The following is a 144,179-nucleotide window of genomic DNA, read 5'->3' on the forward strand; positions in this document are numbered from 1 at the left end:
TAAAACATGCTTTGTGGTATTAGCACTAGATCACCTAACTTACTAGGATACCGTACAATTAATTATAATTAAAAATACACACTTATTAGATTTAAAAGAGACAGAACAGATTAAAAAGATCTTCCCTAACAAACTAAATGTAAAAGCCTGAGAGTCGTATGCCAATATTTTACAAGCCCCGAAAACCAGATTAAATCTAGTGGCTAAATGCCAAGGCCAAAGTGGACATAATTGGCTAAAATCCCACAGCCGCCCCAACCCAGCATGCTATTACCTTAAAGCCTCCATTTGAAATCCTATTCGTAATTGCTATGCTATAAAACAAACCACCAATGAATATTTACATTTAATTTAAAGTTTCATTTGCTAAGGAAAGCCATAACGCTGGCGTAGGTTCACCTGGATGCCCAAGGACTAGATATGTCATACAACTGACATTATGGTGGCCTATGGCCTGCCTGAGAATTGAATACGTTGTGTTTCAGGTACCCCATGTTTTATCCCAGCAATACGAATGTCTACAAACAAGACACTTCATATATAAAGTTCCCAAATCTAACCCTCCAAAATAAGAGGCTAGCTTATCACAATCTCTTAAAAACAGAGATGTGCTTGTCCGGATTTACCTGGAATTCAAAACGGGAACTTATTGGCGATCGACTGTCACATGTTTTGGCTCCAAAACATGTGACAGTCGGCTAGCCAATTAGATCCTGTTTTGAATTCCAGGTAAATCCGGACAAGCACATCTCTACTTAAAAATGAAACCATCAACTAATGTTACCCTCTATCCAATAAACTAATTCCCTTCACCTTGTTTTAGGTGAACACTCTCCCTTGAAATGCCCTTTTGTAGAGGGAAAATGAAACAAAATAAAAAGGAAAAAAACACGCAGGGCTGTTTTCCTTGTACATATCTACACAAAATACCATTAAATCTAGCAGTAAATAACATTGTCATCCAAAGGACTATATGCAAATACCTTTACAAAGAATCTAAAATTACATAGGAGTGTAAACTGGGTTCAAAAAGTGATATTATACAAAATCGCTTCATTAAAATGTTATAGATCATATGTCATGAAGGAGCTAACTAGGTACGTACTTCTAAAAAGGAACTTTTTATAGATTGGTAAAAACTCTTGAAATACATAGATTATAAACCAATATATTGACCAAAAATATATATAGAAGTATATTTTTGTACTACATAATTTTTATTTATAAAAAGGAGCTTAAATATTAAAGTGAAGTATTACAGACCAATAACAAAATATATCTTGACAGTTCTTTATACATTAAATTTAGACACAAAGTAAAAACTACTTTCTTTTTGCAGATTGTCATATATCATTGAATACTTTCAAGTACACCACACAAGTAATGACCCAACAACATTTGGTTACATTGGCTATCTGAAAGCTGCATGACAATGTAAGTGGCCAAACATTTACGTTCTCTTTAAATTGGCTGTTGAAGGTGTTAGCTGAAGATCCAATCCAAAAGCAGTGTCTGATTGAGGCTTAGGATTGGTCCTACTGCTCACACCCTCTCAGCAATATCTCACAGACCTATTTATTAACCGCGGCTTGCAGGCCAATCACGGTGACCCTAGAAAAATAAAGTTTATTGAGCCCAGGGATGTAATGAAGGCCCTTCATTATCCTGGATATTACAACCTTTCCTCATATCTAGGAGCCAAACTTTAAACTCCTTTACTATCACAGTCTAGCTGGTGCCTTAAACTGGATTAAAAAAAAAAAAAAAAAAGTGTAACATGCTAAATAAAATTGTCTTATGCAGACCACTGGCCTTTTTATGGCAAAAGGTTATATATTTAATTCACATAATTTAATTAACAGTGAAAAATGGATATTAAAATGGTAAATATGTCAGTGTGACATTTCACTGGTTCTACCCCCCCCCCCCCCTTAATTATTGACCTCCTTATCAATAACGCAGTGAACTGCAATAGTAAAATTAAGTTGAAGGCTAAATTCTATTTTTTGGCTAAAATTAGTGGATGTATAAAACATAGTTGGATATAGGAAGACTTGAAACCGCCATTATTTATTGTACATTATACTCCTGGGAATAAAATACTGGGACTTCTGTATTAGTACTCAAGTGTTCTCTTCATTCCAGACTTCATTTTCAAAACAGCAATAAAACAGAAAAGTAATTGTCAATATTATCCCCGTCCGTCAGTAACTAATATAGCAACATAACATGGCTGTCTGACACCTTCTATGAACATATTAAATGCAATATTTAGAACATTAAATAAACATTTGGTATTGCATAGATAATTAGAAAGCTTCAAGCTTATAGAATGAAGGAGACTCACATTATACCTGCACATATTAATATAACTGGTTAGGTTGTAAACTTTGTAGTATCCAGGGTTTCTGTATGCTTTGGTCCACTCACATAATGTTAGGAGAGAAGGATGGCATGGTGAGAATTCATGCAAATAAATGACATGAACCTGTAAGTCCCCTCTTGACATGTAAGTCTGTGCATCTTAACTGAAAAAAGAAAATAAAAATAAAATAAAGCGGATGTATATATTTAAAAGAAGAAAAAATAAGTTCAAAACAGTAAACATAAAACAGATCAAACCAAATGGAACATGGATATTTGGGCAACGGTAGTGCAATCTGGTGACAACGTGGTGGCATCATCACGCTGATGGTGTGTACACACGGTAGATGTGCCTTAGGATCGTGGATAGGATCTTAAGGCACATCCGATTTGCATCCTATCTTGACTATATAGTGAAGATCTGCACTATATAGACAAGGCAGCCAAGACTTTCTGGCTTCCGATACGTGAACGCGGATCGGATCGGGATCGCAAGGGTTAAAACCCTTTGCGATCTGCATCAGATTCAGATCCGATGCCGATCGTCAACATCGGAAAAGGAAATCGGACCGTGTGTACACAGCATGAGTTTTAACAAGAGCGGTTATCTTTAGCACCCACCTGATTGGCTCTATAGTACCTTAGGGTACAGCCGCACATTGAGGTGTTCTCCGATGTCATGGGTAAAAGCAATAAGACCTCCTATGCAGAGGGATTCCTTGCCAAGTGCATATTAAACACCGACTTGTGTGGATATTATGGTCGCATTATGGAACAGGATTCCCTTAATCACATAACTGAGCAACAAATGTGCCTTTAGAGGGGCTACAACACGTTTGTCCCAGAGCAAGAATTTGGGCCTCATCCTCTAACTGCAGTGGGATAAGGTTTTTACTTTTATGTAAAGATGCATTTTGATCACAGAAAACAATCAAAACGGTGTCCGCCCACTAGCTGGATATATTTATGCTGTAATTGAGGCTAAACCAAGCCGACCAGCATGATCAGCCACAAAGTCGACACTCCAGTGCCTGTACTGTAATTGGATGCAGGCTGCATAGTCCCTAGACCAGTGGTCAGGGAACTCAGTCCTCATTACCCCACACAGTGTATGTTTTGCTGGTAACCCAGCAGGTGCACAGGTGTACTATTTACTCACAGACACATTTTATAAGGTCCGCAGGTGGAGATAATTATTTCACTTGTGATTCTGTGAGGAGACCTGCAAAACCTGCACTGCGTGGGGTAATGAGGACCGAGTTCCCTAACCACTGGCCTAAAAGCTGTGACTGCCTGCTGCAGCTGCCCACCATGCATCGGACTCCTGTCTGCTCTGCAGCTATTTGTGCTCCAAGTCAGGATTTCCCACTTGCCAGTTTACTGCTAGACTCAAACAAATAAAATATTAAATATAATGTTGGCTGTTTGCGTAAACCAAAGGAGAAAATAGAGTGTAAAGCAAACTCATAAGGTTGGCATCGGGGCTCCATCCCAGAGTGAAAGCATAAACGTTCATAGCAGCCAATTACACCCGTGCAAGAATGGGAATGAATGAATGAATGAATGAATGGTCACAGAAAACACTGAGTGCCTCCTCTTTAGAGATGTGTGTAACCAGAGGTGTAAGTACTGTAGCCAATCAGTATGGAAATAATGGAGCAGTGCACACTGTGTGCATTTGCCAGCTTACCAAAAAGGGCATCTATGCATATTACCCTACTGCAATGTACTTACCACAATACAAAAGCAGAAAAGCAATGGTCACTGCAGATATCAAAAGTAGAATTACACAAAGCATACAGTACAAAAGGACATTTTCCATTTCCCTTTATTTTAATGCAAAAATTTTTGGAAAATCCCCTTTATGAAAACAGAATCGTGTCATTTTAGAGTGAAATGCTATACAACTTGCAGAAGCAAGTTAACGCTCTATTCTGTTAAAGCAAAACCACACTTACCCCCATTCTGTTATGAAAAGGAAGCGTACGTGGTGGTAGTTAGTTATGACCCTAACTGTGCGGAGTTTGTATATTCTCCCCGTGATTGCGTGGGTTTCCTCCGGGTACTCCGGTTTCCTCCCACAATCCAAAAATATACTGGTAGGTTAATTGGCCTCCAACAAAAACTAACCCTAGAGGTCTTTGTGTGCGTGTACATGTGGTAGGGAATACAGATTGTAAGCTCCACTGGGGCAGGGACTGATGTAAATGTTCAAATATTCTCTGTAAAGCGCTGCGGAATATGTATGCACTATATAAGAAACTGTTAATAAATAAAATATAGGCTATAAGTGACTGAATATTTGTAAATTGAAATCCACTTCTTCATCAACTTTTGTGTGAAATGTCTACAGAGGGTCAGGCCCATTACACAGAGGCCGCATTCATCAATAGGTTTGTATATACCACATGCTCCATACAGGCAGACAATCCCTTCCCCCATTCACCATTTGCTGTCACAACCCTATTCTGGCTGTTGAAGAGGAAACAGCCCGTCTGAGGGTTTATGAACATTCTGAGAATAGTGCGGTCATCCCGGTCCTCCCTTACACATGCACTTAGCAGGTTTCCTTCCTCAATAAGCAAGTTATGTCCTAGGGATAACAGCATTCTACACTCCAGATACATATCCTCATATACACAGCTTAAGAAACTGCTGCTCAAGTACAATTTGCTTCCGAGCACACGTTTGTCCTAGACTGTTCATAGGAGAGCAGAGTGCTTAGAACACAAACCATGATCACTAGGGGATAGGAAGCTTCCTGCGCATTAGTGGTGGCAACATTAAAGATCTAGGTCAGCAGAACACAAGGAGCTGTAAAAAATAGATGAAGCCAATATTAGCCCCCCCCCCCCCCCTCCCCCCCCGGGAACAGATTCTTTTACAGGTATTCCCTGTGCACAGAAGTGGTCAGGAAATTGGGTGCAGTGTTTAAACCATGAATCATCAATATTAATATTAGCCAACATAATCCAAGTTAAACCAAACCCGCACCTCTCGTGTGTGTCTCAATAATCAGATGTCGCATTTGGTTGCCTGATGACAGCTGCCCATAGAGAATACAGATTGGCCACTACTGGACAGGAAGTGAACAAGAGAAGAGTGTACCCCAGAACTAGTACATTATCAGATACAAAGTTAATAACCCCTACTTTAACACTATAACCATTTGATTAGTAGCAGATGTCGTTAAACTACAAGATGGTTATTACACTGATTAACGAGATATAGAATATAATTGGCTGCTTTTAAAATTTTAGATATATGAAAAATGATATTTTTAGTTTTATAGGTTTATATTTTTATATGAACTTCTGTTGCAATCATTTTTAACTAGCATTTGCAGTAATTTTATCAAATCTATTACAACAGGTTTTTAAATTCAATTTTAACTTTTTTTGACACCATAATTTTTCCTAAAGCAACAGGATATATTCTTTATTCCGTCCGTGATAAGGTCCCTTTCTTCTTGCACAATGAGAGCTTTCCATTTAGAGAAACCGTTCTACTTCTTAGGACACCTTGCTGAACATTTAGGGGTCAATTCAATGTATACACCTTTCACACCAGAAAACGCAGGGACTTACCCAGAATACGGTCCCTGGATCATGGCAACAGCCAAGTCCCTGCATTTTCTGGTGTGAGGGGGCGGGAGGTGGGGTGAGTGGAATGATGCTGGTGGGTCAGGCCAGGGATTGGCCCAGGGTGGAAATACACCCATCAGTCACCCGGCAGCTTCCCCCAGTGGCGGGAGGATCGGGAGACGTTACTGCTGGCAGCGACTCAGCGCTCTCCATCAGCAGCTACAGGCCGGACCCCCCCTGACTGGAACACGCCCACCACAGGCCTGACCTCCCACACCACCCTCACACATGGACGGTATCCCCCAGGTCCAGCACCCAGGCTGCCGCCTTCTCTCAGACTCCGCAGACCAACTCTGGTAAGTAGAAGCCGGGTTGGCCCCTTTCACATCAGCCAGTAACCCGGGCCGGTCGCAGGAACAACACTACTAGCTAGCAGGGTTGAAATCCTATCAAATTTACCTGGGAATTTGGCCCAGAAACCTTTCACGCCAGCGCTAGTCGTAGGTTGTTCCCAGGCCCAACCCGGGAATTTAGGTTGGTGTTAAGGGGTATAAGAGATAGATGCTGTTGCAACAGCATAGAAATTGCAGCAATGATATTCACCCTCTTGCTGCCCGATCTCACCAGAGTCCGGAAGTACCAGAAGTGTGGTATATAGTCACACTAAAACTGGGTACACATCCAACGTATCTGGTGAGAACAAAAATCTGGTAATGTATGGGATCATCGAACATTTGCTGCTCAATACTGGAAACATACAATGGCCATTCAGACAAATTGGTTAACTCAATTCGACCTAACAAAATACAAACATTAGTTTTTGACCATTTTCCAGGTTTTAGAAGTGAATGCCAAATTAACAGATTTTTGCTCCCACCAGACAGATAAATCTGTAAGTATATGACCAGCTTTACTCACAGGTAAAATCTCATTGTGCCGTTATACTGCAAGCGCTAATATAGCAAGAATGAAAACATACACTTTCTTAACATGAAACAAACAAAAAACAGGTAATTTTATTATATAGCTTGGTAAACCATATTGTCAGTGATAAAACCCAAGGATGAACATCCTCTGACAACTATCCCATTATGGTGTTGCCAGGATAGCCCACTTGTGCAAAAACCGGATCAAATAACCACTAAAAAGGTGTTGTTGCCCACAGCAATCAGAGTCTTGATATTTTCTACAATATCTAAAAATAATGATGGCTAGATTCAACTGTCCATGTAGCCAATATATATATATATATATATATATATATATATATATATATATATATATATATATATATATATATATATATATATATATATATATATATATATATATAGCCTCCCTATACATTACATTGCACGAAGGAGATAGTGGAGAGGACAATACTACCATGGATATGGTCCTTCGGGACAGCTTGGTCCAATGCAGATATGCCTTTAACAAATGACTGCTATGAAAAAATCAATATTAGATTTACACAAAACACAGATTCCTAAGCACTTACTTTTTTCTGTCTTTATCCTTCTTTAAGGGCTGCTGGGAAGTTGCTTGGAATGTCTGTGACTGGAAGGTTTCCACTGCCATCTTCCTCCTGTTGAAAGCATTCATCTCTTCTTCTAACTCCTTCCTCCTGTCATCCAGTTTTCGGGTCTCATCTTGGTGAACCCTCTTCAGATGTGAAAACTGGTCTTGCAGCTGTAACAGACATTAAATAAGTGTGTTTAATAGCTATTAATAGAGTAGCAACATGATACAACAGGAGACTGTGCCGATTAATTTTGTACACTTTTGTATCTGTCTGAGAACAGGTGTGTTTATGAATCACAACAGAATGTGGTATGGAACAAAAGCTGTTACACAATGCAGATTCAAAAGGTGTATTGTAGCAATCCCACGATCCCCCCTGATTCTCCGATCCTGGCAGGAATCAGGGATTTGCAGGATTTATTTCCTTGTCAGATTGCTGATAGATTCAGTTGGCAGAATGGCGGGCCAGGAGATCGTGTCCCCAGGTGTATGGTTACACATTCTCACACACCAATATATATTTCAAATTTATCAGTCTAGTCAAGTAGTGCATCCTTATTGCATCACATTTTCGTGTAATGCTGTGTCCACACGGTGAGATTTGACATCAGATTTTGACTATATAGTCAAAATCGGATGCAGACCGCACAGGTTTTTTACCTTGCAATCCCGAAGCGCACTCCGTGACAGCACAAATCGAACCCCAGATAGACAGGGCAGCAATGACTATATAGTGCAAATCTAATGCAGATTGTATGAATTGTATGTAAATAGTACAGAGATAGCAAAGATTACATAGCACTTGAATCTTAAGTCTAATAGTAAGGGAATCTCAACGTGTGTACGCAGCATAAGACGCATTTTCAGCAAAACAAAGAGCCCCAACACTGGCAGAGTCTCATGAGACCTTGCGTGCCAAAAGGGGCTGTATAAGGACACAACTGTATGCAAAATGGTGTTTTGAACTAGTATACTACCAAATACCTCAATCATTTAATAAAAGGTGGAAGCTTAGTTTTCCACAATTTACGCAAAAATTTACACCGCACCAGATAAATAAAAGCATTTTCTGTATGTCCTGTATGCCAAAAAATTTCTAATGTTAGAACAGGCACTGAAACGTTGACAAACTAATATGCTGGTTTGAGACCATATTTATTCAAGTTATCTTGAGTGCAGCTTGTCACGTGGGATATGTGAGCTCCTGAAGCAAATTATTGTACATACTGGACAGCATTTCTCACTCAGTAATAAAGTTCAGAATTACACATTATATTGCTGTATGTGGCTGCTGCATCCGTGCTGCTGCTGCTGCATCCGTGCTGCTGCTGCTGCATCCGTGCTGCTGCTGCTGCATCCGTGCTGCTGCTGCTGCATCCGTGCTGCTGCTGCTGCATCCGTGCTGCTGCTGCTGCATCCGTGCTGCTGCTGCTGCATCCGTGCTGCTGCTGCTGCATCCGTGCTGCTGCTGCTGCATCCGTACTGCTGCTGCTGCATCCGTACTGCTGCTGCTGCATCCGTACTGCTGCTGCTGCATCCGTACTGCTGCTGCTGCATCCGTACTGCTGCTGCTGCATCCGTACTGCTGCTGCTGCATCCGTACTGCTGCTGCTGCATCCGTACTGCTGCTGCTGCATCCGTACTGCTGCTGCTGCATCCGTACTACTACTACTAGTACTACATCCGTACTACTACATCAATATCATACACGTTGATATTCTGTGTCTTCACCGTTCTCTTCCATGCATACGCTCTCTGCTAGTATGTAACCATATTACTTGCTCAACATGGTTTGAGCTATTAAACATTATGTGAGATTTTCAATTACAGATCTAGGTTCTCTCTCCCCTCTGGTGTCTAAGGTCACTTGTCTTATCCATCACACTATGCAATTTGGGCCCGGTATCGCCAGATTCCAATGGATCTGGCTGTGAAACCGGACCAAATCGCATGTGTATAACATCCAATCTGCGGTCCAACGCGTATCGGATCTGAGTAGGAAGTCGGACTGGCTGCACATAAGATAAATCTGATTAGGGGGACTCCGGAGCCGGGTGGACACTGGGAGCCGGCGTGTAAATTTGGGAGCTCCGAGCCAAATCAGTGGGTGCCTATTCACTTGTTTTTTATTTTTAAATAAACACTCCTGCCTGGCTCCCTCCGCCTACAGCTCCCCGCGAGTTGCAAGTGATAAATCGCATGCAATTTCTCATATGCAAAACTTGGTACATCAAGTGACTAATTGTATTTGAACCCTGCCGGGGAGCTGCTAGGGCAATAAGGTCTGACAAGTCGGCCTAAAATATGGAGGCCTTATCTCCTGCACCCATATGTCCTCTCACTCGCCCTGCAAAAACAACGCTGGCAGTCACAAGCGAGTGGTATATTATATAAGAGAAATGTTTTTTAGAGTCTGATCTACAGATCAGAGAAGCACTAGTAATTCCAAGTATTCAAAGCTTCATAGAGTGATTTATAGGTAAAACTGATGTGTCATTAACACAAAGGGCAACTGCTCATTTCTGCCTTGCACTAATGCTGAATGATGCATTCATCCTAGATTTGTCCTCATACAACTAGCCTCAATACACCTGGTACGAATGAGCCTCCAGGACCAGTGTGACTCTGCTTGTGCCATCACAATGCAATGCATCTAGGCTGCACCAGGAGACAGCAGAGATTTATTTGCTAAAAAACACTTATATATGTATATTTATTTGCAGCACATGACAACTTGGCCGCAAATGAAGCATCAAACAACTCATACAGTAAACAGATTCAGACACACATTCAAGTGTCGCATATCAAATTAATCAGCGGCCTTCTGGTGCAGTCTAGTCATAGAACATTGCATTTTTGGGTGGAAATGGTGCTCCAACACTATCAAACACATGGGGCATGGCTCACAGAGTAGAGTGATTTGAAGTGACGGCAGCAATCGTATATGAGAAGACATCTGTACATCCCTTAACAAGAGAAAAGGCTGCTATGAAGGAAATAGCCGATTAAATCATTCTCACGGTCGTATGTAAGGTGAACGCTAAGAACAGGACTGACCTCACGCTCTTTCTCCTTCAGGCCGGCCTCCGTCTCTTTAACCCTGTTTACGAACATTTGCCGCATTTCCTCCTCTTTCTGGTGCAGGTCCTCTAGGAACTCTTTCCTTTTGGCTTCGTAGGTCTCCTGAAGACTGAACAGAAACCGCAATTTAAGTGGAAGAAATAGTATAGGAAATGCCGAATGGCTTTGAGAAAAAAATTGATAAATAAAATTTCCCAAATAAATTGAAACCACCATCAACACCCATTTTCATAAGGCTTCAAAAGGCTGCTAGAGTATATTGTAGCTCAATAACCAAACTAAAAGTTATTACCAAGATGGAGAGTTCTGTGCTTACCTGTTAAATCCTTTTATTTGAAAAGCAATGTAAGTTAGATGCCAGCCTTAAAGCGACAGGGGAGTTGTCAACAGTCGCATGAGTTATTCACGTTTTTGGTGCCGAATATCACAGGTCGACTTTGTTCATACCGTACAATCCAAGTGGACGGAGTGGAATTATAATAGTGTGGCGAGCATAGCATGGCTTATGCAATGAGCCATTTGAGGGGACACTAGTGTTCCTGGCTAGGTGTATTTTGCAGGGTGTAGCGCCCTGACCATTTTTTTTTTTTTTTTTATTAATTAACGCACCCTGCCCCTTTTTGAATAGTATTCTGCTCCCTTATGCCGCCCTGATAGGCTGAGAGCAGCAGGATGCGGCTGTCAGAAATGAGTTGACAAGCCACTTTCATCAGAGGAGGTCAGCGCTGAGCGGCCTGTCAGCGCGTGCCAAGTGGCTGGAAGAGCCAACAAGCTGCTAAACACAGAAGCATCTAAGCTCTTCCTGTCACATCCCACTGCACTGACAGACCTCTCCCCTCTACTGAGACACCAAAAGAAGCCGCACTGACACCCCCCCAACAATTACCAGCAACTGCCTGCATGTCCCCACCATCCCGCGGACAATAGCCGCTCAAGCCACCCCGCATGTTCTGACCGAGCTCCAGCAATTACCGGCCTTAGCTTGGCGCCACACTTCTCTCCCCACCCCCCAAAAAAAATGAAACCCGCACCTGTCACTCTGCTCAGGTGGCTGACCCAGCTGGTGTCCCATCCTCAAGTGGTGCACCCAGTACCTTTGTTATTCAGTCTCTTTCAGTAAGAAAGTCGACGAGGGACAGTCATGGAACATACTTGAGGACTGGACGCCAGCCCCCACTCCGTTAACATGGACACCATGAGTTAGTACACCGAATGACACCAACCCTAGTAAAGTCTCTGGAAGTGCCTGCTCTGTGATGGAGGGGGGTGGATACTTGCACAGTAATGGGGGGGGGGGGCACTCGGTGGGCAGAGAGAGCTCTGAATACTGCTAAGAGTTCAAGGATATTGATCACAAGTCTGCTTCCCCATGAAAAGACACCCCGCCCCCACACCCAAGACTTGCGTAGTTGAATACAGAAGGGACGTCCCTTGACCAAGTGGAATAGACCTTGCACAACAGAATGCTCGCTCATGCTCTGATTTGCATATGGGATTTGGTTTATTTGGTTAGATTTTCCATTTGAAGGGGCCACAAAAAACACTGTGCATAACCCACCACGGCGAAGGTGGAAATTAGAGATACCGGGATTTGCATGCAGGAGTGTATGAAAATTCAGTCTTGGAGGAGAACAACGGACTGAACTTTCAAGTACAATAAGACCTCCAGATGGATCATCTCCTTAGACTGAATAAAGTAAGATTTCTGCAAATTGATGATCCATCCGTGAAACTGGATAAGGAGAACTACAGTGAGTCAGAAGCATAACCAGAGGACATCCGGAGACAGGGCCAAGATGAGGAGTTCGACTAGGTAAGGAAGAATCCATTCCCTCCATTACAAGTGAGCTCCCATGGCCTTCGCGAAAACAAGAGGAGCCGTAGAAAGCCCAAATGGCAAAGGCTGAAATTGGTAGTGTACATAGAAACAGCAGAATACTTTCTATTAAACCACTCAATGTTCGTTTTCCCCAGGTCTACCTGAATGGCTGGTTGTCAGGATCTGTGTCTTTAAAACCCATCTCTTCAAGCTTGCAGCGTCTATATAGCTCATAATGGCGTGTGTGCGTCTGCTCTCTCAGATCTTCCATATTAACTCTTATAAGCATTTCCTTCAGTTTTACAAAGTCACAGTGGCTCTCATTTTCAACTGTGGATGGAGAAAAAGAGGTATGTATTAGGTGGCAATTAGTATGCGGTCTCCATCCTATATAATAAAAGCCTAACAATGCGCCACACATCTAAGTGGGGTATGGGGTTCAAGTGTTTTGAACACCGGCAGCCTGTACATGGCGCCCGGCAGGGCAATTCAAGTGTTGCTCTGTTCGGGTGCACAGAGCCGCCGTCACTGACATTACCGTTATGTTATTCCATCATTTTGACTGGCTGTAACTACGGAGAATATAAATGCGCTATAGATTGGTGGATTTTACACACTGTAGCGTATTTCCAGGTTTGCTCCTCGGGCTTGTATAGAAACCCATGTTAATTGTAATCTGACCACAAGCTGTCGGGGGATATACTGAAAAGCCCAGGCCGAGATATTCGCCATGAGTAATTAACCAGGGCTAACAGAATCTATTAAAAAAGTATATTTTTCGTCTATGCGTTTGCCAGCTCCTGAATGTTAGCAGTAATTAAATCAAAAATAATACACTCTTCACAGTAATATGCGACATAAAAAACTACATATAGTCTGTTATAACGAAAAACATTAAGGGGTCAACTTAATTAGGTGAGGGTTTGTTTGATGGAACCTGCAGATTTCACAAGAATGTGTGCTTTCAAGAATTCCATAATTCACTTAGAGTGATGAGACCTTCCCGGACCTCACACAAGGGAGACCTTCACTAAGTGGGCATTAGGAAAGATAAAGCAATTCATTTTTGCTAAATAGGAGGTGCATAATAAAATACTAAAGTGGATTTTGGGGTATTTGATGCGATTACTTTTTTTTTACCCCCACACGAAAAATGAATTATTGTCCAAATTAAAAAAATAAAATGAAAACTTCCAAACACCTAACTAGTCATCGGAGCTGTTCTTAAGCAAGCGCTTACAGTACTTACAGTAAAGATTTTTCCTACCCTCAGAGGGGTGCAAAAAAGAAAAAAGTTTCTTAATGCTTTAAGAGTTTGGGTACTCTTTACCTAGAACGGCGCCCGCGATTGGTATCGCGGGCAAAAAATCGCGGGCCCGCGATTTTCCCATAGGGATCAATGTTAAAAGTCAGATTGGACGCGATTTTAGTGTTAAATGCCTCAATGCCCGCGATTTATACATAGGAAACAATGTTAAATGGGCCACAGAGCCCTAATAGTCCCCCTGAAGTCTTAAATGGCCCCCACAATTTTTAACGCCACCCCACGATCAACGTGAACCCGAAGCGTGGCGAGCGCAGCGAGCCCGCGAGGGGCGGCGGTACGCGTCCTCCGACCTTTTCATACCCCCACTATCCACGTCGGCGGGAGTTGAGAATAGAATAGTGTGGCGAGCGCAGCGAGCCACCGAGCCCGAAGCATGGCGAGCGCCGCGAGGGGATGCGGATACCTGTGAAGCCCACGAAGGGACGCGTTTACCTGTGAAGGTATCTGCTGCGCTCGCCACGCTTCGGGCTCGGTGGCCCGCTGCGCTCGCCACACTATTCTATTCTCAACTCCACGCCGACGTGGATAGTGGGGGTATGAAAAGGTCGGAGGACGCGTACTGCCACCGCTCGCCACGCTTCGGGTTCACGTTGATCGTGGGGTGGCGTTATAAATTGTGGGGGTCATTTAAGACTTCAGGGGGACTATTAGGGTTCTGTAGCCCATTTCACATTGTTTCCTATGTATAAATTGCGGGCATTGAGGCATTTAACACTAAAATCGCGTCCAATCTGACTTTAAACATTGATCCCTATGGGAAATCGCGGCCATCGCATCCGTTTTTTAGTGCATACGATGGTCGCCGTTCTAGGTAAAGAGTACCAGAGTTTGTAATTGAATTGCAACATTAAGTTGCAAGTGTGTATTTGCAGTGAAAATGGCAACTCTCAACTAGCTGGACTGACCCCTGACTAATGCGCATAGTAATGCTTATATATAGTTAGTAGACGCATGATGGAAAATTGCAGCAGAAGCACTTCAATAAAATGAGCATCTTTCATTATAAAATTGCAATGGTTCCATTTGGTACCATACCTTGGACTACTCCCCATGGGTACTGTCTGGCTCTCACCAGCTTATTTCCAACTTTTACCTCCTCCGTGCTTCCAACTACAGCAAATGGGAGATGAGCCTAATATAAATAAACACATCACATAAATATACTTGGCCACTTCAAATCCAGACGTGGTTAATGCTTTCATTTGTATATTGTCAACTGCATCTTTCTCAAAATACATTGCCTGGTTTAAAGTCTATCAACTTATTATAGCCATACAAACATGATTTTCAATAATTGTTTTATTTTCTTTGCAACTTTGCTCTGGATACAAGAGGAGCAAGGGGAGAGAGAACAAATAAAGAAAAAAAATCAGCCACAATTATTTTAATGGTCCTTAAAAACAGTTTATGTAAAACCTTGAAAAGAACATTGTAAAAAGGATACACGATTGTAGTAGTAAGTTTGAAATTTTAATATAATTTCAAATGTGAACACTAGAGGGCAATAGATCGCTACAAAGTACCTCTAGTGCCATAGAACATATACTGTATGTGCTGTACTGCTGTGAATGAGATACATCACAAATATTCCAATGTAGAAGATTCTCTAATATCTCCAGCTGAGAACTTTCTATTATTTGGTAACATATTTAGGTTAATTCAGATCAAAAAAAAAAAAAAAGAGAGAAGAAAAAAATAAGTTTTCTATAAGAAGCGTCAGCGAGATAAAACCAATTCTGTAACAGGTGGAAATTGATGGTTGCAGAGAAGACCACCATTGTGAAATGTAAACTTAGATCACAAGTGTGATCAAAGGACATATAAGGCCTGATATGTGTAGGGTCAAATAAAGAAGCAAGTCTATGTTGCAATGCAAGTTGTGCAGATACAGGTACATTTATTCCGGTTTGCCTGTGCTGTGGGGGCCTTCTCGCAGAGATGAGCTGGGTCAGAGCCTCCGTATTGGGAGGCAGGTAGAGAAAGCTGCCTGACCGCTCTGATTGTGAATGACACCAAACAAGAGAAGCCAGGCAGCATTCTCTACATGCCTCCCGGCAATAGAAAGATGCTGAATGGCTGTCAGCTTTGCTGATGGATGGTTGGAGCCATCTAGCAAGCACATTGCTGACAAGGAGAGAGTGCGCTTTTTGCATGTTTGTTTAATTACAGTGGGTTTTTCATATTAATCAGCATTTATTCTCCATTTGACACCACTTAATATTGATATTTATCACTGCAAACCTTTCAATAAACTTACATTCATAACAGAGTTGATCTCAGCCACAGCATCATCATCGGTGGGGAACTGGTAGATCTGGACACCATTGCTGACCAGTTCACTCATGATCTTGATTTTGAACTTGTGGAGCTCACTTTTGGAAATAGTGTCCGCTTTAGCGATGATTGGAATGATATTCACCTTTAGAACACAAGAATGGAAAAATATAAGGAAATCCATTACATTACCAAGACTGTCCTCTTGGCCACCATTGTAGCATCTAGCTTGGAACACTGATAAAAAGTTGCTGCCCTCACTATTTTTAAACATTAGTATATTCATTAAAAGCCCGTCAGAATGTACTTTCACTTTGAGCAGTGACAGTGTTTAGCCCATACCTGCTCCTACCTCCAATCTCTCTTCACAGCTCCATATCCAGCAAGTTTCAAACAGATCAGTGTCCCTGCAAAAATGGCTCTCACTTTTTGTCATGACGTGTTTATAACACACAAGGCAGTCATTTGGTCCATTGAGTGGCCTCTAGTGGTCAGTGTACCACCACTCAATGGACCAAATGACACCTCATAGTCAAGGTGCCCACACAAGGTTCGATTCTCGATCTGATTTGAACTTTTTATTTCAAATTGAATTGCATTTAATTTTGCGATGCGTGCTTCCATATCGCATCGTAAAATACTTTTGTACTTTTTTGTACTACATTGCATTGTGTCTACTTCGAATCACACCCTGTGTAGGGAATCACAAGATATGTAGATCACATATTTAAAATGACATTGTAGTCTAGTCCAAATGTCACAGTACATTAATGTTCAAATTGCATGGCGCACAATGTATAGCTCAAATCGCCCCAAGTACATATTGCTGCGTTTGCATACCTTTAGCCTTTTATATGAAAGATTTTAAATAAACAACAATAATAAAACTTCTAAAAAATCTCCATATCTGTCAGGGACAGGGTCTAGTTTGGGTATTCCAGAAACAGCAACTTTATCAAACCACTTTCTGGAACTGAAGTGTAAAAGCAGAACTTAGTACAATCTAACGGTTTTAATTCATCATAAAAAGGTTGAATTCCACACTGAAGCCAGCGCTGAAGAACAGAGCACAAACACGTGGCTTCATCTTTTAAAGGACCACTTATCTTGATATCAGGGAATTTTAAAGTGCTGCACTTAAGCTCCGGTGTTTGTGCAACTTCATAAAAAGCAATTGTCCCACCCAATAGGAAGTTATTAATAAGTCATCTTCCAGCTGCATAGGTACATTCCCTGCCAACACTCATTTATGTGCACTACACATTGCATTCAGCTATCTGTGTCTATTGCACAAAAGGAGGGGTACCCGGACACTGAATGCTTATACATGCATCACTCCTCTGTTCTGCTTTACCTTCATCAAGTTTGAGCCTTTTGAAAAAGGACCGGGTCCATCTCATGTTTTATGGTGGGTTTTTTGGGTGTTGTTATAAACAAGACACTTAATTTTTATTGGACAGCAGTAAAAACATAAAATACTCTACAGAGACCTAAGAGTGCCTTCTCAGACACCCCTCCCAAACATGGCACCGCTGCAGGGCACCAGGAGCATGGTGGAGAGTTTTATGCAAGTATAAATACTCCAGTTAAATCATGTATAGCTGTAAGCAAATTAATACACAGTCTTTGATGTATATTGTGTGTGGCTGCGACTGTACACAAAGTGCTATATTATAAAGAGCAGAGTCTCCTTGTGCGTGCTTGTCACACTGCATTACTACAAAGATCCGCTGCTGGCAACAACAAAAAAGAAAAAAGGGAGGAGAGCCCGATGTAAGTTACACAGCACCTTGCAGCTCACTCACCAGGAACCTCGAGCTGCACAAAAAACTAGACAGACACTTGTGTCAATATTAAACCAAACTGAATAGACATACCATATAAAGCGCTATACATAATACGAGTTGGCCCATTTCAGGGTTGCCAACATTTTTTATCTCCTCTTGCATCAGGAGGGCGGGGCTTGAGCGTGACATTAAGCTCCACCCCATTATGGAAATGACCTGGTTCGCCAATCAACACGGAGGGGGCGGGGTTAAAATTGTGCAATTCTGCCACTTTACGGGGAGGGGGGGGGGGGTTTGAGGGAGAAGAGTGTGTACTACATGTTGAGTATCCCTGATCCAGATTATACCAAAAACCATATAGTCTCCAAAATACTTGTATTTTTATTGTATTGCTAAAAACCTACTGGGGACATCTGTAACTGGCACTACTGGGGAAATAACATGTAACTAAATATGTGCAAGGACATGATTGCTTGGCATTTAAATTCAGAGCCTGAGATAATACACAAATTTTGTTTCCAAATTTAAAACCTTGTTTCATGCACAAATAAAATATATTTGTGTGTATTTCATATGTTTGATCTGCTTAGGCAACATAAATGCAAGATACCTCAAGATACATCATTCAAACATAAAAACATTCCAAAACACGGAATAATCCATTATCCAAAATTCTTCTGGTCCCGAGCATTTTGGATAAGGCAGGGGTCTTCAACCCGTGGCCCGCTGAGTTGTTTTGACTGGCCCGCCTGTAAATGCCATTTAAAAAAAACAACAACCCTGTAAGTGCTGTTTAAAAAAGCCAAAACCTTCCACGCTCATCCCTTTACATGGGGGACGCGGCGGAGGAGGACGTTCAGTGGCTGGGGTGGATGGGACATGCACATTGTGGATTTCCTGAAGCTGCGCACACGTCCCGCCCGCGCCCTTTCAGAGAAGACAGCCGCCGCCGCGTGACAACCGGCTCCAGACCTCTGATGCTGCGCACCCGTCCCTGCCTGCCTCCTTCTCATTGAAGACAGCCGCCGCCGCCAGCAGGAGCAGCCCTCTGAAAGGGAAATATGGAAATTAAGGCAGGTTTCTTAAGGGGAGGGGGAGGTGAGTTGCCTGCCTGCAATGCGGTGCTGACTGGGGGGGTGAGATTGCTGCAATGCGGTGCTGACTGGGGGGGTGAGATGGCTGCAATGCTGTGCTGACGTTCGGGGGGGGGGGGGGGGGGTAAGCTGGCTGCAATGTTGTGCTGAATATTGGGGGAGGGGAGCATATGGCTGTGCAGTGCTGACTATGGGGGAGGGGGGCTGGCAGTGCTGTGCTGATTATCAATGGGGGGGCTGTGCGGAGATGCCTATGTTTGGGGGGGAGGGAGCTGTGCTGTCTATCTATGAAGTGCTGTGCTTTATGGGGGCTGTGCTGGCTATCTAGAATTACCCCTTTCTGACCAGTGACACTACTTGTGGCATTTTATGAGGGACACTACTGGTGGCATTTTTTATGAGGGACACTACTGGTGGCATTTTATAAGGGACACTACTGGTAGCATTTTATGAGAGGCACTGCTGTGGGCATCATATGTATAAGCAGGAGTATTGGGGGCATTATAGTGCAATGGGCATCATGGTGTGTGGCATAATGTGTAATGGGCATTATGGTGTGTGGCACAATGCGTAATGGACATTACAGATAAAAAGTGTATATTGATTTAAGTAGCCTGTCATTGCTTGGGCTTGATTTGTGAGGAGTTCTAGGTCACTGTGTGGGCCTTCATGTTTATATGTCACTGTGCGGCCTTTAGCCAGCCAACTTAAGCGTGGAAGGACAACAACCATTCCTGCGGTAACCAATATCTGGTCATGCAGGTTGCAAAAGTGAAATGTCAGGTAATGGTTTTCCTGCTAGTTCACACGCTTATAATTAGACCACGCCCCTTTTGGGAGCACGCGCCTACGGCGCGCACAATTTCTTCAATATAATATTATGTATGGGGAGCTGCATTTTTTTTTTTTTTGCACTGGGACCCTAATTGTCTAGAAATAGCCCTGCTGCTGATTATATATTGGGGGCAGGGTTTATGTGTATGGGCAGCTGTGCCAACTATGTATGCCGGGGCTGTGATGTCTATCTATGAAAGGCTGTGCTAAATACCACAGTAGAGATTAGTGGCCCTCGGGCTTCGTTTAATTTTTTAATGTGGCCCACACTGTCAGAAAGGTTGAAGACCCCTGGGATAAGGGATACTCAACTTGTAGTATGAGCAACAGTGATCTACTATTTAAATTAACTTATTTATTTTTATTTTTGCAGATTGCAATGCGTGTATGGGTGATCAAGACACTGGGAAGTTCAAGGAAAACAGCCTACCTTAAATCGCTTAGCACAAAAGTTAAAAACACATCTCAATGTATGCATACCCCTTTAAGTGACCCTTGGTGGAGTGATCCTAGGTAATGGTAGACTTAAACTAGAGCAGTGGTCTCCAACCTTTTTGGGGGCGGGAGCTACTCGCGACGAAATAAACCGCCCGAAGAGCTACTTAAATAAAAAATTTAAAAAATATGCATAATAACCAAAAAATGCCCTTTACACATTACGCCACACACCCCAATGCCCCAGACACAAAATGCCACACACTGCAATGTCCATTATGCTGCATACATACCTCCCAACATTGGAGGCAGAGAAGAATGGACATCTGCGCGTGCCGAAGGCACGCGCCCAAAATTAGGGGGTTCATCTACTACCGTGGTACTCCTGCGAGGCTACATCCCCATTTTTTCTGCTGTGGGGGCATGGTCAGCGCTCTAAGAGCTGTAGCCACATGGGGTGAGGCCAATGAAAATGGGGGTGTGAAACACATATGCCAGATACACATATGCCCCCAATAGTGCAGTGCCAGATACACACATACCCCCAATAGTGCCAAATACACACATATGCCCAATAGTGCCAGATACACACATATGCCCAATAGTGCCAGATACACATATGCCCCCAATAGTGCCAGATACACATATGCCCCCAATAGTGCCAGATACACATATGCCCCCAATAATGCCAGATACACATATGTTCCCACGGGGCCAGGTATGCCCCCACAGTGTCAGATACAAACACACACTGTGCCCTCTAACATAAAAAAAAAAAATAGCCAGCAGTTTACCAGATTTAAAAAAAAAAATGGGAGCCAAACGATTTTTATTTAACAGACCTGGCAGGGTACCAGCCCAGTGGGGATACCACATACACACACACTGCCCTCTGGTGGGTAGGTGGCATACAGGGATGAGGAGGATGCCCTGTAGTGGGTAGGTGGCACATAGGGATGAGGAGGATGCCCCATGGTGGGTAGGTGGCACAGAGGGATGGGAGGATGCATATTGTGTGAAACAGTTTGGATGCGCCACTGTATGTAACACTGAACAATGGTGGTGGGCTTGCTCACCCTGGGTGTACAGTACTTGATGCTGCCACGCTCCCAGCGAGACACACATCCCCAGAACACTGTTCAGCCCGGACCCCCACCTCCAGTTACACTCTCGGCAGTGATATATGACTCACCAACCACGATGTTTGCATCCAGCAATCTCCCTCCAGTTCCTGCTCTGACTGCAGTAGAGGTCCGACTGGCGGCGGCTCCTCCGTGGACACTACATGTCCTCCCTCTCCGGCAGCAATTCTCCCTCTCATTGGGACCCCGGATCCTGGTCTCTTTCATCGGCAGCAGTGGGGGTCCTGCATATACCCACTACGGGAGTCTGACGATGTGGGGAGACACATGCCGATCTGGGCAGAGTGCATCCCAGGGGACGCAGGCATACTTGCCGCCAAGCGACAACCGCATGTCAAAGGTCAGGCGAGCTACTACAAATCACCAGGCGAGCTACCCGTCGCTCGCGAGCGACGGGTTGGCGATCCCTGAACTAGAGTGTAGCAATGAATCATCTCCCCTCCCCAACTTGAACTCAAAATTCCAACAGTAATAAAATGATTCCCCTAGTGTTAAGGTCAGCTCCCTAATTCAGTAGTCTACTGATACTGCATAACAAATTGAAGTGTAAGGAGCAGTACATTACAAACATGTTGGCAGGATTCCATTGAAATCACATGTGTTAGCTCTACTAAGGACTTAAGTGAGGAGTAGGAGCATCCATTCATACAAGGAGTGCAATGTGTAGGAGATGGCCCAGATGCCCATCTGCTGTGTAAGTGGTCCAGTGTTCTTCTCTGGCACAATAAAAGCTTACTGTTGTACAAAGCCTGCCTGTTTATGTTATGCATGCTTCTCCTAAGCCACCTCCAACTTGTTCTAGCACTCACAATGAACTCTCCCCAGACCTCACACACTACATACACTGTAATGAAAGCTTTAGGCAGTAATGACCACTCCCTAACATGCTTGAATATACATATAATCAAAGCTTTTATCAAGCCGTCACTTTTTTTTTTTCTTTAACGCATGCGGAGCCAGATGGGGAAAAACAAAAAGATGTGAAGCTCTGCAGTGTCCCCACGCTGAGTAGCTTTTACCCTTCCAGATCACGAGCGGTGCACAGAGATTTGGGACAGACAACACTTACATTAAAGGGACCACACTGTGGCAGATAAAACATCTAAGTGAGGGGTCAACCAGAGGTGGTCCCAAATGCCTTAAGTAAAACAAGCTGAGGGAGGCGTTCTAAGCTGCTGCCCAATGGCCACATTTAGCTGTGCATCTGTACTGCAGGTGCTGTCGCTACTGAGAATTCCACATATGCAGGTCAGCCAGACACGCACAGGCCCCAGGGTGCACAACAGCTGGCATCACAACACAACCATTACATTAACTCTCTGCAATTTCATTAACAGAGGAGATATATATATATATATATATATATATCTATATGGCTGGTTTAGCCACCTTTAGAGATAAAATTGCAGGTAAACAAATATAGTCTGTGCAGATCCACTATGTTAAATGTGCAACGTCTCCTCCTGGAGTTGTGTTCATGTGTGCTGCTCTGCAAGAATGCCATTACCACAACCTCAATCAAATAAAGGTACGGTCTTACAGGAAGGATAAGAAGTTCCATATTTTACTTCCATTTTTTAATTTGCCTCATATCTTTTCGGATGGCATTAGAAGGCCTTTAAGAAGATTATGCCCAGATCAAACATGGATCCAGATAGTGGGAGGAGTGAAGAACAAGTGTCATATCATTTTATATTCAGGTATTCCACCCACATAAGGACCTATCTACCAGTATACTAAGACCATACTCATCTTGGGAATATTGTCACAAATAACATAATGTTATTTACCTGATGAAGTAATTTTTATGAGGAAACGCGTCTTGAGTTTTCCTCTTAACAGAACCAGGCTGTCAAATTCATGTCTGATATGAATCTGCATTTTTTTTATGTTTTAATAAATTTTATACTATACACCAACTGTGTTAAAATTTCCACATGAAGGTGGTGGTTACTATTTAGCGCGCTCTATATCTGTGTGTGTGTGTGTGTGTGTGTGTGTGTGTGTGTGTGTGTGTGTGTGTGTGTGTGTGCGTGTGTGTGTATTCCGATGTAAAGGAGTCATTCAGTCTTGCAGCAGGTAAAAAATCTATTTAATCAGGCAGCATGGCACAGTAAGATCAACGTTTTGGTCCGCCTCTGTGACCTTTGTCACAGAGGCGGACCGAAACATTGATCTTACTGTGCCATGCTGCCTGATTAAATAGATTTTTTACCTGCTGCAAGACTGGTGAGTGACTCCTTTACTTCGGATTTTACATATTGGACTACGCTTGTGGCCCTCTATGGGATTGTCACCCCAGCATCTCTCTACTACCATAATGTGAGTGCCGGCCAAATGAACAATAAAAATATATATATTTATTTATGCTGTTATATTGTTATTTTAATTATTTAAATTATTTTGTAAACCCGTGAGATTTTTTTTTTTTTTTAATATAAGAGGAGCAGTGGGTTACAATAGAGAAGACTTATTATGTACAGAATACGAACATGATTGTTTTTTTTTGTTTTTTTAAGACGGCAAGTAAAGTTTCTATTAGAAGCCATTCCCTGGTGTGCAGACATCATGGAACAGCGATTGCTTGGGACAGATGTCCACATTGACTTCTACAACTGTCACCATAAAGGACCTGATTTGCCCAAGTAAGAAGTGTGCCGGTGTAAGCTTTATATTACCTTACTATCCAACTTCTTCATAGTGACCAGGTCCAGAGATTTCAGGGAGTGACCCGTCGGTGCAATGAAGTATAGACAGACATGTATTCTGGAGTCATGGAAGTCGTAAAGGGAACGACGAATTTTCAATTCTTCTTGTAGATAATTCTCAAATTGAGTATCAATGTAGTCAACGACTGACCTGTAACTGCACAAAGACACCATGTAAAGCTGTGGTCATCACACACAAAATGAACAACAAGTCTTACAGTTACAATTACAGCTTACTAAAAAAAAAAATATATATATATATTTAAATAACACAAGTCCTAAACAGGTGGCATTAGTTAGATTGCACTACACAATGGCACTTCTATGCGGAATGGCAGTTGTCCTGCAGAGGCGCAGATGACGGCTGGGGCAGGGTGCAGACTTTGCGAGTTCACCCAAGTTTGAGCTTTGAAGGCAGACAGCAGTGAAAAGATGAAAGCCGCACAGAACAGCACACAGTATATGTAGAGTTTGGCCTCTTAGATTGGGTCAATAGAGACGCAGGGAAATGTCAATGTATGGGTAACCCACGGAATGCCTGAAGCTAGCGATGAAATACACATATCCAGCATGCCAACAGCGATGCAATAAGTCACTGGAAAGACTCCTAGAAAATATGGATATTAGCACGGATTACTGTAACTTCGATAAATGATCATTAAATCAAAGCATTGATTAGACTATCATTTAGAAGATCACTTAAGGTAATAAATAACTTTAAAAAAAGGGGGCAGGGGGTTTCAGAGTCAGAGGTCAAACGCATGCAATTTTGGCCAATTTCTCGGACCAATCAGTCGGGATCAGGTCAAAATCGGACTATTGTAGGGGGCCTTAACGTTACATGTCATAAGTGGCTGCTATGGTAGTCCATGACACCCTGCAGTATAAATCTATACCCCGAAAAGAACAAAATAGGAATTTGGTACTCACCGATAATTCCCTTTCTCCGAATCCGAAGGGGACACTGAAGTACTACGCTGGGGATAGTGTGGTGTTATGGAGGAGTTGGCACTTTAAGAACTTGAAGTGTGGTGTGGCTCCTCCCCCTCTATCCCCCCCTCAGACTCCAGTCTTAGTTACTGTGCCCGAGAGGAGAAAAGAGACCAGGAAACCTCTGACAGAGAGAGAGAGAGAGAATGAAAACAAGACACCGAAACAAAAATAAGTCAAAAGAACTTACATACAGACCATCGCATGCAACACAACCTGGCCACATGCGACCTGTAAAAACCCCTCCCTTACCAGAAGACCAGTGCCGGGAGGGCGCTCAGTGTCCCCTTCGGATTCGGAGAAAGGGAATTATCGGTGAGTACCAAATTCCTATTTTCTCCTTTATCCTCTGGGGACACTGAAGTACTACGCTGGGGACGTCCCAAAGCCATCCCCACGGGCGGGAAGGCGCTGGGCATCCTGAAGCACCGCGCGGCCAAACCTAGTAGAGGATGCCGCGAAGGTGTCAAACCTATAAAACTTAAAAAAGGTATTGGGCCCAGACCAAGTGGCTGCCCTACATACCTGAGAAAGAGACACCCCTCTGGCCGCCGCCCAAGAAGGTCCCACCGAACGGGTGGAATGAGCCGAAACTCTAGCAGGCGGAAGCCGGGAGGCCTGAACATAAGCTTGTTTAATGGTTAGACAAATCCACCTGGCCAAAGTTTGCTTGGTAGCCGGCCAACCACGTTTTGCGGAACAGTATAGGACAAACAGAGAATCCGACTTCCTGAGATCCTTGGTTCTGTCCACATAAACCTGCAAAGTTCTGACCACATCCAGTGAAGCGAACTCTCCTGTCAAGGCCGGAACCACGATTGGCTGATTAAGATGATAAGCCGTCACCACCTTTGGCAAGTAATCCAATCTAGTCCGGAGTTCCGCCCTATCTGAGTGGAACACCAAATACGGAGAACGACATGAGAGAGCACTGAGGTCAGACACTCGTCTAGCCGATGCCAAAGCCAGTAAGATCACCGTCTTCCAGGTAAGTAAACGTTAATCAATAGATTCTAAAGGCTCAAACACCTCCGACTTGAGATAGTCCAGCACCAAAGGAAGATCCCAAGGTTCTTCCGGAGGTCTTACCGGAGGCTGCAGCCTTAGAACCCCATTCAAAAATGTTTGTATTTCCGGCATCAAGGCTAATCGCCTATGAAAGAAAACCGACAAGGCGGACACCTGGACCTTAAGGGACCCTAAACGAAGGCCCGCCTCAAACCCTGATTGCAGAAACCTCAACAATCGGGACAAAGAAAAAACAGCTGTAGGGCACTTGTGTCGTTCACACCACGACACATAAGCCTTCCAAATCCTGTAATAATGCCGGGAAGTAACCTCCTTCCTGGCTCTCATCATTGTGGGAATGACCTCTTTAGGTACCCCACGCCTACTCAGCAGCTCGGCCTCAACAGCCACGCCGTCAAACGCAGCTGCCTTAATTCTTGGTAGACGAATGGTCCCTGTTGCAATAGATCCTCTCTTTGAGGCAGTAGCCAGGGTTGATCTATCAGGAGCCCCTGAAGATCGGCAAACCAAGGCCGACGAGGCCAATTTGGAGCTATGAAAATCACCGTTGCCTTCTCGCGCTTGATCCGTTTGAGTACTAACTGAATCAAGAGTAACGGAGGGAACACATAGATTAGATGGTAATTCCACTCTGCGGTCAGAGCATCCGTCGCCACTGCCTCCGGATCTCGTGACCTGGAACAATACTGAGCCACCTTGCAATTCCGTTTGGATGCCATCATGTCTATCTGAGGTAACCCCCAACGATTGACAATCTGGCCAAACACCTCCGGATGCAGTGCCCACTCCCCTGGGTGCACATCCTGGCGACTTAAGTAGTCCGCTTCCCAATTGTCCACCCCTGGAATGAACACCGCCGAGAAGGCCAGAGAATTCCTCTCCGCCCATTGAAGGATCGGGCGTACCTCCTGCATAGCTGCCCGACTGCGCGTTCCACCCTGTCTGTTGATATATGCCACAGCCGTGGCATTGTCCGACTGAATTCGGATCGGCTTCCCTCTGATGAACAGGTCCGCCTTGAGAAGAGCCAGACGGATAGCCCGAATCTCCAGAATATTTATCGGCAGCCTTGATTCCTGCGGAGACCAACGGCCCTGAAAGTGACGTCCCATCACAACCGCCCCCCAGCCCCTCAGGCTGGCATCCGTCGTGATGATAGTCCACTCCCAGACTCCGAACCGACGCCCCTCCAACAGATTGGCCGTGTGAAGCCACCAGTGAAGGGACAGCCGACTGCAGGGTGAAAGAATTACCGTCCTGTGCATGTGGACATGCGAACCCGACCACTGTCTCAACAGATCGAGTTGAAAAGTCCTGGAGTGGAAACGGCCGAAAGGCAGAGCCTCGAAGGAGGCGACCATCTTGCCAAGCAACCGAATGCAAAGGTGCACCGACACCCTCCAAGGACGAAGCACCTGCTTCACCAAGTCCTGAATCGAGGCAATTTTCTCCAAGGGAAGGAAGACCCGCTGTACTTCTGTGTCCAGAATCAGTCCAAGAAACAAAATCCTTTGGGAAGGTACCATCTGGGATTTCCCATAGTTTAGAATCCAGCCATGCCGAATCAAGGTCTGACAAGTCACGTGAAGCGCCTGTTCCAGCTGACTCCTGGATCCGGCTTTTATCAACAAATCGTCCAGATACGGAACAATCTTGACTCCTAGTGTGTGGAGAAAGGCAACCATGACTGCCATTACCTTGGTGAAAAGGCGAGGCGCCGATGACAGGCCAAAGGGCAGAGCCCGAAATTGAAAATGTTGGTCCTTGATTGCGAACCGAAGGAACCTCTGGTGTAAGTCGTAAATGGGAATATGTAGATAGGCATCCTTGACGTCCAAGGATGCCAAATATTCCCCCGGTTCCAGACCTGCCACCACCGAGCGAAGCGACTCCATTTTGAATCTGTGGTACATAATGTACTCGTTCAGCTTCTTTAAATTTAAGATCGGCCTTACCGACCCGTCTGGTTTTGGAACCAGGAAAAGGAGGAGAATAAAACCCCTCTTTGCGTTGATCGGTTGGAACATGCATTACCACGCCGGCTGATAACAACCGCTGGACTGCTTGGAGTAGTAACTGAGAGTCTTTTTCCGCATGCGGAAGACCCATCGTAAAAAACTGTTGAGGAGGAGAACCGGCAAACTCTAGTTTGTATCCCCGAGACACGACTGAGAGAACCCACTTGTCCTTGCAGGATTCTTCCCAGGCCTGCCGGAAATCCAGAAGCCGCGCTCCTACTCTGGGATCCCCCAGGTAGGAGGGGAGGGCGTCATGCCGCGGGCTTTTCTGGCTGCTTGGCGTCTGCACGCCGGGAGCCAGGGTTCGCGGCGGAGGTGGCGGCGCCAAAGCCTCTACCTCTACCACGGCCCGAGGTAAAGGAACCTCTGGACTTACCTCTAAATTTCGGGGCCCCTCGAAAGGAGCGAAAAGCCGGACCCTGGTAAGGTTTTTTCGGAGGAGGCGCTGAGGAAGGGAGGAAGGTAGATTTACCACCTGTCGCCTGAGCAATTAATCTATCCAGCTCTGGGCCAAAAAGAACATCCCCCGTAAAGGGAAGAGCTTCCACTGCTTTTTTTATATCCGCCTCCGCCTGCCAAGACTTAAGCCACAAAGACCGTCTGGCTGTAATAGACAGAGCCGAGATCCTTGCCACCAGTGAAGCCGAATCCCTGGCCGCCTCTCCAATATATGCCGCGGATTCCCGCATTTGATCAGCCAACTGAGCTAACTCCTCAGGAGGCCTCTGCTCCTCCAAGCCCCTGGACAAATCCTCTGCCCATTTCTCCATGGCCCTGCTGACCCAGGAGATAACAAAAATAGGACGCAAAGAGACCCCAGCCGTAGAAAAGATGTGCTTAAGCCCCGCCTCCAAACGCCTATCTGGCGCCTCCTTCAGGGCCACCGCTCCCGGAATGGGAAGCGCTGCCTTCTTCGAAAGCTTAGAGACGGATGCGTCCGCTAACGGCGGGTTCTCCCATTTCGCCCTGCCTTCCGGGGCAAAAGGGTAAGACGCCTTAAAGCGCCTGGATAACTGAAACTTTTTCTCAGGCACTTTCCAAATGTCCAACAGAGGCTTCTCCAACTCTATGGACTCAGGAAAAGTTACCGCAGTCTTAACAGGACGGCCAAAAATAGAAACCGGAGCAGGAGGTTCTTGCTCAGTAACATTAAGGGTCACCTTAATAGCCTGAATCAAGGCCTCTAAACCTTGAGCCTCATCCTGAACACCCTGCTCTTCATCCACAGGCGCAAAGGTATCATCCAACGCCTGGCACTCCCCCTCTTCTAGAGGGTTAACTTCCTCCTCATCAGAGGTATCAATCCTCAAAACCAAAGGAGCACCCCTTTTTTTAGGTGGAGGAGGGGCGCTGGACTGTGTAGGCATAACGGTGGATTGTACCAGCGAATCCACTGACCTAATCAACTCTCTGGCCCATGAAGGCTCAGCAGAAGACATAGTAGACAGATGAGAATGTAAAATCTCCCTGTCCCTACGAGACGCTGCCAGCTCAGAAGCTAAGGTAGCTAACACACTTGTAACCCCTTCAGCATTAAGGAGAGCAGCTTGCTGTTGAACAGCCCCTCCTTTATAGCAATCTTTACACAGTGACACACCTTTCACATGTTGTGTAAATTGCTGATTACACTGAGTGCAAGTGAACAGCTTCTGAGAAGCCTTAGGCCCCCCATACATTAGCCCGACTTGTCCTAGGGACAAGTCGGACCCGATTTCCCCGGCAGCTCCCCGGGAGGTTTCCATCATGATAAGGCACTTGATGTGCCAAGTTGTGCATATGATAAATCGCCATGCGATTTATCATATAAAACTCCCGGGGAGCTGCAGGGGGAGAGCGGGGTGAGGGACACTGGGGAGCAACAGGGGGGGAGCCGGGCATTGTAGCTGTCAAATAGGCAGCGGGCGGTGGGGGGGCGCTGGAGAGCCGGGCTGGGGACACAGGCAGCAGCGGGCGGGGGTGGACGCCGGTGAACGGAGCTGGCCGGGCGCAGCATGACCGGGGACGGGGAGAACGCTGCAAGAAAAAAAAAAAAAAAACATTACAAATGAATTGGAAGCCAGTGATTGGCTGAGAGCTCTCTCAGCCAATTGCTGATTGGCTGAGAGAGCTCTCTCAGCCAATCACTGGCTTCCAATTCATTTGTAATGGGTTTTTTTTTTCTTGCAGCGTTCTCCCCGTCCCCGGTCATGCTGCGCCCGGCCAGCTCTGTTCACCGGCGTCCACCCCCGCCCGCTGCTGCCTGTGTCCCCAGCCCGGCTCTCCAGCATCGCCCTCCCCAGCGTCTGTCACCGCTGACGCTGCCCGCTCTCCCCCTGCCTGGCTCTGGCGTCCCCCGCCCGGAGACTGCACATAAGATTTAGGAAATCTTATGTGCAGCCGGTCCGACTGCCCGACTCCGATCCGATGCGCACGGGACCGCGCATCGGATCGGGGGGGCTGTCAAACCATGCGATTTGGGCCGATTTCATGGCCCGATTCATCCGAATCGGGTGAAATCGTGCCCAAATCGTATAGTGTATGGGGGCCTTTAGAGCCAGAAGCTTTTGTTGCCATAATGCAATCCAATACAAACACTTCCTTCACTCAGCACACTCAAACACAGCCACACAGATAGCAGTGTAAACCCAGCAGTGTAAAAAGAGGAAATACAATAGGGGGAGAGGAGCTCACCTTCCCCGAATTAGGCCCACCTGAACACTCCAAGCGGGGACTCCTAAAAGGAGAACCCCTTCACTCACCCAGCGCAGTGACACAGTCTGTCCAGTCTGGGTGAAGCGCCTTGCTGTCCTGTAGCAGAAGAATCCGATGAGACACAGCAAGCAGAGGAAGGCAGCGTGGGCAGAGAGGCAGCGTTTGCCGCGCTGAGGATCTTTAATGCGGAGGAGACGCCCATGACACGCCTCCTCCTTCCTCCGTCCCAGCGCGCGCTGAGGACAGCGGCGCTGAGACACAATCTGCCCCTCAGCTGGACCAGCGCGCGACTCTGGTCCAGCAGTCACCCGGCGCACAGCGCCTTGCGTCCTGATCCCTCCGGCGGGTGACATAGCCGACGGAGCGGTAACACAAGCCGCGAGCAGCTGTGGCGGCTCCCCCGCATCTAACATGCAGGCGGCTGAGGTCAGTAGCGTGCGCCGCACGCAGAGCCGCTCTGACCTCCCGGAGAGCTTGTATACACTGCAGGCAGCCAGTCTAACACCCAGGCTGCCTGCACACTTCATAATAAACAACAAAAAATAAATAAAATAAGGACAAACAGAGACTCTTGCGGGAGCCTCTTGCCCAGGGATCCTACTCCTCCGGGCACTAAACTAAGACTGGAGTCTGAGGGGGGGATAGAGGGGGAGGAGCCACACCACACTTCAAGTTCTTAAAGTGCCAACTCCTCCATAACACCACACTATCCCCAGCGTAGTACTTCAGTGTCCCCAGAGGATGAAGGAGAAAAGGGTAAATTGTAAATATCAACATTTTTCTTGCATCCAGCAGTGATTATGAATTAAGCTCCATTCGCATGGGGAGATTTTCCATGCTGAGCAATGTAGGATAGGGAATCGCCCTTGAGTTTCCCAGTGGCTAGATGACCCATACACACGTAGTAATGGTTGTTTGGACGATCATGTAGTTGGATCTGACTAGATATTGCGTACATATTGGCAATATCTGAGGGCGCGATCCCGTTCATCGCCATTGCTCTGGGGCATACACACTGAGTGATCAAGGCTTCATTTCTAAGCAATCTAGACAGATTACTTAGAATAGAGGCTTAAAAAGCGCCCCGTGTGTAAGCCCATTAGTAATACCAATGACTGGTATCGCTACACTAATATAACAAAGGCTGGAAACACATCAGACATATGTATTCCCGGACAATATGCTGATGTACACACTGAATGAACGACGGAACGATCATTGGTACTGTCCTTCAATAAGCAGCATGAGACATCTAGCAATCAAGCATACACATTGCCCGATACAAGCGAAATATTGGCTGGAAACAACATATCATGCAGATATCAACGTGTACCAACCCTAAAAACACTTGCCACTCATATCCTGGCAGTAAAATGAATAGTTGAAACCATTCCCCCAAATAAAGGGAATCCTCCCCAAATCAAAGCTCATAATAGTGGCAAAGCATTTGCTTGGGGGGAATATTGTTTAACAATGCATGTTCCCATTTATGTTAAAGCATCATTTCTCTCCGTTGTCTCTGCTATGCCTCCCAGCAGCATCAGGCGAAGTTGACAGGTGAGTTATTTGTGTGTAAACTTCAACCTATTAACAAAAACACCCAGACTTCTCACCAATGCCAAGATTTACTGGAAAGTATGCGACAGACACGGCTTCATGATTTAAATGTCTCAAACACAGGGGCTGCTGCTATGCTACAGATCAAATATTTCTTGCAAAAAGAAAAGCCTTCTCAGGAGCAAATTCTCCTCAATTACTATAATTGTAGGGTATGTCAGATATAAAATATGGGTTCTATGGTTGTGTCACCTGGTTTGCTCGACACATGCAGCAGTTAGCATTTGGTTTTTAAGGTGTCTCTCTCAGAATGTTGTCCAGAACCAGTGTTTTGTCATTCCTGGCATACAGCTTCCCTTAAACATCTATGTTTGAATTAAAGGGTTTTCTTCACTTCAGTTGCATCGCTGTCATTCATTTAGTGGGATGAACCAATGTTAAAGGAGAATGCTCCCTACTGAATGAACTCAAACAGTGTAAATTGGAGGCATGAGCTTATGGTTTAGTTCCGAATATGGCCACCCAGTACTACAGCACGCACTCAATGGCGCAATAATTGTTCTAGCGCATGCTTTGGGTTAATGCCACCCAATTTGATGCTGTACAGTTTATCCAGCTGCTCCACCAGGCAGTACTAATTCCATATGTAAATCCCAACCAATGTGGAAAAAATTGGCTGATGTGATTAACACATTAAGCTGGACTGAGTTACCTAAAGCACAAAGGAACATGGGTTAAAAGTGTATGAAATGGAGGAGAAGACCACCACGGAATCAGCTGCACTCACTGCACTGCACTGCATAAGCCCATACACTGGCTGCCACTGGGGCATTTAATGTACGTAACACTCCTAGCAAGAAACCCTTCATTTGCATCTTCTAAACCTTTTGGGCTATCCTGTGGCCAGGATATGCTGCTCTATATTAGATGGTACAGTAAGGACCAGATACATGAACAAGCTCAGTACTTGGGAGGAAGTATGGAGAACACAGATAATAAAACGTCCAAGTATTCTCTGGGCTTGTATTTTTGGTTGATCTCTGTCTAGAACAATCACGTCGGCGTGGAGTTGAATTTATATAGTGTGGCGAGCGCAGCGAGCCCAAAGTGTGGCGAGCGGACGCTGACTACTTCACATGTATTCCGCTGCGCTCGCCACGCTTCGGGCTCGGTGGCTCGCTGCGATCGCCACACCACAGTATATAAAACAAACTCCACGCCGACGTAGATAGTGGGGGTATGAAAAGGTCGGAGGACGCGTACCGCCGCCGCTCGCCACGCTTCGGTTTGGCGTCAATAGTGGGGTGGCGTTAACAATGGGGGGGGCATTTCACCCATGAGGGGGGGGGGGGGGGTTAGCAATTAAAATTGGGGTTTGGGGGGCTTTTTACATTGGAATAAATGTAAAATTTGGGTCTCAGGGACCATTTCACATTGATTCCAATGTAAAAATCTCGTCGATTGCATCGCATGCATCTTATGCCGCACAAACACATAAGATGCATGCAATGCTTGCGATATCGGCCGGACACATACAATCTAGATCATGGGCGCCGTGCTAGGAAATAAGTATTTATAGATCGCTAATAAAAACTATGGTGGACATTGACATATTCCCAGCCCTCATCTAACCCCACACATGCCGATGAACTTCTTGCCTGTCATCTTTGTTGATTTGGTCTCCGAATCCCACAGTGTCCACAATGGTCAGTTTCAGGTTTACATTGCTCTCTTGAAGTTCATACGTTCGGGGTCGTAGGCGAACTCCGTTCTCATAGTGGCTGTTTTCTTCTGTCTCAAATGTTGTGTTGAACAGGGTGTTCATTAATGTTGATTTTCCAATACCAGTCTCACCTAAGGGACAAAGCAGACCATCTTATTACTGTGCTACAGACAACTGAAGAACACCACCAGGTTACAAGCCTGCCGTTAATTAGAGGAAATATACCAAAGCTTGGCGAGAGAGTAAGTACCAGCCAATCAGCTTCAGTTCATTTTCAAACACGGTCTGTAAAGTTAGATACAAGCTGATTGGTTCTTGATCACTCTCCAAGGTTTGATACATGCCCCCCTTAGTCACCAGAGTAAATAAGTTTTATTAAAGTGCCAACATCATAACTGTCCTTCTCTCCCTTAATCAACATGTATTATCACACAGAACTGGTATTCAAGGATTAATAGCACAATCTTATGTTAATCAACATATCAAATCTGAAACTAAAATAGCTTTAAGGCCATTTCTGAAGGATTTATGAGATTTTTGCTTCCATCCAGGCATGCTGACTAATGTCTTAGATAAGAGAAGTAGAAAATATCTTGCACATGTCAGACAGACATAAATCCCGTAGGAGAAATTACACGTACGGTAAATCCAAAACGTGGGTCACATCAATGACTTCCAGCAACTACAGAGCTCCTATCTACATAGCAATCAGGCATTTGTTAACATGTCAGACATTTCTTAGCAAATACCTCAGTTATGCTGATGATGAGGTTCAGACATTTGTATCTCAGAAGGAGCCCAGCACAAAGCAATAAACCCTGCACCAATATACAGGTATGCATTGCCAAAGGCTATTTCAGGATCCTGTGCTGAGGGATAATACTAAATTAGTCCTTTATATTACAGCAGGCATGTCCAAAGTCAGGCCCGGGGGCCAAATGCGGCCCGTGCTGTCATTTCAAGCGGCCCGCAGCCTCCGGCTGGAAGCGGGCAGAGCATCAGATGTGGGAAACACAGGACACTAAAGGTGGGGCCCCGGCGAGCGCGCCTTTACCTTGCTGTCTGCTGCAGTGAGGAGGTGCCGGCCGCCACAGTCAGATGTGTTTGGTGTCCTACCCCTGCTGCTGCAATCGTATATATATCCCCCTACTCCACAATCACAGTGACAGCAGTGTTTGGGGAGGGGGGCAGCAAGGGGGAAGCTTGCTCCCGTAGCATGCAGAGGAGGGCAGCAGGGGGAACCCAAGCATCTCCTGTCCTTGCAGTGCCTGCTATGCCAAGGGGCTGGGAAACATACAGAGAAGGGAGGGGGCAGAGTGGGGGACATACAGTGAAGGAGGGTCAGGCTGGGGGACATACAGTGAATGGAAGCAGTGATGGCCATGCAGAGAAGGGGGAGCAGGGGCAGGCTGGGGGACATACAGTGAATGGGGGCAGAGTGGGGTACATAGTGAATGGGGTTCATACAGTGAAGGAGGGTCAGGCTTGGGGACATACAATGAATGGAGGCACTGATGGACATTAAGAGAAGGCGGGCAGGCTGGGGGACATACAGTGAAAGAGTGGGGGACCATTCTGATGTGATTAATGATTCAAAGAATGCCAGGCTGAATGGTCGGCCCCCACACATTTACACTTCACCAAATCTGGCCCTTGTCACAAAAAGTTTGGACACCCCTGCATTACAGCGTTAGCAGGATAAGCTGTTCCTCCCAATAAAAAAAAAAAAATGCCCAGCTCAGACCTATTGAGAAGGCTACCACTGCCCATCTCAGACCTATGGAGAAGACCACCACTGCCCATCTCAGACCTATGGAGAAGACCAACACCACGACCTATGGAGAAGACCACCACCACCCAGCTCAGACCTATGAACTGGGACATAAAATGAAGTTTAGATAGTATAGGGAAAATTAATGAATTATTGATCCAAAGCAGTGGGTAAATCATGTGCATAATCACTATTAGGTGATTTATGGTAAATCAGCACATGTGGTAGTGTGCATGAGCAACCTTTTAAACTGTGGTTACATTCAGGAAAATGCAACTGCAGTCTCCGGGCTGACAGGGAAGTGACTCAGCATTATGGCGGTGAGGTCCAGACAATGCAGGCTTATTCAGACTGATTGCGAAATAGTGATGTGAAGGCCAACTTTGCTGTTGCATCTTGGGGAGGGACCAGGCATGCAAGACAGCTCCCCCGCACAAGGGAGCAGCTGTAGTTTTGTGAATTGTTGCAAGGCAACAACTGATACTGAATTAGGCTGAACATACAATACTGGTCAAAGCTTTTAGAACACCCAATCTCGGTTTATTGAAATGTAACAAATAGTGTGGTAAATAAACCTGAAATATCTGTAATTTAAAAAATAAATAAAATTGCTCTGAATCATTATATGGACAATACTGCACTGCAGAAAGCTGTATATTGCTATCATAATTGCATTTAAAAAAAAAGGAAATTAACAAAAAAATAAAAAACGAGAGTACTCCTTTGAGTTCAGCTTCCTACACCATCAATAAGCACTTAAAAAAAAACTGGAGAAAACTCAGATGGGAAGAGGTCTTGCAGTCACAAGAGCCACAACAATATTAGACCGTTTCAGAGTCAGCCACTTGCATGACAGGTGGCTTACAGAACAGAGAGTAAATATAGCCTGAAATGGAGACTTTATAACATCAACCAGTGTTAACCTGTCAAGCTTGATAGTCTGACCGTTATATGAATGACATTGTAGAAGGGAGCCAGGAATGTGTTTAGCTGGTGCGTACACAAAAATGTGGCTACTTGGATAAGTCAAGAAATGTTAATTAATGTTGTTAAAAATGTTAATGTGAGGTTTTTTTTTTAGAGGATTTTATATTGAGGGATTCAATTGGGCTATCCTCCATTTATTGTGATCTTGGACAAAAACCTTTTTATATAATAGGGGAGAGTAGACATTCTGTCAAAAATACACTAATTAACCAAGAAGAGAGAAGGTTTCACTGAATTTAGAAATGAAGGTATCACTACCAGAGCACAATCATTTCCTTAGTGTCACAATTGTAGCACATATGCTAGACTACAAACACATTCTATTCATAGGTAGATACTCCAATCATTTATTATGTCTGATATCATAGGTTTATCTGATAGGGAAGGAATTAAATCAACATGTATACTGTGCTGTTCTACTACATAGCCAATGATTAGCTTTCCTACGGTATTCTAGGCGCATAGACAGAGCTGCAAAGGGCACTGTAGAAAGCAGCTTCTCATTAGCAGATTGTCAGGTTTATAGAAAGCAGGACCCAATCCCACCTGGCAACCTACGTGAATCCACCCTAAATGCAAATGCGGTCTACTTTCAATATACCATACGCAGCAAGGGAACATTATCTACAGGTTTAAAATCAATATATGGCAGTTTCCCCCAAACAGTGCCAAATGTGACTTATCTATTTGATTGGCTCATCCATGAATACCTGGACTGTAGTGGCAAAGTCAAACTCTGATAAAAGGGATTACCGTTAATCTCTACAGCTACTGGCAAACGTGACTTCCCCCATCACAGGAACGTGCATACACTACTGTTGGTGCTGGAGATCCTACAGCCATATCAAAGCATAATGGCAAAAAGAATAAAAGTAAAACAAGAGGACTGTAATGTGATCCTCTACCATGTAGTTGCTGAATGAAATGTTACCGCTAAAACTATTGCAGAAAGAGGCTCAGAAAATTGGCTGCCCTCCTGGAATGCAGTGTCACTTCTGGAAGAACAATTCCAGCAAGTTTCACAAGACGAGCCCATATTGCTACAATGACAAACACATTTCACAGCTGACCAGCAATTAGGAGTTTTTATTATTGTGAACTAGTAACCATGCCCACCAAACTGCAAGAACAAAAAGGTCAGCACCAGCGGCTGTGCGCACTTGAACAGTGCAACACTTGACTTGCTCAGTCTTGGTACAGAGCGCATAAAAACTGTGGCAGTTCCTCATTCTTGAGAAAATTACTGAACAAATGAGCTAGCAATAACCATGTTGGGAATTATTGGTTTATTATGATTGGATAAAGGCAGGACGTTGTCCCAATCTTGCCTGCTAAATACAAAAGTGTGAAGCACTACAAAGCTGCCAATTTGCAAGTTCCACCTTTAAAAAATGACTTCCATGATAGAGTTCTTTGTATTTCACTCAACTACTTACTGTACCATATACTTAATAAACAGCATAATAAAAAACTGGATGTAGCTTACCTACGCATAGGATATTGAAGCAGAAGCCTTGGGTGATAGATTTACTAACAAGCTGATCCGGAAGGCTGTCAAAACCCACATGGCCGCCCAATGCGAGGCTGCGTTTGTCTTCAATCTGCCAGGAGATAGGAAGGAAGGATAAATAGACAATTAGGAATCATTCCCAGAGTTCTGTGAGCACTGAAACAGTTACCATGTTCCTGTGGAAGCAGTGAGCTACTGGCTGCTCTATACTATGGACTGGTGTCCCCTTCTGTTATCATATGCTGCATTCCAGACATGCTACTAGTTATGGGACAGATCAGTAAGAAATATCTGATCCTGCTTGTGCCCTTAAAGGGGCACAGATCAGAAGTCTTCAAAGAGTAAATTGTAAACTCATATTTATATAACTATATATAAAATAAATAGTAGAATAAATGTATGCTCAAAAGTGAAACAACCTTATCTGTATTTAAATATACTACTCTCCAGTATTGGAGACCGCATTTACTTAAGGTCAGGAGCACAAAAGTCCTGTATCCACAGCAACCACTGAACAACAAAAACGTAAGTTGGTTAAATAAACAGTTCTTCCTCCCGGCAACATGTGATTTTATTAAAAGTTTAGGGGGGCTAAATTGAGTCGCACGCAAGGCTGTGTTACAAGTCTATGCACTGACCATATATAACTACGCGCAGGAACTACAAATCTCAGCTGCGGCCGAGTATGGTGCAATTGGCTGGCTGAGTGGGAGTTTCCACTTGGGATAAGTTCTCTCAGGACTTGTAGGCAAAGTTGTGGGTAATCCAGAGGTGGGTGTCTGCAGAAATCAAAGTTAAGCTGAGCATCCACTAGGTGTCTTTTTCTCTCCCCTCTGAGAAGGTTCCCACAACCTACCAGGGTCCATCATGGACGGCAGGTCTGCATGCAATGTATCACACCTGGGCCTTTTGCATGCAATATATCACATGCTATTACAGCCAAGTCTGCAGGCATGGAAACAATGTATCAGACTGCTTATGCAGCCGATGCGACACACAGGCACTGGTGCCATGCACGCGGGATCACGCATTGCATCGGACCTGCTGACAATCACATGCAATATGGACACTTTTAACACAATTGAAAAGTGACCAAATTGAATGTACATCTCCCTAGTGTATATGGGGATTCAAGTCACACAAGTCTCTAAGTGTTCCAAATGCGTGCAGAAAGCAGTGGCAGCTGAGGTCACATGCAAAACAAAAAATGTGTACACTGTCTGGATGCCCAAAACAATTGAACCCCCTTCATAGAACTGAAGACCAATAGGAGTCACCTGCCCCATATAGGTACATTTTTGCAGGGAGCCAATTCACCTACAGTACATTTTTGGATTTTGGGAGAGTATATACATACACTTATGCTTTTACACATTGCAACAGTTAATGTTTGATAGCGATGAACATAGCATTAGCAACTGAAATGGTGTTCTAAAGGGGTATTATTTTTCTCTTTAAATCTCAAAGGGAAACCCCCTTCTTTAAAAAATACTCGAATATAGATTGTATACACTTTCCATCCATGTATGCATAACTATAGAGTGGGCCTGCAATAATTTGTTTTCTAGACCAGCTCTGCTAAATTGCAAAAAGAACAAACACAATGTACTGCAGCCAAAAAGAGAAGGAAACTGCTTTCATTACGGTTATGCTTTCATCTGAGAATAGCCCAGCGCACCATGTGTGACTGCTCTATAAATGTGCACACAACTGAAAAAGTCAAAACGCAGCAGGACTAGGATGTAGTTTGAGAAAGAAAAAAAGCTGCTCGCCTGGCTGCTTTTGACAATACATTGAAAGTGCTAATTAATTAATTACCACAGGGGTGACAAAAATACTGTACACGTTGTGTGCATTTAGTATACAGATAAACACTTATTACTTTAATGTGTTCAGTAGGAATTACAGGTGATCAACCTCCAGAACTTGTTATACTTGGTAACAACCCCCCTACCCCCCCCCCCCCCCCCCAAACCTGTACAAAAAGATATGGTGCTCATATCAGTGCTGAAATACAGACCACACTGTGCTAGAAGCACCACAACCCCCCAGGCAGGGAAGAGGAACTGCATGGGTTTCGGAATATGCAGGTGCTAGAACACTTATTTGTACACCATAATATAAGTAGGGTCCAGGGGCATCTCTAGATGATTTGGCTGCCAGTGTGAACTTTAACAAAAACCATAACCCCCAACATGCCCCCTCAATGGACATTTGATAAAGAAAACCTTTGTGGCCTTGCAGGAAAAACTTTCCCACACCAGTTATGCCGCACATGTGTATCCTGTAAATAACCAGTAATGTAATATACATGGAACATAGTCAAAAAGAAACACAAGCAGTATTCACAACCACCAAAAACCATTTTTATAAAGGAAGCATCTACAGAAACCATGTCCTCTTAAGTGATTTAATTTAGCATGAATACAATTCTGATATCACATGGCTTAAAATACGTAAAAAAAAAATCCTCCCATAAAAGCACATATCCAATAATTAGATGTGTCATAGTGACCATTTTCTACACTGACAAAGCAGTTAGGACATGGAGCTGATGTGTTTTAGGATGTTCATTTTTGTTTTAGTAGGATTTACTATGTTCACCAAATCCACTTGCCTCCTTTCTCCCTCCAAACCACGTCAAACCAGATGCAAAGATCAGAATGGTTAAAGTCTCCATTGACGTAAAAAATAAAACTTAAGCCCCGTACACACTGGGCGATTTTCAGCTGAAAGCTGCTGAGTTTACTTGGCTAAGCGGCTTATAGCTGGAAAGCCGCCCAATGTGTACAGGGCAGCAGTGAGCGCTGATGTGCACTCCGGCATCATCGCAGGCGGCCACCGCTCATCTACTGGTATTACGGAGGGAGTGGACGGCTTTCCATAGTATCCTGCTATGGAAAGTCACACACCCCGGGGGAAAGTGTGCAAAACGCTCAGTGTGTATTCACTGAGGTTTGTCAGGCCAGCGATTAACTATACTATAGTGGGTCGACAATGTCTAGGTCTATAGTTACTAAGTCGACCACTAATGATGGACAGTGACATGTTCGACACCTGAAAATAGCACACATTAACAGAAGGTCAATAACCTTATGGTAGACCTAGACATTAACTCTCAAAAGGTCGACATGAGTTAAAAAATAAATAAAAAATTGTGTCTGTCAATATAGGTCAACATGCACAGAATATAAGTGCAAGTGCACAGCTGCTCTCACCATGCTTCGGGCACTGTGCCTTGCTGTGCTTGGCACACTACTATATTGTTTCTCTATGCTTACTACTGTAGGTTAGTAATGAACCAAGTTGGTCTACACCAAAAAACCCTGAATGTGTCAACCTTTTGAGTTACTACAGTTTCCCTGCCTACCTTCTGTCAATGCCGACCTACGGTATATGTTGTCCATTTTCAGGTGTCAACCATTAGTGGTCGGCCTAGACATTGGGGACCCAGGGCCTTCTATTTCCCTGTTGAATGACATAACAAGGAACACACTCCACGTAGTCATGATTAGAGAGAATATGGGCGACAGCTTTAGCTATCCCAATACAACGTCATCAATGAACTCCCTGACGTATAATACATCGCATACACACAAAAGATAGCCAGTGGTCACATGAAGGAGTATAGCGCTTGCTGGCGATAGCCTCAGACTGAGCTGCAGTTACAGATGACAGGACTTCAATAAGGACTCTCTCTCTCATCATTTGAAAACAAAGGGGGGTTGGACTAATAGAGGGTGTTTTTCAGCCAGCCAGACTATTCCAGTCATGGATCAGATTAGAGATCTCATCTGATCACACAGGTCTTTACTGCCAGCCAAATCTATACAATACACAGTTGGCTTCTTCACAGCAAAAAATAAATAAAAATATTTCGGTACTTGTTTCCTAGCCTGCCATAGGTGATCGCATACCTTAAGTTAAGGTATGCGATGGACGCGACCAACGTGATTTCAGGGCAATTTCTAGCCTTTTCCCCGACAATTAAAAAAATCGCATCCATCGCATGCCTTAAGTTAAGGCATGCGATGCGACCGATGCGATTTTACATAGGGAACAATGTTAAATGGGCCAATGGACCGGATTTTTCATTGTATACCCACCCATATGGGTATTTTACATGAGAAATGCCCCCCCCCCCATTGTTAACACCACCCCACGATGAACGTCAACCTGAAACGTGGTGAGCGCAGCGAGCCCGCGAGGGGCGGCGGTACGCATCCTCCGACCTTTTCATACCCCCACTTACCACGACGGCGTGGAGTTGATTTTATATAGTGTGGCGAGCGCAGCCAAGCATGGCGAGCCCTGGGAGGGGCCGCGTAATACCTGTGAAGTAATGCACGTTCGCTCGCCACGCTTCGGTTTCAGTGGCTCGTTGCGCTCGCCACACTATATAAAATCAACTCAACGCCGACGTGGATAGTGGGGGTATGAAAAGGTCGGAGGACGCGTACCGCTGCGCTCGCCACGCCTCAGGTTGGCGTTGATCGTGGGGTGGCGTTAACAATGGGGGGGGGGGCATTTGACCCATCAGGGTTGGGAAACAATAAAAATTGGGGTCTGGGGGCCATTTAACATTGGGGCCAATGTAAAAATCAGGTATCAGGGACCATTTTACATTGATTCAAATGTAAAAATCGCGTCAATCGCATCGCATGCAATTTGGTTGCATGAGATGCGATTTTGGGGGGTCCCTGATAGACACAATTTTTATTGCTGGCGCCGTGCTAGGAAACCAGTACCAATATTTCACTATATAGAGAGATTTGATACTCCAGCCAACAAATGTTTGTCAGCAGGCACACGCTCCATATAACCTTTTCCATTTCACAATGTACTGTATAGGGATCTGTAATTTACAGTAAAACAGAACCAACCACATACTGTTTAGCAAACAAACGTCACAACACACCAATGCTCTTATTTGATAAACATAAAAGTATTGGTGTGTACACACTTGTACAATTTAGACTATCTGCATACAATATATACAATTTATTGTATCTGCATACAATTTAATGTGTGTACACACGGTCAGATGTGCCTTGAGATGCGATCCAGGATCCGATCGGATCGCAAGTCACATCCGATTTGCATACAATCTTGACTATATAGTGCAGATCTGCACTATATAGTCAAGGCAGCCAAGACTTTCTGGCTGCGATACGTGAACGCGCATCGGGATCGTAAGGGTTAGAACCCTTGCGATCTGCATCCGATTCTGATCCAATGCCGATCCGATGTTGACTATATTGTCAACATCGGAAAGGAAATCGGACCGTGTGTACACACTATTGTACAATCTGCATGAGATCCAGATGAGATTTTGACCATATAGTCGAAATTGTATGCAGATAGTCTAAATTGTAATCACATCTGAAACTCATGCAGATTGTACAAGTGTGTACACAGCATTAGACTATCTGCATACAATTTAGATTATATAGTGCAGATCTGCACTATATAGTCTATGCAGCCAAGACTTTCTGGCTGCGATACGGGAGCGCGCATCGGGATCGCGCATCGGGATCGCAAGGGATAAAACCTGTACGATCTGCATGCGATCCAGATGAGATTTTGACTATATAGTCAAAATCTCATGCACATTGTACAAGTGTGTACACACCAGACAGGAGAAGTAAAGAAACAAACAAAAAAATATAAAAATAGCTCTTTACAGAACAGACAAAAGAGCATTTATATAATAAAATAAGTTTTTCCTGTACATAATACTATTTATAACACCCAATTATAATAGCCATTAATCAAAACAAATGAAACTGCATGCTGGCGCCACTGAATTGTTGAAGTGACCAAAAGTATATTTTGCTACTTGTGAACAAATGTAACATTAATGTTGCCAATATGACAATGTTATAAGTATAACCTTATATGAAGGTCAGTACACAAGGATTCAACTGAGGAGCTTTCAATAACCTTCACTGTAATAAGAAATGGGAAACATTGTGGATTAACGTGTGCACATTCTGCAATTAGAAGAAAGGTATAGGGTGCAACACCAGCCATGGCATCTAAACCAGATCATCTCAGGATGTAGAGAACTTTTCAGGTACTTGGGCAGCCATGGGCTAAAGAAATACCATGTGCTAGATCACAGGTTCTCAAACTCGGTCCTCAGGACCCCACACAGTGCATGTTTTTCTGGTCTCCATGTAGAATAAAAAAGGGAGATAGGTACTTGTTTCCTATCTGGGCGCCCGCTACGTTAATTGCGCACCATGCTATTCTCCGTATAAAAATCGGATCGGATCGCATCGGATACCACAAATGCACATACACGATATTGAACGATGCGATTTAATTTTTAGTGGACTGATAATGGCAATTTACCGCCCCATTACCAACGACACCACCACTATCCACGTGATCCCGAAGCGTGGCGAGCGCAGCGAGCCCCGCGAGGGGCGGCGGTACGCGCCCTCCGACTTTTTCATACCCCCACTATCCACGTCGGCGTGGAGTTGAGAATAGAAAGTGTGGCGAGCGCTGCGAGCCACCGAGCCCGAAGCGTGGCGAGCGCAGCGAGGGGGCGCGGATACCTGTGAAGCCCGCGAGGGGACGCGGATACCTGTGAAGCCCGCGAGGGGACGCGGATACCTGTGAAGCCCGCGAGGGGACGCGGATACCTGTGAAGCCCGCGAGGGGACACGGATACCTGTGAAGGTATCCGTGTCCCCTCGCAGGCTTCACAGGTATCCGCGTGCGCTCGCCACGCTTCGGTCTCGGTGGCTCGCTGCGCTCGCCACACTTTCTATTCTCAACTCCACGCCGACGTGGATAGTGGGGGTATGAAAAAGTCGGAGGACGCGTACCGCCGCCGCTCGCCACGCTTCGGGATAAAATTGTGAATTTTCCCTTGGGTACCAAAGTGTCTTCCCTTGATTCCCAAGTGCCACCCTTCCATCCACTCCGATCCGATACAAAATGTAGTCGGATCGGACGCCATCGTACAGCATTGTGCACCGCATGCGATGCGATTTAAAATGAAATCGGAGCGGATAGCATCGTATGCCATCGTACATCAGAGAGTACCGAATCCGATGCGATCCGATTTCATTACGGTGCCGTACGTAGAAAACCTGGGCGCCCAGATAGGAAACAAGTACCGGGAGATAATTAGCTCCACCTGTGGTTTTTTTCAGATGTGTCAGTGAGTAATGAGAGCACCTGCCGAGTGACCTGGAAAACGTGAACTGTGTGGGGTCCTGCAGGACAGAGTTTGAGAACCCGTCCTAGATATATGGAGTAGAAGAAATACAATAAAAAAAAAAAAAAAAAAGCTATGATTCCTAATTTGTAGCTCTGTATATACACAATCCATGACAATATAAACAAAATAAAAAATAAAAAGTATTGAGAGCACACTATATACAGTCCTTAAGGCACCCCTAACAGTCCTGGTTTTAAGATCCTGCTAAAGCACAGATGACTAATTAGTACCTCTGTCAGTTTGACTTCACTATACCATATGGGTACAAGCATCGATCTCCTTAAATCTGTTTGGATGTTTTGAGGACTGCTTTTCTGAGCCTCTGCAGTCCACCAAATAAGAAGTCCCTATTTTTATTGTGCACATAAAAGGTGTCAGATTTAACCGGATAAAGCAGCTAAAATCTACTAAACTAATCGTTTAGCAAAAATAAAATAAAAAAAAAAGACATTTGAGCTCTCCAACCCCAGGGGATGTGAGCAGAAATTCCAACCCTGGCAACTGTTCATACAAGAACGAAGCAACAATTGAATTGCTCGATTGGGCAATAAAGCAGCAGTCTGCTATGCAAAAAATGATTTTATATTGCTCGTATTGTTGCAGTAAATAACTGGTCTCAGGAATTTGTGCCCAGAGCAGAGATTGGAGCAGAGGGCAGTGGTACAACTTCTACTTAAATAAAATTAAATGTACGATTTTACTTTGTGTGTGGGTGTTTGCATCTCATTCAATTGCACATGCCTAAAGTGGTTATGGGCTCTACACATGGAGCGATAGTCAGCCACTTTCTGAGTGATTTTACATAAATCGCTCAGAAAGTGTCCGACTATTGCGATGTGTGTAGCCCACACAGCAATACAAATGCACGGCCCTGTTGTACTGCGATAGAGAACAGCCCTGCTAGTTGGGTTCGCTCAGAAGGCCCACACATCACTGCATGTGTGGTGGCCGCCTGAGCAATCACTGCAGCCACCGTCGGATCTGCTTGTGGAAGGCTTCTCCTCCTCTCCGTTCTCCAGCTAGTAAAGGCGGACTCTCCGCGGGCAGCTCGCCATCCTCCAGCACCAATGGAGGAAGAGGTAGAGTGGTGCTGCAGCTTCTTGGCAAGCAGGAGGAAGGGCGCACAGCGGCTAGTGGCGCTCTCTAACTTCCCCAAAGTTAGTAGCATCCAGTTCTCCGCCTCAGCAGGTGCACCCTTCCTCCTGTATATGTGTGTTTGGAACTACAAGTCCCAGCAGAGGCGCAACACATGGCCTAGCTGGGAGGGGATACAGGGGGGGGGGGGGGGCTCCACTATATCACCAACTTATATATGTTTTGGGGGGGAGGGGACACTATATCACCAACATTTAATGTTTCGGGGGGGGGGGGGGTGCACTGGCCACCAATGTTTTTAAATATTCCACTCCCATAGCCCAGGCTGACCAGCCACAGAGGTAATGCTTTGGTCAGGGGACCTTATATAAGTGTCCTTCCAATTCAGGGCATTCTCGACTGATGGTACATCGCTACTAGCCCTGACAGATTGCCAAGCACACAGCGCTGACACATAGCTATGTGCTGATCGATCTTGCTAAGCATTCTAAATGATCTAGAGTCACTCAGCAAATCTCCCCGTTCCTAGGCCGCTTAAAAAACATAGCATAGATTTAACCTGTAGGACAATGGGGGCAGAAGTACTGTGACATTTATCAGTTATTTATATAGCACACAAATATTCTGCAGCACTTTACAGAGAATATTTGAACATTCACATCAGTCCCTGCCCCAGTGGAGCTTACCATCTATATTCCCTACCACATGTACACACACATTCTAGGGTTAATTATGTTGGTAGCCAATTAGCCTACCAGTATATTTTTGGATTGTGGGAGGAAACCGAAGTCCCCAAAGGAAACCCATACAAGTAAGGTGAGAATATACAAACGCCGCACAGTTAGGGCCAATGGTGGGAATGGAACCCATGACCTCAGCGCTGGGAGGCAGTAATGCTGACCATTACACCACCCGCATGATAGATAGATATTTTTTTTTTTTTACATATTTTCTCAATCACATTTCAGACATTCCATAGATTCCAGAACTTCCCGAGATTATATAAACAAACCAAAAAACGTTAGTTACCCAGCCTCAAACCCCAACAGAGTTATCCAATTTAGAGGCACTTAGAAAGCTGTCAAGACATCATCTGACAGGGTGATAAACTGCATTCTATTCTAACAACACATACATCCAGATTAGCTCTGGTTTCAATTAACAAGTCACAATAAAAGAACACAGATAAAATCAGCATTCAGGCTATAGCACCTTAAAGAATTTGTATCATTTTTTATATGGCACGTCAAAAGGTTCCACAGCACCTAGCAAAATACACAAACAAATGAGCAAAAGAAAAGGATTTAAGGGGCCTACGCATGGGGAGATGTGCTGAGCATTCTGAGTGATGCTAGATTGTGTCAGCGCTGTGTGCTGAGCGATCGGTAACGGCCAGTGTTCTCCATTGAGAACACTGGCCAAGACCGATTAATAATCAGCATGCTGGATTTTAATCGCCATGTGAAAGTAACGCGCACTATGGCCCCTACACACCAGGGATGTGCGGTGGGGTAAATGGCTAAGGATTCCCTGGCAAGTACCAGAGCCAGATTTGCACTCAATTTATGAGCCACGGAGTACATTATACACATGTGCAGCAGTACATACTGCTAGAGAGTCGCTGAGTTTTAATAAGGGATGTACAGAAAAGGTAGCCAGGTGAGGCACTTTTTTCTCCAGTTTGACTATAAAAATGATTAGAATAATACAAAGATTTATCTTATATATTCTTTGTATTTTTGACATACTTTCTAAACTCAAAACTCCAGCATATACGTTTCACCCCACTGCTATACACGGTGCGATGTAGGATAATTTTCTAAGCGGTCTAGTGTAATCGCTTAGAAAATGCCCATAAATCTCTAAAGCTGGGCATACATCAAGGCGATTTGGTCCGATTGCGACCAATCGCCTCGTTAAATCGGACCAAATCGTATCTCCCTGACATGTAGTCGGGTCCGATGCGCGGTCCCGTGCGCATCGGACCCAACTAGGTGGTCGGACCGGCTGGCCATCCGACCACTCGTTCTGGGACGGGCGCTAAGCAGGGACGCATGCGATACATCACAAGTGTCCCTGGCTTGCAGTCCATCGGGTGTCCGTACACTGCTGCGAGACGTCGCAGGCAGTTTATGGGCACCTTTACTGTGTAGGTCCCATTACAGTAAAGACAATGTAGAACAAGTAGATGGTGTATAAACATTGCTGTATCAGTGGGTGGCAGGTGCAGTGGAAGGAAGCAGAGTAGACAATTGTTTAAAGGTCCCCATACACTAGTCAGATTTGGTTCGATTTCACTTCAACAGATCAGGCCTATAAAATCAGATAAAAACGGCCAAATCAGATGCGTCTGACATCCGGACAGATACACTGTCCCGTGTGGATATTGGACATGCTGCACGTCAGACCACTGACTCCTCCCTTCAGGTAGCGGGGAACTGGATCACATGCACTCTCGATACCCCAGGCAGCTCGCAAGCTTCAAATCTATAGATTGTAAGCTTGCAGCAGGGCCCTCTTACCCAGTTTGTTTTATCTCTGTGTACAACTGTAAAGCGTAACGGAATCTGCTGCGCTATATAATGCTGCTTTCCCACTGCCAAACCTGCTCTGACCCATTATTTTTAAACGTTTCTTTAACCGAGTCAGAGCAAGTTTAACCCCATTCACACTGCATGTTCTAAATGGTATATTGCTGATTAATTACTGTTTTTGTACCTTTCACATTGCACCCGTTGTGAAAGGTACACGGTAATTAACCAGTAATATACCATGCAGTAGGCAGCAGCTAGTAACACTCCCTCCCCTAGTACCTGGCAGCGAGGTAGGCAGCGGGCATCCATGGGTCACTAGGAGGGAGCGGATCCCACTCATTACATATACGAATATGAATTAGCCGCTCATTACATATTCGTGAATGAGCTGCTCATTACATATGCGCATATGTAATTAGCGGGCCCGCTAGTTACCATTTGCGGCAGGGACCCCGCCGATGAAATCACAATCTCCTAATGGACCTGCTTCCTCCGCCTGAGCACAGACCTGGATCCCCAGGATTGCTGCCAGGTACCAGGGGAGGAGGGGGAAAGCGGGGTAGGAGCTGCAAGGTACCAGGGGAGGGAAGGAGGGGCAGGACAAAGGACAGGTACCAGGGAAGGGGGGAGACCAGTGTGGGATACCGTTTAAGACCCTTTCCCACTGTCCAAAAAAAAATGGGTCTCAAACGGGTAGGACACTGCTTTTTACCCGTTTAACAAACACCGGTACCAACACAAAATGTCCGCCCCTATACAGCAGACAGTTTCAGAGAACTGTCTGCTATATGGGGCGGACATTTTATTGTGGTCCGTCTCACTAGCAGAAGAATGAAGCCAGCAAGGGAGCCGGGAAGGGACCAGCAAGACAGGTAAGGCTGCGGGCGGCAGATGGGCGGACGGGAGGGGGCTAACTATAGCACCACAGCCCCCCGGTGCCCACACATGCACAGCGCCCCCCCGCAGCCGCGGTGCTATAGTTACGCCTCTGCCGATAGTCTAGTAAAGCATGCTGCTACTTGTAGCATCACAACAGCCGGAGAGCCACAGGTCAGCCAGGACTACACTGCACACCAGTAACTAATTTATATATCAAGTAGTTCTAATGACAAGGCCAGCAAGTGTAATACAGTTCTAATCCTTACGGATGTGATTTTTAAATGCAATGCAAATAGTAAATTAGGTAAAATACTTGCAATGCTTAATTATGCTGGGATACATTCCAGATAAGTGGTCCCATTAATACACAGGCATTCCTAAACATCTCAACATATAAAACTGCCCTGCGCTGACTGGAGAGGAGTCCAAGACCACAGGATGACAGGAGGTTATGGGAACCGGACTGCAGGAATGAGAACGCTGTTATCCCAGCTGGGAAGCTTCTAGCTCTGATCTAGGTCATTACTGGGATGAAGAGAAGGAAGCCAAAATTCAATGAGAAAATCCAAGCTGGGGTTCAGAGATAGGATTAATAGGATCACAAGACAAAGCCATGGGGTAAACATTCTTGTGAAATAACCCTTTATGCTACAGTAATGGAACGCTGCCTTATACAGACACAGACATACGCTTATCAGCAACTCTGAGAAGACACAATCTACCTATATATTTGTAGCGCTTGATTACTAGGATATTAAATCAGGATTATTGACATTTTCCAGCATTGCCTAAAATCCAAGTTGTAAATGTACAGATTTAAGAATAATACATTACGGCCCTCATTATGGTTGACCCACAAAGCATCAAAATTCGCAGCTTTGCAAGTCATATAAATGCCACCTGCAGGAACGCGAGTTCTTGTTGCTAAACTTCAGAAGTACGAGAAGTCTGGAAAGTCCATTTGTGGGACTTGCTAAACATCTTTGTAATCCAGTTATTTCTCTTCGGTAAAACATGACAGATGCACTGGCATTGTCGATACATTTGCTAGCCAGAATGAAAGCCTGATTTTCCCTGCTATATTATGAAACTCCTTTGCTACTGTTTTCATTAGCCTGCACTAGATTGTGCCTCCCCCTGTGTTCTCATGCTGCTCATTTAAAACCTATTTGTGGATAATTGTCATAATCTTCCTACTTAGGAAGAGATCGTTCACACAATACAAGGTAGTGGGTAACAGGCAACACGTGGATGCTTGATAGCAGCAAAGTCGCTAGGCAGTGCGGAGATGGCTGGGATACAGTTCCTCTCTCAGTAGCATTCATTGGAGTAACTATTACAGAATCTAACATACCTGAAAAAGCAGTTCTAGCCATCAAAGAGTGACAAGATCCACAGACCTGGGCAGGGGGTGTGAGGAGTAGAGATGCCAATCCCGGGGCATATATTCAATCCCCCAGAATCAGGATTGAAAAATGCTCAATCCCAGAATTGACATCCGTAACATAAAAACGCCTCCTGCCCACCACATTAGCAGTTGGAGGCAGTGGGTGGGTGTTGTGCCAGGTGGCGAAGGAGCTACTCCTGAAGTGGCGCTGGGAGCGGGCTGTGAGGATTCCGGCAGCGGTACAGCAGGCTCAGCCTGCGCAGTGTGACCTATGACCTAGTCATGTTGCGCATGCCGCGCAGCTAGGTCGGGAACAGCCAGGCAGCTACTGAGCAAGTGCTCAGACACTGCCCAGCATTAGACTGCACATGTGGAGTCTAATCCAGAAATTGGAGTATCCTGGAAATGTTTTGGGCCAAATCCTGCCGATCCCAGGATTGGCCACCCTAGTGGGGAGTAACCTGTGTTCACACTTCACAAATCAATGAAACACGTTGTGAGACTTCACCCTCTCTGGTCTAATACTAAACATGCATTAAATTGACAGTTTACAGAGAATATCACCACTACAGGTAACTTCTCCTAAATTTGTCATCATGTACATTTAACTACTAAATGTGTTCTGTTACAACGTAAACATCCATCACACAGTGTTTTCCAGAGAACACATTTTATTCATCCCCATCAGTTCCTGTCCCAGTGGAACCTACAACAAACACATACACACAAAACGCCAAGATCAGAAGTAAATATGTATTATGGAGAACGGGAGGAAACCAGCACTTGCATGGTGAGAGCATACAAACTCCACAGAGTGGCTTAGAAACTAAACTCATGACCTCAGGGGTGTGAAGAAGTACCGACTACACCAGGGGTAGCCAACTCCAGTCCTCGAGAGCTAGCAACAGTGCATGTTTCCCATGTGTCCTCACAGAATCACAAGTGAAGTATTTAGCTCCACCTGTAGATCTTTTGAAGTGTGTCAGTGAGTAACGAGTACAGCTGTGTACCTGCAAGGTGAGCTGGAAAATGTGCACTGTTGGTAGCTCTAGAGGACTGAAGTTGGCTACCCCTTGACTACACCATGTATCTTGCTACATTGTATTTTAGGCAATAAACTTAGATTTTATTATGGCGTACAAGACCAATAAGCGTATTCAAGGTGTGTCGATATTTCTGATAATAATCGGTACATCTATTCAATGTGGCTGTTTACGACCGCATTGAAGGCTGTCTGGTTTGACTTTTTAAGAAGTTGAATCTGCATGGTTGAAAACAGATGCTGGATTGACAAATCAGTTTGCCCAAACACACGTGGACTCCAACAATCCACTTCTATTCTTACTGTTGTAACGTTTCCAACAAAAGATTTAATATAGACTGTCAAATTGACGTCGTATTGGCCATGATTCTGACAGACAGAAATGTTCCGACAGTCAGGTATTCAAACATTGAATACCCCCTAAGTCATAAGACGGAATGTAGTGAAAAGGTAGACAATGTCAACAGTAATTATATTGGCAACGGCAAAATGGGAGGTTACGATTAGCCTGCAATCACACCCAATAAAACATCATTCTTGCCTTAAAGATGGATTTCATAGCCAAATAAATCCACTGTCCTAGTAGTTAAAAAGAGTTAACAAATGAAACTATACTGCACTGCTATGAGCTTTAAAAAAAAAAAAAATACACACACATATATATAATGGACGCCGATTGTTCACCATTTTAGATCCTGAGGAATTTTCACAGGAAATTAAGCTTTGTTATTCTGTACCCTGCTCAGCACCAGCCGAAAGCCACTGCTCCACCCGCTAGTCATGTTTAAAATGTTACTAAATTAAAGAAATAATCCAAATGTCAGTCACATAGATGTGCAACGTGAGCAAAGAACAAACAAATGATAAATGAAAGCAGACATCTCCCAGTTCACATTAGGTTCTTAGCCAGTCAAGGAAAATGGGATTTGCATAACAGAATCCGTAATGTAGACTGCTTCAGTAACTGAAATACATACTGATAGGGTTAAATATGCGCATGGAAAGTTAACCAGACTCATGAGTGGCAAGTAATGACTTTAAAAGTAGACCTAATGGACATTCAACTGTACCCACAGCACATACACCATACAGCAACATAAGAAATAGGTCAAGGTACAAAATTTGGCAGTTTGTTATGCAGAGGTCTTTCAGTGGGTATAGAAAGTATTGTAAAGAAAAGTGGAAAACTGCAACCTTCAAACATTTTAGAAACAAAATAAATAAAAATATTTATGAACAGTTTCGTACAGGAGAGAATGGGCAGCATTAACCTAAATAAGGATTCACCAAGCTTAATAAATCTGCCCCTGACTGTTACAAACAGAAAGGTTTGTTAAAGCAACGGATCGTAATACGCTGCTGCATAGTGGAAGTTTGAATCTACCGCCCCTTTAATATATGGTCTACCGTACTTAGAAATGTTGTGGATGTGACGAATTACAAGTGACCAGTCCAAAATTGACGATGTGCTTGATCAGATGATTTTAAAAAAATTAGTAAAAACTTGGCTATAGTCAAAAAGATCTTTTGTCTATAAAAAGCAAGGTACTACTAGCGACTCATAGGGAACAGACTTTGTTGCCTGGACAGCTCCATGATAATAAATAATAATTGTAATAGTATAATATAGTATTTGTATTCCAAAGGATTCATTATTTTGGCATTTGCACTTGTTTATATATTTTTGGTATACCGGTTATGTTTTAAAGATCACTTGTATTATCTCCAGTGTAACTTCCCGACCCAAGTGTGGAGGCTCTTCCCAGTGACATCATCTAGAGTTGCAGAGGAGGATTCCGATGTGCAGCAGTGGATGGCCGGGGGAGCCTCACACAGTTGAGTCCGGTTAACAACAAGCAATGTGAGCGTCTCTATTGTATATAATCAGGGATAGCCAACTCCAGTCCTCAAGAGCTACCAACAGTGCACATTTTCCAGCTCACCTTGCAGGTGCACAGCTGTACTCATTACTCACTGACACATTTTAAAAGATCCACAGGTGGAGCCAATTACTTCACTTATGATTCTGTGAGGAGACATGGAAAATGTGCACTGTTGGTAGCTCTCGAGGACTGGAGTTGGCTACCACTGGTATATATGTTTGTGCTTTTGTACTGTGGCTTTGTCCCCAAAACATGTTGGAATTGGAATAAAGTAACTTACCTGCATTGACTTCAGAGTGCTTGTTAGTTACATTCGGCCGTGAGAGGGCTGTGTGCACACACATACAAAGCTGGTTTAAAGTCAAAGTCCACCACTTCAGCAATGGGGTAGATAGTGCTGCAATACCAATAGTAATCACGCAATGGAACAATGGGGCATTAAAGCCCACAATCAAGATGGCCACCAGAGACTCGACACCCATATGCAATAAAATCTGAATACCACCCCATACAGAGCCATCACACTCCCTGAAGAAGACTCTGCACGGTTCGACACGCCTTGGAGCATCACACCATTGGATACTCTCACTGCCGGGAGATTTTGGCCCCGTGACCAATAAACCTGCATTCTATATATATTATGGCATATCTTGTTATTTATACTCTGGTATAGACAGTTTAGTAGAGCTAGTACTATGTCAAATTATTCTGTGCATAAATAAGTTCCTGTAAATATTCACAATAGTCGCATAAGAAAATTTATTCCAGTTCATTCGTTCTTCAGCAGATATAGATTTCCAAAGCAACAAATAGACTAGCATAGTCCTCCTCAGTATTCACACTGTTCCTTATACTCCCACTTACTCCAGATATTGCTAATTCTATGAGAGAAGTCAATGGTGATGGGTATGGGCAGCACGAGGTGAGCAGGCAGAATTGTGAGGACTTATTTTGTGTACATCTAACTACTGTACTCACTTGTACATGAACTCTGGCCCAGAGGACAGGGCAACGACATCAAAGCGCATCTAGTACCATCAGTCACATGCACCCACTCATGCATGGACCTTTTACTTCTAGCTGACAGCAGTCCTGCATAAATGGCTCTTCCAAAAAGTACCAGACAATAAAAAAAGCCCACAATCACACACAGCACTTATTCCAAAAGTTCCCATACACCCCTTGTGGTTGTCAAAATCCACCTTATGCTGCTCAGATCACCACTTGCTACAGAGTGCCACCCCAGGCCATACAACCTTGTGCCAACTACTGCCTTAGATGCAGATTTTTAATTGTTCCCAATGAGGTAATTATAAGATATAATTGATATAAATTACATTTCAATGAGGATACTAATTTCATGTAAATCAACATGCTTCATGGTTTTCTGACTTACATTTTATTATTATAATGATGTTCATTCTCATTGGTCCCACCATGTGTTCAAATTGGCTGCATTATCCGTGGTGTAGTGCAATTACGGTGAGGAAATAAAATATATATTACCATGCTACCATCTCAATATACAGATGTAGCCACACTAATCATTGCAGCACCAACCGCTACATGGCAAATGAAGCAGTCCGGTTGCCGTGCTCTTGCATCCATTTTGCTCTCGTGGGTTATACACTAAAGTGGCGATTCAGATGCGACACTGGAGCCCCAGACAAGCATGAGCATCCGTGGCACAGCAAGGATGAGGAGCGCGGCTATATCTGTGCATTTTTTCTTGACGTTGATGGAACAGATGACATACACTAATCAGTATTTAAAGAGGGAAAAGGTCTGTTTAGACCAATCTGAAACAATGAGATTTAGTGGTATATATGTGTGGGTGGACTGTTCTCAGATGCCACCCCACCCATGACGCTCAGCAAACCTAAAGATAAAATGCTTGATGTGACCTTGCAGGCCCAGCAAGTTTCTCATAGAATGTAGTAATTCTGGTTACAGACCAGTTGTACACGCAGACACAGCTACACCACAAAACCTCCAGTCACCTCTGCAAGAGACACCTCACATGAATGGAGCAGAAATATCACAGTGACAAAATATGAACTAAAACATAACAAAGGGGTGACATTTAATCATTTAATTTTTGGGGGACAATATTACCTTGTGTTTTGGATGTTGGTATGCAACATACAGAAATGAGCTTGGGGAGATGTTCTAGCTATATAAATCGCTACTACATGACTTGTTCTGTGTGCATAAAAGAATATATGTCCCGATAGATGTGAAAAGTGTGGGCTCATACCGTGTTTCCCCGATAATAAGACACTGTCTTATTTTTTTTCCCCAACAAAAAACATCATAGGCCTTATTTTTGGTGGTAGGGCTTATTTTAAAGTATCATGACCCCAGTCCTTCTTACACAGCCCCCATTCCTCCTTTTAAAGTCACATGCCCGAGTCCTTCTTACACAGCCCCCATTCCTTCTTTTAAAGTCACATGCCCGAGTCCTTCTTACACAGCCCCCATTCCTTCTTTTAAAGTCACATGCCCGAGTCCTTCTTACACAGCCCCCATTCCTTCTTTTAAAGTCACATGCCCCCGAGTCCTGCTCCTCACCAACAATACAGCACCTTTCAGTTCTTCTTCTTCTTGTTTTCTGCCTGCGCCACTGCTCCCTCCGTGTACAGCAGCCGCGTGATGTGCACAGTGCATCCCTGGGACCGGGAGCTGCAACAGCTTCTACGGTACAGTAGAAGCCTGTACAAGCAAGGCGGCGTTGAAGGGGGTTAGCGGGGGTGGAGATGGGGTTACAGAAGTTAGTGCACCCACTTAGGGAAATTTTTATAGGGCTTATTTTCGGGGGATGTCTTATTTTGGACCAGTGTCCAAAATCTGGGGTAGGGCTTATTTTCGGGGAGGTCTTATTATTGGGGAAACACGGTAGCTTAAATAAGTGCCAGGCCTTTAGGTCTAACTAGCAACTGTTTACTCTTCCAAGCCTTCTAGCCAGTGTGAATGATGCTGTGTTTACAAACATATTGCATCGGCTCTGTAGAACAGCATCTAAAGATATTTTGGTCCATTGTGCTGGTCAACATGGGAAAAGGTCGACAAGTCATTAGTTCGACAGTGTCTAGGTCAAAAGGTCGACATGGGGTTTTTCACCGTTTTGTTTGAGCCAACATGTGCAGACATGCAGTATTTCATGCCCTACCATCCACTGGGAGAATAAAATAGTGTGCCCGAAGTATTGCGAGTGCAGCGAGTGATGCGGTGCACTTTAAACCATGTCCATGTCGACTCTTGACATTTGGGTCAAAAAAAAACAGTGAAAAACCCCATGTCGACCTTTTGACTCAACCTGATCTGTTGACCTAGAACCATGTCAAGCATCATGCTGTAGACCAAATGACCCCAACCCAATGTAGGTGCCCACCAAAATATTTTACTAAAACCGTAACCACTTACCTCCAATTGCCAAGCAAAACTATTGCAAAGGGTATCAGAAATTAAGGGGAAAAAAAAAACATAGTATTATGACAGCGCTAACAAAAAAAGAAAACAGCAACTTGCCAAGGACTGTGGGCTGGGTTGCACAGAAACTTTGATCTTTAGCCAGTGATTGATTGCAATGTGCTCTTTAGGATAGCAGTGAAGGAGGCAGCCAAGACAGTTATCAGTGTCAAAAGACAGGCTAGACACTGCTTCAAATGTAATCAGTCTGGCTGCCAATACAGCAGCACATAATACAATGACGCTTTTGCCCAAGTACTATACTAGATGCACCATAGACTTCTGGTCTATTAATTGAAGAAAACTAGCTTGGACAATGAGAAATGGACAAGCAAGCTTACATATGCTGAATATGTGTGCTTTTTAAGACTAAAGTCACCCCCACACTGCAATAAAATTAGTCCCTCCATCATCTGCAAATGAACAGACAAGGAAGCGGATGGTTAACGATGGCTGCAACATGGCCTCTGCTCCATCCCCCTCCACCGCTGTGTGCCGACTTTGGCAAACAGATAGACAAAACAAAACAAAGACCAAGGTGATCACCCGGTGTGTGTACAGGACAAGAGAGACCAGTTTATTTTGGAAAAGATAAACGCTGCATAGGACCAATACCCAATAAACCACCCCAGCATCAGCAAGTGTGTATGCACTTGCCGATGCTGGCACCTGGCGACGACTGATATCCGCAGCAGCGGTTATTGATAGGTGCTGGGGCTAACTTCCAGCTAAAATCCCTGCTAAGCAGGTAAAGGATATACAATGAAATAGCCTGATTTTTAAAGGCGTGGGAAAAGAGTCATCAGACTCAGAAACAAACTAGTTCAATGTATTTTTCCTGTGTGTGTGAACTACAAACTGACATTTTTATGATCACAGTCAGACACTTGTTGCAAAATGCTTCCAAAATGGTCAAGTGTTTTGCCACTTCGATGTCATCTCCTTCATATAGCAACTGTCTGTCGATCATTCTGCATCCTTATCCCCACTATGACCACCAAAGCACAGCAGCAGCCCTAAAGCATGTACAATAGAAAAAACATCCACCTCTCAATGTGGCCAATAAGAACACCATCTGATCAGTCGTCCAGTGTGAGCCTCCTTCTCCACACACAAATACAGTATAGCCGACATATTGGTCTGATTTCTGCTCGCACCCCAAGAGGTATGCGAGCAGAAATCCAGTAGCACGCTGATTAGAATAGCTCTGGGAGTTCCCTCACAGCACTAGTCACAAAGCACTGTATTGAATCTATGGTATACAGAACACATGATGGTATGTGACCGCTGTTTAGAACAATTTAGATTCATGTTCATCTGTCCATCATGTACACGCGTGTGGAATCTGCATTCCAGTAGTCAATGTACTTTCAGAGCATGCATGCACGTTACACCGCTGCTGAACCTCCTCAATTAGCAAATACTGCCATACAGCGTTATGACACTAGTTGTAGTTGAATAGTAACTATACATCGCGGACCCAAATCAGGGTGTATGGTTCAGCAAGCCTGGAGCTCACACTTACCTCCCATGACAATAGTGTCAAGTCCTACAGTTCCCAGCAGAAATAAAGTGACTGTCATGAACAAAATACTGTAGATGAGTGAACCTAGATACACCATTATTTTTTAGAGACCCTTTCACACCAAGGTGCACCTGGGAAGACCCATCAATATCCCAGTAGCTGACTGCTTTATTATAAGAACAAACAGAATGGCATATTTTGTATTTTTTTTAAACAATGTTCTTATTCAGAAGACAAAATAACCTAAAAAGCAGAAATCAAGTTTCTTTAGAATGTGTGCACTAGGATAGATTTTGCTGGGGTCTGGCACTCCCATAAGCATGCTGCAACAACCGTGGTGCCCTGCTGGTACAATGTAATATGCAGGTAAGTGTCCACAGACACAATGGGGCAGCACTCAAATCGGGTTTATAACATTGGAAATAAATGCAGACCGACAACTGCTATGGTCCGATGTTTCAGAATGTTTATTACCTTTTTCAAAGATAGAAAGTAATAAACTTATCAAAACATCAGACCATAGCAGTTGTCGGTCTGCATTTATTTCCAATGTTATAATCCCAATCTGAGTGCTGCTCCATTGTGTCTGTGGACACTTACATATATACACATACATACATACAGTTTTGGTTCGTGAAAATGTGCATGTGGGCAGAACTGCCTTTCTGTGTGTCTGAAATCATCACACTGAATAGAACATTTACTAATCCAGACATAAAAGTGTCAAGAAACACTGGCAGGCAAAAACCTGCAATGTGTGATACATTGCATAGATTGTTTAAGCAAGCGGCTAACATGGAGATGCACAATTTAAGCACTATGGCCAAATACATGGATTTTTGTTTAGATTTGAGAATTAGACACCAGACCAATTACCACAAGTCTATTATCTTTCCCAATTTACTGAAAATAAGAAAACTGTAGTCAGTACACTAACAGAAAATACACAAAATGTTGGTGAACAGCGCTGTTCACCTTCAGCACAGATTTGTCCTTAATTTATACTTTAAGAGGAGAGCTGCGACTGATGTTCTGCTATTAGATTGCCATTGGTGGATTTTCCTAAATTTTGAGGTTTATTCAACTAGCAGATTAACATATGAGCTATTCAATTAGCAGCCTGTTTTCTCATGCAATAAGCCATGCACGCACATTAACTCAAAATGTTGTCTGAAAGCCACCAATCCGGAATGGTGATCCAGGGTCACCGACCTTGCAATTGACCTGGGTTTTCCCAGGTCTTTCTTCCCAGCTTGGTGACCTGGGTTAAGTGTGAATGATTCCGCCCTGGAATCTGCTTTCTGGCTGCTTAAAAATGGTTCTAATTGGCCAGGAAGGGCCACATGGTGCTTGCTGACATCAGTGGTAACAGGAGAGGGACAGATGCCACACAAGAGGAACATAGCACAGAGAAGTGCCTTGTTCGCAAGATATATGTTTATATAAAGACGTTAACAAAAAAAAATTATTACTTGAAAAAAAAAAAAAAAAAAAAAACGTTTGAAAAGGAAAACTGGTGTGGTATTTTTATTGTTATATGATACATGGATTGTAAATTTTAAGACTGTAAACCACACCCAGTCCATTTAAGGCTGTCCCCACATTTGCATGTCCTCATTATTGTGTTCCTGCAAACCATCCCCTTATGATGACACAGCCTTAAAAACTGTAGAAGTCATCTTATGTCTAAAAGAGGCCAACCCAGGAATTTCCTAGGTCTGTGAAGCAGTGTGAAAGGGGATCTCTATAAAAAACCTGGGATTTTGCAGAAGAGAAAATCCCGGGTCTGAGCAGGGAAATTTCCAGTCATCGAGTCTACATAGATCACATGTCAACACAATTAACTGTTGACAAACAGAAATTGCGGTCTACTGTTATCTGGCCAAACAGCAGAAGTGTTTTAAGGTTTCCACTGGCCCCGTAAGGAGCAGTTTCAGTAGTGTACCTGTGATATTGTGGACATTGTAACCATTCTGTATTTGAAGCATTTTGACAATCTAATGTCAACATTGTGATGTTAATATTAGGATCTTCTAACCAGACACCAGCATTATGCAGTGGTGTCAGAACGTGCATCCTCATACAGTAGCTGCATGTAATGTCCACATCTGTATTCAAGGTACTGTAAAGTTAACGCCCACTTCAGACCAGATAAGGACATTTACTTGAAAAAAAAAAAAAAAAAACACGACTATATTTTTCGGTTACGTTAATACATTTACAAAAAGAGGCCAAATTAATTCTAATGACTGATCGTGCATTGTACTAAAATCATAAATGCAAAGAGGTTTTATGGTCAACATATGAAGAAAGGTTTGCCAGTCTTTCCAAGTGTTTCTCTGGTCACAGAGACCCAGTCCAAAAAATAAAAACAACAACCAAACATAAATAAAGGCTGCATAATATTGTGCGGGCAAATAGGAATTATCAGAGAAACAGCAGAACACAGCATGACAAAGTACAGGCACATTTGGAAAGTTTACTACCATGTGTTACAGTAGCAAATGCAAAAATACAGTGTCTGTAACGTTCACAAAGCATCTTAAATAACAGGAATCACTTTTATCAAAGCACTGCACTGGCCAGGAAAGAGTACATGTGCCACAGATCGCAGCTGTACTACACCAGGTACACCTAGTAAGGGGACAGGAGAGGATGCAGATTATCCTGACACCATGGCAGCAGACTCTGAGCTCCTGTCACACAGTTGGCAAGCACAAGTGGCATGTGGGCGGCAGGGCAGGCACCGTCACATGGGCAGAGACACTCCTGTGGCTTCACATCAACCATCCCAGAGAACACAATGCACACTACATACACTAGAACACTAACAGCAGGTGACGGCTATCTGATGCATCGCTGCTTCAGGAGTTGAGCAGAAAGTTCTAAGTGATGGCAGTAACATGGGCAGCGCTGCCCCTCCAGCCAGGGATGCATTACACCTGAGCGCTAGCAGGCATATCACGGTGTCACATACAGAGATGCACACCCTTCACAGCGGCAGTCCTGGGCACTATATACAGCTTGGTTGCACATGCCCAGGGCTTGCAGCAGGCACTACACATCTCAGTCACCCATACACAGCGCCAACACCAGAGACAGAGCATCCCTGGCTGCCATGCACAGCGGTACCCGGATATCCTCTGCCCCGGCACAGCAGCAGGCCGGGCACACCCCCCTCACCGCAGGTGATACGCCGGCAGACAAGCAGCGGTATGCGGGGAAAAACTTCTGCTGCTGCCAGGGGAAACTTTCCATCCAGCGCTGTCATACCCCTGCATGTGCCCGGCGCCCCCTCACCCGCACGGCGCCCCGCAGCGCCCCCAGCACTCACCCGCTCGACATCAGTGGCAGCCATGCTGTGTGCTGCTGTGCGCGTCAGTCCCCGGCCGCCGTCTCCCTGTGTACAGGCGGAATCCCTGCTCTCTCAATGGGATCCAATATGGCCACTGTACTTCCTGGAAACTCCCATCAGCATTAGAGAGAGAGCGCCGCGTCCTGCTGTTGCTGCCTCCCACAGGCCTGCTCAGCGCTCTCAGCACCCGGGCTCCCCGCCTGCTGATAGATCCGGACACACACACTCACAGCGCCCGGCACTCGCGCTCGACCCGCCCTTAACCCGATGATCCCACCCACTACTAATGCAAGGCATTCTGGGAAGTGTGGTCCGGAGGATGCTGTCATGGACAGACAATGCACATGCTGCTGCTGCCGCCGCTGGGCTGGGGTAGTGGGGTCACCTCTCCGGGATGCCTGCTGGGGTATAACCGGTGTACACTACATACCCGCAGCCTGGGATTGGGGCGAGTAATGGCGCATGTGAGACCCAGGCTGAGAACAGCGCCCTGCACTGGAAGGCCGACGTACAGTATTATGTTCATGTTAACGTTGCCAGTCCCCAGTGCTCTCCGAGCAGTACGCGTTTGCTGCCCTCTATAGAAATCTTGCTGGTACTGCATTTACCCCAAGGAAAGTAGGAAAAAGCGTCAGTGGCCCCTCATCCACTACGCATGCATAGCTGAGCTGCAAATCTCTTCAGAATTCCCTAAAAATGTCCCAGATATCTGATCTGCCCTGGGCTAATTTTTCACGCTATTCGCTTCAGATACATCTGATCAATTCTATGTTAAACCCTTGACAGCTTCAGATCAGATGGATCTTTGGTGCAGCGCCAAGGATTTTTTCATCAGATCTGAAGTGTGTACACACACTTCGATTTGCTTTAGATTCGATGTTAGATTTGATTTTCTATTGGATCTGGCATTAGATCTTCCCATTCAATTTGGCATTAGATCTGTGCTCACCCTCAATTCTGAACTGTCCTTTGTTTCCCACATTCAATCTGTCACCAAATCATGTTACATTTATCTAAAAAACATATCCAAAATACAACCCTATCTCACTCAAGACCGTACTAAATCTCTTATCCATGCACTCGTTATATCCCGCATTGATTATAGTCTCCTAACTGGTCTCCCCAAGAACAGAATCACCACTGCAATCCATTCAAAAGCTGCTGCTAGGCTGATCTTCCTAGCAAGATACTCATTATCTGCTGATCCGCTCTGCCAGTCCCTCCGTTGGTTACCTGTGTTTTACCGTATTCAATATAAAAGCCTTCTGCTAGCATATAAAACTATTAACAATTCTGCACTAGCTTATATCTCTTTACTTATCTCAAATATCTCCCATCTCGACCACTCCGCTCTGCACAAGATTTGCGTCTCTCTTCTGCACGGATCACCAGCTCCCATTCACAATTACAGGACTTTCATCGGGCTGCTCCCACCCTATGGAATGCTCTTCCACACACAATAAGACTCTCCACTAGCCTCCAAACTTTCAAGCGTTCCCTGAAAACTCACCTCTTCAGGCAAGCCTATCATATTTAAGTTCCGAATGCATAACCCTCAGAGGCACTCATGTATCATATAGCTTCCCTTCTGGACCTACAAGCTATGCTATTACTGGTGCCTATCCTTGTGTTTCCCTCCTATGTCCCTATAGATTGTAAGCTTGCAGCAGGGCCCTCTTACCTCCAAGTCTGCCTGTTGTTACCCAGCTTGTTTTATCTCTGTTTATAATTGTAAAGCGCAACAGAATCTGCTGCGCTATATAAGAAACGGTAAATAAATAAATACTTTTGCATTAGATATCGAATCAGAGTTACATTCAAGGTACAGTGTACACATTCGGTTTACTGGATCGAATTTGATATTTCCTTGGCTGCACAGTCTTTTTTTCTTTGCTACTTTGAGAAAATGGGAGCGCGCATCGAATCGAATGCAGATCGAAAGTGTCCTAAAAACCATTTGATGTGGATTCTATAAGCAAAGTCGAACCGAAAACAGGGAAAAAGCGAAGCGTGTGTACACAGCTTGAGACTCAGCCGCACATCTGATCTGAGGGAGCTCAGATTTGGACTTTTTTTTCCATCAGATCAGTCTGAAGCTGACGAAAACAGGCCAAATCGGACTAGTCAATGGGGCCTTAAGGCTGTAACCAATCCAATAGGAATCCACATGCATTCTAATTAAAAGGAAGTTTAGCCTAAAAGCAGCTAGTAAGCATCGTCTATAGATAACGCAGGGAACCAATAGAAGGTCCCCGCCCCAGACCCTCATCTCTGCAGCCTGGCCAGTGCGGAGATCAGATAGCTGATCCCTGCACCGGTTTGTGCTGTGTCATGCTGGGGACACAGCTCCCTACCCTAACTGCTGCTCCGATGTAGAGAACAGATAAACTGTCCCAGCACCCAGGTACATCTCTATGCGCCACACAGAGTAGGTCCCAAACTTTCTTGAATGACAACGCCTGAGAGTATCATCATTTTATCACAACAACCCTAGGATAAATGTTTATTCATAAAATTGGGGAAAAAATCTTAAATTAATTGTACCTAGCTATCATCCTTAAGCTGGCCAAACAACAGTGCGATTTGGCCACTTTTCCCCCAATTTGAAGGACTGGGCCAAGAAATCAGGTGAAGTCGCTAAATCGCATGTGGCGGTCCTATGCACATCAGAGTTAAAGATCTAACATGCTGCACATCCAACCACAGACAGCCTTCCGGCAGCTGGGAGTGGTAACACATACACTATATATTGCATGCAAAACGACCACATATTTATTCACTAACAGTTTCTTATATAGCGCATACATATTCTGCAGCGTATTACAGAGAATATTTGAACATTCACATCAGTTCCTGCCCCAGTGGAGCTTACAGTCTGTATTCCCTACCACATATACATGCACACAGACATATTCTGGGGTTAATTTTGTTGGGAGCCAATTAGCCTACCAGTATATTTTTGGATTGTGGGAGGAAACCCACGCAAGTACGGGGAGAAAATACAAACTCCGCACAGTTAGGGCCATGGTGGGAATCAAACCCATGACCTCAGTGCTGTAAGGCAGTAATGCTAACCATTACACACACACACACACACACACACACACACACACACCCCCCCCCCCCCCCCAGTGAAGGGGAAGTCCCAATAGTGTATGGGGGTCTTTAGGGTCAGTTATGTGCTGGTGTACATTGTGCTTCTGGTTGTACACATGTGTTTGATGAAAACAAAAGGATATCAAAAACCCTTTTTACTAGAGGCGTTGTACATCTTTCAGAAATTGGGCCACAAGGGGCAGATTTATGAGCAAGTGATATTCTTATTATCACTGGTTACAAATGCTAAATGATGCACCAGCTCCTAACTGCCATTTGTCAAACACATGGCAGGAGCTGTTTGGTTGAGGCACCATTTAGCACTCATAACAAGTGAGAACAAGAATATCACTGTTTGTTAAATGTACTGTAAGTGCCATGGCACCATGGGATGCCACAGGCTGGTGTTATATTAGTAAATCATAAATAATGTATACAGACCATAGCACAACCCTGTCCACCATGGGTGTGGTATAGGGTTCCGACAGATGGGATCCTGACAGTCATTAGCCCGACGTTGGGATCCCGACTGGCCGGACTCAGACAGCATGGCGAGCGCAGCAAAGATCCTTGCGGGCTCGCTGTGTTTGCCACACTGCAGGAGCGCCACGAGGGAGAATAGCCGGTGGCCCGTCTGTCTGTGTTTTAACAGTCGGGATCCCGACTTCGGGTAAATGACTGTCAGGACTTTGAGTTATGTGATGGTGAACGGGTGCCGGACAGGAACCCGTTCACCATCACATAACTCAAAGGATGCCTTATAAGCACAATTTAATTAACTGATGTTTATTAGAATTTCTCAGTAAGAAACTATTAACATTAGGGTGCCATAAAAAACTGCTGATTGGCCTACTCTACGTCCCAGTGATTCAAGATAATTTGGGCACCACCATTCTAGTAAATTCCTGCTGTTCCAGTAATAGGTCTGAAGTTTATGAGTACTGACAAGGGAATGGGGCTTATCTTGTCTAACTTGAGACAGTAATTATAGTTTTAGCTGTAATAAAATCATCTGAGAGATATATTATATATTGACTTTGATGCGTTTGTTGGGAAAGGTACAATAAAAGCATTCTTAACATGGTCGGTATTCAGCTGCTTGTTTTGAAATCAAACAGCATTAGCGCTCATTTATCTAAAAATGTAAAAAGGAGTGTGGAATTTCCATATCATCCATTTTGTAAGTGTTCTAAAATGATTTTGCCTAATAAAGTTGACCAGATTTAGACAGTTGGATATTTTAGAGTTCAGCAGTTTTTGTATAAGTAAACTCTTCAAGAGGTAAACTCTGGGACACTGAATAAATCATCAAGATAGGAGTGAAGATGAGCATTTTTTTTTTCCTATCATACCTTATAGAGTTTGCACTAAACTATTATACACGTTCTTAGTTATATCTTCACAAATGCGCACCACATATTGGATCTGAATGAACACGCCCTGCTGATTACCGAAAATCACTATTTGTCATTTTTATGGACTCGTTCGATCAATGCAGGTGTGTCAGGACAGTTTGCTGTGTGGTACTATGCTGGCTGGGTGATGTCAAACACAGCTGCTGCATCCCAACAGTTGGCGGTCCGCCGCCTGACTTTGCAGCTTGGCTGAGCAGCCAGAGGGCTACCCTTAGAACATAAGTGCTTAGTTATATAGCGAAGTACTCACATGATTGTGGGGCAGCCTTGCTCTATGCTGGAAGGCCCTCCGCATGCTCCCACCGGGGTTGTAGTTTTGCGATTATTCACTAAACTACAATCCTTTCTGAATTAGACCCATTGCAGGTGAGAATCAGCGACCCATTGTAATGTAATAAGGAAGTGTTACAGAATTATGTTAGGGATATTAAATATATATATATGTCACAAATATATTGCTCACTACTATTTTGGTATTATGTAACCACAGTATCTATGATAGTGTTGGAACATTTCTCAATGTTAATGCTATTCCCTGCAAGTAAGTGTGATGCTGTACTGCACTTTGGGAACTGCAACTTGCAGATTTTGGTTCACAGCACCAATGGGATGTGAACAAAAAGTTGCTAGCCGGGCACTAAAAGGGGCTGCAAGTGGAGTGAGTTCGGCTGCTGTTGCTGGCATTTACAAGCAACAGCACCTTGCATCCTTTGGGAGGAACTAGATTGACCCCGTTGACTTTTCATTTAGAAAATATTGGAAGGAATTGTAAAAATACCCCATATTCTGGGACAACTATGTAGCTAGTTAAATCCTGCAATGCTAGAACCCATCGATCAATTAGTCCATGGGTCTTCAAACTGTGGCCCTCCAGATGTTGTGAAACTACAAATCCCAGCATGCATTGCCACAGTTTTGCTATAAGGGAGTGTTAAAACTGTGGCAAGGCATGCTGGGATTTGTAGTTTCACAACATCTGGAGTGCCACAGTTTGAAGACCCATGAATTAGTCAATCAGACAGCATTTGTATTGTGGATCTGCAGTGGGTCCGCAGTGAGCAGGTGGCCACCAGCTCCTGCCTGACTTGTTGCTTACCCCATATGGCTGACTTCCTTCCCTGGCTGGGGCATCTCTTCTGGCGACAACAGGCAGCTGAAGCTTCCATAGGAACACGGGCAATTCTCTGTTCGAAGTTTGAAGGCCTAGATCTGGGGTAGCCAACCCTAGTCCTCGAGAGCTACCAACAGTGCATGTTTTGCAGGTCTCCTCCCAGAATCACAAGTGAGCTGATTAGCTCCATCTGTGTATCTTTTAAAATGTGTCAGCAGAGCCGGCCTTAGGCATAGGCAAACTAGGCAATTGCCTAGGGCATTTGGAATACCTAGGGGCACCAGAAGCTTCTGCTGATTAAAATGATATGCAGCATGCCTATATTCTGTGTGTGAGTGAGGCTGTATCTGCATATGAAATAGTGTATTCATGGAAATCACTGTAACATAGCATTCCGTATGCAGGTACAGCCACAGTCGCACACAGAATATAGGCATGCCACATATCATTTAAATCATCGGAAGCTCCTTGTGTGTGCTGGTCATAACAATGCAAATAAGATGAATTTTCAGCAAAAAAGGCACCCAACGTTAGCAGAACAGGCCAGGAGCTGCATGGCCTATTGAGGCAAGAGGTATGAGGAAACATCTGTATCCAAGCAGAGGCAGAGGTCACAGTGTTAGCGACTGTGCGAGTGCTGTCTGCGGGTGGGTTGGTTGTGCAATAGTGTTCGGCATATGTGTAAGGGGCATTATGTGTGTCATGTATAAATGCATTAATAATGTGTGACATATGTGTAAGGGGCATTATGTGTGTCATTATGTGTATGAAGGGCATTAATAAAGGTTGGCATAATGTGTAAGGGGCATTATGGTTATAAGGACATTAATAATGTGTGTCATGTGTAAGGAGCATTACTGTGTGGTATTATCAAGGGTGCCGAGAGAAAGGGGTAGGGGGTACAAATTACCCAGGCCAAAGTCTGATGGAAGGGCCCAGTGGGGGCCCCGGGCCCCCTCCCCTTAAGTGACAGCAGCAGCTGCAGCTCTTCTCCTCTGCCCAGCACACACTGCTTTGTGCTGGGTTGCAGTGTGGCCATGGAGGTGCTTAAAATACAATATTTTCTCAGGATTTTTTTCTAAGGACATAATGTAATAATGTGAGGAGTAATTTACATAAGGTAAAGTTGTACTACTGTGTGATGTAACGGGATTAAGGGACACCATGATATAATGTGAATAAAGTTGCACTACTGTGTGACATAATTTGAATTGGGGGTACTTTTGTGTGGCCATGCGCCTTCCCAGCAAGAACACACCCCTGTTTGGGCTGCGCAAATATTGCGGGTAAGAGCACCAAAATGATGACTGCTATGATGAGGGTTGATGGTGCTGGGAAAGGGGAGCAGGGTCAGAGGTGTAACTAGTGGCGGTGCTAGGGGGCTCCAGCCAAAATCTTGTCTAGGGCGTCATTTAGGCTAGGGCCGGCTCTGTGTGTCAGTGATTAATGAGTGCAGCTGTGCAGCATCTAGGTTGTCTGGAAAATGTGAACTGTTGGTAGCTCTCGAGGGCTAGGGTTGGCTACCACTGGCCTAGATGAACCAAAACATGATATCATGTTTGGAGCCACATTTGGATCTCCTATGTATAAAAGGGAATCTCTAAGGCTGCAATCTGTGCAGCAAGACATTACGCCACTATCACAGCTGCACATCGTTCAGTTCTCTGCCCGGCTGCCTTACCTGGCCTTAAACGCCCACATGGTAATAAACCTCTCACCCCCCCCCCCCCCCCCGCCTTGACATAGAGCATGTAACCCCTGGCATAGAGCATGCAACCTCTGGCAGAGAGCATGCAATCCCTGGCATTGAGCATGAAACATTAAAACCCTGGCATCAGTAATGAAACCCGTACAAGCATGTAGGTAAGCAGCACTTATATGTAACATATAATAGGCATTACAGCATGTTGTATTATATATATAATGGGCATTACAGTGTGTGGCATACATTATGTGTAATGGGCATTACAGTGTTTGATATAACGTGTAATGGGCATTACGGCATGCAGTGTAATATGTAATAGGCATTTAGCATGTGGTATTACATATAATGGGCATTACAGTGTGCGTCATATGTGTAATGGGCATTACAGCATGCAGTGTAATATGTACTACATCGTATGGTATGTGTTATGGGCATTACGGTGTGTGGCATACTGTGTAATGGCATAATGGTATGGGTATAATTTGTAACGGGTATGTGACGTTTAATAGGCATTACGGTGTAAATTTTGGCACACACTACCCCTATTTTTAGTTTTGCTCCTACATGTTGATCCCTACCCCCCCCCCCCCCCACCAGTCCTCCTGTGCCTCCTCTATCCCTCTATGCCAGTTCTCCTCTATCCCCCTCTGCCAGACTTACAGCCCAAATGTTGAGTTTTAAAAAAAATTGGTACTTTTTTGAAGCCCCACCTCCACAAAAGCTCCACTGCGCACTCTGCTCCTTCACAGAGAGTTCCTGAACCTATTTTTCTACAAAAATTGCACTGACTAGGGGTGTCCTTTACTGTGCAGTGACTCACATTTTCCTCCATGCTATTGACTTGAAGTTTGCACCTGCTCATAGCTGATGATCTTTGAGTCTCATGTTCTTGCTTTTAAATAGCCCCATTTGTTTGTCCGTTTGGCAAGAAAACAATATCCTTCCTCTAGAAACATTTGTATAAGCATTTAAGCATGGCATCATACAACATAATATTATTCTTTTTTAATCAGAATAAATTAGCTGTCATAATATAATTGGAGCTAGGGAGGCCAATCCTAGGACAATTTTTTAATCCCGGGATTTAGGGATTGAAAAACGCTTGATCCCAGGATTAATTTGCATTCCGTGTCTGCACTCCATCCTCCTTTCTTCCCTCAGGCCTTATCTCTGCCTCCACCCCCTCCCCCATCCCTCAGTCCTTATCTCTATCCACGTGCCATGCAGCTTAAAGCTGGGTACACACTACATGACATGTGTACCCAGCGATATCAAAACCCAAAGGAGTGCCAGCATTGGCAAGTGCATACATGATTGGAGAGGGGCCCACATTAACGTTATGCTCTGTTTTCTGTACATGCAGACCAGTGGGAGCGCTCATCATTCACTATTAAAAGAATAAATCTTCTTAACAAATACTGTAACAAGCTTGGAGTGCTCGTTTGTGTCCATGTCTGTGTCTTGAGTCGTCGATCAGCATTGCTTACTGAAATGGGTCTAGCAGTAGTAAAAGTTATGCATATGGAGTAACTTTGTGTTAACTTTTCCCCTTATAAACATATCCCAGTACCCACAAGGCGGGGTACCACCCTCCCACCCCCCAAACAAGTACAACAAAGAAAAGAAAGAAGAGAAATAATAAGTACATACATAAATAAACAGTAATGATATAAAACGTAGGGCAATGAGGGCACAGCTCCTTTAGGGGTACACTGTTTGCAAGCCATAGATATAAGAAACGGTGGGTCCAATTAGACCATACTTGGAAAGGAGTGAGTGGTTGAGCATGAACGGGGACTGCAGTAAGTGGCGCTAAGGTACAGATTGGGCCTGTACAGGGTCCTGGAGGATGTCCATCTACTCCACTTAGCCACGTATGGGGCAAGCGAGCCTCTAGCTCTATAGGTAAATCTCTCGTGCCCCGCGACCTCGTTAACTAGAGCCCGCCAGTTAAAGATGTTCGGTGGGAGACATCAAACCATTTCCAGGCTATAAGGACCTTGGCCATGGCGGTCAGACAGAGGACATATTTGTATATTGGGGGCGAATGAGACTCCTCAAGGCCGAGAGCAAAGATACAGTACCTGGGGTCAAAAGGGGGGAAGGGATGGTTCAGTAACAATTATATCGGCCCAGACCGCCTCCCAGAAGGCCAGCACCGGTGGGCAGGACCACAGCATGTGCCAGAAGTCTGCGCCGGGCGAGGCACATCTGGGGCAGGTATCATCAAGTACCGCTCTCAACATAGATACTGGAGAGCGGTAGGCTCTGTGCATCACATAGAATGATATTTGCTGGTATTTCATGCAGGGGGTGGCGTATCTGACCGATTTAAGAATCTCAGCCCATTGTTCCTCATCTAGTGGTCCGATATTGAGCTCCCATTTGGACTTAAGGGGGATGAGGCTGTTGGCATCTGTACGACTGATAACAGCTTTGTATATGGTGGAGACCTGTTTAGTAGTGGCCAGGTTTTGAAGTAGGGTCTTAATTGGGGAGTCGGAGGTGGAGGGGAGGGGGGGGGCGGGGAGTCCCTGAACTGGGCCTGAGCCGCATGTCTAAACTGCAAGTAGCGATAAAAGGATCTATTGGGAATTTTAAGTTCCTCAGAGAGTTGTTGAAATGTTTTAATCGTTCCCAAAAGGAACAACTGGGAAACAGACATAAGGCCCGCACTTATCCAAAACCCATCTAAGGAGAGCTGTTTAAATTCAGGGTATTCCTTGTTGTGCCATAAAGGAGTCGCCCCGTCCACTCCCTCCCAGGAGCAAATCCTATGTGCCTGGCACCATACAAGTAGTACCTGTCTAAAGAGTGGGGAGAGGGTAGGTCTGAAGGGAGAGGACAGAAGAAACTGAAGGGGGGGGGGGGCGGGACCCCACACACTCGGCATAGGCACACTCAAAAGTAGTGCCAGATCTACCCAATATCCAGTCCGAAAGGTGCATTAACTGGGCTGCCAGGTAGTAAGCTCGAAAGTCCGGGAGACCCATCCGCCGTCCACCCTGGGTTTAGTTAATGTCTTAAATGCAATTCTAGGTGGTCTATTAGCCCAGAAAAAGGACGAAAGAAGGGTATTGATGGACATGAACACATGTTTAGGTATATATATATCGGGGAGTGTTGGAGTAGGTATAAGTACTTTGTCAATATTGAGGGGTACAAAATCAGAGATTTTAGGGGTAATCCAGACCCCCAGGTACTTGAATTTGAGGACCCATTGGAGCGGGAAGGGGTAGGGCAGCCTGTCCGGAATCCTACCAGATATAGGAAGAATACTAGATTTCCCCCAGTTGACTAGCAAACCAGAGAAGATCCCAAAGGATTCCACTATCTGCAACACCTCTTCCAGGGACACCCCAGCGTCATTAAGGAAAAGAAGAGTGTCGTCCGCATATAGGGCTACCACATCCTCCCGTCCCCCCAAGGGGATACCCCGGACAATTGGGGAATCTCGAAACATGATGGCCAGGGGTTAAATGGCAAGGGCGAAAAGGGCAGGTGACAGTGGGCAGCCCTGTCTGGTGCCCCTGCCAAGTGGAAAGGCCGAGGTCACAAACCCATTAACCGATATGCGGGCCACAGGAGATGAATATAGCAGGCGGACCCAGTTTATAAAACTGGGCAAGTTTTTTTGGAGGAGCGCTCCCTAAAAAAAAACCACCACTGACTCCCAGGTCTGGGCAGCGCTGCTAAGCACTACTGTACATCAGCTGCTGCTCGGCCCTGTCCCCGGCAACCCGGCTGTGTGTGGTGTGACCTTACAAGGTCACGTTACACACAGCCGGGAGAAGGAGGCGGGGCCGAAGAGCCGGGCATCGGCTGAAGCTGAGGTCTGTGGTGCTGCCCGACACTAAGCAGTACTGGTACTCCTGAGAATTTTCCAGGTTTGCCAGTCTCCGCACTGGAGCACAGCCCAGAAAATTCTCAGGAGTACCAGTGAAGGGGTAAACTCTCCTTAAATAGCTGCAGCTGGTATTTCCTTTGTGTAACTGTCATTAAAAAGATAACCCCAACTGCTTTCAGTCTGAAAACGGTGGCACATGGCAAGGGGGGGGGGGGATACTCTTTATCCATTTTGAATGGGTCTCCAGTCTCTCCAATGGTCTGCCCAATATCACTCTATGGTTGAGGGTGTGGCAATAAGAAGAACAGTGTAATTGAGGTGACTGGGCATTGAGGTTGTGGTATAGGACCCCGACAGTCGGGATCTCTGCAGTCATTAGCCTGCTGTCAGGATCCCGACAGTCATTAGCCAGACGCCGGGATCCCAACTACCTGGACTCAGACAGCGGGGGGAGTGCAACGAAGCCCGTTGTGGGCTCGCTACGCTTGCCACCTATTCTATTCTCCCTCTATGGAGGTCGTGGACCCCCACGAGGGAGAATAGCCGGTGGCTATAGGGATCCCAAGTGTTGGCGTTTTAACAGTCGGGATTCCTACATCGGTGTAATGACTGTTAGAATCTCGGCTGTCTGTCAGCCATCCAGCACCCGGGCCTTGAAAGCTATTGAAAGGCCTTGTATGGTGTTGCTGTTCACCATTACATAAGTATACACACACACTATAAAATAACTTATATTAAAGAAAACTACAATTTTCTACACAGTTAACAATTGAACAAGAATTGTAGTAAAACTCTGAGATGCCCTAATCACTAAATGCAATCTAAGCAGGAAATATTTTTTACATTGTGTCATTCAAATATTTTGGCACAGAAACACACAGCAGCCAAATCTGTTAATCTAATTAATAGAAAACATGCGGAGTTCTCTTATTGTTGTGAATTGTTCTTTTGTACCCCATGCACTCACGTTCTTCTCGGTACCCAGTAACCACCATTGTTTACATTGCACTTGACAGCAACTTTTAACAATGTGTTAGTTGATGTGTGATTCAGCCGGATAAAGAGCGAGCTGAAGAGAAATGGCGTATGCATGTATTTATGGGTGTCTGTGTATAACGCAAGCCCTATAATTTTTACCAACAGGAGATGTTTACAGGGAACAAAGAAAGAGGAGGCGGACAGCCTGGGTAATTACACAAAGAATCACTTGAAAGGAATCTTTTACTCACTGCTAGAAAACAGGATGAGAACCACTTTTATAAATGTAAACAATTATATTTAATCCAGAGACTACCATGCTCCTTTGAAACCTTAAATTGTAATGTATATCATTAGAGCTGAAATGATGTTTTTTGCCTCCTTGCTACTTCCTTTTAAAGGTGTGTACACACGGCAGGATATGCCGTGAGATGCGAGTCCCGGCGCAATCAGACCACATCGGGACTCGCATCTCACGGCATGCTAGAGGGGAACAATTTAGACTATATAGTGTAGATCTGCACTATATAGTGTTGCCTGCCCTCTCTATCTGGCTACCGATTTGCGCTCACACGGGAGAGCGCATTGGCAGTGCATCGGGCTCGCAAGCCCTAAAAAAGCATGCGATTTGCATGCGATTTGGCTTCCGATGTTCCCTATATTGGGAACATCGGAAGCCAAATCTTACCGTGTGTACACACTATTACACGCTAGAAAGTATAGTAAAACCCTTATGTACTTCATAAAACATGGGAAATATTCTTAAGAATCTTGCATACGTCTCAGCTTTTTCAGATAGGAACTCAGGACAAACACTATTATAGAAGGTGGAGAGGGAGTAGTGGGATAAGATGAAAGCCGGACATTCTGGACTCCAGAATTCTGCACCAGCCAACTGCTGAAAAAGCCAGTTTATGTAGTAGGTTTGGTTTAGCATTCTACTGTTCCAGTCGTGCTGCTCCCATTTGCAGCAGCTGATGGTCAGGAGGAAGCTGTACATATCTCTGCACCATTTGCCATGTGTCATCAGGGGCGGATTGGGCATAGACCCCATTGGGAAGATTCCTGTCTGGCTGATGAACCTGTGAGGCCACCTGTCAGCCAGTGATATATATATATATTGTCAGTACCTGAAGTTTCTGTGGGCCCGGTCGTGGATCAGGATCAGTTGAGGCTCGGAAGGTTGCAGGACGTATGTAGGTCCTTCTCATGCGAAGACTTGGAAGGAGTCTGGAACAAGTGGTTGAAGCAGGTTGCACCGCAGCAGGGTGCTGAAGGTGCACAGGTGACTTGAAGCAGGTTGCACCGCAGCAGGTCGATGGGGGTGCACAGGTGGCTCGAAGCAGGTTGCACCAGAGCAGGGCAGTGAAGGTGCACAGGTGACTTGAAACAGGTTGCACCGCAGCAGGATGCTGGAGGTGCACAGGTGGCTTGAAGCAGGTTTACACCGCAGCAGGACGCTGGAGGTGCACAGGTGGCTTGAGGCAGGGTTTGCACCACAGCAAGACGCTGGAGGTGCACAGGTGGCTTGAAGCAGGGTTTTGCACCGCAGCAAGATGCTGGAGGTGCATAGGTGGCTTGAATCAGGTTTTGCACCGCAGCAAGACGCTGGAGGTGCACAGGTGGCTTGAAGCAGGGTTTGCACCGCAGCAAGACGCTGGAGGTGCACAGGTGGCTTGAAGCAGGGTTTGCACCGCAGCAAGACGCTGAAGTTGCACAGGTGGCTTGCAGCAGGACGCTAGAGGTGCACAGGTGACTTGCAGCAGGTTTTGCACCGCAGCAGGACGCTGGAGGTGCACAGGTGATGTCAAGAGCACAGGACACTGAACTTCACTACAAAGTGACAAGCGAAGCACTGGCACCGGCTTGTTACCCACAGGTGTCTTTTATCCCCTTAGGGGAGTTCTGATAGGCTGCAGAGTTAGGGCCGGCATTCCTATTCGGCTTCAACAATATGGCATCTTTCTGAAGACGCTGCAGGCTATGCAGCATACTCCCTGCTGCTGCCTGTGTCCGTGCGCCCTCTGCAGGCGGCCGGAGGTACTGCAGCCTCTGTCCTGCCTTTTCTCCCGACAGAGCTGCGGCAAGATGGCTGCCGCTCGGGCGCCCCACGCCGACCGGACCCGGACAGACAGGGCGGGCACCGCCTCTACTATACAGCGGCGGCTGCCCAGATCCCCCTGCCAGACTGCCCAGCCGTCGGGAGCCAGATGCCCGGAGCAGGTCCCGCCTTACCACCTGCACAGGTAAGCGGCGTGGACGGGGCATGACAGTACCCCCCCCCCCCCCTTGGAAGTGGCCTCCGGACACTTCCCAGGCTTACCAGGGTTACTTTGATGAAACTTTCGTAATATGTGGGAGCATTAATGGCTGTGGCATCCACCCAAGTTCTCTCCTCGGGTCCATATCCTTCCCAATCCAGCAAATATTGTATTCGACCATACCGCCTTCTGGAGTCTAGGATCTTTTTAACACCAAAAGACACTTCCTGACTAGTCCGTGGTTGCTGTGGTCTAGGTACCGTGCTGTGGAAGCGGTTCAGGACCAAAGGTCTTAATAACGAATTATGGAAGGTATTGGGGATTCGCAGAGAATGAGGCAACTGAAGTTTAAAGACTACTGGCGAAACAACAGCAATGACTGGATACGGACCAATAAATTTAGGTGCAAATTTCATTGAGGGTACTCGTAGCCTGATGTTCTTGGTTGAGAGCCAGACCCTATCCCCAATTCCGAGTTTGGGTGCTGCTTTTCTATGACGATCTGCAAATTTCTTATAGCGTTGGGAGGCTTTATGCAGTGACGTTCTTCCAGATGTTGGAAAAAAATTGGAGTGACAAATTAACTGCAGGGACGTTGGACCCCGGGAGATTCCTAAATTCAGGAACACGAGGATGTCTGCCATAAACAATGAGAAAGGGTGACTTATCTGTAGCTGAGTGGTAAGTATTATTGTGGGCAAATTCAGCCCATGGGAGAAGCTCTAACCAGTTATCTTGAGAGGAAGACAAATAAAGACATAAGAATCTCTCCAAATCCTGGTTCACCCTCTCGGTTTGCCCATTGGTCTGGGGATGATAGGCCGTGGAGAATTTCAATTTTATTTGTAGTGCCGAGCACAGAGATCTCCAAAATCTTGCTACAAATTGCACCCCTCTGTCAGAGATTATTTCAATAGGAAGTCCATGGAGTCTAAAAATTTATTTGAGAAAAAGCTGAGCTAGTTTGGGAGCCGTGGGTAACCCCTTGAGGGGAACGAAGTGTGCCATCTTCGAGAAGCGATCTACCACTACCCAAATTGTATTGAATCCTTGGGAAACCGGCAAATCTGTGATGAAATCCATCGAAAGATGGGACCAGGGTTGTTCCAGAATGGACAGGGGCTGAAGAAGACCGGACGGTTTCTGGCAGGAAGTTTTATGTTGAGCACACGAAGGACAGGAAGAAATGAAGGACGTGACATCGGCTTTCATGGAAGGCCACCAGTAGGACCTTTTAATGAATTCAAGGTTTTTTTTTATGCCGGAATGACCTGAAAAACGTGAAGCGTGAGCCCAGAGAAGCAAGGCTGGACGTAATCTTGTCTCACAAATGATCTCCCAGGAGGAATCGAAATCATTTTAGTTTTGGTGAATCAGGTAGCTGGAAGTACTGGACCGGGGACTTGATCTTCTGCTGAGGAAGAGAAAGATCGGGATAAAGCGTCGGCTTTGCCATTTTGAGATCCTGGCCGAAATGTCAAAGAAAAATTGAATCTTGTAAAAAATAGTGCCCATCGGGTTAGTCTAGGATTCAGGCATTGGGATTTCCGTAGGTAGAGAAGATTTTTGTGATCCGTAATGATGGACACTGGAAATTTAGCACCTTCCAAAAGATAATGCCAGTCCTCTAAAGCAAGTTTGATAGCAAGGAGTTCCTGTTCCCCAATGGGATAATTTTTTTCGGCTGGTGAGAATTTTTGGGAGAAAAACCCACAGGGGTGGATCTTGCCATCGGATGTTTTCTGGGAGATCACCGCTACTACTCCTACTGAAGAAGCGTCTACTTCCAGTATGAATGATCTTGAGGAGTCTGGCTGGCAGAGTATAGGAGCTTCGGTAAAGACTTGTTTGAGCCGATGGAAGGCGGCAATAGCTTCAGGAGGCCACTGGGACGGGCTCACCCCTTTATGCATAATAGCTGTAATGGGACTGATGATTGAGGAGAAATTTTTGATGAACCTGCGGTAATAATTAGAAAATCCAATAAAACGTTGAATGGATCTCAATGTAGTAGGACGAGACCAATCTAGGACTGCTTTCACTTTGGAAGGATCCATGCAGAGATCTGAGCCAGAGATGATGTACCCGAGGAAGGTGACTGAAGGTCTCTCGAACTCACATTTTGACAGCTTGCAATATAGTTGGCTATCCCGCAATCGCTGGAGCACTTCTTTGACGTGCAGGCGATGTTCCTGGAGATTCTGAGAGAAAATCAAAATGTCATCTAGGTAAACCACAACTGAATAATATAACAGGTCACGGAATATTTCATTCATGAACTCCTGAAAAACAGCTGGAGCATTGCTTAAACCAAACGGCATTACTAGGTATTCATAATGGCCATCTCTCGTGTTAAAAGCTGTTTTCCATTCGTCACCCGCCCGGATACGAATTAAATTATAGGCCCCTCTGAGATCTAATTTGGAAAAGACTGTCGCCCCTTTTATCCTGTTGAATAGTTCTGTGACTAAGGGAAGGGGATAGCGATTTTTAATGGTGATGTCATTCAGAGCCCTATAGTCAATGCAGGGTCTGAGTCCGCCATATTTCTTCTTAACAAAAAAGAATCCTGCCCCAGCTGGAGAAGAAGATGGTCGGATAAACCCCTTTTCAAGTTTCTCTTTAATATATGAAGCCATGGCTTCAGTCTCAGGAAGTGAAAGGGGGTAGGTCCTACCTCTGGGAGGCGTCTTTCCAGGAATCAAATCCATCGGACAGTCCCATCGGCGATGCGGGGTTAACTTATCAGCTGATTTTTCACAAAAGACATCTGAGAACGCAGCATAGGCGGGCGGAAGTAGTATGGTCTCTGCTGATTTTGTTGTCTGGACTGGCACAACCTTCTGGAGACAGGACTGATGACAGTTAGGACCCCAGGAGAGGATTTGCATCGACCCCCAGTCTAAATGCGGAGAATGCTTTTGAAGCCAAGGAAAACCTAAGACAATGGGATGGCTGGCTTTGGGGATTACCAGAAATGAAAGCAGTTCATGGTGAAGCAGTCCAATTTGTACTGGGAGAGGAGTGGTACGGTGAGTGATTGAACCTTGCGGAATGAGACTGCCATCCACAGCTGAAAGACGATAGGACTGGTTTAGCATGGTTGTCTTGATATGATGGTGGGCCACAAACTGTGAAGAAATAAAGTTTTCAGCAGCCCCAGAGTCCAGGAGAACTTGTACCGTGACTGGTCCACCAGGCAACGAGAGTTGAAGATTTAAAATAGAATCGGACTTGAACGGAGATATATCGGCTTGTCCTAGTCTGGTCTCTCCCCTGCCAGCTAGGACCGCCGGTTTAACGGACGACGGGGGCAATGAGGTGTCCGGACTCACCACAATAAAGACAGAGATTCTGGCGCTGTCTCCGCTGCCGTTCCTCTGGAGATAGATGGGCTCTGTTGACTTGCATGGGTTCCTCAGATGAGGAAGTGGATACAGAAGAAGGTACCTTAGGAGTAGGTATGGATCTGACCCGGTGTTGCCGAGACCTCTCGACTTGCCTCTCTCGGTAACGGAGGTCGAGCTTGTTGAAGAGCGAGATGATGGCAGCGAGCGTAGTGGGAAGGTCTCGCGTAGCTAAGTCATCTTTGAGGCGATCGGAGAGTCCTGCCAGAAACGTTGAAACCAGGGCCTCTTCGTTCCAGGATAGTTCGGAGGCTAAAGTCTGAAATTGTATTACGTACTGGGCAACAGACCTGTTTCCTTGGCGTATACGTAGGATCTCGGTGGCTGCCGAGGTGACTCTTCCGGGCTCGTCGAATATTCTGCGGAAGTCAGCAATAAAGTTGGCGTAATTTGTAAGTAGCGGGTCGGACCTCTCCCATAAGGGAGACACCCAGTCCAGGGCCGACCCGGACAGCAATGAAACAATATAGGCAACCCGAGTAAGGTCGGTGAGGAAATTGGCTGGTTGTAATGAAAAATGTACTTCACATTGATTGATGAACCCCCTACAGGCTCGGGGGTACCATCAAATTTGGCTGGAGTCGGAAGATGCAAGGTGGAGGCCGCTGGTGGCCTAACAGGATTACTAGGTTGAGCCCCTACTGGAGGGGAGGCTTGAGGAGCCTGGACTAACAACGCCTGAAGAGTGTCCTGGCGTTAAGAGATCCCCTGCAGGGCTTGGGCTACCTGCCGTTGCCCCTCCTCAAGGGCTTGCAAGCGGCCGACCAGGATCAGTTGAGGCTCGGAAGGTTGCAGGACGTATGTAGGTCCTTCTCATGCGAAGACTTGGAAGGAGTCTGGAACAAGTGGTTGAAGCAGGTTGCACCGCAGCAGGGTGCTGAAGGTGCACAGGTGACTTGAAGCAGGTTGCACCGCAGCAGGTCGCTGGGGGTGCACAGGTGGCTCGAAGCAGGTTGCACCAGAGCAGGCCAGTGAAGGTGCACAGGTGACTTGAAACAGGCTGCACCGCAGCAGGATGCTGGAGGTGCACACGTGGCTTTAAGCAGGTTTGCACCGCAGCAGGATGCTGGAGGTGCACAGGTGGCTTGAGGCAGGGTTTGCACCGCAGCAAGACACTGGAGGTGCACAGGTGGCTTGAAGCAGGGTTTTGCATTGCAGCAAGACGCTGGAGGTGCACAGGTGGCTTGAAACAGGGTTTTGCACCGCAGCAAGATGCTGGAGGTGCACAGGTGGCTTGAAGCAGGTTTTGCACCGCAGCAAGACGCTGGAGGTGCACAGGTGGCTTGAAGCCGGGTTTGCACCGCAGCAAGACGCTGGAGGTGCACAGGTGGCTTGCAGCAGGTTGCACCGCAGCAGGACGCTGGAGGTGCATAGGTGACTTGCAGCAGGTTGCACCGCAGCAGGATGCTGGAGGTGCACAGGTGATGTCAAGAGCACAGGACGCTGAACTTCACTACAAAGTGACAAGTGAAGCACTGGCACCGGCTTGTTACCCACAGGTGTCTTTTATCCCTTAGGGGAGTTCTGATAGGCTGCAGAGTTAGGGCCGGCATTCCTATTAGGCTTCAACAATATGGCGTCTTTCTGAAGACGCTACAGGCTATGCAGCATACTCTCTGCTGCCTGTGTCCGTGCACCCTCTGCAGGCGGCCGGAGGTACTGCAGCCTCTGTCCTGCCTTTTCTCCCGACAGAGCTGCGGCAAGATGGCTGCCGCCCGGGCGCCCCACGCCAACCGGACCCGGACAGACAGGGCGTGCACCGCCTCTACTATACAGCGGCGGCTGCCCAGATCCCCCTGCCACACTGACCAGCCGTCGGGAGCCAGATGCCCGGAGCAGGTCCCGTCTTACCACCCGCACAGGTAAGCGGCGTGGACGGGGCATGACATAATATATATTATATATATTATAACAACTGGAGGCGCACTCTATATCTTTTCTATCCATACGTTCTTTCTCCCCCACTAACAGGGGGGACTTATAGAGGTGCTGCCGACATCTATACAGCGCAGTGAAAGGGTTATCTTTCCATCTATCTATATATATATATATATATATATATATATATATATATATATATATATATACATATATATATATATATATATAGTCAGAGTCCGCACTTAATTTTTCATGTATTCAAACGGGGTGCTCCAACAGATGAATGAACATCAATGGTACATTGTAGAAGAAATGGGCACTGACCAAGTGCTTAGTCAGAGCAGAAAAATTTATTGTAGACACAGAGGTACATCCGACGTAACGTAACGTTTCGGTCTAGTATAGACCATCATCAGGAATATGTACAACAAGTGTAGTAGCTAACATGATCAGACAGGCAACCTGGTATCCATCCTCCAGAGAGGATACCAGGAGGATGGATACCAGGTTGCCTGTCTGATCATGTTACATACTACACTTGTTGTACATATTCCTGATGATGGTCTATACTAGACCGAAACGTTACGTTACGTCGGATGTACCTCTGTGGCTACAATAAATTTTGCTGCTGACTAAGCCCTTGGTGAGAGTGCCCATTTCTACTACAATATATATATATATATATATATATATATATATACAGAACAGGAACAGAGTGCGCTAGGAGTGAAAGTACACAACTTATTTCACAATATAAAAATTTAATAAAAAGCCTACAAAACGGCTTATAGAAGATACAGTGTTTATACAGTCATATATTGGAATCAATTAACAACAACTGTGGTGGTTCAATACAACAGCAGGCCCAACGCGTTTCGTCAACCACGTGACTTCATCAGGGGCATTAGGCGACTTGATTAACAAAGCTGCAGTTGCTCTTCTTGCAGTGTCTCAAATTTACTGAACATTAATAATTAATGTAGACAGTGATATTCCACCAAAAGACAGAGCTCTTGTCAGTATTCTGTGGTATAATTTTCAAATGTCCCACTTAATTATAGATGCCAGCAAAACATTACGATCACAAATCCAATAATGCTGGGTAACAGGGAACAAGCTACAATGTATCCTAGCAGCCGAGGATACATTGTAGCTTGTTATAGAAGATACTGTATAAACACTGTATCTTCTATAAGCCGTTTTGTAGGCTTTTTATTAAATTTTTATATTGTGAAATAAGTTGTGTACTTTCACTCCTAGCGCACTCTGTTCCTGTTCTGTATTTCTATTGTTCTGGGTCTCAGCTAACGGGGGACTCTCAGAGTTGCTGCTGTTCTATACTGGGGTGCGGATTTTTGGGTACCTTTTTCTTCTGTATATATATATATATATATATATATATATATATATATATATATATCCCTATCCAGAGTAGCGGACTTGTCTACTCCTATCTTGTCTACTCCTATCTCCCACACAGAGAACCTTTGCTGGTTCACAGAGCACCTAATGCTGCAAACTCATCTAAGGTGGGCACACATCTCTATCCATTGTGACTGTTTTCTGGGCGCCACTGGGGGAGGGATGGTGATATTTTTTACATTCTGGGGATTATGGTAAGGTTTTCTTTCTGATTGATGGGGGATTTGGGGGTCTGTGTTCATCAGGGGAGGTGGTGTTTGTCACAGAAGCTTAAAAGGTCTGAGGGCCAATATACTGGCAAGTATATTGAAACCCATGGCTTACACACTGGTATAGTGATGTATATTAATTCTACCTATTTTGGTGTTGGTTCCATTTACGTTTGATTTTGTGCCACCTACAGTACATGGAGGCCACTTCTATACATTTTTCCAAGGTCATTTTAGTTCCCAAAACTACACCCCTTTGTGACATATATGAGTATGCAAAGCAGGGAGGTGTTGGGTTGGAGAGGCGTACCCCCTACTCCGCTCTCCTACTCTGCTGATCAGTGTACCACATCCACTGTAAGGTGCCAGTAAGTTCTGCTCCAGGGGTGTGTGGGAGATTTGGGCTCCATTAGCATCAGGGGTTTGGAACTGAAAGGGACGCAGCGTGCCAGGCATTGAGATGTAGGCTGACCTGAGCAATGAGGAGGGGAAGAAGCTGGGCACTGCTTAGTGATGACTATCATGACAACTCAGAGGCACTAACTGGCTCACCATATACACTGATGAGGCACAGCTGCACATGGTTAAATAGGGGCTGGGGGGGGGGGGGAGTTTTGACAGTGGCTGAAACAGATACAGTGGCTAGGAGTGAACACAGGTGCGGGGGAGCCACGGCGGATCAGACAGATCCCAGGTATGAGGGAGACACGGCAGATCAAACAGAAAACAGGTGTCAGGGAGAGACAGTAGCTGGGAGAGAACACAGGTGTGTGCATGGGGGAACACTGGTGTGGGGGGGGAGGTTTGACAGTGGATGGAAGTAAAGGCAACGGTAGGGTGACAGTGGTCGAAAGAAGACAGGGTTGGGGTTGACACAGTGGCTGGGAGAGAACACTTGTGTGTGTGTGAGTGTGGGGGGGGGGGGGGGTGACAGGGAATGTACAAACAGACAAGTATAAACATGGTTAAATGCAGGGGCAGTTTTTACCTATGGGCCCCAGGTAAAATCCACCACTGTAGTGAACCCAGATGCAGTCTGTGAGACTGCTCTGGCTTCACTGTGACTGGCAGTGACTTCCTATTGGAAGTCCGACCTGCCAGTCACCAAGGCAGTCCCTTTGGGAGGTGTTCCCTCCCTCTGGAATGCCTTTCTGCGGGCTGCCGTGCGGAATCGCCAATTGCCCATGCGCAGTACCTATATCGGTACTGCGCACATGTTGGTCTCGGTGCCTGTCATTTGTATATTACAGGTGCCGGGACCATGATTATTTCTATGGGCTGTTGACGAAGCAGCCCATAGAAGCTGGCCACATCCGCAGTACAGAGGTTTGTACTGCGCATGCGCCAGTCCCAGTGCACAGGCGCTGGGAACTCTCTGCAGGGACCGGTGGTGACAGGGGGGGGTGCCTGCATTGCGATCAGAGGCAGCCCCCCTCCCCAGAAAAGGTATGGGCCGCCACTGGTTAAATGCAGTAAAATTACATAGGCTGCGCTATACTATGAGGAGCAAATAAAAGCTGGAGGGATACGAAATCTACAACTTGCCTGAGGCCCCACACAATGGTAAAGTTGATTCTGCTGCTGTAGCTGTCAAACTGTATGACAGGTGGTGGTACTGGAAGTTTGAAGCACGGACATTCAGTCTCCAATGCACCTGGTGTTGATCTCCAAAGTTAGGTATCTCCCACTTTCTCTTCTCCTCCCACTTCTGTGGACATTGTGCCTTATTCTGGTTCACTTGCTCACATGTGCATTGGACCCGAGAACCGATGTTTTGCGCATGCGCAGCAGCATTTCTGCGCGTGTGCATATGCTGGGAGCAAGCGAACTCGGCATAAAATCTGTTCGCCGAGTGCACGCTCCCTGCCTTCCAAGAAGGGGGTGGAGAAAGGCGTGGGCGTTCCCAAGAAAACGCTGGCTGTACATATGGTAATGCGGTCATGACACACATGCGAGTGGGGGGGGGGCAGCTGACATAACCAGATGTCAGCTGCCCGCCCATATCACTGCATTTCTTCAATCATATGTACGAGTGGTCTGGACTACTCCTACATATGCGTGTTAGGGGGAGGTTCCCACTGGCATGTGAACGGATGTTTATGAAACATTTATTCGCGTACCGGACTAACAAACTCGGATGAGGGCAGGTCTACCACTATTCGTCGAGCAGGATCTGGATGACTCGCAAGGGGGCGAATTTGCGCCCAAGCGAGTCAACCAGAATAAGGCCCATTATGTGTAAGGGGCACTACAACTGGAGTAATTATGTGTAAAAGTGGCACAATTATTGTGTGCATTATGTGTAAGGGACACTATCTCTGTGGCGTAATGTTTATAGTTATATGGGGTACTACCTGAATAAGGGTCATTACTATGTAGCATAACATGAATAATGGGTGCACTGCTGTGTAATATGATTTAGGAGCGCCTAGCACCCTAGCACCAGCCCTGTACTTGGGGACATCCATAGAGAGCTCATCAGCACAGGTTGCTGCAAGGACAGGTTCTAGCGTTCTCTGCCATTCAGGCTTTCATCCAGTCCCTAGAAGGGGGCACGATCACAGGGGCATGCTGGAATTCTTCCAACCTGTTGCCCTGCCTACCCTATAAGTATCCTGTGAACATTGCACAGACCAGCACATATGAAGCACTCATTCACCATTGATCTGTTATGGGACATACTTCCCAAACTTGGGTCACATTTTGAGAATTTAAAGGTGTAAATAACTTTACTGTGTCAAGTCTATGAGATGTCATCCCTTCTACATGGCAGCACTTACCTGCCACATAGTGCTGCTACTGACTCTGTTTTCTATTATCATAACAAAGACATTATAGAAATGCCTTCCTTAGTGGCATGGTGCCCATCACTGGTAATCACATTACAAGTATAGGGGGTTATTCTGGTTCACTGCGCAAAGGCACAATCACTCTCTAATGGACAAAACCATGTGCACTGCAGGTGGGGCTGATGTAACATGTGCAGAGAGAGTTAGATTTGGGTGATGTTTGTACTTCAAACTGCTATATTGCAGTGTAAAAATAAAGCAGCCAGTATTTACCCTGCACATAAACAATAAAACACCCAAATATAACTCTCTGCACATGTTACATCAGCCCCACCTGCAATGCACATGGTTTTGTCCATTAGAGAGTGATTGTGCCTTTGTGAGTGAACCAGAATAACCCCCTTAGTGTAGTGAAGGATTCTCAAACTTTACTGAATAACGGTGTCCTAGAATATCTGCTTTTTATACAGGATTTTATACAGCCACCAACCGCCGGCTCTCACCGCTGCTCCCTGTCCCATTTGTGGTCCTGGTACAATGCAGGTGACATGCGCGGGCACATTCAGCTGGGCAGCATTTACATGCTAGCTGGGCAGCCCATAGGTAAAAACTGCCACTGGTTAGGAGTATTAAGTAGGTATACTTATACACAGTGGCGACTGCAGCGATGACCGAACGAAAATCCAGAATCATTCTACAAAAGAGAAAATATTGGTTTTAATAATTTTTTTGGTACTCTTTACCTAGAACAGCGCCCATCGCGGGCATCGCATGTACATTGCATGCCATTATAATGGCATGCAATGCGACCGATGCGATGCCCGCGATTTCACATAGAAATACATGTTAAAATGTAAATCGCGTCGGTCGCATCGCATGCGACCAAAATCGCATGCGATGCGACCAACGCGATTACCGTGATTTCACATAGGGAACAATGTTAAATGGCCCAATTGACCCGATTTTACATAGGGAACAATGTTAAATGGCTCACAGAGGCCAAATAGCCACCCTCAAGTGTGAAATGGCCCCCCCAATTGTTAACGCCACCCCACGATCAATGTCAACCCGAAGCGTGGCAAGCCCGCTAGGGGCGGCGGTACACGTCCTATGACCTTTTCATACCCCCACTATCCACGTCGGCGTGGAGTTTAGAATAGAAAGTGCCGGAAGTGTGGCGAGAATAGCAAGCCCCGCGAGGGGACACGGATACCAGTGGAGCCTGCGAGGGGACGCGCATACCTGTGAAGGTATCCGTGTCCCCTCGCCACACTTTCTATTCTCAACTCCACACCGACGTGGATAGTGGGGGTATGAAAAGGTCGGAGGACGCATACCGCTGCGTTCGCCACGCTTCGGGTTGACGTTGATCGTGGGGTGGCGTTAACAATTGGGGGGCCATTTCACACTTGAGGTGCCTATTTGGACTCTGTGGGCCATTTAACATTGTTCCCTATGTAAAATCGGGTCAATTGGGCCATTTAACATTGTTCCCTATGTGAAATCGCGTCGGTCGCATCGCATGCGATTTTTTGGTCGCATGCGATGCGACCGACGCGATTTTTTACCTTGCGATGCCCAAGATCAAAATCTTGGGCGCCGTTCTAGGTAAAGAGTACCATTTTTTCTACTTTATTCTGTGAATGCTCCATTTAACATTGTGCTAAGAACTACTGTAGTTTACTATAATCAAAAGGCAAGTAACATCCACATTCCTGTCAGGTCAAACTAGATTTACAAGTCTGGGAGGAGAACTAGCAAAATGGCTGAGACCGCAGGTCCTCAGGCCAATACTTTTGATAGAAGGTGCAGCCTATAAAGGTATGTATTTTCTGGGCATTCGTGTCATTGCAACACTGCCATCTGATTAATGCTTATGAAATCTCTTAGGACATTTTCTACTTTTTAAAAAACACTATTCAGTAGACAAGTATAGTAGAAAACATGTTGAGAATGGGTGTGCAGTGTTCTGGGCGAGCAGAGATCCTTACACACCAATGGTTAATTGTGTAGCCCATGACAAGCCAGGTAGCTTAACCAGAGTCTGCATGTAATTGGGGAAGTGAAGATACAGTCATACTCACTCACTCACTCATAATGTTACAAGAAGGTTCAGCAAAGGAGCGGAGTCTGTAGTGGAGCAGGGGTGTAGGCAGCCGATGGCTCTGGATCCAAGTCTGCAGAGCTAAGAGGAGGATGTCTGTACTCCACTAGGTCACTTGTGCACAGTGGCAAGATGGCTTTGCCTATGCGCAAATACACTATTGGCAGCCAGATTGGTTAGAGAATGAAGCTTCCACAAATATTTTTTTTATTCAATAACAAGAGAAGTCACCATGTTGCAGTCTTTAAATCTTCCTTATAGCAATTATGGTGTGGTATGCATTATAAATCCACCAGAAAATACCATCTAGAAGACTGTTGCATTGAGAAGTCAGGGGGCAGTAAATGGACTGATAGAAGCCCACTAATTCCAACTAACAAATAAATAAATAAACTGTATTGTTTTATGTCATGTGGTAGCCAGTCCACTGTCGTTTATGTGCACCATGGAGCGCCCCTCTTTTCTTTGTTTTTCTCAAAACGCCAGAAGCACTCATTTCAACTATTACATTACATTGACTCAAGCTTCTGGCGTTTTGAGAAAAACAAAGAAAAGAGGGGCGCTCCATGGTGCACATAAACGACAGTTTTGTTTAGGAGACAAGCAACTCCAATTAAAAGTATAAGCAAATGCTCGTACCATTAAAACAAACTCTGTGGACTGGCTACCACATGACATATAACAATACAGTGAAGGAGGATCAGGCAGGGGAATACATACCTCCCAACTTTCTTAATAGTAACCTGAAAAGGGTGCGTCGCCTATGAAAATGAGGTTGCGGCTTATGCAAATTCTGATGTGATTAACGATTCAAAGAATGTCGGGCTGAATGGTCGGCCCCCCACATTTTCACCTCACCAAAAGTTTGGACACCCCTGGTTTAGACAGATTCAGCACTTCTATTGCAAAAACAAATTTTAATCATTCTAATCGCACATACTGCAGGCAATCAACATTTTATACAAAAGGTGCACTAGGCACAGAACGCTGATTAATGCTTGGCGCGCCAATCCCCTTGGCATTTTTGGGTGATGTATGACTGGATGTCAGGCATACATCACCCATTAAACTGCCCCAGCCTAATGGCTAGCTAGCAATGCTCTATCCCACTGCAGGGACAACTCTAGCCCTGCTGCTGGCTCAGGGCTTGTGATAATAGAAAGATCCCGCACATGCCCATTACAGCCTGCCGAGGGGGAGAGAGCTTTTTTTTTTGAATGTGCGCATCAACATGGTCTTATTTCGACAGGGTAATTAGGTCAGCACAAGTATTAGAGACACGGGGAAGGTCAATAGTCATTAGGTCAACATGGGGTTTTTCACATTTTTTGCCCTTCAGGTTGTATTTCATACCCTACCATCCACTAGGGCATGGTGGGAGAATAGAATAGTGTGCCAGAAACATGGCGATCACTGCGATGGGGACATGCTGCACCCTATGTTGTCCATGTCGACTGTGTCGACACTCGGAACAAAAACAAGAAAACCTCAAGTTGACCTTTTGACTATCGACTTTTCCCATGTCTACCTAATGCTATTGTCGACCTAAACCCATGTTGACTTTTTCAGGTGTCGCCTAAGCGCGTGTCAACCTTCAGTGTTCGACCCTATGACCCATACCCGTTGCCAGACAAATATAACATGGAACCACACAAAGACAAAACGAGAGACCTTTCTGTCACATCTGTTGTGCATGTCAAACATTATGATACATTACCTTTACCGTCACCTGGATTATCTTTAAAATATCTCCGTCCAGCTGCAGGCTCGCACCTGCATTCAGCGATGAAACTATTTGTACATTTAGAAACCAACATTCACCACAGCTTGTAAAACCTCCTAGCTGAATTACTCGCTTACTAGAATGATATAGAAGATTGCAATAAAATGATATGTTCTTAAGGGGGGTAGTTATCAAAGTCAGGAGAGAGATAAAATTGTGAGAGATAGAAGTATTAGCCAATCATTTTCTGTCTTAACCATTTGAGTGCCAAGGGAATTTGTCAAAATAGGTGTGAACATTGCCAAGCAAACCTTTTTAATAACCCTTTGAGTGCCAACATTGCTGTGAAAGACCCTCAACATATCCGTTAAAAATGCCAGCGCCGATCACAGCGACTGTTCTTTTTTTTGGGTGCAATATATAACTAAACTTCAATCAATTGACTTGGCTGTATTTGTATTTATTTATATTACAAGAACAATCGCTGGGAGTGGCGCTGGCATTTTTAGCAGATATTTTGAGGATCCCTCACAGCAACGTTGGCATCATCATCATTTTTTAAATGATGTGGCCTGTTTCCGACCGATCAGAATGATTAATCGTTTAAAAACTTTCCATGTGTTGGCATGATCACTATACAATGTGGGTGCCCGCCGGTTGTTTATTGATCCTGCTGATCCCTTTAGCAGTCAGAAAGATGAACGAACTGTTGTGCATGATTTAGCCACATCGTTCAGTGGGGATGTGGTCATTTGGTCTACAGCATTATGGTCGACAGTCATTAGGTCGACATGGGAAAAGGTCGACATGGGAAAAGGTCAACATGGGAAAAGGTCAAAAGGTCATTAGTTCGACAGGTCGTTAGTTCGACATTGTCTAGGTCGACATTGAAAAGGTTGACATGGAGATTTTCACTGTTCTTTTGAGCCGACATGTGCCGACAGGCGGTATTTCATGCTCTACCATCCACTAGGGCATGCCCGATGCATCGATGTCGATGCACGATGCAAGCGATGCGAGGGGATGCGGTGCACTTTAAACTTCGTCCATGTTGACTGTGTTGACATTCAGGTTAAAAAAAAACAGTGAAAAACCCCATGTCCACCTTTTGACTGTGGACCTAGTCGATGTCGTACTAATGACCTGTCGAACTAATTACCTTTCGACCTAAAACCATGTCGACCTTTCCCCATGTTGACCTATACACATGTCAACCTTTCACCATGTCGACCTAATGGTGTCGACATAATGACTGTCGACCATAATGCTGTAGACCAAATTATCCCAACCCGTTCAGTGTGTAGGCATGAGGAACAATGTGGCAATGATATGGTTTGCAGTCCTTAAATTACCCATCTTTTAACCCTCACACAGTTTACACAATTGTTCTGTGTGTGGGCATGATGTTTGTTCTGGATTTCAAGGGAAATCGAATAGACATATTAGATTGTACATATATATCTATAGGTGCGTACACACGTACAGATTTATCTGTCCGATCTATATATGCTTTGATAAATATGCATATATGCATATATGCTTTGATAAATTTGTTATATCAAAATGATTAAAACCAGGGGTAGCCAACTCCAGTCCTCGATAGCTACCCACAGTTCACGTTTTCCAGCTCACCTCACAGATACACAGGTGCACTCATTACTGATTGACACATTTTAATAGATCCACAGGTGGAGCTAAATACTTCACTTGTTATTCTGTGAGGAGACATGGAAAACGTGCACTGTTGGTAGCTCTCGAGGACTGGCGTTGGCTTCCCCTGATTTAAACAGTTTGTCTGACTGATCACTGTCTGTTTTAAAGCGTTTGGGAACAATTTTTTGATTGTCATTTGCTCCCATACATTTCCAGGTTTTTGTTCCCATCAGATAGATCAGACAGATAAATCTGTACGTGTGTACGCACCTTATCTGTCGGCACCTAGTTTTTAAGGCTGTGGTGAAAAATAACAGGAGCTGATTGGTTTTTGAACTTTATCTCCCACAATTGTGTCTATTGAAGCTTTGATAAATACCCCCTAAAGGAGCTCATTTTATATTTTAGGTTATATTAGAAAAAAAAGTGTATTCATTTAAGTTGCTGCATTTATACTACAAAACAACACGAGCACCTACATTATGGAGAAAGGATTGGCCACAGCACAAGCAGGGAGCGGTGGTGTCCAGGCTGTACTCTCACACCAGAGACTCCACCCTGTATGTCAACACAACTCTTAAGCCCCGTACACACGGGGAGATATATTGCTCAGTTTCTCCTGTTCATCACCGACCAGAGATGGTCGCTGATGAAAAAGAAACTGCCGGGGGAGCCTGGCAGTGGTAATCAGCTGGCCGCAGGAGCATGTTCCTGCGACCAGTGATCACTACAGGGGTAAAAACGGGAGCGCGAACCCGGCGATATATCGCCGGTGCACACTCCCATCGTGGGCAATATGGTCGCTTAGCGACCATATTTCCCGCGATATTATACAAAATCGCCCCCGTGTGTACGCACCTTTAGTAGTAATGTGATTATACGGTTTCTGATTTTCTAACTTATTTTTGTGCCTGTACTGCAATAACCTGGCAGAATGATAAAACAAGGACAGAGGGCCGGATGTACTAGGCTTGAAATGTGACAAAATAGAAAGCCAATCAGCTGCTAACTGCCATTTCATAGACTGTGTTTGAAAAATACTAGGGGGTCAATCCGATTAGTGCCGAAAGGTGCGAGTTGCCGTTCAGGTGCCGTTTAAACGCTTAAAATGGCACCGGAATTAAGCTGATCTCGCACCCTTTGCTGGTCCACATTCGCTTAAAATTGCTTGCACCTCTATGGAGATGCGAGCTATTTTAAGTGAATTCAGTCCGCCCGGTGCTGTGATGATTCGAGAGTACGAATCATCCGCGCCTAATAGGATCGACCCCTAGGTAGGAGCTCATTGCATACTTGCCTACCTGACCCTCTCCATGAGGGAGAAAATGCTCTGCTCCTGGACTTCCCTGGTAATGTATGATTGCCATCACCTGTGGGGAGCTAGGTAAAGGTGTTTCACTACAGGTGCTGGCAATCATACATTACCAGGGAAGAGGGTCAGGTAGGCAAGTATGGCTGATTGGTTGGTGGTTTATCACTCTCCATTTTATCACTTTTAGTACATCTAGCCCAGAATACCCATACAATTAATTCAGAACAAATAACTGCAACTTTAATCAAATAAATCAGGGGTTCCCAATCTTTTTTGATTCACGGCACCCTAGAGTATCAAAAACATTTTCACGGCACCCCTAGGCCAAATTTTTATTTATCAGATTGGGTTTATATGTGATTCTTAGAGTCAGTTATTTGGTAAAGGCCAGGATTTGCTTCTGTTTATACACATTTTATAATTGGCAGCCACCAGCACTTGTTTTGCTCATAAATAATGAATCATTAATAATGTGAATTGGTCCTGGATCACCAACCCAGGGCACCCCTGCAAGTGTCCTGAGGCACCCCAGGGAGCCACGGCACACAGTTTGGGAACCACTGAAATAAATGATATAAATATATGCGTTAATACTGTAATCGTTATTGGAATTATGATTTACATAAGTCATGCTTTTCCCGCATGTAAAATTACCATGTTCCAACCTAGCCAACAGGATGCAAAGTTGTCATTTTAAATTAAGTCGACACTACAATCATATCCAACATGTGTCTGACTGGGAAGCTGTCATCTATTAGAATGAACTTAGGTCTACAGTCATTAGGTCGACCCCACTAGGTCGACTGGCAGGAAGGTCGACCTGACTTAAGGTCGACATGGGCCAAGGTCGACATGACTTAAGGTCGAATTTGCATAAAGGTCGACATGAGGAAGGTCGACATGGGGTTTTTCACTGTTTTTTGAGCCGACATGTGCCGACAGGCGGTATTTCATGCCCTACCATCCACTAGGGCGTGGAGGAGGTTATTAAAACTGTGGCGAGCGAAGCGAGCCACCGTGCCCGAAGCATTGGGAGCGAAGCGAGCGATGCGAGGGTCCAATTCTCATTGCCAACAGTGTCCATGTCGACTGTGTCAACATTCGGATCAAAAACAGTGAAAAACCCATGTCGACCTTATGACCAGTCGACCTTCCTCATGTCGACCTTTATGCAAATTCGACCTTAAGTCATGTCGACCTTGGCCCATGTCGACCTTAAATCAGGTCGACCTTCCTGCCAGTCGACCTAGTGGGGTCGACCTAATGACTGTAGACCTAAGTTCATTCTGATAGATGTACCGATTCCGTCTGACTAGCATAAATGGGATTGCGATAGTAGAATTTACTAGCAGCCACAGAAAACATAAGCGCACCTGTCATGGCTTGGTCTGTGTTAGCTGTAATGATCCCAGGTGAAACCAGAGCCAGGAGACTTCTCAGATCTCAGCCACAGAACAAGCCTGAGTAGCTGCAGGGCTGCCCTCCCCCTCCCTTTATTGACTGATCAGTCAGGTCTGGGCGTAGCAGAGCTGATCACAAAGTTTCACCCCGGAAGCAACAGGTAAATTGCACGTTAGACAGCGGGAGAAGAAGAGACATGTAAAAGAAAGCAGATCTGCTGCAGGTCTCAGCTCTCTGCCTTCTTCTGCTGATAAACCCCAGAGTACAGGAGGGGCCTCCCTGCATGTGAAGGACAAGAATGGCTGTGACACAAGAGGTTGTGCTGAACTTTTTGCTGGAGCAGGGAGGGAAGGTGAAAAACTCTGAGCTGCTCAGGACCTTTAAGCCTGTGGTGGAATCCCCTGACCCTCAAGAGAAAGCAAATAACCGGGAGCTCTTCAAAAGGTTTGTCAATAACATAGCAGTGGTCAAGGACGAGGAGGGGAGCAAGGTGGTGGTGCTGAAGAAGAAATACATGCATTTACTGACAGGGGTTGGGCAGACAAAGCACACGCTGGACAAGGAGGTGAAAGAACCTAAGTGGAACGAGAGACACCTTAAGGAAGCGGAAACCCAGAATGTCCCTGTTTGTGAAAACAACATAGCGAAGGTAGCACCCATCTCCCAGGAACGCAGGTCTTCCCTGCAGAATTCCTCTGAGCCACAGGGCAGCCTCCCAGAGATAATATACACTGCTGTGGAGGAAAGTGCTGACCAAGCTGAACTAAGCAATTACAATGAATTGGTCTCTGTTGCTGAGGATGATGATGAACGAAAGAGAGAATCTGTTTTTTCTATTGTGGCCAGAATGGACCATGCAGGACCAGTGCCAGTTCCTAAATTGTGGTCTGACAGTCAGCAAAAGGAAGCAGCTCAGAAGCAGCACATGCTACCGTTACGGTATGCCCAGTCTTCATTTGATGCTACAGAGGCAGACCAGAATGAACATAGTTATCTACAACCAGCAGCTACTGCTGTTCCAGAGGTTTCCCTGCCTGCCATAAGCATATCTCCATACATGGGCCGGAGGCAACTGGATGAGGCAGGATACAGGTCCTCTCACCTCAAGAAATCATCCAAAATGATCAAAGTAAGTGAGGAAAATAAATATTCAGATGTGGTTCCCTTGGTGCCCTCTGAACATAAGTGGCTGGTGAATGCCACTAACGGGCGCTGGAATCACGTTCTCCTTGGTCTACTCATGAATGATAGTGAGCTGGCTGACAAGGGAGACTTCATATCTGGATTTACCGCACTGCATTGGGCAGCCAAGAGTGGGAACACAGAAATGGTTAAATTATTATTTGACTTAAGTGAGCAAGGTGGTAGCAGAATTAATGTGAATGTGAGATCATTTGGAGGGTATACACCACTACATATAGCTGCCATCCACGGCCACAAGGATGTTATAATTAAACTTTTAGATTGCAGAGCAAACGTCCATATCCGAGACAACAGCGGGAAAAAGCCTTATCAATGCTTGAAGAAAGACTCTCCAGTGCAGCTCCGGTTTCTTTTAAAGGATCCAGCCTCCCTAAGCGCAGAACACGCCATTCCGATGAAAAGAAACTCCAAGGTTGCTGCCTCCTTATTAGGACCCACCAATGCGTTTTTTGGCGTGATTTCTGATGACATCGCTTTTCACGATTTGACAAAAGGCTTCAAAAAACCTGGATCCTTCAATAAGTTTTTTACTGCACCCTCTAATACAAGGAAGAAGCTGAAATCAAGGGACAAATATCCATCCAATAACTCCCTTCATGAAGATCCAGAGGAAGCTGAGGAGATCGTGGGAAGGCGCAGACCAGTTTCAGAATATTTCAGTCACCAGCTGACTTAGTGATTTTCTTTTTTATTGTGTTTATGTGTATATCTCTGGGAGAGATGCATCAAAGCGTGGAGAGATACAATGTACTTACCAACCAGACAGCCTGTAACATGAAAGCATCTGATTGGATGCTACTTTACCTCTCTCCAAGGTTTGATACTCCCCCCTGCCTCTATCTATATCCAGTAACACGTACTTTGCACTGATATCACACAGTGCACATTCAACCCACAACTGGAATGAGCTTGTTCACTACTTACAGTGTCTATTTATAGCTACTTGTCAGTCTCGTTTACATACCCTCCAACATGACCCATTCCATTCGGTACACAATGCTCTGTTCCTGGACGTCCCAGGTAATGTATGATTGTCATCACCTGTGTTGAAACACCCTTCTCTTCAATTACCTAGTTCCACACAGGTGCTGGCAATCATACATTACCAGGGACGTCCAGGAACAGAGCATTGTGTACCGAATGGAATGGGTCATGTTGGAGGGTATGCATTTACATGCCAAGACCGTTTGTTTTTGTTTTTTATGCCCAAAACACCTGGTTGTATAATATCTTATGTTTAGACTTCAAGTAGTGTGTTAACCTTATTATCTAAATTTTTAACACTAGTGTGGCCACAAGGTGTCTGGAGAAGAAAGTATTGTATATTTGCTACACTCTGCAAATCTCTCCCTCTCTCTCTTTTCCCCCCCTCCTGTACTTTCCCATGATGGCAAGGAAATATATATGGTGATCCATTCATGGTTTGCACCCATCATGCCTGTCATTACTGTAGAAAAGAGAGAATGACTTAAGGTGCCCATACACGTTACAATTATTGTATACAATATCGCATCTCATTGCATATCGGTTTTGCGATGAGATCAGATGAGATGAGATCTAGTACAAAAAGTATGTGCAGCACATACTTTTTGAACTAGATCTCATCTTATCGCAAAACCGAGATTCGATGAGATGCGATATTGTATACAATATTGTATACAATAATTGTAACGTGTATGGGCACCTTTAGTGCACTATCAGAGGCGGAGCTAAACTCCATGCCCCTGCAAAGGAACACAAAAATGTATTGATAATTGCCGCTTACCGTGTCACCAATGGTGGACAACCATTGATGCCAAAACCATCAAACATTTGTGACAAACAATCGATGGTCGATGGCCATCTCTATTCTTTGTGTATTATATTTCTCACAATTGATCACACTGCTAGAACAGGAAATCAAAATAGCCAAAAATGATAGCGAATATGATGGAATAAGGTCTGCTAAAAGTGTTTTCACTTGGCTATGGTGGTCTTGGTCATATTGCTGAAATAGTCCTTATTTTGGTTGAATAATGTATAGCAAAGTAGCACAGAATAAATACATTTGCACAAAATGAGATGCAATTAATATATATTTAGGAATTTACTAAATATGTAGTGGATGGATCCCCTTGGTATCAGCATTGCTGTACGCATGGAGTCCAGGGGTACGCAAGGAGTCCAGGGGCGAAGTACGATGCTGACAATCCCAGTGGGATCCATCCTCTACATATATTACATACATACCCTCTAACAATTCTGACGCAAAAATCGGTACAGGCCAGGGAGTGTGGCCATAGATAGTGGGCGTCTCTCCCTGAGCAGGGGGAGGCGGGTCTGCACGTCCCACCGCCGTGCACCCTGGGAGATGTAGTCGTGGCCGGCCGCTCCCCAACACTCCCTGGGGAGCAGTCAGCAATGTTATTAACTACATCGTCCAGAGTCCCTCAGCCAGATCTTTCAAAAATCGGTACACTTTATTTTAGCTGGTACAGACTGTTAAAAACCGGTACTATACCGGCTAAAACGGTACAGTTGGAGGGTATGTTACATACATGATATTATATAAATGATATGCTGCCACTGCTAACAGTCTACTATTGGGCCAATTGAATACCCTGCTTCTTGCAGGTTATTACATTTTGTATTGTATCCATAAATTAAACCTAATCCCAAATGTATAATTCACATGTAGAATATTCTGGGCGAGATATATCAATGGTTAGAGAGCGTACCAACCAATCACCTGTGTTTTAAAAATTACGTTGGTTGGTGTTAAATACCAACGTTGGTTGTATTTAACTCTCTTCCCCTCTGTAGGATTGTGTTTCTCTTTTCATGTATTTTGATGACTGGTTTAACAATCACTGAATAACATTTCTGGAAACTACTTTCAATATATATATGATGGGCATAAAACTAAAAATGTGGCTCTTTTATTTGTGAGAGAATTATGTTTGATACTACATTTTTTTTTTTTTCTGTACAGTTGCTGGATATGTAAACACTACGGGCGCTCTTCACACCATCGTGAGGGGCTGCGCCCCCTTAACCTGTGAACGCATTTATAGCGTGGGTGAGTGTTTGGTGCAAGGGGGCTATGGGTGGGGGAAGGTGGTTAGGGGTTAGTGTGGGTGGGGTGGCGGGTGCAGGGATACTGTGGGTGGTGTAGGTGGGGTATTAAGCACTATTATGTATTGTACGCTACTGTGCTCTGCTTCCCCTCCATGCACTTATGGCCGTCTGGCAGGCATCTCCTGTCACTTGCTTCTGGCCACTCAGACATGATCACAGGCAGCATGCCGCCCATGATAGGTGCCAGCTCTAGACCCTCTCACATGCATAGTCGATTGGCAAGCTAAGATCCGGCCAATCAGAGGTTGCCCTTTACCGCACAGCATGCCGGGAGTTGTAGTCTCTAGCAGCATGGTGGTGGGGAATGGAACACAGAGCCGGGGGAGGCTGCAGTGCTCAGTATTGGGCATCACTTGGGATAATGCTCACCCCTCTTCATAGCTGCTGCTGCATAGCAGGGGACAGTGCTGCTGCTGAGCTTCCTCTCTCACATGCACAGTCCATAGGCAAGCTGCATCCAGCCAATCCGAGGCCGCCCTTTACTGCACAGCATGCCGGGAGTTGTAGGGGGAGATTTTCTAAAACAGAAATGCGGTAAGAACCCAGTTATCTGGGTTTTTACCACATTTCTGTATGCTCTCTGGCCCCTCCGCAGTGGCAGCGCTGCGGAGGGAATCGCCAGCAAAAGCTGGCGATTCCCTGCAGAAGCCTATGGGCTTCTTACCGCAGCGCTGTTTCAGGGATCCGTCACGGATCTCTCCCAGCATGCTCTGTGGCCGGCGCGTCACTCGCATGCGCAGATGGACTCCCGGGTCACAGCCCCGGAAGTCCAGTGCCGGCACTGCATCGCAAGGGACAGCTCTTATCGCAAGATCTGTCCCTTGCATTAATAACCGCATACAGATGGGGCAGGCCTCATCCTTGCTGGTGAATCGCCAGAACGTCACGGATGGCGATCCGCCAGCAGCCTAACCTGCCATCTGACTGAGACGCGCGTGTGTCTCACGCGCACGCGCGTCTGAATCTCCGTCGGCGGGGCGACTGGAACCCTGTCCGTCTCCGCCTCAGGGAGACGGACAGGGTTGGGGGGGGGGGTGTGGGCAGGCGGTGGGGACCCCGCGTTACTGCTGACAAGCCGGCGGTGACGCGGGGGAGCGGCTGAAAGCGCCGTCGGAAGGGGACGCGCGCGCCTCTCATGCGCGCGCGTCCCCTTCTCACTATGTATATGGTGCTGGCGGCGAATGGCGGCTGGCGTCGCCATCGCCATCCCCTGCCAAGATGGGACCTGCCCCATCTGTATGTTAGAACATATGCTGTTATTAATAATGCGATACAGAGCTGCGGATGTTACAACATCCCGCCCGTAGTCTCTAGCAGCATGGTGGTGGGGAATGTAATGATTTGTAGTACAGAACTACACACTGATCCCAGCAGCTGGATGTCCCTCACCTGTGTCAGCTCCTCTCCAGCATGTTCCCTGTCATCTATTCTCTGTTTGATTATCACATGGGCATTGACATGTAGCATGTATGTAGGTACTGTAGATACAGCAGTGTATGTGTGATCATCACATGGGTATCTCCTTCTTTTCTTGCTATTTGATAGTCTACTCAACCTGTCACTCTATAACTCCGCCCATGACTCCGCCCAGCATTATACACAGTCACAGAGTGACAGATCTGGGCAAATATATAAGAGATTACATGAGAAGTAGAAAGTATTCAGCTTCTGTGGCATAAATTAGAATGTGGACCAGTGGCGTAGCTTTGTTTTGGGGCGCCCGCCCCGCCGTTAATGGAGGGCCCCCCCCCCCCCCCCCGGCTGCCCGTGCCCCCTCCCCCCGGCTGCCCGTGCCCCCTCCCCCCATTGCCGCATGCTTACCTGTCCGCGCGTCCCGGCTCCCCTCCTGGCTTCAATTAATTCTATGCAGACGGACCACGATAAAATGGCCGCCCCCATACCGCAGACAGTTTCAGAGAACGGTCTGCTTTTTGGGGCGGCCATTTTATCGTGGTCTGTCTCCATAGCATTGATTGAAGCCAGGAGGGGAGCCGGGACGCACGGACAGGTAAGTCTGCAGGGGATGGGGGGCGGGGGGATTACTATAGCACCGCAGCCCCCCCGGCGCCCCCATATGCACAGGGGGCTGCGGTGCTATAGCTACGCCACTGATGTGGACATAAATTAACCTTTCTGAGCCTATAGTAAGATTTTGTATGTGATTAAATATTGGGTACCAAGATTGGTCACACATGGGATTTGACCGATCGCAGTACCAAGGGCCTAATTCAGACCTGATTGCAGAACAACTTTTTTTTTAAAAATTGGCAAAATCATGTACACTGCAGGTGGGGGAAATGTATTTATTTATTACAGATATTTATATAGCGCACACATATTCCACTGCGCTTTACAGAGAATATTTGAACATTCACATGAGTCTCTGCCCCAGTGGAGCTTACAATCCATATCCAGATTACAATCCAGAGTACACGAAGGAAACCCACTCAAGCGCAGGGAGAATATGCAAACTCCACACAGTTAGGGTCATGGTGGGAATCAAACCCATGACCTCAGCGATGTGAAACGGTAATGCTAACCAGTACACCATCCATGCTGCCCTAGCAAATGTAACACGTGCTAAGAGAGTTAGATTTGGGGAGTTATTTTGTTTCTCAGCAGGGTAAATAATGGCTGCTTTATTCTTACACTGCAATTTCGATTTTAGTATGAACATATCCCACCCAAATCTCTGCACATGTTACATTTGCCCCACCTGCAGTGCACATGGTTTTGCCCATTGTGAGAACAAATTTGTCCTGTGATCATGGGCTGGATGTACTAAACAAAAAATGCAGTAAAAGCCCCGTTTTCTAGCGTTTTATCGCATTTTTTAATTCAGCAAAGCTCCTCCCAGTGGGGGAGTAGCCTATGGGCTTCTCTTCACAGTGCTGCTGTGTGATGGATCTGACAAGGATCCCTCCCAGCATTCCACTCGACTGCTAGCTACTGAGCAATGAAGTCCAGGCAGCTGCGGGATCACAAAGGGCAGCTCTTGTCGGGAGAGCTACCCTTTGTGTTGCTCACTGCATATGCTACTACATATGCGATGGGCAGCGGGATGTACCGCCGCTGCTTGGTACATCCCGCCCCATGTCTGAATTAGTTGAGTGGATTTCTATATATTAACCCAACATATATTCATTTTCCCAAAAGCCACAATTCCTTTATGATTAAAGAAATATAAAGTAGGCTTTCAAGGAGGTAGAAAGGCGTGGAGGTAGGGCTTCTCCCTATTTATCAAGCCTTCTGTGTTGGTGGAAGTGGTCACCTGGCTTCTCCATGCAAAGTGGGGGGGGAATCAAGGACCGTGTACAGTGGCATAGCAATAGACCCCGTGGTGTCTTGGAGGCATTGGGAGTCTGCAGAGGTCTATTACTTCCACTGCCTGGATTGCAGACAATATACTTATTGCTGTTCCATCCCACCTGTCCCCATTGAAAATACCCCTCCCAAAATGGCCACCTCCATAGGAGACAGTTATTGCCAGAGGAGTGTGGTGGCCATATTGGGAAGGACATTCTTAGAGAAGAAGTGACAGATGTCCACAATGGCCGAAATAATAAACTGTGAACAAGCAGATACCTGGGGCAGGGGGGGGGGGACATCTTATATCAGTATTGGGATAGCTGGTGTTTTGCACAAGAACAATATGCTTTATTGTCAAATAATTTTCTCCTGTTCATTTTTTTTGTTAATTATATTAAAATGTACCATTTTGTTTTGCCATTATTAACCTAGTAAATATAGACCATAAATGAGGGGAAAACTACTTTGTATGGATATTTAATTATAACTACAATCGCTGAAGCTATTTAAGTGCTGAGTTATATTAGTGTTTGGTTCAGTGGTCTCTTTCAAGTGTATAATTATTTTACCAATTAAAAATTTGATTACTTTTCTAGCCCTTTCCCAACTTCTGTAGGATTGAAAAAGGGTCATGTAGACGAAACACAATGGATGCAATCCTTTTGTGAACTGAATTTTTGTTTAGACCATAAATTTTCTGGGAAGCAGTGACATTGTGTATCATGCTGTTTATAATATGTCACTAGTTTCATCCATCTACATTAGTTCAACCCAGAAAATGGCTACTTCTGCTTTCAGTAGGTCCCAGGTTCTCCAACTCAGTCCTCAGAACCCCACACAGCTGATGTTTCCAGGTCATTTGTGGATTTTTTTTTTCTTCTATTCTGACAGTCAGTGATACACCGTGTTCCTGCTGGGTAACTTAGAACATGTGACCTGTGTGGATTGCTGAGAACCAAATCAAACTAGTCTACAGGTGTGTCAGGGAAATACCAGTGGACTCTTATGTCTAAGAGTACAACACCCCCTACTCTAGGAGTCAGAAACTTGTTGGAGCAGGATTATTTTTGGATTGTTTCTATAGTAACTATATACAGGGGTGTCAGGACCGCCTGCCAATCAAAGTGATAGGTCCTGGCTAACCACTGTATTTCCTGTTAGATCCTTCATGTCTTTGTCTGACACTGCTTAATATAAACCTGCCTAATAATACAGCTACCTTTTAGAATACTGACACTGTGGGGGCAATTCAGTTATTAGAGAGAATTCGCTCCTCTCAAAGGCAAGTATTCAATGCTGCAGGGGTGGTGTGACAGTGAGCAGGGCTTCCTGCTTGCTGTCACAGCTCGCAGGATCAGTATTCCACTGACCCCCTGCACATGCTGATTCTCCCTTTAGCTCAGTTTTTGGAGCGATGGAAATCGGCGTGTGCGGGCGCTAAAACAGCGAGGCTCACTACTAAATACAGTGGGCTCCCTGCATTAGCCGTAAGCCTCGCTGTTTGGGGGAATCCTCGCCGTCCTCTGACAGCAAGAATTCCCTCAGAACATTGAATAGAGTGAGTGGCCGGCATGGGGATTGCACAGCAAGGATTGCTTGTTTTCTGCGATACCCCGCCATTTAACCCCTTCGCCGGCCGCATTGAATATGGGCCAAAGTGTTCCGAAGCTTATTAACTTGTTTTGGCCGACCAGTCCTAAAGCTGCACTTATCGCTGATTTACACATAGTAGGGCTGTGTGGCTGTGTGTGGCTGTGTGTGACTGCCAGGTGCCCCCATTGTCAGATTAAGCCTTCGTGGGGCCCGGGGCATTTTAGACAGGGGGGCCCCCTTGCACTTGTCATTTCTGGCCGCAAACTGCATGGGGGAATATTACACTGTAAAAACACAGAGTAAAGGCAGTATAAACTTGGTCAATGGGTAACTTCAGGGTGTGTGTGTGTATGTATGTGTATGTATATATATATATATATATATATATATATATATATATATATATATATATATATATATATATATACATACATACCACATGAAAACAATGTGTTTGTCCCTCTGCACCTTACTCTGTAGGAGACCTCACAGTCCCAGTGCTGCCTCTGATTAAAAACCCTCCCATGACTAGGCTGCTGCTGCTGTTATCCATGGGCCTGAGAAGCATGTAATGAGCTCCACCAATCAGAGCTCAGCACAAACGTCTCAGCCTCTGCCCTCTGGTGCAAAGTGTCATGGGACTTGGTCAACTCCCAGTAATGCACTGCATACTATACCATTAATCATTGTCACATTGGCAGATAGGTGAAGCTGCAGCACTACCCCACTCCCATGCACAAAACCTTTAGCTAAAAAAAAAAATCCCGCCCTGGGTGCCCCATAACTCCAGCGTGCCTGGCACTTAGCATGAGAGAAACTGCTTAAAGTGGTAATTGCCGTGTTTTAGGAAGGGAGAAAGCAGCCACCGTATGACTTTCTGCAAACGATCTAGCTCAGGCCTGGGCAACACCGGCCCTCCAGATGTTAATGAAATACACATCCCAGGATGCTTTGCATTAGTTTTGCTATGTGGCCATGCTGAAACTGATGCAAGGCATGCTGGGATGTGTAGTTCATCAACATCTGGAGGGCCGGTGTTGCCCAGCCCTGATCTAGCTCCTAGTCACTCAGAAGTTTGAGAGAATTAGCTCACATCTACAATCGCCCCATGTGAGTGCTATGTGAGTCTTCTAATACATTCATCGCCATATAATTAGATATCCGCTATTTAACTTACAACAAATCATGATGGCACTGAAAATTCTAACTACAGGAGTTTTCTTTTAAATAGTGATCATATGAAGTCCTTAAATAGTAACCTATATATAAATATTTATATGTGAGCTACAAAATCAATTTTAATAAAATTCAAGGCAAATACAAATAGACATATATTTTCCCTTCCTGAAGCATCACTATCTATTCCTTGTTGAACGCTAAGGGGGTATTCAATTAAGTCAGTTTTTGTCACCGTCGAAAAGTGCCTTTAAAAATGGGCAAAAACGCTTGCAATATGTATAGTTCAGTAGTTTGCTGATCCACGTGTTTTTCAATCGTACGCCAGTATGTACACCTAAATCGGCAAACAGACCCCATCTTAACCACATATACAGCATAGCCAGCTATAGAATAAGAGTGAAGAAAGCACAACGGTACTTGTGTACTAGCACGGCGCTCATCGCATCGCAGACCATATCGTATACGATGGTCCACAATGTCATACAATTTTAAAATTGTATGGCATACAATGCCATACAATGCGATGGGATGCGATTATAACTTGTATAAGCACCCTAATGGGTGCTTACAATGTTAATTGCACCCCCACGCCACCCCCCAAGTATAAACGTGAACCCAAAGCGTGGCAAGCGCAGCAAGCCCGCGAGGGGCGGCGGTACGCGTCCTACGACCTTTTCATACCCCCACTATCCACGTCGGCGTATAGTTGATTTTATATAGTGTGGCGAGCACAGCGAGCTACCGAGCCCGAAGCGGACGCGCAGAACTTCACAGGTATACGCGTCCCCTCGCGGGGCTCGCTGCGCTCGCCACACTATATAAAATCAACTCCACGCCGACGTGGATAGTGGGGGTATGAAAAGGTCGTAGGACGCTAGGAGCCCCTCGCTTCGGGTTCACGTTTATACTTGGGGGGTGGCGTGGGGGTGCATTTAACATTTTAAGCACCCATATAGTCGCCCGATTTTTGATCGCATCGCATGCCATCGGGTGTATGGCATGCGATGCGATCAAAAATCGGGCGACTAATTATCGTGGGCGCCGTGCTAGTACACAAGTACCGCACAACAAGAAAGTGTTTTCAGTGCTGTGTAGAAGCACAACAGCAACTGAAGCTGTACATATTATCAGGGGCGGATTGGTAACTAAATACAGCCAGGGTCAAATATTGAAGCAGCCCTGGGGGGAGGGGGGGAGTAGTAATGCTAGTGAACCAGGGTGGGGAAAGTGGTGCTAATAACGCTACTGACCGGGGGGTAGAGAGGCTAATAACTCGGGGGGGGGGCGTGTGCTACCGCTGCTTACCCGGCTTCGGTGCCGCGCTCACCGCATCGCCATGCTGAACCAGTCGTGGGTGACGTGATGACAACCAAGAGCGACCAGCGGGTGGCATCGGCTATCTTCAAACTGGTCAAAGCCGCAACCATATTTACTGTGGGCAGCATAGCCAGGCCCGGGGGGGAAAGCGGAAGCCTGGCCAGGAGGAAAAGCGTCCAAATCTGGACTGGTCCACTGGGAAATGTCCTTTTTCCCGGCGGGCCATTCCGCCACTGCATATCATGTCTGTAAAAATAATGCATACAAGAGTTACACCATACAGAGCAACTGTGGCAAATCTCCCTTGCCCCCCCCCCCCCCCAATACACACACACAAATTAGAATCCAGAGGTGGAGTGTGTGGTGGAGGAGCTGCCCCGTATGAAAAAACATACTGTTGCTCTGGTGGGGGGCACCCTGTCGCTCACACCAGCAGGGGGCGGGGTGATAGTCTGGTGGGGCTGATGGGGGCGCCAAATCTGAGGGGGGGGGGTGCGCGTCCACCGCTGGGGGGATATCAGACTGGCCCCACCCGCTCTACATTCCCGAGTGCCGCTCTCCAGTGGCCGGCACCCCCAAGAAAATGCCTAAAGCTGCCTAGTGGTGGTGCCAGCCCTGAGCCTAGCAGTACCCCATATGTGTGTAATCTGGCATTGCCCTGTACGTGTGTAATGTAGCACTACCCTGAATGTGATGTGCGTAGTCTGACAGTATTCCCGAATGTGCGTAGCCTAGCAGTACCCCGTATGTGCGTAGTCTGTCACTGCCCTGTATGTGTGTAATCTAGCAGTACCCTGTATGTGTGTAGTCAGCAGTACCCTGTATTGGTGTAATCTAGCAGTACCCCTTATGTGTGTAGTCTGGCATATCCTGTTGCTCAATCTGCAAAAGTGTATAAGCGTGAGTGCTGCGGTCTTTTAAAGTCACTACTTTATTCGTAGTTGTAAGCAGAGGTGTCACTAGCCTCTCTGACATGGCATGGCTTCGTCGGGAAGGCTTACCCTCGGTGGGTGACACCCAGTTGCAGTGTCCACCCCCTGCACCACCATTGTGAGACCAATGGTTTTAAGGCATCTGCTGGTGAAACTCTTCAACCCGCTCAGGACGAATGCACAGATTTTCAACTAGCCGCCCATCAAGGAATTATGCAAATTCTTTCCCTCATGTATATCCATACAAGGACAGAGATACTTTACAGGAGCATGCTTTCACAATTGGTGCACCCTTATATGCAATCTTCATTTGCACCAGAGGGTCAGGCCGGGGAAGGGGGGTTAGGTTAAAGCACTATTGGGGGACCGCCGGTTAGGCTGTGGGGGTGAGTAGGGTTAGGGTAGGCACTACGGGGCAGTATGGATGGTGTAATGGTTTGCATTACTGTCTCACAGCATTGAGATCATGGGTTCGATTCTCACCATGGCTCTAACTGTGCAGAGTTTGTATATTCTCCCTGTACTTGAGTGGGTTTCATCTGGGTACTCCGGTTTCCTCCCACAATCCAAAAATATACTGGTTGGTTAATTGGCTCCAAACAAAATTAACCCTAGAATGTCTGTGTGTGCATGTATATGTGGTAGGGAACATAGATTGCAAGCTCCACTGGGGCAGGGACTGATGTGAATGTTAAAATATTCTCTGTAAAGCGCTGCGGAATATGTATGCGCTATATAAGAAACTGTTAATAAATAATGAATGGTACTTGTTTCCTAGCACGACGCCCATCGGGTCCCATTTACAAATGTAAAATCGGGTCCATCGCATGCCATTATAATGGCATGCGAAGCGACTGACCCGATTTTACATTGTAAGCATTGGATGTAATGTTAAATTCCTATGTAAAATCGGGTCCATTGTATGACATTATAATGGCATACAATGCGACCAATGCGATGGACCCAATTTTTCATAGGAACCAATGTTAAATGGCCCCCCCATACCCAATTTTTGATTGTTTACCCACCCTGATGGGTAATTTGTATGTCAAATGCCCCCCATTGTTAACGCCACCCCACGATGAACGCCAACCCGAAGCGTAGTGAGCGCAGCGATACGCGCCCTCAAACCTTTTCATACCCCCACTATCTACGTCGGCGTGGAGTTGATTTTATATAGTGTGGCGAGCGCACGCGTAATACCTGTGAAGTAATGCGCGTGCGCTCGCCACACTATATAAAATCAACTCCACGCTGACGTGGATAGTGGGGGTATGAAAAGGTCGGAGGACGCGTACTGCCACGCTTCGGGTTCATGTTGATCGTGGCGTGGCATTAACAATGGGGGGCATACAATGAAAAATGGGGTCTGGGGGGCACCGAGCCCGAAGCGTGGTGAGCGCAGCGAGGCCAGCGAGGGGACGCGTAATACCTGTGAAGTAATGCGTGTCCCCTCGCGGGGCTGGCTGCGCTCGCCACGCTTTGGGCTCAGTGGTTCGCTGCGCTCGCCACACTATATAAAATCAACTCCACGCCGACGTGGATAGTGAGGGTATGAAAAGGTCGGAGGACGTGTAGAGAAGCACAAACACAACTTTAAGAGCTATGTGTGCAAATGCTAGGAGCTTAGGAAATAAAATCCCAGAACTATTTGCAATAATGACAAGGGATGAACTGGATATTGTGGCTATTACAGAGACATGGTGCAATGAAAATCATGACTGGGACATAGCTATACCAGGATATACTTTATTTAGGAAGGACAGAATGGGAAAAATTGGAGGAGGGGTTGCAATATATGTGAAAAAATATATAAAGACTACCTTAATACAAAGTATTGAAGAAAAAACAGAGGCCCTTTGGGTGACCATAGAAACAGGGGAGAAGGCGATTATTCGTATAGGGGTGATCTACAGACCACCAGGTCAGGTAGAGGAACTAGACAAGAGCCTATTGCAGGACATCAATAAAATGGCATTAAAAGGAGAGGTGATAATCATGGGAGACTTTAATCTACCTGATGTAAACTGGCAGCTGCCTGTTGCAAGTTCCACCAGAAGTAGGGACATGCTGAATTCCTTGCAAGGAGCATCCCTCCAGCAATTGGTGAGGGAGCCCACTCGTAAGGACGCAATATTAGACTTAATACTTACAAATGGTGACAGAATATCTGACATAAATGTGGGTGAAAATCTGGGATCCAGTGACCATCAAGCAGTATGGTTCAAAATAAAGACAGAGACTGACTCATCGCACACAAAAACAAAGGTGTTAGATTTTAGGAAGGCTGATTTTGTAGAGATGGGAAACTCTGTAAGGGATTCTTTGGCAGAGTGGAAGAACTTGGAAGGAGTGCAGGATAAGTGGGAAAAATTAAAAAGTGCAATTCTAAAAGCAACAGAACTTTGTGTCAAAAGAGTTAGGAAAAACACAAGAAAAAGAAAGCCATTGTGGTTTGCAAAAGAAGTAGCAAGTATTGTGAAAGCAAAAAAGTTGGCCTTTAAGAAATTTAAGCAGACGCAGAAGAATGAGGACAAAGAGGTGTATCTTGTTAGACAGAAGGAGGCTAAGAAGGAAATCAGATGTGCAAAAGCACAGGCTGAAGAGAAAATGGCCCAGTCAGTGGGTAAAGGGGGGAAAACTTTTTTTAGGTATATAAGTGAAAGGAGAAAAACAAAAAGTGGAATAATTAGACTGAAGACAGAGAGTGGAAGTTTTCTTGAGGGGGACAATGTAATAGCAGATAATATTAATAATTATTTCTGCTCAGTATTCACTGCTGAAAGAGAGGGGAAAGGGCCACAGTTAAGTTGCAAGTATAGTCAGAAAACTGAGGGAGAGACAAGTACATTTACAGAGGAGAAAGTCCTCACAGAACTCTCAAAACTGAAAGTGGATAAATCAATGGGGCCAGATGGGATACATCCAAGGATACTAAAAGAGCTTAAAGGGGAGCTGGTAAAACCAATAACAGAATTATTCAACCAGTCACTAGCTACTGGAGTAATCCCAGAGGACTGGAAAACAGCGAATGTAGTCCCACTGCACAAAAGTGGAAGCAAGGAAGAGGTAAGCAACTATCGACCAGTGAGCCTTACATCAGTAGTAGGGAAATTGATGGAAACACTCTTAAAAGAAAGAGTTGTAGAATATCTCAAAACCAGCAATTTACAGGATCCAAAACAGCATGGGTTTACTGGGGGAAGATCATGTCAGACAAATCTTATTGACTTTTTTGACTGGGTGACTAAAGTAATAGATCAAGGTGGGGCTGTAGATGTAGCTTATCTAGACTTTAGTAAAGCTTTTGACACTGTCCCACATCGCAGACTGTTAAATAAACTTGAAAGCTTGGGATTGGATTCTAAGATAGTTGAATGGATAAGAGCGTGGTTGCAGGACAGAAAACAGAGAGTTGTAGTAAACGGAGTACAGTCAAAGGAGGGAAAGGTTACAAGTGGAGTACCCCAGGGATCTGTACTTGGACCGGTGCTTTTTAATATCTTTATTGGTGATATTGCAAATGGAATTGAGGGTAAAATGTGCCTTTTTGCAGATGACACAAAGGTATGCAACAGGGTAGACACACCAGGAGGGGTAAAACAAATGATTGAGGATCTAGGCAGATTAGAGAAATGGTCAAGAGAATGGCAACTACAGTTTAATGCAAAATCATGCACTTGGGTCTCAGAAATCCAAAGACTCAATATAGTATAAATGGCACTATAATGGAAACTACTGAGGAAGAGAGGGATCTAGGTGTCACTATTTCAGGGGACTTAAAAGCAGGTAGGCAATGTAACAAAGCAATGAAGAAGGCAAGTCAGATGCTTGGTTGCATAGGGAGAGGTATCAGCAGTAGAAAGAAAGAAGTAATAATGCCACTGTATAGGTCATTGGTACGACCTCACCTAGAGTATTGTGTTCAGTTCTGGAGGCCATATCTCCAGAAGGATATAAATACATTAGAGACTGTACAAAGAAGAGCTACTAAAATGGTGCATGGCCTACATCACAAAACGTACCAGGAAAGACTAAAAGATCTTAATATATATACTTTAGAGCAGAGAAGGGAAAGGGGGGACATGATAGAAACTTTCAAATATATCAAGGGCTTTAACAAGGTACAGGTGGGAGACATTCTTCACAGGAAGAGGAGCAACAGAACAAGAGGACATGCACTGAAACTAGAGGGAGGAAGATTCAGGGGAAATGCGAGGAAGATTTTTTTCACAGAAAGAGTAGTAGATAAGTGGAATAGCCTCCCAACAGAGGTGGTAGACGCAAATACAGTAGTACAATTTAAACATGCTTGGGATAAGCATATTGATATCCTTACAAAAAAATAGGGATCAAATATGGTTTGAGGTAACATGTTTAAAAAAAGGGGCAGACTAGATGGGCCAAGTGGTTCTTATCTGCCGTCAAATTCTATGTTTCTATGTTTCTATGTGTACCGCCGCCCCTCGCCACGCTTCGGGTTCACGTTGATCGTGGCGTTAACAATGGGGGGCATACAATGAAAAATGGGGTCTGGGGGGGCATTTAACATTGGGGCCAATGTAAAATCGTGTCTCAGGGACCATTTAACATTGGTTCCAATGTAAAAAATTGGGTCGGTCGAATCAATCGCATTGCATGCAATTTGGTTGCATGCGATGCGATTGACCCGATTTTTGCAACCCAATTGCATACAATTAAAATCGGTGGCGCCGTGCTAGGAAACAAGTACCTAATAAATAAATAAACTTTTAATGGGAAGTTTAAGTTGCTGATTGAGAGGGTTAGATTAAGGTGGTGGGGTGCGAGGGTTAGGATCAGGGGTATAAGTATGGCGTTACGGGGTGGTACGGCGTACCGGTAAAACATCTTGTGCCGGTGCCCCGTAATGCCATAACAAATACCCCCGAACATATGTAAGTGGTGGGGGGCGTGGCCTCCACCGCCCCGCCACAACTGATTCCCTTCGAAGTCCCTTCAGAGTGCTGTCACTCTGCTAGTGGGTGGCACTGCTTTCTAGGCTAAGGATATCTCCTGGCTGGGCGGCATTGATCCCTTTAGAGTTGGCAGAGCGAGCGGCAGAGTGGGCGGCACCTCTTCCCCGGGGCTTATGTGAGGCTGCCTTAGGCTCTCTCTCTGGCTGGGTGGGGCGTGAGTGGGCGGCACTTCTTCCCCCGGCTGGGCGGAGCTTATATGCGGCTGCTATAGGAAGTGTCAGCGAGGCACCTCTCCTCAGGCTGGATGGGGCCGAGAGTGGGCGGCATTTCTTACCCGGCTGGGTGCACCTTATATGCGGCTGCTGTAGGCAGAGCAGCGCATCTTCTCCGGCAACAGCAGACAGCTCTTCCACTCCCCTGTCTGACTGGGAACTACAGCAGCGGCGGCAACGGCTCTCTCTCTTTGCAGTAAGGAGCGTAAGTTCAGCCTTCTCCCCCTGTTTATATATGTGTATATATATATAGTGTACGAAGTGCTGGCACTCTGTCCTTCCAAGGTCAATTACCGAGGTGCAGGAGAGGCAGGTATCATAGACAATGAATAACCTGCACCCATCGGGTTTCTTACTGGATCAATAATCACTCAGACGCCAAAGCTTTAAGCAACGTTTCGGGGGTTTATTCCCGTCCTCAGGCTTGTTACAAAAGAAATACAGTGCATACATCTATTTAAATACCTTCACCATCAGGTGTAGCTGTTTTCCACGCCCTCTGCTCACCTGCAACTTCTGGGAGTGTCTCTCACTCACTCCCTCAGCTGTGAACGGTGACGTCAGGCTAGGTCAATAGCACCACCAATATGTGTTACAAATGAGAAAAAACTGTTACCAAAAAAGGAAAAACAAAAGAATACTTTAGTGAAAAAAAAATATATACATAATATATAAAAGTGTATATACAACAATACAGAATAATAAAAAGCAGAAGGGAGACCAATATGTTAGCGAATCTGTGGTGCTAGTATCATATAATCATTGCACATCGCTGGGCTGGAATGCATTCATATCATTGATCACAAAAATATGTTGTAACTAAGATGATCATTTAACCCCTTGGGTTTCAAGGTTCCAAGGGTATGAATCCATTTAGTCTCACATTTTAAAAGCTTAAGGTGTCTGTCCCCTCCATGGTTATCGTCAGGTATGTGGTCTATGATCATATGTCTTAGATTGGCTAGGCTATGCTTGGCTTCTGCAAAGTGTTTTGCAATCGGTTGGTCCACCGATTTGCCATTGATTGCCGCTCTGATGGAACATCGATGCATCCCCATGCGCTCTTTGAATGTGCGCATGGTTTTGCCTACATGGCAAAGCCCGCACGGACATTTGATCAAATAGACCACGTATGCTGTAGAACAGGTTACATTGAATTTAACATTAAACCTTTGACCTGTATGAGGGTGGCAAAAATTTTTTCCCACAATCATATGGCTGCATGTCACGCAGCCTGTACATTTGTGACAACCCACAAATTTCTTAGTAGTAATACTCAATTGCCGGGTGACATCAGTATGAACCAACCAGTCCCTGATGTTCCTCCCTCTTTTATAGCAATTTCTGATGGTAGAAAATTTCATGCTCTTAAATTCTGTTTGTATTACTGGCCAATTGTGTTTGGCAGTGGTGTTAATACCTGTGGAGGCGGTGTTGTACTGTTGGACCCAATTCATGGAGTCCATAGTTGTCTGTTGTACCTTAGATTTAAGAGTGTCATCTCTAGGCATGACTTCAACTCTTTCTCTAGCTGAGTTAATTAATTTGTTATTATACCCTCTGTTATGGAATTGTGTCGACATATCATCCAATGTCGACTTCAGGGTGTTGGGATCACTGGTAAATCTCTTGGCTCGCAAAAACTGAGAAAAAGGAAGACTGCGGATAGTTGACACCGGATGAAAACTATCCGCTCGCAGCAGAGTATTTTTATCAGTTTTTTTAGTGTAAAGACTGGTCACAATTTGGTTGTTATAAACACTGATGGTTACATCTAAGTAATCTATGGATTCCAGGCTCATAGATGACGTGAACTTGATTGGACAGTCTTGTGTGTTGACATATTCAAGTAAGTCGATAAATTCATTGTGTCGACCTGTCCAAAAAAGTATCACGTCATCTATGTAGCGCTTATAGTACAACACCTTATCTCTCACATCTCTGTTGAGAAAAAAATCTTTATCAATCTGTGCCATAAAGCCATTGGCATATGTGGGTCACACATTCGACCCCATTGAGACCCCGGTGAGTTGGAGGTAATATTTTTTATTGAAGTAAAAGAAATTTCGTTTCAATACTAACTCTATGCACTGTATTTCTTTTGTAACAAGCCTGAGGACGGGAATAAACCCCCGAAACGTTGCTTAAAGCTTTGGCGTCTGAGTGATTATTGATCCAGTAAGAAACCCGATGGGTGCAGGTTATTCATTGTCTATGATACCTGCCTCTCCTGCACCTCGGTAATTGACCTTGGAAGGACAGAGTGCCAGCACTTCGTACACTGCATAGGAGTGGAACACAGCAATCCTGTGCATCTCCGAGCTGACAGCACCTCCCGCTAATATCAAGGTACCTCACAGTTACTTATGGTACTTGCTGTTCCCAAAGGATTGACACAGCTGTGTCAGTGAACAGGACTGGAACCATTACTTGAATCTACCATTCATTACAAGCTGGGAAACAGCGGTGCAATCATCTGTGTAACCGCAGTGGACACCCAGCGTCGACACACGTGAGCCAGGAAGCTGTATCTGCGATCACCTTACCACAGCGGACACCTGATCTCACCTTCCAAAAAAGCGCCAGTGTACCTGTGACCAGCACTCCTATAACATCATGGATCAAGCCAGCGGCTTCTCCTGGAGTGAAACCCCCGTCGGTAAGACTTTCAGCTTCTCCGACGTGGAGGTGGAAGCAGCGCTATTCACACAGAGACTGAGAGAGACAGCAGGGGGTATTACCACTGATGAAATCCATAACATGCTTTTCCGTCTTAGGAAAAAAGAGACTGATTTCCTTCTGCATGGTATTACTTTATCTGAATACATCAGAGCGAAAAAAATACCCAGGGGTTTCAGGGTTCGCAATACCCCGACCATAGGTCGACATAACAAGGAATTTATACGCAAGTGGATTGCGATCTTGAATAAGTGCTCCATTGACATGATGACTTTAGTAGTGGAAGAGTCTGCTAAGGAACTGAAAGCAATTCAAGAAAAGATCAACCTGTTTGTAGGTGAACATAATGACTTTATCACGAAAGAAATGCCTGCAAAATGGCTTGATAAATTGGACACACAAGTACAAAATTACAAACAAGAATTGATTGCCTTTAAAAAACAAAAATTTGATACTGTAAACCGCGATTATGAAGAACATAACGTTTATCGCTGGTTATCCGGTAATAGGGATAAACCGACATGGAACCGGAGCAGATACAGACCTCAAAGATCAGGGCACAATTCTAGCGACAGATTCACATCATCTGGAGAAGAAACAGATCCACGTGAAGGTCCCTCCAACATGAATAAACCCCCTTTAGGGGTGAGAACCCGCGGGCTCCGCGACACCTCCAAAAAAGACCAACCCGCAGGGGAGGCAAAAAGTGGAAAGAGAAGCGTCGCCAGGGGACGCAAGACAACGAAGTAGTCTATAATCTTTCTTCAAGAAATCTGTCGACATTGGAATTACAAGTACTTAACAAAGGCCTGGGTTATGTGCCAACAACCAACTTCAATACCTTGGATTGGAAAATTGATTGCCAATTTCTACAGCGACAACTCCACCTTCGTGAATTCTTTAATGATAAACCTGTCACCCCAGTGGACAATACAAAACACCAAACGCAAATCCAAGTTTGATCCCTATTCTACAAACACTGCCATATCTGCCTTTATGCGTGTCCTGGATGTACAAGTTAATAAAGATGCATCTGCAAGGAAGAAATTCCGGAATAACTTGAATAAAGAACAATGGACTGCCCTCAGAAATCTGAGTGAGTACAAAGATATCTGTATAAGGCCAGCTGATAAAGGCGGGGCAGTTGTGGTAATGGACATTGATAAATATTGTAATGAGATCTATAGACAATTGGGGGATGCCAACGTATATTCTTTGTTAGAAAATAACCCGTCTGATGCCTTTAAAAAGGAAAAGACGAGGCTTCCGGTTCCGCCTCCTATGTGAGTGGACGTGCTGAGGAGAAGCTCCGTGCTCACCCCCGACAAACACCGGGCGTAACACCGTTCTAGCGGCTACCATCGGCTGGACAAGCAAACCCCATCCCCCGCAAGAAGAGAGGAAGTAGATGGACCGGTACCTGACTTCTCAAATGCCGGGGAAATCAGGTAAAAACCGAGCAGACCGCCGCGCGGCTGAACCCAAGATGGCGCCCGCAGCACAGCACACGCTCCCAGAGCCTGACACAGATGCGGAGAGCCGCAGCAGCGAGGGCACCCCTGAGAATGGCACACCGCAGTCACAGACGCCAGCACTGACCTCAGGGGCTTCGGAGGAGAGACCTGTGACTTACAGTGAAGTAGTCCAGGCTATCAAGGAGGCAATGGGTCCCATCATGGAAACGCAAGCAGCAAAGCTAGATAAAGCTGTGCTGGATATAAAATCACAGGTGAAAGGCTTGTCACAAAAGACCTCCATACTGGAGAGCAGGATGGGTGAAGTGTTTCATGACGTCACCAGCCTAAAACAGTCATATGAAACGCTACAAAAGGAACATTATCAATTATCCATTAAGATAGAAGACCTGGAAAACAGGAATAGACGCCATAACCTCAGGGTCACTGGTTTGCCTGAAGCTGTGAGAGGACCTGAATTATACCAGTTCCTGCAAACTACCCTCCCAGAACTTCTGACTATTAAAGAGCAGTGCGTAGGGATGGTGGTCGAACGCGCACATAGGCTCGGCCCGTTGCGCAAGGAAACAGACACACGCCCAAGAATCGCCATTTTTAGAGTCCTCAATTATGTCCACAAGGAAGCGATATGGAGGGCATCTAGGAAGATACCTAACCTCATATGGAATGGATCCAGGATGAGAATATTTCAGGATTACTCCGCGGAGGTAGCGAGGGCGAGGAAATCCTTCTCCCCCGTGTGCTCAAAACTCTATAACGCCTCAAAACGCTTTGCCTTGATCTATCCGGCAAAGCTAAGGGTATTCGAAGGGGACTCATTCAAAGAATTCTCAACTCCAGCAGACGCTGAAGGTTACCTGGCAGAGGTTGCGAATACGGACCAGATGATGGACTTGCAAGGCACCTGAGGGTCTTGTTTGGTAGATATATACTAAGAGGGTCCACGTTTCTTATCTTAATAATTTCTTACGGACATATCTCAAAGGGTTATAAAATATTGTAGAGTAAAGGTATGCCATGCGAATGGTATGGCGAGATTTGGGTTGGGAGGGTTGTTGCAAAATTATTTTGTGCCGTTAGCACTTTATCTTAGAAGTGGTTAACAGTCGGGGTTGGCTAGGAGATTGGTTCCTCATTTCTATAGACGAATGCATTCTCTATTTTCCTGGCCGGAAGTTATGTTTTATAAGAAAGCCTTGGGGCGCACAAGTCGTCCCTGGATATGTGGTCTTGTTTGTTGTTGTCTAGTTGTTCCCCTCATTGTCTGTCTCCTTCCCTATTGTGTCTATCCAGATATCTGTGTAAAACTGTCACGTAACTTGCATATAAATGAACCATGGCTGAATTGAAAATTGCTACCCTAAATGTCGGTGGGTTTAACTCACCGGCCAAAAGAAAAAAGGTCCTTATGTATCTTAAAAAATCGGTGGTGGATGTCGCCTTTCTGCAGGAGACCCACCTCACCCCTGAGGAAACTCAAAAACTGAATACGCTGGGATGGATGGTAGTTGCTAGTTCATCCCACAATTCAAAAGCAAGGGGTGTGGCGGTCCTGGTGAGAGGTGGCATACCACTGGCCATTCATACTAGCATAATAGATGTCCACGGTAGATATGTAATAGTAGACATCACCCTGGGGATCAAGCGATATGTTCTTTGTAATGTATATGCTCCAAATAAGTACTCCAAGGACTTTTATCTAGAAGTGATATCTAAGTTGATGGAGTATAGTGGGTCTTCTTTAATAATTGGTGGGGATTTTAATCTAGTAGCTTCGAGGGAATTGGATAGGAATATTCTGCATAAGAAACAGTCTAAATTACCAAACATTGGGATTCAAACATTTATAGAAAGGTTAGCAGTGGTTGATGTGTGGAGAACCTGTCACCCCCTGGACAGGGAATATACATGTCTCTCATCCGCACATGGTACCCTTTCTAGGATTGATTTCCTCCTGATGTCTGAGCACTTATTCCCCAGAGTGTTAGAAACGACTATAGAGCCAATACTAATATCTGATCATGCGCTATGTTGGGCTAAGATATCAGCGTCCCAAGATACGGGACCGGTGAGAAGGTGGAGGTTTCCGACGCACCTGGCGTCTTCCCCTAAATTCAAAGCTATGCTGGAGGCTGCCTGGGCAGATTACAGAAACAATAATTTAGAATCTGAACTACAAGACCCGATCTTATTTTGGCAAGCTGCCAAGTCGGTACTAGCAGGCGTGATTATTTCTTACACATCAGCAACGTACAAGAAATTAAATGCAGACTACCTAGCTGCGCAGGCAGAAGTTTCAAAAGCATACCAAGTATTTATTAGAGCCCCATCCCAGATAGCCAAAGCCAATTATTATAAAGCCAAAGCGCTCTTTGACACTATATCTTATCGCAGTGGGAATTGAAACACTCCTTTAATAGGAAAGCAAAGCTATATAGATATGGTAATAAAAGTGGGAAACTGATTTCCTCCCTGCTGAAAGGACGATTCCAACCCACAATAATCAAAGCGCTTAAGGGAGAGGAGGGTAAAATGGCTAAGACTAATGCCCATATAACGGAAGTGTTAAAAACCTTCTATTCAAAATTATATACTAAACAGCATGTGTGTAATGTAAATAAAACAGACTTCTGGTCTAATATTAGGCTCCCCAAACTAACCGCTGAACAATCCCAATCTCTTACAGCCCCCATAACCCTGGAAGAGATGCAAACTGCTATAAAACAGCTGAAATCGGGGAAAGCACCGGGGCCAGATGGCTTCACCAATGAATTTTATAAAATACTTTCCCAACCAATAGCAAATTCACTGGTGAAATGCTTCAACCTCATGTTGACAGGTACCAAAGTACCCCCTCATTTCAATTCAGCAATAATAACAGTCCTGCCGAAACCGGGCAGGGATCCTGAGCTGCCGGGCTCTTATCGCCCCATCTCGCTGCTTAATACCGATTATAAACTACTGACGAAAATTATCTCAAGCCGTATGAAAGTATTAATGCCATCACTAATTCACCCGGATCAAACCGGTTTTATCTGGGGCCGACAGGCGGTGACCAATATTCGCAAACTACTACTGGTTAAACAGTGGGCTGAGCAGCGGGATGGGGTGAAGGAGGATGTGGTATTATCCCTGGACGCCGAGAAGGCATTTGATCTGGTGGCTTGGGATCACTTGTTCGAAACCTTAGAACGTTTTGGAACAGGAACTGATTTTGTTAAACTACTTAAAAATATTTATCACAACCCGGCAACACAGGTGTTAGGAAATTCCTATTTGTCGGCACCTTTCTATATCGAGAGGGGGACGAGGCAGGGATGCCCGTTGTCCCCTCTGTTATTTGCCTTAGCCCTAGAACCGCTAGCAATAGCACTTAGGCAAGCTGAGTCATATAAAGGCATTAACATAAGAGGAAGGGAATGCAAGCTTTCAATGTTCGCAGACGATATGCTGCTATTTATTGCAAACCCCACCACCTCAATACCAATAATAATTAAACTTTTAGATGAATTTAGTACATTTGCAGGCTTTAAAATAAATTACGAAAAATCTGAGCTTTTCCCTTTGGGGGGGAGGGCGGGGACATCAATGAGCCTTCAGGGACTGTCCGACTTCAAATTAGTCACAAACAAAATTAAATATTTAGGGGTGTATATCCCAGAAGCACTACCCAAACTTTATGATAACAACCACGCTATAGCAGTCAAATCAGTAATTAATAAGATGGAAAGTTGGAAACACCTCCCATTGACAATTTTTGGCAGAGCAGCGGTAATAAAGTCAGTCCTATTTCCCAAACTAACATATGTAGCCCAGATGCTACCCCTATCATACTCAGCCCAAGATATAAAACGAGTGAACAAAGCGCTTACTTTCTTTTTATGGTCAGGTAAAAAGCCTAGGGTCGCTCTGCAAAACTTAAATTACCAAGGCATGAAGGAGGAATGGCGATCCCAGACATCTCGACATTTAATAGAGCAGTTCACTTTAGGTACATTACAGACTGGCTCTGGCAGAAATCCACTTATGTTAATTATGAGCTGGAAATGGCAGCTTTCCATCCCTTTTCCCCGGGGGCTCTCCTGCATGCACCTCAAAAGGAAATCCCACTATGGGTGTTACAGCACATCCTATTTAAGGACACATATGGGGCTTGGATCCGTACTAACAAACAACTGAAAAGAAACCCCCAGGCGTCCAAACATATCCCAATTTGGGGTAACCCATTGTTTGTGCCGGCATTCCAGAACTCTCAGTTTAACAGGTGGAGGGAGGCCGGGATCGCAGCGGTGAGGGATGTCTTCGACCCGGGCGGCAAATTGATACCTTTTCAGACTATCTCTGGAAAATTTCATATCCCCCAACAACACTATTTTCTGTATTTACAGATCTCACATTTCGCTACCCACATTCCTAAAGCTTTTATAGAGGAGACTACCCAAGACCCATTGGAAACTATATTTTCCATTACTCGAACAAACGCCTTTAGAATAAGATATTTTCATATGTATGTGTGTAAATCTCCTTTGGTGAAGATATGGGAGAAAACGATTAGAGCATGGAAGAGTGATGTGCCTGATATAGTAGAGACAGAGGAATTATTGAGACATAAAAGCAGCATATTGAAATCATTAGCGTCGTCATCTTTACAAGAAACCCACTTTAAGATGTTTAACAGAGCATATATATCACAGGTTCAGAGAGCACGTATGATACCGGGAGAGGCAGAGAGCTGCCCTAAATGTAAAACATCAAAGGCTCATTTTTTCCATAATGTATGGCAATGTGGAAAGGTGGCTATATATTGGAACAAGGTTATAGCCTTCATTAATAAGACATTTCAGCTGTCACTGGTAAAACACCCACAGGCTTGTCTTCTGCTCAATTTTAGCAAATGGGATTTGGGTCCCAAGAAAAAAGAACTAATAAGGGCACTCCCTGTGATATTGGTGGCGGCTCAGAAGTGTCTGTTGATGCACTGGACCAAGAGATCAGGCCCAGTGCTCTCAGAAGTCACTACTCTACTTATTAACACCATATATTTTGATCGTCAGGCATCTATACCAGACATCGAAAAAGGAGTCCTTAGGTTTCACAGAAAATGGGGCTTGTACATCGAATCTCTAGATGATGCATTGAGACAACATATTATGAGCATGTTTGACAACACCACTTGGGCCCTCCTGCGCAAGGTTGGCTCCGACTGAGATTGTAAATCACATATTCATGAACTCATAAATGTAAAACATTTAATAATATAAAAAAAAAAAAAAAAAAAGAGGCAAAAACATAACAGAATGACTTCATATATTTTCTGAAACATGTCTTCACTAAACCTGTGTGGAATAGCAAGTTTCAGAAGTAAACTGTTTGTATCTATGCACATATACAAGAAAGATGTAACCATGGATCCTTTCTTTCTTTCTTTTTTCTTTATTCTTTATTACGGTTGCAATACAATGTCTTCATGTACGAGCAGTAAAGTATGATATCTTCCACCCCCCCCCCCCATCCCCCCCTAGTGTTCTCTCCTCCATTGTCTTTAGTCCCCCTTGTCTAGGTATAGGTGGTATATGTCAGATTTTGTTACAAAGGTTTGTGGATACCCAGGGTCCCCTTTACTATGTGACAGAATAATAGTTCCACAGTGCATTATAGAGGACTCTGTTTATTGATGAGACAATATGTCAACTTGTATTTAATGTAATTTGCTTGTTTTTGTTTGTCATATTAAGCGAATAATCTTAATAAACAAGTTTATAAAAAAAAAAAAAAAGGAAAAGACTGTAGAAGCCAGCTTGTCTGGCTGAAAACAGCATAAACTCACCTGGCTATCGGCAGGAATCCTTAGCTTACACACTGGATCTGGGCCCGGGGGTTCGGCTTGTCTTGATTGACGGGTGGCAGATTTGAATGATGATTCAGGATAGGCTGTCTTGAAGTTGGAGGTGGAGATTGATGGGATGATGATCCTGCTTCCAGAAGTTTCTGCCTCTTGCTTCAGGAACCGTTGGACTGTTGAGTACAGACAATTATTAGCCTGTTTAGAGATCTAATATTTCTTTATATTTTTCTCTCCCTATCGCTTTTCTTTCTCACTTTATTTCCTTCTACTCTTACTCTTACTGCTAAACTATAGTCCCATTACTTTACCATCTTTCCCCCTCTTCTATATTCTTCTAAAACTGCTTTTCTGTTTAAAATGTCGGCCAGGCCTAAGCGCGCTGCGGGGGCTCCCGCTAGATATGCTGCGCTAGGCGAAGCTGCAGAGTCTGTCAGGGCCAGAGCTAGGCCTCCCTGCAGAGGCGACTAGCGGGGGCTATCCCCCTCTCCTCGCCGGAGGGCTGCTGGAGCGCAGGCGGGACCGCCCGCTCCGGTGGTTAGCAAGCGTCTGTCAGCGCGTCGTGGCGGTGCTGCCGGAGGTTCAGGAATGCCTCCGGCTAGCCGCACACGTCAGACGCGCACACGGGGGCGAGCGGCGGGGACTAGGGCGTCAGAGCCGGCGCCTGTCCCCACCGGGTCTAACGGCGTTACTCGGCGGAGCTCAGGCGTTAGGCCTGCAGCATCCGCCGCAGCAGTGGTAGTGAGGGATGCGGGTGCCGGGAGTCACTCCGGGCCTGCATCCGCAGTAAATACAGAAAAAAGAGCGAGGGCACGGCGCGACGGTCGGGGGACCGGAGCGCGCCCAAAAAACAAGAAGGGGGGTGCAGTGCCTATGAGCACTGGGAGTGTAATGGCTGCCAGGGGAAGAAGTGGCAGCAGGGGTTGTACAACGGACGTTGCAGAGGGTGTTGCAGGCACTTCTATGCCTAGAGCGCCCTCTGCTGTAAGAGGGGGGAATGGCAGGAGGTCCCAAGATAAAGGGAAGAAAGGAAATATGAGGGCAGCGCCATCTGGTGGAATTAGGTCTGATAGCAACCCCAGGGGACAATTCATTGAGGACATGAGACATAAGCTCACTGAGGCCGAATTTGCCATGCTCAAATCGGCCGTAGCTATGTGGCGGGATAATAGTGAGGATTCCGCTGAATCCGGGTCCTCGGGCAGCGAGTCAGGTGAGGTGCGTTCTGTAAGTAGCGAATCTCGTCAACAAGAGCAAGGGCCCTTGGCTGAGTCAAGTGAAGAAAATGGGGGTAGTGAAAGGGACCAGCAAAGTGAATTACACTTGAATCCGGTAGAGGGGTTCAGAAATTCTAATGCTAGATCTAGACGCGCAGCACGGAGAAGGCTGGCCACAGAAAAAGCGAATGAGGCTCATAGGGTTCCTCGAGGGTCTAGGCTGCAGCCGGGTCTCTCCTATGCTGATGCGGTTAGGGGGAGTAGTACAGCTACTACCACGGTATCATTGGACGCATCGGCGCTTACATCCATATGCGCCGCAGTGGTGTCGGCAGTGGCTCCTCTGTTAACCACCGGTCCAGGTGGACAGGGGAACACTGCTCCTTCGGCGACTGTGGAGTCAGTATCTGACATCATAGCTAAAGCAATAGCTCCGACTATTACTGCGGCGCGAGGGGGAAACGCCGTTTCCTCAGCGGAAAGGGCATCGCCGAATGTTTCAACTGTTATGGGGGTTGTTACTGAACCTCTATTGACAGGTCAAGAATCAGCGCAGCAAGCTATGGAAGGAACATCGTCAAGTCGTGGAAGGGGTGAAGGTGGAAGAAGGAGGGCAGCATCATCTGATACTGGTGAGTCCATGAATGATCCTGATTGGACAAATGATGATAATGCTGGGTCTAACAGTGGTGGGTCAGGGGACTCATCTGTAGAGGAAAAAGCTAAGCGAAAAAGATCTGCAAAGTCTCGGAAGAGACGGCGCAGAAATGAAACTTCGGATTCCTCATTGGCATCGACGTCTTCCGAAGGTAATTCATCTTCGGACGGCGGTGTGAGGAGGCGCAAGCGAAAGAGGCGTAGAGAATATAGGTCCCATAGCTCCGGCTCCTCTAATGTATCGGTCGAGTCCGACACAGTGCAGTGCGCGAACACCGCTGTTAAGCGGGGTTTGCGCCCTAGGGCTAGGGACAGGATCAGAAAAGGGCGCTATGTAGATATCTTTGCTTTAACAAGCAAAGATAGGCGGGCCCTCCTAGCGGCTAGGAAGAAAGGACCCTCTAACGAGGATGCCTTTCGTACTTATAATAACTGGGTAAGAGGCATACTCATTTTTGCGGCCTATTATTTAGAAACACATCCAGATGAATATGTGAACCTGGTGAGATACCAGTTTCTTATTCATAAACTCTACACCTCTTATGTCGGTCCCGGTTGGCGGATCTATGACGAAGAGTTTAGGAGGAAGCAGCAAGGCCGAGAGGTGTTTGATTTTGGTGAGAAAGACGTAGAGTTATATGTCGAAGTTACCGAATCAGCTACGCCTCTTAGGGCTGCTGAGAATAAGGGGTGGGTAAGACAATATGGGAATAGGCCTTACAATAACATTAATAAGGGAGGTAATAGTAAGCCTGGCCATGGTAAGTGCTACTCATTTAATAATGGGCAGTGCAGCCTGGGAAACCGGTGTCGTTTTCGGCACCTTTGTCTCAGATGCGGAGGTCCACACGCAATCAAGGATTGCACAAAACCACCAACTGGGGGGGGAGGCGGGGCTCAGTCCACGACAAAACAAAGCCGCGGTCCAGCGGCACCTGTCGTTGGATAGAGCCCCAACCCCAATATTATTAGTCAGGATGTTACCATGGCTGGAACGGTATCCGGACAGAGATGGAGCAAAATTTTTGCAGTCCGGATTTTCAGAGGGTTTCCAATTACCTGTTTCCGCTCCAATTAATACTAGGGGAAACTTACGTTCTGCCATGGAATATCCTGACATAATATCGCAAAAAGTTGAGGCCGAGGTAAAACTAGGTCGCATGGCGGGCCCATTTTCAACACCACCAGTTGAGGGACTTATTTTGTCCCCTATTGGGGTGGTTCCCAAGAAGGTTAAAGGAAAGTTCAGGCTGATTCAACATCTTTCATGTCCTAGAGGGTCGTCCGTCAATGACGCCATTGATGACGATTTGTGCACTGTTAATTATTTTTTATTTGAGGACGCTATAGAAATTATTCGAAAGATTGGTCCTGGTGCCCTCATGTGCAAATTGGATATTGAATCAGCTTTTAGACTGTTACATTTAAATAAGAACGCATTTCAATACATGGGATTTAAATTGAATGGGGGTTTTTACATAGATAAATGTTTGCCCATGGGTTGCTCTATTTCATGTGCTTATTTTGAGCGCTTTAGCACATTTTTGCAGTGGTGCCTACAGGAAGTGACGGGAGCTGACAGCATTACTCATTATTTGGATGACTTTCTTCTAGTGGGTCCTCCGAATTCTGACTTGTGCTTTAAGTTGCTAGAAACAGCGCTTGATTTATTTAAGGATTTCAGGGTTCCCGTGGCAGGGGAAAAAACCAAGGGACCTACTACGAATCTGGTGTATCTTGGAATTGAAATTGATTCCGAGCTGGGTCTGTGTAAACTTCCTTTGGATAAGGTACGTCGCCTACATGACGAAATACTTTATGCCATCGTGGCGGCTAAGTTAACACTTAGACAGGCCCAATCTCTATTGGGCCTGTTTAATTTCGCATGTAGAGTTATACCCATGGGCAAAATATTTTGTAGAAAACTTCAGCGAGCGACTGTCGGGATTCGCAAACCCCACCATTTTCTACGTCTATCTTCAGAAATGAAGAGGGATTTGAAAGTGTGGGAAATGTTTCTGGATAATTTTAACGGCATCTGCATCTGGCAAGCTCCAGCCGTTGCAAATGCGGAGTTGGAATTATATACTGATGCTGCAGGATCTTCCGGATTCGGCGCATTCTATGCAGGACATTGGTGCGCGAATGCCTGGCCCGAGTCTTGGGCACGAGACGGCATGACTAGGAATATGCTATTATTGGAAATATTTCCAATAATGGTCGCCCTAGAGCTTTGGGGCGCAGAATTGGGTAACAGAGAAGTTGTCTTTTGGTGCGATAACCTAGGGGTAGTACAATCCATTAGCCACCTAAAGTTAACTTCTCTCCCAGTGTTGCGTATCTTAGCACGGATAGTGATGCTGTGCTTGGCGAACAACATTACGTTGCGAGCCAAGCACGTCCCAGGCGTGCTTAACGAAGTAGCAGATGCACTGTCTCGTTTTGAATGGGTAAGATTTAGGCAACTTGTGCCTTTAGCCCAGAAATATGGTGAACAGTGTCCATCTTTTTTATGGCAGGTGCCTCTGGAGGGGTAGAGGAGCTGGCCCTGCGGTCATTAGCGCCGGCGACTTTCAGAGCGTATCTGGCCTCATGGGAGCGCTGGAGCGAGTTCATTATTGAACAGGGTGGCACAGGTAAGAGCTCTAAGCGTCTTATAATTGCCTTCGTATGGAGCCTGTACTTGGAGGGTAAGTCCCGAAGCTTTGTGGGATGCTCTCTGGCGGGTATCTCATTCTTTTTGCGTCTTGGTGGAAGGAGAGACATCACCAAGTCTTTCATCCTTTCCAGGATGCTAAAGGGATGGGCCAGAACCAGGCCGGTTTTGCCAGACAGGCGCCGGCCGATTGATGCCGGTCTGCTGCGTCGAATCTCGAAGTCTTTAAGAGTAATTTGCTCAACCGATTACGAGGTTCGACTTTTCAGGCTGGCCTTTGTCATGGCTTTCCATGGGGCGTTCAGAGTAGGCGAACTGGTGTCCGCTACCAGGGCATCTCCCTCGCCTATGCTGTTCGGCCATGTCGACGTGCACCACGATGGTTTATGGTGCAAGATACAGCGCTCAAAGACCGATGTAGCAGGCAGGGGTCAGTGGGTTCATTTGGGTCGGAGTGGCGACCGCCGGATCTGTCCGGTGGCGGCGGCTCTGGCTTACATGGAACTGCGGCCCCAATTGCCCGGGGCCTGGCTGATGCACATCGACGGGTCCCCCCTTACTAACTTTCAGTTCAGGTCGGTTTTCAGGCGCTGTATATTGCATCAGGGTCTTTCTCCTGCCGACTTTGGGACACACTCTTTCCGTATCGGCGCCGCTTCGGCAGCCGCCGCGGCGGGTTGGTCTCAGGTCGACATACGAGCACTCGGAAGATGGCGGTCTGGTGCATTTAAGCGATACATCAGACCGACATAGTCCGGTGAGCCCATTTGAGGAGTAGCCGCTCGCCCAAACGCGCTTTAGTGTTTGGGGGGCCTTGAGGAATTTTTTGTGTTACCTCCAGTCTTAAATTAGGCTCTAGCCAACTGGTGGACGATTTGTGTTTTTTGCCTCAAGTCAAATCGGGTGACCCACTCCCCCTCAAAAAGATTAGTGGTAAATTAGAAGAGATTAGCAATAATTTAAATGGGTCAAATAACAATTAGTGTTAAATAGATCACCCAAATCACAGTCCTATTAGTTATTACCAATTTAATATAGAAATCCAAAATCACCTTAAGGGAATTCCCGGGCGTGTAAAAATTTTCACAATGTCTGCTATATTCAATCATTCTAACAATATCTATCATTCCGAATTACAGGTCAACGCCTGGACACCAATATGATTTGGATGGTGGGGCATTCATTTATTTATTGGTTGTCCTTGTCCCAGGTAACCACGGATGCGAAGCGTTTCCCTGAGACGCGATTTATCCGTTGGCTAGGGCATAGAGGTATGAGGTGGTCCGCGTTGAGGGGTCTTCTGGAGGAGTCGGTTAGGTCGTTTGGTTACCCACTTTTTGTCATCATACACTTGGGGGGCAACGACCTCACGCATAATTCCGGTCTCAATATACGATTTGAGATTAGGAATTTAATGCTGGATCTGATCAGGGAATGGCGATTTTGCCGTTTCTTTTGGTCAGAGATCATCCCTAGGAGGGTTTGGAGAGATGCACTTAATCCGGGTGCCATTGATTTGGTACGGAGGCGGATCAATTCGGTTGTCGGCAGGGCTATAGTAGCGGAGGGTGGAGTGGTCGTCAGGCACGAGGCCATATCCTTTAGAAACGAGACCCTGTATAGGCCGGATGGGGTGCATCTCTCTATAGTCGGCATGGATTTGTTTTTTCAGAATCTGATAGACGCCTTGAGAAGTTTAGAAGTTTAGTTGAGGGAGTTTTTTGTCATTAGGTTGGTGGCGGGCCAGTTCAGGTTGAACTGTTGTGGCGGAAAGAACGGTAGTTTAAATTAGAGCCGTATTTACATTTAGCTGGTGGTTGATGTCGAGATGTGGGCATCACCGATCCAGGTGGGCCCACATCTGGACCTTAACAATCATCTACTTCGGATATGGTAAATTGTTGCGGACATTTGTAGGTTAGGGCAGGTGGCCCAATTTTTTGCTGACTCGGGCAGAGTGGTGAGCTCTGCCTTAGTGATATGCAAGGTCAGGGGCAGAGGCAGAAGGCCAACCCCCTGACCTTAAGGGCAAGTGGCCCCTTTTGAAAAGTCCGCTTCGAAATTGTGCCGTTGTCATGGACGCTGGCAGGTGGCCGGTCCTAGGCAATTAAGGGCAGGAGGCCCTTAGATCCGGAGTTTGTTATTTTTATTACTTTGTTATTTTCCAGCAATGTTATTTATCTTGCATGCCGTTCTTTGCCCGCCACCTTAGTTAGAGCAGGGACATACATTTTAGTTAGATTCAAATAGGCCGCCCCTGCTCAAAATAAATAAGCCGTCCCCTTTAAGCCCAATTCAGTTGTACGCGTCTTTATTTCTTAGATAAGTGGTGTGAGTGTGGATGAATGCCTATGTCTGTGTGGAGTTTATTGATATGGTATTAACTAAAGCTTTTACTGATAAAATCATAGATCAGGATACGTTTGATTTTCTAAATACTTGGATTATTTCTTGCAGCCTTGCGTCCAGGCGGGTGACACATACCTTCGGGACACCACGAACCTGCTTTTATCGTTACGTGAGCTGGGTGATATCCCAGACAATACCTGGCTAATTACCCTAGATATCACCAGCTTATATACGAATATACCGCATACTGACGGCTTATTAGCCATTAAAAACCTGATCTCCAACAACCCATGTACAAATTCCCGGACCCAGTATTTTTTATACAGTTGTTAGAGTTAGTATTGAAACGAAATTTCTTTTACTTCAATAATAAATATTACCTCCAACTCACCGGGGTCTCAATGGGGTCGAATGTGTCACCCACATATGCCAATGGCTTTATGGCACAGATTGATAAAGATTTTTTTCTCAACAGAGATGTGAGAGATAAGGGGCGAAATGTAATAGGGTGTGATTTTTGGACGAGTTCCAAACTCGCCAGAAATCGCACCTTTAAAAATCGCGTTTTTTGCCGCGAATTCGCATATGTAATGAGATGCGAATTAGCGGCAAAAAATGCGATTTGCCGCGATTTCGGGCGATTTTTAGTCATGAAAATGTGCGCATTTTCAGTCATGAAAATGTGCGCATTTTCATAAATGCGATTTTGTGCAAAAAAAAAAAAAGTTTAAAAAAAAACGGCGTGGGGTCCCCCCTCCTAAGCATAACCAGCCCCGGGCTCATTGAGCCGGACCTGGTTCCAAAAATACGGGGGGACAAAAAGCATAGGGGTCCCCCGTATTTCTGAAACCAGCCCCGGACTCTTGGACCGGTCCTGGTTCCAAAAATACGGGGGACAAAAAATCTGGGGGTCCCCCGTATTTTGAAACCAGCACCGGGCTCCAACAGCCCACGGTGTCATGCCACAGCCGGGGGACACTTTTTATACAAGGTCCCCCGGCCAAAACATGAGCACCGTGGCTGGTCAGCCTTGGACGGGGTACCTGGAGGAGTGGGGACCCCCCCAATAAAGGGGCCCCCCCCCCAGGCTTCACCCGTCTAGGGCTGAAGCCCGGGGCTGTCACCGGCGTCCGTGGCCAGTGGACGCCGGCCTGATAGGGTTAAATCCATCATACGTTACATTGCTTTATACCGGAGAACTACAAGTGCCAGCAGACCTCCCCCGCATGCTGGGACTTGGAGAACCACAAGTCCTAGCATGCGGGGCATTAATGGGCCCGCTGGGACTTGTAGTCCACCTGTAAAAAGAATGTTTATAAAAAACACACACACAGAGAAGTAAAAGTTTATTACACACACACACCTCACTTTTACACCAGCGTTACTTACCATTCCTGGATCCAGTGCTGGTCTGGCTGCTTCACAGCCGGCTCCCCCCGCACTGACAGGCAGCGGGGAGAACCGGCTTTCTCCGTTGCCTCTAACAGCTTCTGTAGCGCTGTTCCAGCGCTACAGAGGCTGAGAGCGCGATTGGCCGATACGTCTCCATGGAGACGCATAGCTCAGTCCTGATTGGCTGAGCTATGCGTCTCCATGGAGACGCATAGCTCAGACAATCGCGCTCTCAGCCTCTGTAGCGCTGGAACAGCGCTACAGAAGCTGTTAGAGGCAACTGAGAAAGCCGGTTCTCCCCGCTGCCTGTCAGTGCGGGGGGAGCCGGCTGTGAAGCAGCCAGACCAGCGCTGGATCCAGGAATGGTAAGTAACGCTGGTGTAAAAGTGAGGTGTGTGTGTAATAAACTTTTACTTCTCTGTGTGTGTTTTTTATAAACATTCTTTTTACAGGTGGACTACAAGTCCCAGCGGGCCCATTAATGCCCCGCATGCTAGGACTTGTGGTTCTCCAAGTCCCAGCATGCGGGGGTGGTCTGCTGGCACCTGTAGTTCTCCGGTATAAAGCAATGTAACGTATGATGGATTTAACCCTATCAGGCCGGCGTCCACTGGCCACGGACGCCGGTGACAGCGGCTGTGTCCCCCGGCTGTGGCATGACACCGTGGGCTGTTGGAGCCCGGTGCTGGTTTCAAAATACGGGGGACCCCCAGATTTTTTGTCCCCCCGTATTTTTGGAACCAGGACCGGTCCAAGAGTCCGGGGCTGGTTTCAGAAATACGGGGGACCCCTATGCTTTTTGTCCCCCCGTATTTTTGGAACCAGGTCCGGCTCAATGAGCCCGGGGCTGGTTATGCTTAGGAGGGGGGACCCTACGCCGTTTTTTTTTTAATAAAAACACTTTTACACATTTTTATTAACAGGACCATGCACAGATCTCAATGATCTGTGCATGGTTCTGTCAAATTCGCCTGTCAGAACCTGGTCTATTTTTTTTGTGATTTTTGGTAACATTTACCAAAAATCACACCCTATTACATTTGCGAGTTGTATACTTTATAATGGGAAAACATCTGGATGCGAATTGAAATGTGACTAAAAATCGCACTTCTAAAAGTGCGATTTTTTTACCGCGATTTTCAACCTATTAAATGTGCGATTTTCGGAAAATGTGCGATTTCGGCCGTTTTTGACCCAAAATCGCACATGTCCAAAAATCACACCCTATTACATTTCGCCCAAGGTGTTGTACTATAAGCGCTACATAGATGACGTGATACTTTTTTGGACAGGTCGACACGATGAATTTATCGACTTACTTGAATATGTCAACACACAAGACTGTCCAATCAAGTTCACGTCATCTATGAGCCTGGAATCCATAGATTACTTAGATGTAACCATCAGTGTTTATAACAACCAAATTGTGACCAGTCTTTACACTAAAAAAACTGATAAAAATACTCTGCTGCGAGCGGATAGTTTTCATCCGGTGTCGACTATCCGCAGTCTTCCTTTTTCTCAGTTTTTGCGAGCCAAGAGAATCACCAGTGATCCCAACACCCTGAAGTCGACATTGGATGATATGTCGACACAATTCCATAACAGAGGGTATAATAACAAATTAATTAGCTCAGCTAGAGAAAGAGTTGAAGTCATGCCTAGAGATGACACTCTTAAATCTAAGGTACAACAGACAACTATGGACTCCATGAATTGGGTCCAACAGTACAACACCGCCTCCACAGGTATTAACACCACTGCCAAACACAATTGGCCAGTAATACAAACAGAATTTAAGAGCATGAAATTTTCTACCATCAGAAATTGCTATAAAAGAGGAAGGAACATCAGGGACTGGTTGGTTCATACTGATGTCACCCGGCAATTGAGTATTACTACTAAGAAATTTGTGGGTTGTCACAAATGTTCAGGCTGCGTGACATGCAGCCATATGATTGTGGGAAATTTTTTTTGCCACCCTCATACAGGTCAAAGGTTTAATGTTAAATTCAATGTAACCTGTTCTACAGCATACGTGGTCTATTTGATCAAATGTCCGTGCGGGCTTTGCTATGTAGGCAAAACCATGCGCACATTCAAAGAGCGCATGGGGATGCATCGATGTTCCATCAGAGCGGCAATCAATGGCAAATCGGTGGACCAACCGATTGCAAAACACTTTGCAGAAGCCAAGCATAGCCTAGCCAATCTAAGACATATGATCATAGACCACATACCTGACGATAACCGTGGAGGGGACAGACACCTTAAGCTTTTAAAATGTGAGACTAAATGGATTCATACCCTTGGAACCTTGAAACCCAAGGGGTTAAATGATCATCTTAGTTACAACATATTTTTGTGATCAATGATATGAATGCATTCCAGCCCAGCGATGTGCAATGATTATATGATACTAGCACCACAGATTCGCTAACATATTGGTCTCCCTTCTGCTTTTTATTATTCTGTATTGTTGTATATACACTTTTATATATTATGTATATATTTTTTTTCACTAAAGTATTCTTTTGTTTTTCCTTTTTTGGTAACAGTTTTTTTCTCATTTGTAACACATATTGGTGGTGCTATTGACCTAGCCTGACGTCACCGTTCACAGCTGAGGGAGTGAGTGAGAGACACTCCCAGAAGTTGCAGGTGAGCAGAGGGCGTGGAAAACAGCTACACCTGATGGTGAAGGTATTTAAGTAGATGTATGCACTGTATTTCTTTTGTAACAAGCCTGAGGACGGGAATAAACCCCCGAAACGTTGCTTAAAGCTTTGGCGTCTGAGTGATTATTGATCCAGTAAGAAACCCGATGGGTGCAGGTTATTCATTGTCTGTGTATATATATAAATATATATATCAGTTATATACATGTCACATTAACCATACATACATGTAAGCATATACACATATATACATGTAAACCTGAAATAGGGTTACACTTGGCATAAGGGGGAAAGTAGGTGGAGGGAGGGGGTTATGCCATGTGTTTGCTGTTTTCAGAGCACTGAGGGGGCATATATGTGTGGCACTGTGAGGCATATGATATCTGGCACTGTGGGGGCATATGTGTGGCACTGTGGGGCATATCTGGCATTGTGGGAGCATATTAGTAATGGGCATCAGTTGTGCGGCAGCAGCGCAATGGGCATTATGGTGTGGGGCATAATGTGTAACGGGCATTATGGCATGGGTAATATGTATTGGGTGTGTGACCAGGGCCGGCGCCACCACTAGGCAGCTCTAGGCATTTGCCACTGGAGGGCGGTACTGAGCCGCCGAGGAGACATGCGGGACACCCAGCCAGGAATTCAACCAAGCAGGGAGCTGCCAGGTGAGTCCGTACGCCCCCCCCTCCCTGCATGGAGCCCGCCATTGCGGGACAGCAGCAATGTGCTGCCCCCCCTGCTGCTCAGCCGCAGAGTGCCCCAGGTGACCCCCTCGCCCGCACACCCCCCCCCCCCCCTCCACCACTACTGCGCCCACAATCCCCCTTCCCTCCCGGCTGGGTGTCCCGTACTTGCCAGCTGCTGCTGGTGCAGCAGCAGCTTTCTTCCTGGTCTCCCCAGTCCCCTCTGCAGTATCAGAGCGTGGCGGGTCTGGTGCCCACTAGACAACCCCCCCGGTGAGGGGGGGGGGGCGGGCGATTTGGGGGTCGCCTATTGAGCTGGCAGGGCTTGCACCGGCCCTGTGTGTGATGTGTAACAGGCATTACTGTGTAAATTTTGTCCACGCGCCTTCGGTGCACAATATCCCTGTTTGTAGTTTATCTGACTCCTTCATTTTGTGTGCAGGATGCAATGCACAAGCCCAAACAAAAATGTCATTGTGTTCTAAAGTTTTGTCATGTAGCCACTCCCCCTCATGTCATATGAACACGCCCCCAAACCACGCAGCACAGTACCACTTGGTCCTTTTTTCTACTTGCACCACTGGTTAGGAGGATAAGTTGAATTACTCAGAGTCAGATTAATGTCTAAATGGGCCTGGAGCTGAAAATGATCAAGGGCCTATTATGCGCAATAATAGGGGCTGCGGCCAGCACCTAATAATGTGGGTGGCGTGACCAGTGTTCTGTTTGGGTGGTCTGCTCATGGGTGTGTCTCTATTTGTGTAAATACTTTCAACTAATTATATATGCCTGGAAAAGGCAGGGGGCTGGCATAAGAAAAAATGCAGGGAGATATATTGGACCGGTGCCCTCCAAAGGTATACCCGCAGGACGCCGATGTCCTAAGATACTTGCGGGGTGAGGCGGCACTCCAGTCATAAAAAAATACTGAAAACCGAAACTTGGTAGACAACATTTCAGCACCTTTTATGTCGTCACCTAAGTTTACCACACCATATACCCCTTATACAAATCATGCAACACAATAGTAACTTATACTGTACTTGCTTCTTACACATTATGCCACATGGAATGAGACAAAATTCACACCGATTGAGCAACAATTTACACTATGGCACACAGATTGAGTCAAAATTCACATTATGCCACACAGATTAAGGCAAAATTCACATTTTGCCACAAGGATTGAGCCAAAATATACACTATACCGGGCATGTCCAAACAGTGGCCCTCCAGCTGTTGTGAAACTACACGTCCCAGCATGCCTTGACATACAGTAGTTTTAGCATTCCCTAATTGCAAAACTGTGGCAATGCATGATGGGACTTGTAGTTTCACAGCTGGAGGGCCATAGTTTGGACATGCCTGCACTATACCAAACAGATTGAGCAATAATGCACAATATGCTTCATAAATAGGGGCATTGCGCGCCAAAGGCGCACATTAAAAATTGACACCATAATGCCCATTACATGTTAAGCCTCACACCATAATCTCCATTACGTATTATGCCAAACACCATAATGCCTATTAAAAATTATGCTACATAAGTTGCTTACCTACATGTTCATTGCCAGGGGTTCCATGTTCATTGCTAGGGGTTCCATGCTCATTGCCAGGGGTTCCATGCTCGTTGCCATGTGGGATTACATGCTCATTGCCAAGGGGGAATACATACTCGCGGTAACTGGGGGACAGTCGCCGCCGGGCAGAAATGACAGCCATTAACAGCCGGGCAGAGAGCAGGGGGCTGCCCGGCTGTATTCAGAGCACTGCATGTCCCGGCTATTTGAAATAATACCCCTTTCATACCAGAAAATGCAGGGAATATGGTCCCAGGATCATGCAGGGACATTCTCGGACTGGCCCCTTTTACACCAGCCTAGTCCCTGCATTTTCTGGTGTGAGGGGGAGAGAAAACCACCCCCGCCCCTCTTTAAACAACCAGCTATATCTTCGGAACCAACTGACCCATTTACATGTAGCCTTCGAATTATTTTGGTCCCGTGAAACTGGGCCGTTTGGTTCCAGAGAAATCTGTCCTCAAACAACATGAACAGCCATGAAATTACATTTCAGAAATGAAAAAAAAAAAATAGTTTTACCTGCAAATTCTCTAGAACCAATGAACCCATATGGACCAGGTATCAGATTGAAGGCCCAGCGATTTGGGTTCGACTGAGATCAACCTCGAGTTTCTGTGATGCTGTAGGGGGAACCGGCAGCCGTTGGAACCGGGTGGAGGTCGGAATTAGCAGGTCCCATGTTATCCTATGGGGAAAACGTTCCAGGTTTGCCTGGCGGTATCTCCGGTTCCCGGGAGGCTAGCGATGCGGGGCTGGTCTTGTTGGAAAGCCCTGACCCTCAGCTACAAATGGGCCTATTTGGAGAGTGGGCCTGGAGCTATAGCTCCATCAGGTCCATTGTTAATCCGGCTCTGGAATTACTGGGCACTAGTGGGGAGGATAAGTTGAATTACTTCACAGAAAGAGTAGTGGATAAGTGGAATAGCCTCTCATCAGAGGTGGTAGAGGCAAATACAGAAGAATAATTGAAACATGCTTGGGATAGGCATATTGATATCCTTACAAAAAATAGGGATCAAATATGGTTTGAGGTAACATGTTTAAAAAGGGGGCAGACTAGATGGGGCAAGTGGTTCTTATCTGCCGTCAAATTCTATGTTTCTATGTTTTTAAGGGTCAGGGTGAAGGGTTAGGATGCTTGAAGGAAGGTTTAGGGTTGTGGGTGCAGGGGGAAGGTATGTGTACGTTCCTGACCCCTATCAGGATTCCTTCTTTTGTGATGCTGGCTTCAGTATTTTGACCGCTGGTCATCTGTATACATTCCGCATACACTCTACGGCCTGCTAAGCACAATGACTTCAATGGCGTTTGGGCACCAGGGTGTGGACGAAAAAAGAAACATCTTGGGACCAACATAAACAAATAGCCTAGTCAGTCTGATCAACCAATTGTATGTTATATAGCCTAGCACCATCCCCATCTCAGTGGAGTACACTGTTCTCTCTATTCCCATTTTCTTGCTTGCGTTTATCATGGGGTGGTGCAGATAAGAAATGGTGGCCTCACAAATGCTCTAGACATATTGTTATAAACATTCATCCAACTTATTTAGCAGCATTCAGGTTCAGCTTAATGATGGCATAGATCAGTGGTCAGGGAACTCGGTCCTCATTACCCCACGCAGTGCATGTTTTGCAGGTCTCCTCACAGAATCACAAGTGAAATAATTAACTCCACCTGCGGACCTTATAAAATGTGTCTGTGAGTAATTAGTACACCTGTGCACCTGCTGGTTACCAGCAAAACATGCACTGTGTGGGGTAATGAGGACCGAGTTCCCTGACCACTGGCATAGATTCACATACCTCTAAGTGGGTCAAACAATGGAGAGCATTGGATTTTGAGGAGTGCATTGACATATCCATAATCAGAAGAAGGTTACTTAAAGAGAGAGTATTTCCTCAGATTTAGGGGCACATTTCTCATTATTGCATTTACAATGCGATCTGGGCGGAATATCATATCGGGGGAATGTATCAATTTTGAGCGCACAGGGACAGGGCTCCGAAAGGAGCCCGTCCCTGCGAAGCCCTAACCCAGAAGCCCCAAAGTTCTATTGCGAATATTCCAGTTTGAACTGTTTATATCTTAAATGCATTGTATCAAAAAGAAGGCCTGACCTGTTGACAAATGTCTTTCCATTTGGGAGGTTATTCTGGTTGACACGCATCACTGCATGTCTTTTTAAGCCCGACCACAGGGATGTCCACCACCACCCCTTCCCCTCGCATGCTACAATCCCAGCATTGCTGTGAATGGATGTTTTGCAGGGGAGGACCACATCATTGATGGTCCCTGACCATCGAATGATGTGGAACGAGCACACAAATCTAAGACACTCTCAGGTGCCTCAGATTTGGGTGCACCTGTGCGAGGACAGGGCGGGCAGCTGACATCTTAGGCTGACCGTACCATCACAAGCATCCCAGTGCCGCCCCCCAACATGTGCCGCCCCTAGGCACGTGCCTCACCTGCATATTGGGAAATTCGGCACTATGTATGGCTTATAAAAAATCACTGAGCCTGAGAAGATACTAAGGGAGATGGGAGTTGTATTTCACATGGGATGGTGCTATCTATTATCTTCTGGAAGGTGCTAAATAAATAAGAAGTAGATTCTGATTGGTTGCCCATAGCATCATTCCATGAGAAATACAACTCCCATCTTTTGCCATGTTCACACTGCTCGTGGCTTTTACCTGGCATTGTAATGCCGGGGACTGCACCAACTGACCCCTGTTCTCACTGCTCAGGCAAATTCCTGTGTGAAGCCGTTCTACCGGGTAATTTGCCTTTTAACACAGGTTTTTTTTCAGTGTGAACGAGTCAACCCGTGTCTGCATACCCCGGTCTCAAACCCGGGTTAAACGCTCGGTTGATGACCTTGGAAATTCTACACGGGTAGACCCATTCACGCTAATGAAAAACCCATGTTAAAAGGCAAATTGCCGGGTCGACATGATAGACCCGGGAATTCGGCTAAACGTGAGAATGGGGTATAAGTATATTTCCCCCTAAGTGTAGGAAGGTGCATGAGGTAAGCCTGCCACCAAGTACCGCATGGTCATCTGAACAATGCCAACTGGAGGACATGTTTCCATGTTGAAACTGTGCAAAAGGGGGTCATTTTGGTGCTAGTAAGAACATGTGTGGCGTACACTCAGATATCACAAGTTTTACGTACAGAAGATAAAGCACACAATTGGTCAAAATACCTTTTTTGTTACCTCAAATAAATTATATGTCACTTGGGGAAGAACATATCAAATCTACTGTGTATGTACTCTGTGTACGGATGGAGCCTTCTTCAACTAGCCTTCTCTGGTGAGCCATGGCTCACCAAGGTTTATTATCATTTATTGTTCTCAGCTCCAATACAATACATAGAACAATACAGTAGGGGATTAGCAGAGGATTAATTCCCACAGCTCTGGTTCACTTAATCCTATTAACGGGCTAGATTAGGATGGCTCTATCTGTATGTAAGGGGAGAACAAGCACACTAAATATTTCACTTTTAAATCCACTTTCTCTGCTCACCTTCCACTGACTGTGGGGGTTATTCTAGTTCACTCGCAAAGGCACATTCACTCTATAATGGACAAAACCATATACACTGCAGGTTGGGCTAATGTAACGTGCAGAGAGAGTTAGATTTGGGTGTTTTATTGTTTCTGTGCAGGGTAAATACTGTCTGCTTTATTTTTACACAACAAGAAAGAACTAAAAAAATAAGGCGCAGATATAAAAAAATATACAGATAAATTGCTTAAGTGGGGTGCTTCGAATTGGTATATATATGCAGCTCCCAACAAAAAACAACAATATTACAGAATAAACATTACTAAATGAAAGCGCATGTATACCAATGTATGAAATCTATTAAAGGAACAATATTAAAATGATGTTTATAAGCAATCTTGGATAAAACTAATATATAGCGTACCCTTGGGTAATGTCCCTTAATTTAGTGTCAATGTCCAGAGACTGGTGTTCACCACAGTCTCTATTTTAAATTCTGGGACTGATAAAAGTCAATAATCCTTTGTAAAGTCAGACAATATTATGACACCTTCTGAGGAAACCGTCTGAATAGACGGAGAAACACGTCAAGGAAAGAGCCCTGCACCCCCTTGGGCTATATAGGAACTTTATCTCCACCCTTGCTGCTAGGCACAGAGCACTACAGGTCGATATCCCCAGCCGTGGTCATCAAACATCTTCCCGGCGGTAGGGGCAGTCCGGTCCGGCTAGTCAATCCAGCACCCGTCAGCCACCTGATGTGCGGCGCTGAGGGCTTCTATCTGCAGGCGGCTGATAAAACCTTCCCAGACACGGCGTTCTACTAACACCTTCCGTGCCGTTATTGAGGAGCGCACCCTGCAGACATATATTGGAGCCTTACAAACGTCCCACCGAGTTCTGCCTAGGGGGGAGATTCTCTATGCAAGAAATGCGGTAAAAACCCCGTTATCGGGGTTTTTACCGCATTTTGGGATGCTGTTAACCCGGCGGGGGGCATCGCCAGAAAAATCTGGCGATGCCCCATAGAAGCCAATGGGCTTCTACCGCATCCCACCGCCGCCCCGCAACGACCCCCGCCGCCCCACATCGCCCCCTCCTCCCTTACCTGTGTCCGGGCAGCACAGCGCAGTGCTGCCCGGACCTTTGACCTCCTCCCTGCACTGATCCTCTTCCGGGTGCAGGGAGAGGAGAGCCCGGCGCAGCAGCAGCAGGAGGGAGGGGGAGCCGCCGGGACCTGCTGGGACCCGGCGACTCTCACCGCAAAGGACAGCTCTTAACGCAAGAGCTGTCCTTTGCTATCATTATTGCATATGTTAGAACATATGCGATAATTATAAATGCGATGGGCGGCGGAGATTCTTAGAGAATCTCCCCCTAGGTCCGGTAAGCTCCGGGCCAGAGACCTTTTCAACATCATAAGTGCGTGGAACTACAAGAACATTAATGCCCGCAAACCAGTATCCTAACTTTAAGGAGCAACAAGTGGTGAGATATCTTGTTGTACAATAATCATAATATTGTCTGACTTTACAAAGGATTATTGACTTTTATCAGTCCCAGAATTTAAAATAGAGACTGTGGTGCACACCAGTCTCTGGACATTGACCCTAAATTAAGGGACATTGCCCAAGGGTACGCTATATATTAGTTTTATCCAAGATTGCTTATAAACGTAATTTTAATATTGTTCCTTTAATAAATTTTATACATTGGTATACATGCGCTTTCATTTAGTAATGTTTATTTTGCTTTATTTTTACACTGCAATATACAGTAGATATCCGTTTGAAGTACAAACCCCACCCAAATCTAATTAATTCTGCAAATGTTACATCTGCCCCACCTGCAGTGCACATGGTTTTGTCCATTAGAGAGTGATTGTGCCTTTGCGAGTGAACCAGAATAACCCCCTCTATTTTTACACTTGTATATGTATCTGTACTTGTTTCTAAATCAGGGCGTTTTACTGATTAATGTAAATTTGCCTCTGTTTATTTGAGGAGTGTATTACCATGGCAACTGAAGGAGACTTTGAACTTGTGATGCCAACATGTTTTCCTGTAGTTTAGGTCAGGGTTTTTCACTTACGTGTAACACTAGCGTAGAGATTTGCCATGAGATTGTTAGTAGTAATTTATGTTATTCAGTTATATTACAGTTAAATTACTTTATTTGTAAACAACATAATTGAACTTGTTGTAACTCGTAATAAAGTGTTTTATACCCAATAGAAAATAACATCTTCACTGCTGCTAATAAATGAGGAAATGACATTTCCCATATACAGTATAAATATAAATAATTACAAATACCGCTCACACCCGTTGTATTTCCCTTTACAAATACAAAGAGATTTTTATTCTTGCAATACTGTAAATTCAGAATTGAAATGACAAAAAAGTAATGCATGCTATAGCCACAATATGTTATAATATAGCCACAATACTAATAAATGAAGCAAAAAAATCCCAAAACTGAAGGGGTTAATATACCAAAAGCCAATGAGAAGCTAAAACTTGCTGTCAATGATCATCACCATCATCATTATTATTGTGTCCCTCTGTATCAGCCCTCCAGTACACAAGAGATATTTCTCCTAATAGGTGTATATGGTGCGACATCTGATTCCAATTATGTCACACGTACATCAACATTTGGATAGGGGTACAATTTTCTGGGTTTGTTTTATTGTCAGTCTGAAGTTTTTTGAAAGCGAGAAGGAAGCTCTTGTCTGATGTCCTACTTACACTATATAATTTAAGATAAAGGGGGAAATTTACTAAGATGTGTATTCTACTTCACATGTGATATTGCTATGGGCAACCAATCAGATCCTGTCTACTATCTTCTAGAGCAGGCATTCCCAACCACGGTCCTCAAGGCACACCAACAGTGCAGGTTTTAGTGATATCCAGGCTTCAGCACAGATGGATTAATCGGAATCACTCAGGTACTAATTAAGTCACCTATGCTCAAGCCTGGATATCACTTAAACCTGTACTGTTGGTGTGCCTTGAGGACAGTGGTTGGGAATGTCTGTTCTAGAGGGTGCTAAATAAATAAGAAGTAGATTCTGATTGGCTGCCCATAGCATGTGAAGTAGAATATACATATTAGTAAATTCCCCCCAAAATGTTATAGCTCATGGCTGGTGTTATTTTTATGTTATGCTCACAAAATTAAGGTTTATAAATTAATAGTGAAAATTATATAATTAGCTATCCATATTGCTCATAAAATAAAAAGAAGTGTGCATCATAAAATTAACCCCATGTTAGGCGTAGGAATTCGAGTTAGAGATAGCATCCCTCCAGCAATTGGTGAGGGAGCAATATTAGACTTAATACTTATAAATGGTGACCGAATATCTGATGTAAATGTGGGTGAAAACCTGGGTGGGTGAAACCATTTCCACTGAACCTTATACCAGTGCACACCTCAAGAGGGACAGTGAAAACTGGTCTTGGGGACTAAATTCAACTTTATACCAGTTACTGTATACTTGTTCTTGAGTGCAGATCGGTTGGCCTAAAACGAGACTGTACATCAGACAGAGAGAGGCACACCACGAATAGTCCATTATGATGCATAGAGCATATACACATTGTACCATCTAATGGTGTCCAACTACTGGAATACCTCCACCTTCCCAATATTGAAAAGCTATATATCCTCCTGGAGATTTGTATTAGAATTTGCAATCACACAAAGCTGTCCACTCGATTACACACAGATAAAGTCTTTGGCAGAGAAGTGAAGACCCTAGCACCAGCACAGATTTTAATAGAAACTTCCAGAACAAGACTGTGCAGCAGTGCTTATAAAGGATCCATTGTTATAAAATGTCTAGTTGGAGACTCATCCCGTTTAAAAGTGTCATGGGAATAGTTTCAAAATCATTTGCAAACCCCTGATGAAGTCCTTGGTAGGACGAAACGCGTTGGGTACGTTTGATTGCTAATTTGAAATATACTATTGAAGTTTTTTATGGTCTGGAAAACCACCAATACCAAGTGGAATAAGAGACTTTTTAATAAATGTTTATAAATTTTGGACTTTACTTTGATTTACTTTGGAATTAACTAAAGGCTGTTACAGAACCAATCACTGAAGGTTCAACAAGGGCGCCAACTTACAACTGTTATACCGGCTCTCCCTGCTTTATGAGTTGCTGCCCCGGGTGCCGACAGCGCTGGGGAAGAACCTCAGCAGAAATACAACTGGTCGGTGAGTGGCACTCCAGGGGACGAAGACACAGACACTCTCAGGCGGCTTTAGTTAACGGCAACGTTTCAGTGCCCGTTTAATTGGCACTTGACGAAAGTGCCAATTAAACGGGCACTGATACGTTGCCGTTAACTAAAGCCGCCTGAGAGTGTCTGTGTCTTCGTCCCCTGGAGTGCCACTCACCGACCAGTTGTGTGTGTGTGTGTATATATATATATATATATATATATATATATATATAATCAGGGAAGTGGGGGGTTATTGGGGTGCGCTACCTAGTATAGAAACTGTACCTCCCAATAAAACATTACAATTTCAAAACAGAATACACATTTCTGAAATAGTGTTCTTGTATTTGAGAATGTTCCCAATGAATAAGCTCA

At 45.3% G+C, this 144,179-nt stretch overlaps 2 protein-coding genes across 2 annotated transcripts; one reads left to right on the forward strand and one right to left on the reverse strand.

Moving 5' to 3' along the window:
- Positions 1 to 2,049: 2,049 nt before the first annotated feature.
- SEPTIN8 (septin 8) lies at positions 2,050 to 62,898 on the reverse strand. Its single transcript, XM_083181941.1, has 10 exons — positions 62,634 to 62,898; positions 38,226 to 38,340; positions 33,917 to 34,112; positions 23,944 to 24,130; positions 15,957 to 16,118; positions 14,735 to 14,831; positions 12,534 to 12,702; positions 10,530 to 10,662; positions 7,450 to 7,640; positions 2,050 to 2,528 (listed from the first exon to the last, which is right to left on the reverse strand). Exons 1-10 carry the CDS (start codon positions 62,655 to 62,657, stop codon positions 2,525 to 2,527), a joined length of 1,278 nt encoding a protein of 425 aa, XP_083038067.1. The 5' UTR covers positions 62,658 to 62,898; the 3' UTR covers positions 2,050 to 2,524.
- Positions 62,899 to 94,952: 32,054 nt separating this feature from the next.
- On the forward strand, positions 94,953 to 97,205 carry SOWAHA (sosondowah ankyrin repeat domain family member A). The gene has a single exon (XM_083181945.1). It carries the CDS (start codon positions 95,267 to 95,269, stop codon positions 96,845 to 96,847), a length of 1,581 nt encoding a protein of 526 aa, XP_083038071.1. The 5' UTR covers positions 94,953 to 95,266; the 3' UTR covers positions 96,848 to 97,205.
- The last annotated feature ends 46,974 nt before the right edge of the window (positions 97,206 to 144,179 follow it).

This window comes from Crinia signifera, chromosome 4 (genome assembly GCF_055691185.1).
Source record: "Crinia signifera chromosome 4, ASM5569118v1, whole genome shotgun sequence".
In the NCBI taxonomy this organism is placed as follows: Eukaryota; Metazoa; Chordata; class Amphibia; order Anura; family Myobatrachidae; genus Crinia; species Crinia signifera.

Coding starts and splice junctions, on each gene's coding strand:
- SEPTIN8 (XM_083181941.1), bottom strand. CDS start 62,657: ATGGCTGCCACTGATGTCGAGCGG. Junction 38,341..62,633: donor CTGCCACTGATGTCGAGCGG/GTGAGTGCTGGG, acceptor ATCTCCTGGCAG/ATTGAAGACAAACGCAGCCT. Junction 7,641..10,529: donor TGAAGGAGAAAGAGCGTGAG/GTCAGTCCTGTT, acceptor TGTCTGTTACAG/CTGCAAGACCAGTTTTCACA.
- SOWAHA (XM_083181945.1), top strand. CDS start 95,267: ATGGCTGTGACACAAGAGGTTGTGCTGAACTTTTTGCTGGAGCAGGGA.